The sequence below is a fragment of the Hyalella azteca genome, unplaced genomic scaffold, assembly GCF_000764305.2.
Source record: "Hyalella azteca isolate HAZT.00-mixed unplaced genomic scaffold, Hazt_2.0.2 contig10335, whole genome shotgun sequence".
NCBI lineage: Eukaryota > Metazoa > Arthropoda > Malacostraca > Amphipoda > Hyalellidae > Hyalella > Hyalella azteca.
This window is the reverse complement of record NW_025940379.1, coordinates 163,739-289,873: the sequence shown is the minus strand read 5'-3', so window position 1 is coordinate 289,873 and position 126,135 is coordinate 163,739. Positions and strand designations below refer to the sequence as shown.

The 126,135-nt window shown below is 36.4% G+C and overlaps 5 protein-coding genes and 1 long non-coding RNA gene across 7 annotated transcripts; 1 reads left to right on the top strand and 5 right to left on the bottom strand.

Moving 5' to 3' along the window:
* Nucleotides 1–7,114: 7,114 nt before the first annotated feature.
* LOC108682354 (lipid droplet-associated hydrolase) lies at nt 7,115–9,596 on the bottom strand. Of its 2 annotated transcripts, none has more exons than XM_018171498.2 (3): nt 9,423–9,596; nt 8,914–9,039; nt 7,115–8,560 (listed from the first exon to the last, which is right to left on the bottom strand). In XM_018171498.2, exons 1-3 carry the CDS (start codon nt 9,523–9,525, stop codon nt 7,836–7,838), a joined length of 954 nt encoding a protein of 317 aa, XP_018026987.1. In that variant the 5' UTR covers nt 9,526–9,596; the 3' UTR covers nt 7,115–7,835. The 2 variants fall into 2 exon arrangements, with proteins under 2 accessions (XP_018026987.1, XP_018026988.1); XM_018171499.2 differs by having other exon boundaries at nt 8,914–9,007; nt 9,423–9,527.
* A 6,101-nt stretch (nt 9,597–15,697) lies between these two features.
* Nucleotides 15,698–17,474, bottom strand: LOC108682356. The gene is made up of 3 exons (XM_018171501.2): nt 17,275–17,474; nt 16,897–17,037; nt 15,698–16,521 (listed from the first exon to the last, which is right to left on the bottom strand). The coding sequence occupies exons 1-3, from the start codon at nt 17,451–17,453 to the stop codon at nt 16,113–16,115; spliced, it is 729 nt and encodes a 242-aa protein (XP_018026990.1). The 5' UTR covers nt 17,454–17,474; the 3' UTR covers nt 15,698–16,112.
* A 334-nt stretch (nt 17,475–17,808) lies between these two features.
* On the bottom strand, nt 17,809–51,700 carry LOC108682349 (MAM and LDL-receptor class A domain-containing protein 2). The gene is made up of 51 exons (XM_047882401.1): nt 51,435–51,700; nt 50,670–50,823; nt 50,265–50,378; nt 49,808–49,934; nt 49,417–49,548; nt 49,026–49,168; nt 48,582–48,852; nt 48,108–48,241; nt 47,365–47,445; nt 46,757–46,904; nt 46,029–46,157; nt 44,973–45,092; nt 44,593–44,686; nt 43,998–44,185; nt 42,619–42,836; nt 42,217–42,318; nt 41,912–42,076; nt 41,464–41,608; nt 40,791–40,946; nt 40,178–40,534; nt 39,616–39,824; nt 39,051–39,221; nt 38,729–38,902; nt 38,044–38,260; nt 37,305–37,537; nt 36,381–36,491; nt 35,939–36,038; nt 35,516–35,615; nt 34,970–35,120; nt 34,170–34,381; nt 33,151–33,309; nt 32,633–32,774; nt 31,833–32,055; nt 30,900–31,037; nt 30,169–30,360; nt 29,681–29,917; nt 29,341–29,496; nt 28,241–28,447; nt 27,890–28,024; nt 27,345–27,453; nt 26,642–26,822; nt 25,847–26,081; nt 23,390–23,518; nt 22,092–22,177; nt 21,334–21,471; nt 20,775–20,886; nt 20,249–20,426; nt 19,803–19,939; nt 19,290–19,439; nt 18,789–18,938; nt 17,809–18,557 (listed from the first exon to the last, which is right to left on the bottom strand). Exons 1-51 carry the CDS (start codon nt 51,698–51,700, stop codon nt 17,809–17,811), a joined length of 8,865 nt encoding a protein of 2,954 aa, XP_047738357.1.
* Nucleotides 51,701–51,888: 188 nt separating this feature from the next.
* On the bottom strand, nt 51,889–52,921 carry LOC125178506. Its single transcript, XR_007156926.1, has 3 exons — nt 52,785–52,921; nt 52,313–52,432; nt 51,889–52,000 (listed from the first exon to the last, which is right to left on the bottom strand). It is a non-coding gene; the product is annotated as an uncharacterized LOC125178506 (long non-coding RNA).
* A 157-nt stretch (nt 52,922–53,078) lies between these two features.
* LOC108682347 (MAM and LDL-receptor class A domain-containing protein 1-like) lies at nt 53,079–65,769 on the bottom strand. The gene is made up of 22 exons (XM_047882400.1): nt 65,763–65,769; nt 65,323–65,483; nt 64,894–65,073; nt 64,281–64,472; nt 63,822–64,016; nt 63,366–63,632; nt 62,172–62,354; nt 61,456–61,537; nt 60,943–61,094; nt 60,460–60,643; nt 59,859–60,084; nt 59,494–59,581; nt 58,818–58,995; nt 58,036–58,137; nt 57,345–57,484; nt 56,994–57,156; nt 56,545–56,664; nt 55,891–56,046; nt 54,685–54,941; nt 54,243–54,559; nt 53,668–53,842; nt 53,079–53,366 (listed from the first exon to the last, which is right to left on the bottom strand). The coding sequence occupies exons 1-22, from the start codon at nt 65,767–65,769 to the stop codon at nt 53,079–53,081; spliced, it is 3,813 nt and encodes a 1,270-aa protein (XP_047738356.1).
* Nucleotides 65,770–81,606: 15,837 nt separating this feature from the next.
* LOC108682355 (major facilitator superfamily domain-containing protein 6) lies at nt 81,607–88,537 on the top strand. The gene is made up of 12 exons (XM_018171500.2): nt 81,607–81,815; nt 82,426–82,833; nt 83,038–83,153; nt 83,670–83,752; nt 84,263–84,495; nt 84,917–85,104; nt 85,399–85,535; nt 85,718–85,830; nt 86,192–86,258; nt 86,896–87,080; nt 87,432–87,590; nt 87,726–88,537. The coding sequence occupies exons 1-12, from the start codon at nt 81,749–81,751 to the stop codon at nt 87,818–87,820; spliced, it is 1,851 nt and encodes a 616-aa protein (XP_018026989.2). The 5' UTR covers nt 81,607–81,748; the 3' UTR covers nt 87,821–88,537.
* Nucleotides 88,538–126,135: the final 37,598 nt, after the last annotated feature.

The following is a 126,135-nucleotide window of genomic DNA, read 5'->3' as shown; positions in this document are numbered from 1 at the left end:
ATCGTTCGTTTGGCCATGTCGCATGAATTCGTCATTAAAACTGAAATTTAATATAACGGCAATAATTATCTTGATTTAACGTTTATGCGTGATAATTTGCATATACCCAGTGTAAAGATTAAAATAACAAATAATAAATTCACACTAATAAAATATTTTATAATAATTCATATCCATTAATGCTGATTCATTGTGTAGTATTCATTTAAACAAAATAGTTGGGCTTGTTACCAATGGCGACTAAATTTGAGTTACCCCTGCCCGAAGCTGCTGATGTCTCCACTGGCATCAATGATTAATAAACGGCGCATGCATGGCCTTGTAGCGACACGACAGCGATCGCGTTACGCGTGTATCGGCGACGCTAAATACAACATTAGTCAGATAAGAGGCTCGTCTGATGTGCACAACATTACCACATAGCGACGCTCATCTAATCTGCACGACATTGTCAGAAAACGAAGCTCGATAGTTCTGCTCAACATTAATTAGCTTGCGAGGTTCGTCTGATCTGCACGAAATTAATCATAATATCAAGGCCCGTCTGATCTAAACGAAATTAGTCAGATAGCAAAGCCCGTCTGATCGGCGCGAAATTAATCAGATATCAAGGCCCGTCTGATCGGCGCGAAATTAATCAGATATCAAGGCCCGTCTGATCGGCGCGAAATTAGTCAGATAGCAAAGCCCGTCTGATCGGCGCGAAATTAATCAGATATCCCGTCTGATCGGCGCGAAATTAATCAGATATCAAGGCCCGTCTGATCGGCGCGAAATTTATCAGATATCAAGGCCCGTCTGATCGGCGCGAAATTTATCAGATATCAAGGCTCGTCTGATCTGCACATATTCTCATCAGTAGTTATTCCACTCATTTGGTGGACAGAAGTTGACACAATCTTAACTAAGTAGTGTTCAGTGATAACGTTATTGAGACGCACCAACCAAATTGCTCCTACTGTACATTATGGGCCACCTCATGAGCTGTGTGCTCGTTGAGAAACGTTCTAGGCTATATGCAGCGAATTAATCATCAACCAAAATCCTACATAATCCATGACTACACACATATATATATAGTCTATTATATACAAGCTTGGCCGATGCAATAAGAACTTTTCACTATATTTGTTTTTCAAAGTGATTGATGAAAGCAAAAAGAGCCGCAGCCTTCCGTGGAATTTTAATGCCACAGTCTTTTCAAGCAGCTACTTCTTAAGGCATAATGACGATGGAGCGAGGTTCTCCGTTGGTGTCGGCGTCGGTCGTTCACCCCAAGTATTTACGCAACAGCCGTAGCCGTCATGTGTATGCGGCTCACTAAAGTCACAAATTATTTAATTATCACATTCTTTATTGTTATTGATTGCTGGATTGTCGACAGCCAACGACTCACTTATATTTTCTAAGATTTAAAATTAATATCTTGATTAAAAACTCCATGAGATGCTCAAGAATGAATAAACATTGACTGGAAAGAATATCGTCAGTACTGAGTGAATTAAAAAATAAATTAGAACTTAATATACTCTCTACTAATTAGAAAAAGATTAAAGAAGGATATCATTCAAATAATGACCTCGATCCAGATTTTTTGTAGGAGAAAAGAGTCAATTGGAAAAATGGGTGGTAAGGAACAAATGAATGATGCTTGTCAGATTCGATTCAAATAATCGTTCATTTTAGTTGAAAAAAAAGTATTTTGACTGTCCGGTTTCATACTACAGCTTCGTTGGAGTGGGATGAGAACTCGACTTTGAAGTGCCTTGCGACAAGTAATGAGCTAGACATAATCCGAGATAGGTTATAGTTCAACTGTATATGAACATTCTTCAAGTAGCTTCTATTGTCAGATGAATAATCATCATAATTATGGTCAAAGAGTGTAAGACAAAAAAGGTCAAAGAGTGACAAAGACAAAAGTGTAAGACAAAAAGAGTTACAAAGAGTGTAAGACAAAATGAAACGAATTGAAATTAAAAAAATAAAATTCATTTTTTTCCCATCAGAATTTTAATTGCGCAGCTATGTAAGTGTGTAATGCGATCGCTTTGAATTCATAACTCCAACCTAATTTCCTAAAGACTGCGCAAATAATAGAGTCAAATACAACTCACTGATTATGGAAATAAATGACTTGAACTAAGATGTATGATTATTTTCAAGCGTAGACCCATAATCTTTGTCTGACCTGTTGCAGAGTAAACCGTTTTAATATAGATTAAATCGCGTTAGTGACACCTATTCGAAAACACATAATTTATTTTGCTTATTTTAAGTGGATCGTTTACATGATACATTAACTACCACGCCTTTAAAAGAACTATGCGAGTCGAAACCAAATTAAAACATCGCCATGAGGAACGCGGCCCTTCGCGCTTCAATGCGCATTCGGGCATAATTTTCCGAGATTCAATTTTTGCTACTAGGAGAACACTCAAGATGCCTGCAAAACCCGAAGAAACTCTCCGGAGATCACGAATGCATGCATGTTGTGAGCAGTGAGTTGAACAATTTTTTAACAATCTATCGTTGGAAAATATCATCAAGCGTTATTATGCATATGAAACATTACACCTCATAAAATGGCCAGCCAGCTGGATCGCGTATCCATATCTGAAAGTTATCCGTACAAATAACTACTTAAAGATAGCTTATTTATTCTCTTGTAGATTTTCTCTCTGACATACTTCTTTATGTTTGATCTCTGCAGAATACTGTTAAGGTTTATCTGAGCATTGCGTGAATGCGTTAGAGCTAACGTGAACCTGTGAACCTGTGAACCCGCTCCTCATTATGTAGAGCGGTCGAAGATATGCTAGGTTTTATTCGCGCTTACAACGTTGATGCTCATCATTCTCGTAGACCGCAGAACCGGCCCAGTTTTTTGGCATGGTCTTACCCTGTGTTGGAGACCACGCCTTGCATCAGTGGTTTTACTGCTGCTAAACGACCCACTCAGTTAAAAACCTTGCTCGCTGCGACGCCTCACTTAGCTTGCTTTGAAATTTACGTCTCAGCTGTAAGAGAAGCTTTCTGGAGAATTATGCCCGCTCTTGAGTGACGTCCCTATGTCATGTGAAAAGATAAGCGAGAAATAGAGCTAAAATGTTTTATGGATCATGTTTATTCTCCTCAAAATGGAAGGAATCCAAAATTCATGACCGTTAAGTCTTACATATGAGCCTTCTTTATTGGGCAAATAGCCTCTCTCAACAATAATATGTCATAGAAACTACTAATAAATTTAAACCTTAGTTCAGTGTGCAAATTAGGATTCTATCGTGATCTACTTTTTATGGCTAATCCTGAGTGGCGGGGTTTTTGTTCCGGACTAATTGATTCGATTAAATTTTAACGACTCATCAACCTGTCTCTGTACAGCAATCAAATTTATCGAACCCGTGGGCCTAATCTCAGTTAAGATTAGGCCCACTGCATTCAGTGCACATAAATGTACTCTTATTATAGATGCTCTTTATTATCAATTCCTTCTCCTGGGCGTTTAATACAGCTAAAGTGCGTCGATATTATCATATATCAATCAGTTGATCCACGTGCAAACACTCATCATATTCGCAGAACCAGAAATGTGTTCTGACAGGCAGCTCAGGCTCCGCCCGTTCAGTCAATGCTTCACATCAGAGAAGAAAGCTCCTCGGCATCACGTTCGCCACGACCATTGCGACGCCTGCCTTGATTATCTGTGACTCTGATGATGGGATCCGCCTTGATGATGTATTTGCCTTCATCCTCTGTACGGATGTGGGCACTCAAAAGGAAATGCAGCCATTAATGCTAACGGTGCCTTGTTTGCAACGCTGAGAACAAACAGCAGGGTTTGTCGAACTTTCATTTTCGATTTTTATCGACATTTTGTTGGTTTAAACTTCAGCATGGAAGTTTATAAAGAATATTTTCTTCGCGATGCTAAGATGCCAAACCAATTTGGCATAATGGCAACGATCAAAGTGAAGCTTGCAGACCAATAATTATTGGCCAATTATTTAAAATAATTCTATATCTAAAGATATCCGAGTGCACGAACAATACATGCAACTAATTGTACAAGTTTAAAATGTACTTGGATTTGGAACACAATTTCTTTTTGTATCAATTTTGCCCAGGGATTGCACTGAATCTCTCATTTTCTTTATAATTAAGAAAAACACTCAAGTTTTTCATCCACTTCTTACTTGAAATCGGGCATTTCTCGTAAACAGCCTTCATTCAAGATTACGCAACTGAAAATTGAAAATCCTTTCAAATTTTATTGACATCTGAATCATAAGGAAACTCGCATACTACTCCAATCAATAACGTGTATAATTTTTAGGAGCAGAAGCAATATTAATAAATCCACATTCATACTCCAGGGCCTATACATCCAAAAAAAGTTAAGAGATCGTAAGTTCATCAGCAATCATTGACAGCCTTTCAAGCAAAATCAACCAATTACAGACAAGAAAATAGAGCGTGAGTACTAACGTTCACTTAGCGAGTTTTGAAAGTATAGGTCCAGATTACGTGATAATTTCTTACTTTAAGAAACAGAAGAGCGACTCCAGCCAATCTCAGGCAGCGTCCCAAGAATGCAATTTACTCCTGCATGTGCCTGCGTGCATGCATACGCCAGGTCGCGAGCCATCTGCTTATAAAACAAAAATTCAAGGATCCATGCAACTTTTTAAATGAAAACAGCGGAAACGTGACAGAAATTTTTCACAACAATCTATTATTATTTTCTATTTTCGTTATTTTCAGGAACGAAGGCTGACGAGGACGCAACGATAAATTTCCCCTAACGTTCGTTTTCCATACATCGGACGGGAGATAAAAATCAATCGGATATTCGAAGTCACCCAAAATTGCCTGCTCAAAATTTATTGAACCGAATTTCCATCAGGCTGTCGCCTGCGGACCAAGAATGAAATTAAATTATTAAAGGGTAGGTTGATACATATTCCGTCCCCACACGTAATGGTATTTAATAACGATGGAAATTCTCAGACATATGATTTTTTGAACAGAAATCAATGAATTTTTTGGCATGGAACTTCTTAAAGTGTTGTTTTCGGACATTGAGATGACGATAAAGTATGCATAGATTTCATTTCATTTTTTATTTTTTATCATATTTTCAAATGCTTTTTACTCTTTCTTTTTCTTCCCTGATGAAGTTCAGCCTGATTTACTGCACAATTATTATAAATGAAAACCAGCTACTCCGCGCCGTAGTTCGATTTTTTCCATTCGAATGGAAAAAAAAATACGCCATTAAAATAAGTCTTTTTAAAATCCTGATATTGACTTTTACCATTAGTTAACGAAGTCAAGCTAATTGAGTAACGCTTGGTAGAACTAATAATACTACTCGAGTCATGATGGATTATAGAGCCACATGAGCAATATTTAAATAAGTTAGTGCAAGCTCGTTCTAGTTTTCTACGATGTATGATCGAAAAAAAAATTGCATACATAAACTGCAGCAGCATTTGAAGTAAGTAGGGAAAATTTATCTGATATCTTGTTCACAACGCTATAAAATTTTTCAAAAGTATTCTCAAAGATGATTTTATTATCGATCTTGAGCATTGAATCGGAGTGCAGAGCTCTCATTAATCCAATTTATGGAGAATATATTGGTTGCAGTGACTTGAGCGCATTATCCACTACAAGGTCAACCATATTTATGAGAACGGATGTTTGCTACATATAAATAAATTGATTTCTGGGAGACTTTTCTTTTATAATAAAGCCTAGTATCATCTATTAACTCATCTATTTTATATTACAGAAGTCTGAGGTGTCTAAAATCACAATTACTTATGGCAGTAGATAGAAATGCAATTGTAACCCTTCATGAGAGGGGCGAGAGTAATTATTCAGTCATTGCAAATAAGTTCCAAATCCGTCATGAAACTGTGTGAAAGGTGGTAAAAATGTTCAAAGGAAACTGGTGAAACATGCGATCGACCTGGGCAAGGAAGGAAACGAAGTGTCCGAACAAAACAATTGGTCAAAAACACACACGAGTTAGAAGTTGAGGAGAAACACTCGTCGCTCAGCTGCAAAATTAGCTGCAATCAGACAGTCATGCGTCAGTCAGACATCAATGCGTAAAGTCCTCAAAGAAGAATGTAAAGTCCTCAATGCGTAAAGTCCTCAATGTGAATGAGGCTCGAAATATGCCAGCGCATTCTGGATCTCATTGAGGATGGCACGCTGCCCAACTTGGTGTTCAGTGACGAGAAAAATTTTGACATTGAACATAGCGTTAACCATAAAAATGACAGAGTTTGGAGTCGGGATGGATCTGTAGCAACCAGAACAGCAACACGACGTCAAAATCCCATGTCCGTGATGGTATGGGCCGCGATAACCGCCACTGGGAGGTCCCCACTCGTTTTTGTCCCCTCGGGAGTGAAATTGAACAGTCAGCGATACATTTCGGACATTTTGGGAGCTGTGTTGTTACCTTATAGGCCCGTAAACACGTCAATGGCTTACCATGGAGTATTCAACAAGACTCTGCCCCATCGTACATGGCGCAAACATGACCCAAAACTGGATTCAGGGTCGCATTCCAGCTTTCATTGGCAAAAATGAATGGCCTTCGAGAAGCCCTGATTTGAATCCTCTCGACTTTTCTGTGTGGTAGGGGTCCGCAGAACAACTCATGATTCTTTGGATAGTTTGAAGTCATAATTGACGGGAGAATGGGACTTGATCCCTCAAGAAATGCTGCGTGTCTCCTGTGAAGCTTTCCCGCGTAGATTGGAGGCCGTCATTAAAAATAAGGGGGGTTATATTGAATAAATATGTCTGATAATTGTTTAGGTAATTCTTGGCTACTAGCTCATCCAATATAAAAACAGCGAACCTGTTTGTTTTACTGAGAAATAACAAAAAGCATGCGTTGCCATAAATATGGAGGACCCTGTAGTTGGTCCAGCAAATGACATATGACTTATGAGGAAGCTTGTATTGGATGAAATATCAGAATTAAATTCAATAGGCATCAGCAATTGGCATTAAAATCTGTGCAACCCATCGCTTAAGGTCGATGTAAACATATTATATATTATAAAATTATATATAAGATTTACTGATTTATTATTATTAATATTCATAACAACTGATATAAAACCGCTTCTTGATTATTAATTGCAATCGCACTAATATACATACTTGAAATAAATTAAATATATCGTCATTAAAGCTTAGCAAATTCAGATTATTTACTTGTTTCAACTCTAAACTAAAAGACAAACCTACAGATAACCACGTTCTGAGGTCCACGTTGCTCACCTTAACAACAAAGAAAATTATACAGTAACTTTTACAAATATGGATAAAGCGTATCTTCAATGAACAATACTTCAATACAAAAAAATTAAAATCATTAACAGTCTATAGCAGGTATGACTTTTCTTCTAAATTAATAGTTATCCACTGCTAGATTCATTGATAAAAATTTCCACCTTGAGCTACGAATACAACAACTAAACGAATAGACACGATTGCTTAGAAAAGATATCAGTCATAATTTCAGCTTCACTGTTCGATTCCAAAACTTTGGAGAGTTTTGGAATGAAACCTATTAATATTTCTAGTGAGCTTCCTATGCACAATTCTGATGACTCCTCATGATTTCTTAATAGATAATTATTTAAAAAAATTACAGTGATATTACAAACACTACAGCAAGCAACACAAAATAAATATGTTGAGAATGATGAACAAGCTATAACATAAATTTTGTTCTATACAATTTAAATTATTTTGGTGACATGGCGAGTAGTAAATAATGCACTAATGTTTTTGTGCTGATATCACCGCATTCGTTCGTCGCTCTTGTTTCCCATGATGCCCCCCATGATATGCGCCATCTGCTCGGAGGAGTGGGCCACATAGACATGGTGGAGGCTGTCCCGACACAAGTAGGCGTTCACATCAGGGACTCTCTCGCGAAGTTCGTACAAGTATTTCCTAGGACAAAAGCCATCGTAGGAGCCATAATAGAATACCATTTTATGTCGGTTGTCCTCAATGGTTGAGATGTCTAGTTCTTTAACTTGTTCAATTTCTTCTTTCAAGGTGTTAAGGACTCTTTTCAGCATCACTGGATGAATCAATTCGATGGCTCCCGTCACAAACTGGTCCTGAGGCGGAGAACCCGTATTCGAAGTAAGGATTTTTTTAATTATGGGGAATTTTATTTTGTTAGGAAACATCAAAATAATGAATGCGATGGCTAGGATCAGCCACGTGAAATAACAAAGAGCCGGGAGGAAAATTTTCCCCAGAGGAGAGTCTCTCATTCGCTCGATTACCGGGAAAATAAAGTACAATGAATCAACTAATTTGGCTCCGGCATCATCACCCAAAGTTCCAATGGCGACACCTTTTTTCTTGATCAGAGCGAGGAGGAGGTAGCAGCTGATGGAATATGCAATTATTGAGACTTTTACTCCCTTTGGAATATACTCGTCGATGAACTTAGCTTTGTGCCTCAGTTGTTTGTCCAACGATGGAGTGGGTGGAGGTGCGACGGTTTCTGTGAAGAATGAGCGGAAATTGGTATAATCGTTTGACATTTTTTTGTCATTAGAAGAACAACGTTGAAATCAACCAATATATTAAATAAGTTTCTGAATCCAATTCATGTGATCGATATGTGTATATATATATATATCGGTAATTTACATGAAATTTAAAATGCCAGTAAAATCAAATGACGTAAATTAAAGTAAAAGCGCAAAGTCTATTAATCATTAAAGTTAATTACTAACTTATTAATTATTAAAATTATAAATTTATTAATTATTAAATTTTATTAATTATTATTAAAGTCATTAAAGTTAAAGCGCAAATTCTATTAATATTGGTAGCCCTAAAAACTAGACAGACCTCTGAATGAGTGCCCCGTAGCGGCCTGGTCGCCCATGGTGATGCTCCACACCGCCTTACTACCGCCGAGCTCCTTGAAAAGTTCGCGGCAAAACTGTTTATAGAAGTTCATCAGCGACGGGTTTCCTGAGAGAAAAATATCGATGCACAGCAGTAAAAGTACTGAATATTTCTTATGAATATTAATGAAATATATCTACATATTAAATGGTAACAAGAATGAAATAATATAATAAATAATATTTCTGATCATGAGCCAAATTTGGTGTAAATATGGTGGAAGCAATTGAATACAGTTATATAATGGTATGGGAAGTGCTCTGAATCCGAACATCTGTCGTAACTTGCGTAATATTGGGGAAAAATATGTTGCTCTATTTTTGCACCCAATCACATCATATGTTTCCTTGGATATTGAATTATCATGATATAACTACTTAAACTTCCTTATATTCAGTCTTAATTTATAGTTATCAATATTAATTGATTTATTTGGTTGCAACACTTGCCTGGTAAGAAAAGAACGATTTCACTTGGATTTCCATCAATTGGATCAATCGTAAGCCAATCAGTGATCATTCCATCTATGGAAATTTGTCGAAATTTCTCCATTGTTTTCTTCTGTGCCTAGCAGCGTCTGCTCTAGACTAAGACTGACAGATCAATATGATATAGCTAGTTCCTTTTATACGTCTCGGACAAATTTACGGCCGGAACGTTTTATACGTCTCGGACAAATTTACGGCCGGAACGTTTTATACGTCTCGGACAAATTTACGGCCGGAACGTTTTATACGTCTCGGACAAATTTACGACCGGAAAGTTTTATACGTCTCGGACAAATTTACGACCGGAACGTTTTATACGTCTCGGACAAATTTACGGCCGGACTTGCGGCCGGTCGCGCGGCCGGACTCGTGTCCGGCCGCAAATTAGTGTACATCGAATATCTCCCAAAGTACTGAACGTAGCTCAATGAAACTTGGTACACGTATTTATTATCGCCTGATGGTGATGTCAAGCTCGGGAAAATTTTCTTAATTTCGTCTTCATTCGCGAGTTACATGACGAAACGTGCCGAAATTTGCAGTGTACAGAAAATTTCTCCCAAAGTACTGAACAGATTTGAATGAAATTTCGAATATGAATTTCTGAATACTCAACGGTGATGTTTAGCTCGTGGGAATTTGTTACAATTTGCCTTCGTTCGCGAGTATTTTTCTCTTTTCCCTCATTTTAGATTTAAACAACAAAACGTGCCTAAATTCGCAGGGTACACGAGATATCTTCTAAAATACTGAACAGATTTGAAGTAAACTTTGCTTATAGAAACCTAACCTCCCAATGGTGATCTTTAGCTCGTGACAATTTCTTTGATTTGCCTTCGTTTGCGAGTTATACGGCTTTACGTATACTCTTGGTCAATGCGAGTTTGAAAATCGGCCTTAGAATTGCCGGTCGTTTCTCCGTATATCCGTAAAACTCACAAACTAAGGCAAAATCGAAAAAATTGTTCCGAGCTAAACATCACCTTGAGGAGGTTAGGTTTCTATATGCAAAGTTTCGTTCAAATCTGTGCAGTATTATGGAAGAAATCTCGTGTAAACTGCGAACTTAAGCACGTTTTGCTGTTTAAATCACGAATGAGGGAAAAGAGAAAAATACTCGCGAACGAAGGCAAATTGTAAAAAATTATCACGAGCTAAACATCACCATTGAGTATCCAGCAATTCATATTCAAAATTTCATTCAAATATGTTCAGTGCTTTGGAAGAAATTTTCTGTACACTGCAAATTTCGGAACATTTCGTCTCACAACTCACGAATGAAGGCGAAATTTAAAAAGTTGTCACGAGCTTGACATTACCGTCAGGTCATAGTAAATACGTGTACCAAGTTTCATCGAGCTACGTTCAGTACTTTGGGAGATATTCGATGTACACTGAATCTGGAGTCCGGCCGCGAGACCGGCCGCGGGTCCGGCCGTAAATTTATCCGAGACATTACTTTTATGGGAAACGGATGCAAGGAACATATAATTTTGAAGATTCTAGAGGGAAAATAGTTATTCCGAGAGAATATACATGTGCTAGAAATATGAGGGAAGAAAACGTGTTCCATAGCGGAGAGGTTGGTTGATTGAATTTACACCCTAATATTTTGCGGAATGAAACTGAACATTATTTATCGATTCTCCAATGCTGATGAGATTTGCGTTTAAATCCAACGTTTTGCTCCGTTTACTCGTTGAAATGAATAATTCAAAGAAAATTATCGGCTGTACTATCTAACGTTACGAGTATGATACATTTTAATGTAGTACATGGTTCCATATAGTTAATATGCGACTTCAAGTTGTAGTTGCGACAATGTTAATTCTTTAGCATAAATTATAAGTTTTAGATTGCTCTTAAAGATGATAGATATCTACGTTTGCTGCTCAGAAAAGCAAATAATAATATTGCTTCATGTAAATATGCTGTTCAGTGAAATTTAATTATAAAATAATTTAGCATCTGAAATACCTGTGAAATTTATTTGTCATCCTCTATATGTCATATATCACAAGATCTAAGAAATGGTTGACATCGACAAAGTACATCACTGATCTTATTTTTCTGGAAATAATATTATAAATTGTTAAGTTCTTCTTTTCTTCACAGACGTGAAATTCATGAGCATTGTCCACTTAAGGAAAGGAATGGCTGTAATATGGAGCAATGTCCCTTTCGTGAAAAAAGCGCCTGTCTTGTTTGTGCGAGTGGCCGAGAAACCAGTTCTTATGTCGATTGTATCATCTACTCTATTAATACGTGGATGAGAGAGACGTCCGACTATTTTAACGTATGCAATTTTCGCGGCAGAAAGTATGTTATACAAGTATAAGTAAATCAGCTGGATGAATTACGATGCTGCGTCAATTGAGTGGTTAATTTTGAGCTTCGAATGATGTTGGTCTATAGAAACTATTTTGACTATTTTACAGTTATTTACTGTCACCTACTTGGTTGGCTAAAAAGTACAGGATACATAGATTGCTCCGTTTTAAGAATGTATTCTATGTGAAGTCATTGAAAATGTGGAAACATGTTGATCTTTACGTAAATAATAAATGTTTCTTCTAAAATTCATGACGAAATAGCCATGAATTATTTTTTCAATAGAGAAAATGTCAGGAAATTCTAGGGATATGACGCGCATGCATATAATTTCACAGAAAACTTGAAGAGAAATCCAATGCGATTGATTTTTTAGGAGCCTAACGAGACCAGGCGAGGCAGTTGCGACTGCGCGCTGTGCATATGTCGTACAAACACCGAGCGCTTTGTCGTGCATGTCTTACATCGACTCACCAGACATGTTTTTTACACCGTAACTTCGGTCTCTTGTAGCCATCTAAATGGAATGCAAAAAGCTTTGTAACTTATTTCAATGCGTTTCATAATATTACCGGCTAATTGCTCGTGAGTTAGTTTTTCTGTACAATCGAGAAAAATATTGCAAACGATAAAAATTGCTCTTTAATGTTGTAATATATATCAAAATTAACAGTCTTAAAAAAGTGCGCTGATGTTCCAGTGTTTGAAGCGATATTAGTGCATTACTATATAATTATCTCCTTCCAGGTTTTCATTTCCTAAAATTTTCAACTTGTCAGTGTTATAATTAACATGCCTATTTTTACTTTCTAGCTAATTTTCTGTAAAATTATTAACTGAGTCAATCAATTTCCATGCAAGTTCATTCGAATGCCTATAAAAAATATAACCAATATTTTAAAATCCTTTACTAAGTTGAACACACTGTGAATAATTCTTATTAGAGTCTTAATGTCACAAATTTTTTTCATATTAGAAGCCATTTTATTCGATAAAATGTTGACCGAAACTTGAATTTATTATTGATTAAAACAATCTAGGTAAATATTAGTATTTCATGTCAAGGTGCGCCACAAAATACCGGTTGAACTTGAAAGCTTGACCCAGACCAAGGATTTCTACTGGTCTCATTCAAGGAGAAAATTCGCCCATTATTGTGTTAAAGTTCATCGTGAAGTAAATCCATTTACTGTTCTCGGGAAGGTCAAGTTCGTTGTAGAATTTGGAGATAGTAATGCTATAAATAGAAATGTTTTAAATTTTTAACGGGGGTATTCATTTTGATGGCCCATAATTGATTGTATCATTCTAATGATCTCAGTGAATTAAAAATAATTGAATTATATTCATCTCTTACTTCTCTGAAACTTCTCTGAAAACTTCTCTGAAACTTCTTCTCTGAATTACGTCGATGCAAACAGGATTTATGCCCATGGTGCATGTGAAATAAAGATCAATTTAAATGAGTTAGTTGCAATCACTAGTGTCAAATGGGATTGTAAAGCGTTGAATGTCATTGCAGGAAGCGGCCAGTAGTCGCTAGGTTTTATTGGTGATTGCAACATGCTACAAGTAAGCTAGTGCACGCTTCACAACACGTCGCTACAAGTTGCTGCAGGTGATTGTAAAGTAATGTAGGTGATAGTTAGGTGCTAAAAGTGAATATACAGTATTGCAGAAGATTGTTTGGTGCTCCAAGGGATTGTAAAGCATTACAGGTGATTTTACAGGTGACAGGTGACTACACCTGCAAATACTGGTGACTCTTGTCAAGACTCCTGTGTTGACTTCCACTACAAAGTATCCCTCTTAATTGAGTATATAGCTGATGTTAAACGTGCCATGTCTTTCTAAATAAAACCTTAGAATTAATCGTTGTATTGAAATAAAAAAATTTATTTCGGCTGTGAATGATGTCACAATAAATGATTCTAATTTTAAGATATTCCTCCGGTACACTGATCTCACTAGACATGTTAAATAGTGAAGCGCCACCAGCACCATCTGTGCCTCAAAATAATTCTGTTATTTTTTCAATTATTTGTGCAAAATGAATTTTTAATTATATATATACATGAACTCGGGGATGAAATCTGCCCCAAACAAATAACTGTATTGAAATTTTGTTGACAACATGGAGTCATTAAGATGCAGAGCGCTGGCGAGGGAGAGAGTTGGTTGACGTTGCTCGTTTTTACGTCGCTGGACCAGTTCTTGTCGCAAGTATCTCTTACTTTAATTATTGTTCTTATGTCATCAATCAAGCTTGCATTAAGTAAGAACGTCTGCCTAACTGTACCAATAACATTGCAAGTGTGTACGTCTTGCTTAAAAAAACTAGGGTGAGGGATTGGTTCTTATGTCATCAATCAAGCTCGCATTAAGTAAGAACGTCTGCCTAACTGTACCAATAACGTTGCAATTGTGTACGTCTCGCATAAAAAAAACTAGGGCGAGAGATGGAAGAGTTTTTACCGTAACGGGTACACTCCCGCCACAGTGACCTCCTGCCACAATGACCAGTCAAGGTTATTGCAATGGAAAGTTTCAACAGGGCATGATTTTGAGGTCAACTCTTTTTCACTCATGTTTTTTTCGTAAACAGTGGCCGGTTTAAGCTGGAATCAGTAGTGTATATTCATTTTGTTTAAAAGCAATTTCGCACTCATGAGTCAGTTGAGTGGAGATAAGATTTCTATCTCTTTGATATCTCTAACCTTCAAGATTGTCTCATTTGATGTGGTTTTCCAAAATCGTATTATGCTCTAACTGCGTTTGAATGCCCGTATGACCCGAGTTTATAGTACTAAATAAGTAAATAAGTAATATATGAAAACTGTTTTAGCTGGAGCTTTTTTTTCGGAGGACGTTGATTATCAACGTAAGGCATAATTAATCCATACATATTTTCCAAATATAATGCCTGAATTTTCCGAATAGTTACGCTTTCCTCTAATAAAATTTCCGTTGCAAATAAATTCTCTCAAAGTCAAACTCTACCTGCTCCGAAAAAAATGGAAGAATATAAATCCTTTGCACGGAAAAATAGATCAAGTTTATATTATTACATTGAATAATCTATTCTAATATAACAATTATATCTAACACCTTAACATATTTCGGTATTATGAATCTCAATAAACTTTTCTAAAAAAAACAAATGATTTTAGGGAGACTTTTTAACAGTTCCTGATGGCAAATAAAGTCGTAATTAATTTTCATATCGCCTATCACTGTGAAAAGTTTCAATTTTCACATAGTAAGATTTTGTTTGAAAATGGTAAAGTATTTTTTACTTTAAATGTTTTCTTGCCTATCAACTACACGTTATAGTAACCGTTCTGTCACCTATACCTGTTAAAGTTCAAATTGCAAGTTGATATATTAACCTACAACCATGAACCGATCTAATAATCTACAACAACCGCACAACCTTCCATCCTCACTCCTTGTTAAAATAACTGTGAGCCTGCCTGATTGGAATCTCTATACATTAATCTAATGCCACTTGGATTGCCCCTAATGGTCAAGTCCTCATCCAACGACGGTCAATACGCAACTGCGCTGTTGGGAGCTTGCACACATCGCAAATCCCGTCCGATTTTTTCCAAGTTTATTGACCCGCATTAGAGAACGGAAATAAATCGATTTGTACACTGTTAGTGCTTTACATTCTATATCACAATTCACAAAATAACTTAATACATATGAAAATAAAATAATATTTATTAAATTAGACATGCCGCTTACTGTTATGTCTAGATAATAATGGTTATAAATTATGCTTCATATATGGTCAGTGGCATTCAATGTGAATTGGTTTACAGTGAAGATAATGATAAGATAAACAAGCATACAATATTTCTTCATTATTTAATAGATCAAGAGCTTTTATTTTATTATCATCTTTGCAAAATCATCTTTGACTGAGCATCTGCATTATCGTTCGCTAAACATTTATGAAAAGTCGATATCGAAAATAACTAAGTTTTCGATAAATGCTAATTCGCAATCGCCAAAAAGTATCAGGCCAAAATAAGTGTCCGATCAAAAACTTGAAGTTCTTATTCAGGCTGTCTCTTCAAAAAAATAGGGTGTGCAGAAAACTTAGTTCAACGCTAAAATATTCCTTGGTATCGACAGAAAATTTTTGTTCGGTATCCGACTTAATGAAAATTTGTCGTAATACTATTGGCATAGTACATTTACGGATAATCGTCTAGCATTTACAATTGGCACTACTTATTTCAATGTTGTATTTACAACTAGACATATCAAAATGTAAGTAATAGGAATATTTTACATCGAGCGAACATTCGTTCAGGAATTCGTTTTCAGTTTACTAATGTCTACTGCTGAATTTGCAGCAACAGCTTCTTCATCATTGATAACAGCTCCAACATCCCCGGTAACCGTATCATCAGCAATATTCGTTTGAAGTTCTTCACCGAAGACAAAATTTTCATTCTCATAGAATTTGGCAGGTGGGTGTGTCTTCTTGAATAGTTTATTTGCTGCAGAGCTACCGATCACGAAATTGATCGGGCTTTGAGAGTGATGACTTCTACTACCTTCAGAAGGAGTCTTGTTCTTAAGATTGGCAGAGTTGGTGTCTGCGAGGTCGCTCAGGTGGTGTAGCGGTAAGTCAGGTCCCATGTAGGCGGTGTCGTCTGTCGCATCCAGGTCCGCGGCTGACAGCAAGTTACTGCTGTTGTTCGGCCGAGCAAATCTTTGTAATGACGGGAAATTAATTATTTTCATATCATTAAATAAGAATTCCTAATGAAGTAATAATACCATTGTTACCGCTCGTACTAGTGACCTAATGGAGTTAGAAAATTGTTATGGTATTTTAATGTCTTATTGTTGATGTGAACATGAAATTAACATATCTATTATGTAACAACATGAATTTATTATTATTATGATGTAACAAGCAGTGCCGATTTTTTCAGGCAACTTTAAAATATTTATTTCATGGCCAGCAATGAAATCAGTACCGATGCTTTTGAGAAGGAGAGACCGTGGTAAGGATATCAATGAACCGGAGCACTCAGTTCACGCTAATAATTATTTATTTTATTGCTCGCAATAAAACCCTTACCGATGCCTTTGCGAAATAGCGACAGCGATCAGGAGGGCAATAAAGAGAAGCACGCCGATAACGATGCCAGCTATCGCACCGCCGCTCAGTCCGCCCTCGGCGTGCAGCTCGCAGCGGTTGCCATAGTACGGGGGTGAACATCTTGAACACAAATTTTGAACGTAACGTGAATTTTGTTTGAAATTTTTTGAAACGAAACAGGGAATGGTTGTTGCTTGCTCGCTTTTATACATGCATAGATAGCCTGTCATATATTAAAAAATGCCAGGTGCGCAAAAATCCTCTTAAAATATTGTTCAGAAGTAACTCAATCTTATTTTTGGTATCAACATATAATTTCTATGTATACATTTTTAGAGGAGAAAAGTGAATTCTAACCTGCACTCTGGAGCGGACGTGACTTCATCGACATAGCAGACACCTCCGTTGATACAATAAGTAGGAGGACATTCCCCACAGATGCTCTCATCTGCATCATAAAGCGGGCATTGAACGACGCCGTTACACAGAGTTTGCAATCGGTCCACGCACTGGTTGCCTGATCCTCCGCAGTACATTTGTCCAGCGCCACAAGGAGTTCCGTCTGAAAGTTTTAAATCAAACTTGCATGACATGCATGCACAGAAAAGAGCCACGTACACAACCGGAGCACGAATTCTAACTAGCTGAGTTAATTGAATTTGGGATGAAGCAAGCAGCTTCACGTATATCAACTGAGGAAGATAAGAATATTATATTATGTCGGGTGAACCTTCTGTGTTATATTTTATGCACTTAATAAACTTTATAAAGCAATTATTATCTCAATGCCCCTTGTTCTACTTTATTTTCATGAGCATATTAGAAGGGAAAATTGTGTGTGATATAATTAAAGTTTATTTCAAGAAACAGATCCAAAAAATTAAATCAATGTTATTTGTTATTTTGCTGCACAGTTAAAATGGTCAGAAGCAATCCAAGAATTTTACCGGCACATCCTTCTTCATCGGCACCGTTGAGACAATCTTGGACCGAATCGCAGACCAGCATCCCTGGCACGCAGGTAAGGTTGGAGGCCCCACAGTCGAGCGTTGTAGCAGGACAATGTTTGGCCGTCGTGGTGGGAGGGAGACGCGTCGTAGAGGTAGGGAACGTGTAGGGAGTGGTAATCTTCGTGGTGGGAGACGGAGTTACTCTAGTGGTTGTAGATGTACTAGTGGTGGTAGTCACGTCGGCTGCAGCAACGCATCCTTGAGACAAAGAGATGTCGTCTATTGCAATGTCCACGAAATCCAGTGACTTGACAGTCCCTTCTATGGCGAATCGGAAAGGTCCCGATGTTGTTACCTCTGAGGTTCCGCGTAACCACTTTTGTCCTTGGTCGCCCGTGACTGAGAAAAGTTCATCAGTTTGCTCGTTTCCTCCAGAAATTTTGTATACAATGACACTCTGAACGTTAGGTCCAAACATGTAATAATGGAAACGCAGAATACACGACTTGTCTTCCGTTCTTTGGATCGTTGGACTGAGTAACCAAGCCTTCTTGCTTTCCTCATTGCTAGACTCAAATTTCGTAATGTATAAATACTTTCCTTCAGGCAGTCGGGTGGTATGGTCAGTTGATGGGCCAGTTTTGAACGATTCTAGCCCGGCAGGTGTTTGGCCGTTCGTGACAATCCAGTCTGCATCAGTCGTTAAATAGTTACAGGAATAGTTGAATTATGAATAATATAGTTTATTATTTTAATCCATTAAAAGATTTGGTATTTCGTCACCAAAGGAATCATACTTCCTTACATTGATTCAAAAAGGACATAAAATACAGACAAGAGCAAGCAGGGCATACGAATAATAAACCTAAATAAATATATTTTTGATTTAAGATAAACATCAAGAAATCTATGTTAACATACCAATATCGTCTTTGTTAGCTTCTTGGTTCCAGGAACAAGCATCGTCCTCAAAATCGCACAATGGAAAATTGGCGTTACAATTAGTTTCGTCGGTCCTGTCACCGCAGTCGTTGGTGCCATCGCAAATATACGCTTCATCAATACACAGGCCTGACGAATGGGAAAACTTCAATATCCGAGGATGTTAATCCAATTCATTCAAGCATGATATGCTTAAATACAGAAAACTTGCCCACATTTCCGATTTACAGTTATTCACATAATATGTGCGACACAGCTGTCGATGAAATAAAATTACATTAGGTCGAATTAATATAGGACCAAACTTCACCAGCAGTTGAAAGAGTTATGTTGAGGCTACGAGTGGTTCGACACAAATGTTTGCGCACTAAGCGGGGTAATGTAACAGGAGACAATTGGCACCATTTTTGCCCCGGGAAGAAAGTCAAGGTTAGCTGTAGATTTCCACCAATAAACTCCCGCAGGATAAATTTTTGCTACCTGATGTTTGGCAAGAGAGTTGCCCTGCTGAACAGGATTGGTTGAGGCGCGGTTGGGTGCACCCAGCCATGGATGTGTCGTCCACCGTGAGGGCGAAAGGCGAGGCGTTGGTTTCACCCTCTAGCGTTACTTGGAACGCTTCATAGTGATCTGCAAGTATATTACAATACAGGTTTTTAGAATGTTAAAAATAAGTTAGCGCAAAGTCTAAAAAATATACACGTATTAATCATACAACTTTCAATTTTGTCTTAAGTTGGTAATTTGTGACCCACAAAAAATTTGAGTAATTTTTTTCATTCCAGGATATCGGTCTATCAGCTTTAAGAAGGTGGGCTAGCAAAACTTCATTGAAAAAATTTTTACTAGTCTAAGTCAGGTATTTTGGGAGGAGAAAGATCAAATATGTCATGATGTACCAAAACAATTACCTGTGGAAAGTCATCCTATTACATGACGCAGAATATCTAGAGCAGCTGCATAACTAGCTAAATATTTACAAATAATTCTCACCGAATATCTGCACGCTTGCCTCCTTCCAGTCGTCATTGCCTTCGTTTATGACGTGGTAGACGTAAGCGGTGCCTCCTGACGATTCCACCGCGACGCTTAGTCGAGCCGACGTGCCGTTTTCAGGGTTACTGCGATACCTGTTTCATTTAGGGACATTTTTAAACGAAATAATTCAAGTATTGTGGCAGTGGATGAGCCTGGTAAAAATTTGGCTTTAAGTAAAAGTATAGATATTTGTAAATAGTTGGTAAAGGTCAGCAGATGCCCTGTTTTCCGAAGCACTGCCGGGTTGTTCAGCCCTTGCTTCTCGCAAAAAACAATGCTTTCATTATATGAACCTTTACACTCATTATCCATCTTCAATTTCCGTAAGTGGTTTTTTATATTTTCGTTTGATTTCCGAATCCAGCAAAGAACTCGATTAAATTAACAAGTGGACAACGAACCAGAACTTGAAAGTGCAGTTGGTGAATGCGTCGTGGAGATCGCGGGAGCTGATGAGCGCAGGCCCAGGCTCCCCTGCCACCTGCTGGGCCACGTACAGCGACTTGCCGTAGGACGGCGACACTTGGGCCAGGTCCCAGATGTGGTCCGTTGTGGAATCGCGCGTCCAACCACAGAAAGCTGTAAGTTTTTTTTATTGTTGCAGAATTTTTGTCAAAAACGAGTTGGAAATCTACTCCTCCTTATCTCCTTATCTACTTACTTTATCATTTCCTTGGGTTTTCATTGTTATATACGTGAAGGAAGGGCTGCGTTCATTTGAAGAAACCATGAACAATATGTTCGAATGGTGAATTTTTTGTATTTTTCAATTCATAAGTCGTTATTAAACGACCATAGAACTGCGGATCGACGATATGTAACGTAACGCGCCCAAAAGTTTGTTCGTAGGGAGAATTAAATTTGAAAAAAAATAATTCACAAGAAAATCAGAATAATCCTACAGGAATAACCGATGAAAATACTTACTATTTTCGAAACGGCAGTCAGCGCACAAACTTTCGTCTTCACCGAGCCGGCAATCCTCGACGAAGTTACACACGAGATCGAACTCAATGGAAGTGCCGTCGTGGCAGTGGTACTGCGAACCCATAATGTTTGTGTTAGATATTTATACGTACAATTTCCTTGCGATGAGGGAAATTGTTACGCTGATTTAAAATTAGGGCGTAATTATTCATATTCAAGATATTAATAGTTAATGTCTTTGAATATATATTACTTATATTAATTGAGTTATAGTTATGAGGAAGAGTCGAAAAGTTTTCTCTTTCTACAAGGCACTGCGGAGATAAATTTCAAAACCGGAAGCAATTATTTATGTATTTATTGAACCGTTGATCAACTAAACATGTTCGAAAACACGCAACTTCTTGAGCATGGATAGAGCGCGAAGTTCTGAAAATGTCCATCATCCGTGTATTATTGGGTCTAAATGGCAGCGAACACAAGTATTTCCTTGTTCTCTTTATCAAAATGATTAGGATTGCTTTCGAAACCAAGGTTTTTACTGCTATGGATAACTTGCCATTTCAGGGTTTTCATGGCAGGCACCGACTTCTAACGAAGTGTCGTCGATGGCGATGTCTCCCAGAGGTCCTTTGCCTACCGTGGCGATCAGCAACAAGCTGAAGGACAAATCCTGGGAAAACGGATCCACGGCCGCCTAAGGAAAACCATACATAATTTGTAACGTTATAATAAAAAAGTATATATATATATATTATATATATATAAATGTAGTTACGTATATATCTATATATGAACATAATTTGGTAATACCGCGACTATAATTAGTTGACATAAACCCTATTTAAAATAAAAAAAATTAAACTTGACCTGACTAACCCTAACCCTAAACCTAACTCTAACCTAACGTGGTTAGCGTTAAAAAGCATTACGCACAAAGCATTCAACTCTTCGGTGTCGCAATATTGATATAAATTTACAACAGAAGTCATATAGCGAGACGCGGTTTTCGTCGCAGAATAATAAAAAAAATGTCGCGCTCTTGACTGAATAATAAACATCAGAAAAAATATAAGAAACTTGGACTTGCATTGAAAGCCATCAAGCTAACATGAATGTCTAAGTTTATTCGTTCTTATGAACAATAATTTGACACAGCACGTCTCTAATTTGGGGAAATATTCTGTGGAAATCAATAGATCTAAAAATGAAAATATAAATTACAATTTTATAGAAACATTCAGTTCATAATTGAATATCATAAACTGTTGAAGTTTTCAAAATAATATTCGCATAGTTTACTTCAAGAAAACTTACTTCAAACCATTGATTTCCTGTTGAGCGTATTATCTTTAGGAGGGCGTGCTCCGTCTGGTCCTCTCTTACGACAGTTATTATCAAACCTGGAGAAGGCGAGATAAGATTAAATCCATGCTAGGTATAAGGAATAAGTCGCATTTAATCCCTGCTAGGTATAAGGAATAAGTCGCATTTAATCCCTGCTAGGTATAAGGAATAAGTCGCATTTAATCCCTGCTAGGTATAAGGAATCAGTTGCATTGAATCCCTGCTAGGTATATGGAATCAGTCGCATTGAATCCCTGTTAAGCATAAGATCAATGATTCCTTGCATGGTCTATTATAAATTCTTAAGTAATAAAAGTACTATAGATACAAACGTCCAATACGTGCTAATAAAATACCTAAAGTAATATCGATATTGATGAACGACATCCTTAACCCTCTACCGTCTGACATGAGTAACCGGAGCAATATTGTCACAAGTCTACTTCCCAAAAAGGATAGGTTCTAGTGAGCTCAAAATGACTTGCACTGAAGGTTGCCGCCACGTACGACAACTTTAAAATGTTCTTTGTTGCGTACAAACGTCCTCAGGTTGCTACACTCAATAGTTTACGTATAATTTAAGTTGAAAGTTACTTTAAAATGTTCTTTGTTGCGTACAAACGTCCTCAGGTTGCTACACTCAATAGCTTACGTATAATTCAAGTTGAAAGTTCTGTTCTCGGAGAGTGACATACGGCGGTTGAGGGTTTAATAATTACCTATTTAAAACCATATTCTCGCCTCTTAAGTGGCTTAATCTAATATAAATAAACCCAAAATTTTGATAGATATTGGTTTATTAATTTGGTAAATTGTAGACAATGATACTAGAGTGATAATCTAGATTTCATTTCGCATGAACACAAAGATTATCAAGAACGGGTAATGGGTAATGGAACACTTTAGCCAATTAAGCATATCTTAAAGTGTGATCAATACAGGGCTGCGTGAAAAACTCTGGAAAAATCAGCTCAATGTGTGAATTCATTTCTTAATCTTATTAAATATTTTAAAATTCTTTTGATGTATTGCATGAGCAGCAAAATGCCGATCAGCTCTGCGAAACGAATGTGATCGAACGTTTTGAAGTAAAAAAATAGTATATACTGTCAAAGCATAATCATTGAAGGTAATAGAAGTATTTGATGCAATTATTATCCGTTCCTGTTATAGTATCGTCGTCATGTTGTATTTTTTATTAAAAGTTGTAATTTATTGGCCTTATCGATATAACAGTTGAAAAAGTCGAAACATTAAGTAGAACTTACCTCCGACGTCCTCGCCGTAGATGTGAAAGAAGAACTTGAAGCAATAGTAGCCCGCCGGTATGTCGGTGAGCACAAGGATGGCCTGCTGTCCTTCTGTGCCAACGCTGGCGTCCATCAGCATGTAGTGCCCTAGGTACACGTAAAAATTTAACATAACTTCTTCATAGAAATATTCTATGCTGAATAATGGAACCGAAGAATATTGTTTGTTCCATTCAATATTGTTATTTACGGAACAATACGAATATTGTCATTTACATTAGTACATCCATTAATTCACTATCTAACAACTTGTCATGTTATATATAGAGTTTCACCAAGTTCAGTAAATAATGTGAACATAGCTTAATAGGAAATGTTTTTGTTCAAGTCTACGTCAAAATGTCGAAAAATTTGGCTTCTCCGCATCTTGGGCTCAATTGTAGCTGCGAAAAGGCGCGTCGAACGCAGCAAACCGCATGTATTTGAAATCGCAAAAAAGTTTCAAATTTATTTAAAATGAGCATTTTTTATACTAGTACAAAGATTTATTTAAGAGAATTGTATTCATAGATTATTTTTTCGCATTAATTAGACTGATTTTGAGCTCATTTGTAGCAGCAGAAAAGGCTCGTCAAACGCAGCAAGCCTATTACTGCAGGCTTTAGTGTTTTTAGGGGTGTGCTTTCAAATTTATAAGAAATGAAAATTTTTGCTATTTATTACAAAAATTTCTTTGAACAAAAAATGGTATTTATAGGTAATTATTTGCGTTAAACTGGATACCAATAAGTCATGCGGAGCAGGATGGTAACCTTAATACGAGAAACATGCGATAAAAATACTGATGATACATTATCGAGCAAATTTTTTAGCCTTTAATTTTTCTCCATCCATTACACTTATTTTGCTCTCCGGAATAATTTTGCGCTTCATTTAAAATTTATTTTCTCCCTTAATTTTCATGCAAATCCCTTGAGAAATATCATTCTGTTAGTAAAAAGAATAATTAGCGAGTCTAGGTACCCTTTTTAGCGCATTTTCTCATTTATGGAAAAAATGCATTATTGTGCTCGCTATGTCCGTCTGTCTGTCTGTCCGTGACCTCAACTTTTCGTCGACGAGAAAAAGCGCTCTCTGTCACTTACTGCAGTGAGTACTGAGTTATATTTTAAGATTTACATATTGTTCAAATTATATATTAAAAATTATGGGGGAGATGGAACATGGAAGAAGCAAATCAAAAAGAAAAATTTTGGAAAAAGGCCTCTATACACATTTTCATGTATAGAGGCCTTTGATAGAGGCCTTTGGTGAGACAAAAACAAAAGGCCTCTATTTTGTTTTTGTCTCACCAAAGCTACAAAAAATAAAACAGCGAAAAGAAAACATGTCAAGACAACGTAATGATTAAGCAAAATGATCTTACTAAAACTTTGCGCAAGCACGATTTTAGCACATGTCACAGAAAGTCCAATCAAACGCTTATGGCTACCTCGATCTGTCTGATTTTTGGTGGAGAGATGGAGAATAACATAGGAAACAAATCCTGAACTTCCAAATTTTTTTTAACTCTAGTACTTTTCGAGTTACAGCCATTCAAAGTTGAATATCGCCTTTTTTGGGACACCCGGTACATATAGAGTCGCTGAATATTTTCATTATGAAGCGAATGACATGTCTTTCGGTCTTTCGACGAAGTAGTAAGTGAATTAAATGAGGATATGTTCCCTCTTCTATACGTTTTCAATGCATTTCACGTTTTGCTTCATTTTCTTAAAAATTTCATACAAACAAAAAGTTCTTGTATTCGTGTTTTACATTTGCGTGTGAAGTTTAAGAAAGATCGGTCTGTAAATGCAAAAAAATAGACGCAGACGACTTTCTTAAAATTTTCAATACATTAAATATGCTGTATGTTTCTCTTATAACTATTATTGATCATTGCACTAAACAAAGCAAGGGTTCAGTACATTTGCTTAGTCATATATGTTATTTAAAATAATTTATGAGGTCATACCTAATTCTGTCATTCAACTAGCAACAGCACAGGAATGAAACAAATGCCAGCCACGAAAAGTTGAATTAAATACAAGTTTAAATCATAATGGATCCTTCTAAACGCGTTGTGGTTTAATAAATAACTTCTTTTTCGACGGTTACGGGAGTGCTAAATAGTTAAGCAGGTTCCCGACTTGCCCTACAAGCGTTGGGAGCTCAGTGCTCTTTGCATATAGAAAGAATAATTTCTAGATCTTTTGGATATAGTTGCGTTAATAAACTTCGCAACCTTCAATACATTAACCTTTAAAATTTGATAAGGTTGCATCACTAAACTTGATCAATTATTTCTCAACCGATGTTCGTACCGTGTGTGTGGTCGACGGACATTGACATCTTAGTGTCCTCTGTATATCAGCAAAAGTCAATTAGAAGCAAGCGTCAATGGTCCCATTATGAACCCATGCATGTCCGAACCTCTGTCCGTGCCGAGTGTGTGGTCGACGGCCGGCCCAGTATCTCTGTCTGTGGCGTCGCCACGCCACACCACCCAGTTGAGATCATCCGTGGTCTGATCGTTGGTGTAGCCGCATGTCCCGTCCTCGAAGCTGCACCAGCCCAGCGCTGGGCATTCACCGGGTGTCCACTTCACGTCGTCCAGGGCGATGATGGATGCATTCAATGTTTCCTCGTCAAACGCTTCAAAAATAATCTAAAAGAGAGATGTTTTGGGTAATTTTAAAGTTATTGTTAGCAGCATGTAGTATAAGTGTTCAAATTCGAAGAGCCCAATTACAGAGGAAAAACTGTTAATTCAAAAAAGTCGTGATGTACATAAGAGATAATCATGGTTTTGATCGACTTCCTAAAATCAACATCGTCGAATTGCATCGGTGCTTGTAGCACTGACAAAGTTTGTTTAAGAATTCTAGCACCATTTCAATATACACTTGAATCTACGGACTTCTCAGGAATCAAGATTAAAAATTTAGTTCATTCTAAAAAATTTCTACCATTTGATGGTACATATTGCACAATTAATGACGTTTTATCAAAATTAACTCGGAGTGAATATTCATTCCTACGTGTATCAATGTTTGAAAACCTTTTTTCACAGGCTTTTCTTCCTTACTTCTGTTGAAAGTCTTCGTTTCATTAGACGCATGATTATTCACAAACAATTGATTGCAATTTCACTAGTAATTTTACATCTTCAAATTACCTCCAAGAGTTTAATTTTAATTCAACTTAATAAGAGAACAGTGAACCTGCCTGGAAAGATTCTTCCACTGGAGTTTCCACAATGGCCCGGGCCCAGTTTGCTCCGCGGTTACCAGAGGCTGTCCAGACAGGGGTGGCGTCTTCTACGTCCATGCCTGATGGTAACACGTAGGCGGAGAGGGAGCCTGTCCAGTCTTTAGAGCCTTGCATGTAGTAGTACATCTCTAAGCAGCTGGGGTAAAAAATAAACGCCAGATTATGTGGTAGTAGACAAGCAGACAAATTGGGATTTAAAGTAGAAAGAAATTCCAGAGAACATTCCGAGTACATCAAAGTGCATAAGTTATATATTTACATCGCTTAACTCTTGCAATTAGGCCACTTCAATTACGAAATTTGTAGTGGATAAAACCAATATGTCAGAGGGTATTCAAAAATCCTAAGGTTTGCAGTATTGGTGAGTGAGCGGTTGGAATTGTATCTCTTGTCAGACCATGTGAGTCTTTTGAAAACTTCTACAGCTCTTGAAAGAGACAAAAATGAAAACTTAGTGCTGTAATTTTGTTTGCTGTGCTATAAGGGTTAGGCAATTTTATATTTAGCTTGAATTACTTTGAAAATATGCAATATTTATTGTGCAAATTCTTGCAAAATAAAAACTTATCAAATTCTTTCTAAAGAATTCCTCACTCGAACAGCGAATAATGCCTTCAGTTTTTAAATTCGTTTATGCCGAACATTTGCGAATACTCACAGAGTGTTCTCTGAAGCGCTGAGAGCAGGACTGTACAAATAGGCACGCGGGTACAACAGATCGTCTGCAGTCAGGTGATGTACGTACAAGAACCGCCCTCTGCTTGTGCCTGAGATCATGCAAAATTAGTGCGATAACAGGATGTGAAACAGAAGGACCTGTGAATCTGGCTAATAATCCGATAGAATTAAATGATACAATTTATAAATGGTGGAATGATAGTTGTAATTAATCTGCAAAGTAAACTTGCAAGGGATGGAAAATCAAACGATCTCAGTATTGGCATTGAAATTCATTTAAAATGTATTACTCGTTGCTACGTCAATATTTAAACAATTCTATCAAGATTAAAAATAATTGGGACACCCTGTCGATTGAAGTTTAAATTTTCTGAAATATTCGTCTCAATTATCATAAAAACCATTTCCAGAAATTTTTTAGACTAATTTAACGATAATTTATTCCTCATAAACAAAATTCATGAGAGAGAAAGTTTCTTGTGAATAATTTTTTTTCTACTTCAGCAAGAATAAACCAGCAGTCACCGTAAGTGTGATCATAGCTTGGAATTTCCGGAGATGCATCAGCCTGCAGTCCGTCTGCATCAAGCCACGCCAGAGCGTTGCCTTCCGCCGGCATTTGCCAGCCGCATGATTTGTGATCTTCGAAGTCGCAGTGATCTAAACGAAACTTGCTGGTCAACGCATGCACCAGGGAAATAATATTGTAATTCTTTTTATTCTTTTCGTAGATTGAATTTATTCATATTAAATTGACACAGTTAGTGTTGGTAGAAATACACATTAATGTGCAAATAAATATCAGGTTGAAGATTTTTAACTATGGATTAAAGTGAGATAAATTTTGAAAAAATGGTTAAAAGTAAGCAGACTGACCTTGCTCAGCGCACTCGCCAGCATGGGCAACGATGTCGTCGATGGCTATGTTTCCAGTCCGGTTGTCGACGGTTAAATAACCGGCCGAGAAAATTATCCTCACTTTGACATTTCCCTCTTCCGGAATTGCATAGTAGTATGCTTGATGCCAGTCGTTGTCAACTTCACCTTCGCGCTGCCAAGCCAGGAAACTCTCACTCTTTTTATCTAGATGGAAAAATTTAAATCATAAGTTTAATTTCTCGGTTGTGCAAATATGGCACACGTCGAGTTTGCATGATTCTTGTTACTGGCAATGCAAGAAAATAAATGACTGGGGAAAATATCCGTCCATTCGAAAAATATAAAAAAATTAAAAAACACACTTTTGATTTTGAATAGTTGAATTCGATTCATGTAAAAAACAGCTTAAATACAAGGACGGTAAAGTAAAGCGAATGCTTGAGGAGAAACAATATGGCCCTGCAAGGGGCTCAAAGTATTAGCTCAAAATGGCGCTCTATTTTCGAGAACTGAAAAGGATTGTTGTAAGGGATTGGATAGGATATATATTTTTCATTTTGTTTTAGAGAGAGTTTGACGTGACCTTAACCGAATAGCGGAACCTAGTTTAGTCTTGTGGTTGCCGTCGATGTGTAAGGTACGTCTCGTGTAAATAGGAACAGTGGAAACAGTGGATGCTAGGATTACTATCTTTTGTCATGCGTACAATTTGTGTAAATATTTGTGTCAATTTTAATGCTCAAATTTCGTGCTTCTTATTATGATCAATATTTATGTCCATGTCGATTCTTTGCTAGATATTTATTCTTGTTTGTTATTTTATTTCAGGAGTCTCAGTAATAGTCTTGATTCAAGTAACCATCTCAGTAACAGTTTGTCATTAGTTCTTATGTTCATACTTGGCAATAAAGATTATTAAGAAAACTTGTTCTCACTGTGGCTAATGGATGGACCTATATGATCACTTGGCTGAATAATGCAGGGACGAAGATGGCTTTGTTTTTCTTTTTAGTTGGAGTGCGTCCCTAGCATTGTGATATTTCCTGCTGTCAGGTAATCCTTTGTAATGACTTTACAGATACGAAGCATTCACAAACCTTCATCGACCACCAGTGACAGAAGGAGGTCTGCTTCTCCATGCATGAAGTAGTAGAAGGAAAAGCAGATCCCATCACCAGGCATGGTAACGTAGGACGATGTCACCTCAACATTTTGTATGGATGATCCGCTGTCCGATATCACCAGCATATGCCCTGATGAAGATGAATTTGTCGCAATGTCAGGCATTGTACCATTTTTATAATAACTGAAACAGTATCACATTTGTTCAACGTTCACTGTTACCGGATGCAGCATATCCCACTGTAGAGAACGTCAGGCTTATATAGTTAAAAAATTCGAGTTAATTTTTAGTTGGTGAAATATAAATCTAACCACCTGAAGAGAGATCAGTTGTGTGGTCAGAGAAAGGACCCCATGGAACGAGCTTTTCGTTTTCTCCATTTGTCAGAAGCCAGCCGTCGTCCACAGTCCATGCACAAGCGTCGCCACCTTCGAAGTCGCAGGTGAACAAGTCAACGAAGGGTATCATGGTGGTTGTCGTAGGGGGCGCTTGGGTGGTAACTTCCCCACACGCGCCAGACACCAGCAAAAGATCGTCCAGCATGATGACCACTAATCAAAAATAATTAAGAAATTAATCAACCTAGAGGATAAAAATTGCAGAAGAAATTGGAATAAAGATGGAATAATAGAAACGTAGGAAATGAATATGAAATCGTTGGCGAAAACTGAGTTTTGGATTTAAATAATTATACCCCACAAATCATTACCTGGGATGCAGTCGTCAAGTATATTTTTTAAGTTCGACGCAAACTGCACAGATCTCCAACAACACAATAAGCCCTTTCTCCTAGAACACTCACTTCTCTGCTCTTCTACAGGAAGCGTTGAGGCGAAAGCCCTCAGCGAGATCTGGAAGGTGTATGTGAGCTCAGTCAGGGTGACCGAGAAGGGGAGCCATGCGTCTTCATTGCTGACAGATGTTGGTATCGGGAACACCGTGTACGAATCGTTGCTTGTGAGTGATCGAACCGTAAGGCTGACTGTGCTATTTTCTGTGGAACCCGAATAGACAACGATGTGATTAATAATGTTTAATATTGTTGAAGGGACCGCATTAGGTTAATTAACGAAAGTATTCTCTAAAATAAAGAGTTGGTTAGAATCTATGTCTGCTCAATATTCTCCAAGCGGGCATTTATTTATCTGAGGCAGTTTCAGAGCCGCAGATAAATACGAAAAATCAGACTAAAAATTATGGATATAATGTGATATATGTTTTAGATTCGTCGAATTAAAGTGTTCGGGACAATAAAGTACGATAGGTTCAAGGTTGCTTATGAGCGAACAGGCATTACGCACTCAGATATGTGAATAGGTAATATTGTACAGGTATTGACACATTTCCCGCACGCAGCATAAATATGCCCTTTTGACGTACCAAACTGGGTCTGAATGACCCACACGAAGGCTAAAAGTGTATCGCTACCAGAAAAAAAACTCACAATTTTTTAATTATTTTTTGAGTGCAAGGGGAATTTCTTCACAGTTATATTATGTGCATAGAGATCAATGATAGTATAGACTAGCTAACCGTCGAGGTTGGAGGCGAAGCAGTAGCCGGAGAAACAATAAGTCGGAATGAATGGGTTGACTTCAGCGCTGGTGAGCGTCGCGGTGCAGTCCTGTGAGCTGCCCTGGCAGGGTCGACTGTCGAATGAGATGTAGTGACCTGGAGAGATGAGGCATTATTTAATCTGCAAAGATGAGTTAGTTGTTGACCTGCAGAAATTAGTTATAACTCCACTAGCAGAAATGAGTCACGATTCGACCTGCTGAAATAAGTCATTACTTGTCTGCTGAAATGGGAAATTAATTAACCTGCAGAAACGAGTCGTCACTTGATTGTCTTAATTGAAATTTTGGCAAAAAATAGTTTTTATTACAGTTTTCAAATTACTTTGTAATTAAAAGTTTATCCTTTGAAATCGAAATGTTGTTGTTTTTCCTTCACGAGGATAAGGGATTTGGATACGTTTTGCTACAGAGCGCTCCTGGTCTCGCTACCAGAACCCGGAACAGTCTGCCGGCTTCCGTAACATCGGCTCCTTCGTTTCCGGCGTTTCGTCGACGCCTAAGGACGGAACTATTTCGTAAAGCCCATGAATCTAGTGATTAGTGATTTTTATTCGTTTTATTCCTTTCTCAAGTTTTTTTATTTTTCGCTTGCTATCAAACTTTTGTGTAACTTGCTTTCGAAGTTCGTTTGACCCAGTCGCCACGATAATCGCTTCGTAAAATATTAATATCAATAATACATTATGGAATAGTTGAAAGAAAAGGCGGACAATGCCAATCAATTCCTAAGAGAACTCTTGGATAAGTAAATCATATTTAGGATGAAATAGTAAGTCCATGGATGACTAGGAACTATTGTGAGTACCTACATAATTAAACAAAATTATTGAGAAGTTGAGTGGAGTAGTTACACGGCTAACTATTTCGACGGCACTAGAATAAATATTACCGAGTTCACTGTTTAACGTGTGGTCAACTTCCACGAAGCCGAAATTGTCTTGTGCCATGAAGAGCTGCCAGGGAACGCTCGTCGAAGTATCAATGGTCCAGCCACACAATCCGTTTTCAAAATCGCAATCTACTACGTTGGTGCACGGATCGAAATCGATGGTAAGGTCGTCAACAGCCATTGTGCCAGCATTCGATTCGTGTCTATTGGCACCAATAACGAGCTGAAAAAAATATTCGAGAATGGTATAAAAAATTATGTTATTGTAATATTTGTTTTGTAATTTGTTTGCGAGTGCGTGTATGGTTCTTGCTTATTTGTTCTTTTTACGGAAAGAAGAGAAAAGAAGGACATAATTTATGAACGTACTCGTACTTGTTCTAAAGCATTCAATTGATAAAAATTTAAAAAATGTCAAGCCTGTTTCTGATATGTGCGAACGCACATATCATTAAATGAGTTAGTGCATAATTGTTGCGTTGTGTTCAAATCTGATAGTAAGAAATAATCGATTCACACAGAAATAAAAATAAAAATGAAGTGTAATGAACTTTTCGTCAAAGAAAATTATTCATTTGGAAAAAAATTCTGTTGGCATGTCATTCTAGTCTAGTCTAGTTGGCATGTCATTCAACTCTGTTAATTTTCAGCAAATAATTTTTCAACAACATAAAAATTTGATACTAAGATTGACAACTCATATTAATTACAATCTCTTCCATACCGATAAAATCTTCGATGTTACTAGCGAACGAACCGTCATAACAACAAACATCCTGAAACTCGTCTTTTTAACTCACCGAGAAATTGGCCGCAGACTTGACAGTAACTTGGGCCAGTTGCCACGCGGCTCTAGAATTTTCGGAGGAAGACCATAACTTTTCATCCAAGTTTCCTTTGTCAAGAAGAACCGTAAGTTCTCCGACGCCGCTCTCAGTGTTTCTGAAGCGTATAACACATTTCACTTTTTGCAGCTTAAATTACCAAAACAGTCAGTAATCTTCAATTCGGTAATTCAGTGAACTCTACGGTTTTATCTCAGTAAATATCAACTGCACAGTTCGAAATAACGGTGAGAAAATGGACTGAACGGCGTTCTCTTGGCCAGCCGTTGTTTGAAATTGAAACCCGTCGCCGTTTCTTACAAATATAATTTGGATTGAATATGTTAAAAAACGTCGACATGGTTAACTTCACGTGCATGGTAGCCAATAAAACTTCGGACAGGCTGATTTGCGGCGTTTTCCGAATAGTTTATTCCTGAGTGTTGACGAAACGAATTCGACAAATTTAGGCAAAAACATACTCAAAATCTCACCCCGCGTCGTAGAGGTAGTACCAAAATTTGAAACAGTCGCCACCAGCAGAGGTAGGGCGGTTCAACGGGCTTCGCAATCGCCCGTTTTTCCCAGCCTGCCCGTCCTGGACGTCAATCATGGCGTAGTGACCAGCGGCCGTCATCCACGAGTGGTCAGCCCTGACAATACGAATAGAGCGACGTCTATGAACCATTCGAATGGTGCATAGTATGGTAATTATTTAATGCATGTTTCATTGAATGCCAGAAAGTAGTCTTTATTAACAATTTTCTTATTGTTTTTCTCAATTCAGCGAATTAGAATTTAGGCAGGATTTGGATATTCGAATTTTAGGTATGGTAAGTATAGATAGAATGAACTGAACACTATTTATATGCATGATGGAGGGTGTTATTTTCTAATCGATATTACTTATAAAAAATGTAATTATTAAGACCTTCCTAGGAGAATCATGTTACCATCTGATCATATAAATGGTGTTGAATGTAGCTGATTTTTTTAGTTCAAACTCATCGCACGTGATCATGTATTATCTTCAATAATTATAATATGTCAAATGATGCACATGTAAAATGTGGAATTGGTATAAGAAATTAACTTTATTACCATTAATTATTAGGTCAGCGTAAAAAGTGTTCAGTTTAACTAATAAGTGCCCTTTGTATGATAGATAGCAGACTTTCGATGGAAAAAAATCTTCAACGGCATTATTATGTGTGAAAAATATGAGTTGTTACCATTGGAGAACATTGAAATTAAACATCAATAATCTTTAGATATATGCAACTCATACGAAATTGAATTCTAGTCAGTATAAAGTCAACTTTTAGCCATAGTAAATTTAATTTCTCAGTGATCTCATTCATAAAATAAAATTTAAATGACGGTAATACTCATGCTTAAATACTCTCAAGTTTTCGTATCATTAATTTGATTTAATTGCTAATTAATGGTGAATTTAAAAACAATAAAAAGGCTTCATTTAATTCATTTTAATTTCATTAACAGTTTGTCTCACGGTGGGTCGTAAAGAGACGTGTTGGTGTCGGAGCTGACGATGAGCCAGGGTATCTCTTGTTCCGGCACCGTGTCGTTGTGCCAGCCGCAGTCGCCCTCCTCGAACGTGCACGTCAGGTCAGCTGGGCAGGGACCGTCTCTAAGCCCTACATCGTCCAGCCAGATGTATTGTGTGACTTCTTCTGTGCTGTGTGTTTTGCCTCTGATAGTCATCTGGAAAGTGGGTAAATTGTTCTGTCGTTGTAAAGTATGTACCACAAAAAAGTTCCCGACTTTTTAATTGAACAAATTTTTTCTTTATAATAATAATTTTATCTTCTTAATGTACAAAGTATTCACAACAGGGTATCCTACATGCCAACAGATGTTTGAAAACTCTGACAGATGATTTACCTATTAGCTTAAGTAACTAAGCACTCTTTAATAGTCGGGAACTATATTGTGGAACAAGCTATAAAACAGAAATTTTCATCACAAATTATTCGCAGTGCCTGAAATTTTCGCAAAGTTTTTTGAACGATGATATTTCAGTTCATTGTGGAATTACCAAATATATAGGCAGCGACGCACAAGTAATATTTGGATAACTTACTAAGCGAAGATTTGTTTAGTGATTTTATCGAAAAGTCTTTCTTACGTAAACATCTTTTGAAATTAAAAGAGCCCAAATGCTAATACGAGCCCAACGAATAAAACCACATAATGAAATTAATAAGATAATTGAAAACTTGATACAATAACGAAGTCAGCTACAAGTAATGAGATATAATTAAATTTCAATTCGGAATAGATACGACGCACCTGGAAATTGTTATCAGAAGACCCAAATTCCAAGTGAACTTTTTGCCAGTCGACAAAATCCACCTCATGGAGCCGCTGCCACAGGGTTTCGTTCTTGCCAGACTCGTCAGAAAAAATGACGAATAAACTAGCACCTCCAACTATTTTATACCTGTGTGTGAAATTGTTGATTTCAAAAGATTAAAATTCAAATTGTGTTCCCTTAAACCTTACAAATAATTTACACCAATATTTTTGTCACAGTGCAAACTTTTTCATTTTCGATAGTTTATTTTGAATTTTTGGAATATTTATTTTCGGTTTATTACACTTGGAAGAAAATTGTCCAGGACTAGATGAAGGCACTAGCAAGCTTTAGCCATTTTTTTTTCATCTGTGTTCCGAATACGCAATAAACCGTGAAGTGATTTTGATTTTTTGCCGTAATTTTTAGGGAATTGTCAATCGAATGGATTATAGCGCGGTGTTTGGAAGCAGGAAAATGCATGTTTTCACATTAACGAAACGAATAATTAAGAGATTAAGAAATTAGTGACGCATCAGCACCTGAACGAGAAGCATGACTGTCTGGTCGGTGTGCGGTACCAGGTTTTTAAATCCGCCATGACCTCCTGTGATGATGGTGATTGGAGGCGCAAATAATCGTCTGCAATGAAAACATGTGATGCGAGAAATTAAATGCAACTTTTGTAGTCATGGAGTATATTTATTTCTTACGCATTAATTGAAATTTCTTAGGTATCAATTGGTTAAAATGACCCTGCAATGTCAAATTCAAAGGATTTGCGGAGGCTATAACTACAACGAGAATTTTGACAAATTTAAATCAGTTGGGCAATGAAAGTGGATTCATTTTGAAAAATGACTATATGAATAAGAATTAGTATTATTTTCATAAAGTTCCATGAACAAAAGCATTCACAGTGTGCCAAGCTTTCCATAGGAACATGAAATTATTTTGTCACTAACTGAGAGTGAACAGGTCGAGTTCTGGGATCCAGTCGGCGGAGTCGTCATTTGCTTGAAGTAAGTCAGAGCAGGGCGAGCTGAAGGTGCACTCGAAGCTTCCCTGTTGGAAAACGGACGATTTGCTAAATTAAAACTGTTCAAGGCTACTTCATAGTATATAGTCTCAATGTATTTGATAAGTTTATTTGCAATTTGTAGAATGGATTTATGTGCGCAAAAAATTGAGCATTTATGAGCAGTTTTAATAAGTCACTGAGCAATAAAATCACAAAACAAATTTATAAGTACACCGGAACAAATTAATACATTCTAAATCAGAATTCCAGAAAAGTTCTTATTTCGCAAGCAAACGTGCCTTAATCGATTTGAGAATCTTAAATACTATCACTAAAACTGTAAAACAAAAACATTATGGAATGATATAAACAAAGTATTTTCTCACATTTCTAGGAGCTTCCTCTGTTGAACATCCAACGAAAGAGAAGTCATCCAAGAAGAGATCGAAATTCACATCGGCAGCTATATAGCCTTCTTTTAGAACCCTGAAGCCCACCTATTTAAATAGGTGAATACAAGAAAAAGAATAAACGAAAAACACATTGTAGTTTTGAATAGATCGCTTGCTACTGCACCATGTACATTATTGCCAATTGCCATCCCTCCAAAGTACTGATTTCCATGCATCATTTCTTTGTACACAGGATGATCAGATCTATATTTAGGGTGCATTTTATAACTACGCAGCTGAGTGTGGTGAGCACAAATCACCTCTCCCTTTGCCTGCTTGGTATGCTACATCATTATCATTAGCTGAACCCACTTCAAAGGGCCCTTTAAAAATAGGATTCAACTTATTGACGTTTCAAAAATCCTGGGTGCTGGATTTTCGTCAAAAAATTTGACCTACTTCAAAATTTGGGAATTAGGGTGACATCTGCCTCAGCTCAGTCAGCCTTTTTAAATGAGTTGGCACATGAATTTTTAAAACTGCAGTAAGAAATTTTATCAATGTTGATGACAGGTAATTGATCACTACAGCCAATTAAAAAAACTGACTGATAAAAACTCTTCCATGGGGTTTAATAAATTTTTCGACGGGAAATATTTCTCCAATGAGAAGTTCATGATTCAAACATTGAATAATTAAGTCATCTACTTTATTGTACGATTGCATGTTTATGAACTTGATGTTCAAACATATAATCATTGACTCCTTGGTCGTATTTTGATTATAGCTTTAGCGAGGTTATTAACTTATTTCTTCTATCATATTGTTTTGCTGTTGCTTACAGCCTAGATACATATTCACGAAAAATTGGCAGAATTAATTTCGAATAAATGGCATAAGGCAAACACAGGAACTGACCCGAAATCTGTCAGATTGCTCCCCGATGTGGATCTCATGATGCTGCCATTGGTTAGCCTGGAAGACGTAGACGAACTCGTAGAGAAGTCTTCTCATGATAGGACCTGCGCTCTCGGCATAGACGTACATCGAGGGGATGGTGTCGTGGCCGTACGAGTAGAACGAGAAGGTACATGGCAGAGCCGTCGGGCCCATCTCAGGGCCAACGAGGGTCGCGAAATTTGTGGGGGTTCCTTTAGGACGAAATATTTTACGACTTATGGGAATAATTTCAGGGATGTTTTGCAGTACATATATTTAAAGACTATATTTATAATAAAGGACCACCTCTCTGTAGACATGATCACCAATGCACCCAAGGGTCTTTTAATCCTATGAATTAAATTGATTAGATGACTTCTGTGAAATTTTTTTGCCGGTACGGTTATTCTATGAATACAAAAAAGAAGCATTTCTGACAATATCATCTGGTTTTTAATGATACATAATGATTTGTGCGCAATGATACCATTCATAAGTTTCATTGACGGTACGAATTGTGTCATTTACCATAATATTTAAAATTGACGCTTTTAAGACAGTTTAATAGCCCTTAATTGATTTTGTTACCTATCCTATTATTATCCATATCAATCACATTCCAAATTAGACTGAAAATAAAGATGCTGGACAAATAATGTTGTTTTGGTTGATGTGAACGCTAACGAATATTTTGTAATGCCTCATGCATCTGCCCGACCTGCTCCACGTGCAGCAAGCCACATGTAGTGGTCGTCGCCAGAGTTGAGGGGGTCTTGGGGCGGGGCAGAGGAGCCTATCTCGGGGGCACTTGCTCGCTCCCAGTGATATGCAGAGATGCTCGCGTCCTGCCAGCTGCCAGCGTCGTCTTTGAAATTAGTGGACCCGCAAGAACGTTCGTCTTTACCGTCGTTGCAGTCACTTTTAAAGTCGCAAACCTTGAAGGCATAGGATAGAGGAAGGCAATGCACCAAAAGCTGAAGGAAATCAGCATTTAAATATGCAGAAAAAGGTTATATTCTAAATTTACGTGCATAATGAACGATTTTAATGCAGAAGAAATCATTATAATTTATTTAGGATAAGAAAGAGGTTTTTGACAGCCATGGAAGTAGAATAATCATATTTTTTCTATTCTATTTAGTGAAAATATTGAAACATTGGCAGAATTTCAGGTGACGAAAAAGTTTTCTTCGGCTAATCAATTTTTAAAAATGACAATGTAATTTAGACGACTAGACCGACAAGCAAAAACCACAAAGTTGTACTCAATCTACTGTAACATCACATCCTAAAAAAATATCGTCGATAGAACGTAATGATTTAAATTATCGAATATTTCATTAAAGTCCCTATATAACTACACAATATTTGAAAATGAAAGGTTCTAAATAATAGCAGCTCACTTTAGTGTAATCTATGCAGGTCTCACACTCAAACTGCGACGGTTGGCAGTAGAAGGTATGGCTGTAGTCCAGAGGGTCGGTCACTGCAGTGCCGATCTTGCATTTGGGCGACACGAAGAAATCGTCCAGGGCAACAACTCCTTCACTCCATTTGTTTAGCCCGATGATGCGGATCTGTCAAATTTTTGGGTAATAATAATATTTTTAGTTTAAAGCTCAATATATACTGTATATTTGTTTCACTTGAATTACGCATTCATATGTGTCGATAAAAATTTTCACTAGATTACAATTCAGAAAATATTATTCAATGAATAGGGACCTGCGTCGTCTGTTCTGAGCTGAATATTCTTGTTGTACGTTGCCAGCCGAAGTTCTCCCGAGCAGGAGCAACAACTTCGCTCGTATGAATCGTGATCTGCGATGGCACTTCCTTGATTTCGATGACCAACTTGACGTTCAGGTTGCCCGAAAGGCTCGAGTAGAATCCAAACTGATAAATAAAAGCACAAAATAATTAATTGCTGGTTTCAAAATTTTAAACATGGGATCATATTTCAAATATAAAGAATTTTCATGGAGTAAAAAAATCTACGTGAATGTCGAATAATTGAATAAGGGGCATATCTTGGCTGCAAAAGATGAATTAAATCTTTAAAGTTTACCAAGCAGAATAATAAGGATGCAATATGAACTTTGGCATTATTAGGCAAGATCTCTCATTATAAAATTGACCAATCTTATGAAGCTCAACAGGTCTACTCACTTAAAGACCCTGAGACGATTTAAGTTACATATGTATATAACATAGATGTATACACATCAAAATTGAGAAATAGTTCTGCACTATAAAGAAAAATTACTTCGTCGTAACAGCGATTACGCACCTCACAATCTTGAGATGGTTCAACGTTGTTTGAATAGATCATGGGAATAAAATCGGATTCTTCATCAAGCACGTAAGAACCAGAGCCCTGGTTGACGGTGTGGTCTCTGTACGGCAACTTCCCAGTCTTGCCGGCTGTGACGCGCGTAAAGCCTTTGTTCTGCCACATGCACTTCTCGTATCGGTCTTCGTACGAGCATCGCTCGACGGCTGCAATAGAATTCAGAGGTTAACTGATATTGAATTCACATATTTTTAAACGTATAATTTAATTTGTCAGGACATAACTTTGAAATTAAAGCGAATATATGTAAATTAAATTTATTTCAAAATCAAAATATTCATCTTACCAGAAAATATGTGAACGTTTAAAAGAAAACATCTATAGAACAGTTGACGCGTGACAGGATTTACAAACGATATAAATGATTTATAAATTTTCAGGAATGGACAATGAGAGAAAATTTTTCAGTCATTCACCCTACCATGATTTAACCTAAGCTGTGGAATTTCGCTTAACAATAATAAAATGGGAAACAGCAATTTAATGAAGGTAAACTTACCGCAGAACTCCTCATCAGAAGCATCGGGGCAATCCTCGTTGAAGTCGCACACGGCCGCAGAAGGAACGCAAGTTCGATTATCAGCGCAGTGGAAAAACTCTCCTTCTGAACGTGTATCAACAACTTCCTTCACAATATCACAGTTCTCCAGAAGAATTCTCTCGACCTGCGCCCCCAAGTTTTCAGTTTCAGTAGTCTTGTGATTGGGTTTGAAGGTTACGGCCAGTCTAAAGCGATCAGCGACATGCCCGAGAGGTATTCTAAACTCTTGCCAATTTTCGGAAATGCCCTTAGCTATGTACAGCATCGTAGAATCACTGGAGCCGTCGTTCTGCATGTTTACTTCCAGCTTAGGTGCTGGAGGCAATTGGGGAGAATTGAAAGCAATCATTTATAAGTAATTATTCGAGAAACAAAGAAACAATGATATAAAAATGAAACTTCTGGCAAGCACTGCAAAAACTTCAGACTAGCACAGAAAACAAATAGTAGTAGACCAGGATTCAAAGCACTCAACCTTGGGCTTCGTATTTTTCTCGATTTCTCACATTTTTTTCATCTTAATTATTAGAAACAATGACGATGACATTTGGCTGAAACAGGTTATGATCACCTGTTTCAGCTGGACCATTGAGTTTGTACTGAATGTAAAGGCTGCATGTATAGTAGGTTGATTGTTGAGTCTCAGGTGTATACAGGTGAGCGTCGAATTCTTCAAAACCAGCGGATTTTGTTCTTGTTGCAACCATCCCGACCTTATCGTCAATTCCTGCTCAAGAATCATGGATGTAGAATTTTCAATAGAGTGATTAACTTTGTTATTAGCGTTTTCCGATCAACCGCGGAAATGCATTGCCATCATTTGTTGATTTCAAAATTTTTATGTTTTCATCGCTGAACGTTTCTCTTGCATTATCATACCTGCGTGAATTGCTATAATCTTAATATTTGCATCGTCATTGAAAACAAATGCATGTGTTGAGTAACGCTCATAAGGCTATGCGTTACCTTATTACATTATCTACATACCTATCGAAACATTTAATATGGATGGAACCCTCCACGAGTGACAATAATAATTATCAATTAAATCTAAATTCTTTCGAGAAATTTCATATCAAGTTGACTCATCGTTTGCTTTTTAGTGTTGTGAATGAATCTAAGCCAAAGGACTCAGAATTTACAATCAAATGATCCCAAAAACTGGCAAATAACTCATACCATTAGGCTACGTCATCATCTACAAAACCCTCTTTAGGAGGGACTGGCCCGGTATTCCAGCTCACCGTGCGGCTCGAAGTCCCAGTAGAACATGCTGGGAGAGCTCATCGACTCGGCGGCGCTCCAGCCACATTTGTCAACACCAAAATAACAAGTGGCGCAAACGGTCTCATCTTCTTCTAAACTGCAGTCGCTGTTGTAATCACACACCTGTATTATCCATCGCTCATTAGTGTGGAAAGAACATATTTTTACATTAAATTTGAATTAATTGGCTGGAAATGTGCTGGGGTATAAAGAGATAGTTGGTCCTTGATAAAACATCGCACGGAAGTCGGGGGCGAAATTTCAGGAAAAATCATATTTATGACTGATCATGTATAATTTATTTAGAGGATAATAATTAAAAAGTTGCACGAAGTGCCAGCAAAAAAATTATTTGGATTTATTTAAACTTTCCTGAAGCATTGTTGGGTTGCGAGATATAAGAACGAAAAGTTGTCGAAATTTTACCTGATCCATCGATATCGTCTTCCCATTTTCACAAACAAAATCTTGAGACAAAATTGTACAATTTCCCTGGTGACGAGCAGTGCTGTCGACTGCCATTATGTCCACAGGTCCTCCAGAGCCCCGGGCTTCGAAGTAAATCCAATGCTGGCTTGCATCGTCGGCGACCTGAACGTCACAGTAAAATACTTTAGAAAAATATTCAACAATTTCTATTCCACAAAAAGTACCACCTTTTATACAAGAAATGGTTGGAGTATTAACAAGCAAATGGTCATTAGATTTTATTTGAGTATTTTCCAGCAAACCTGCACTTTACGCCACTTGTCCACCTCAAGGCCAGGGTCAATAATTTCAGCCACCGAATTACTTCCATCAGGATACAGGAAATTAACACGCAGCTCGCCAACCTTGAAAATATGGACTTATGTGAACAATCAGTAAATGTTTTAATTACGAATACTAATTCAATTTCAATAGGTAAGTATTACGATTAATTCATCAAATATACTTTTAAAGGAAAATTTGTTCAAGCGGAAAAACATAAAGATTTTCCTTGAGTTTACCACAGAAAAACAGTGCCACTGCATGAGCAAGTAAACGCGGTGACAACATTTTAACAAACGTTTTCTCCTGCCTAGTAAATCAGAACGCCAAATGATTATTGGGTATATTTTTGATGAATAATATAAGCAAATTTTTTCTCTCACATTGTCTCCATTCAAATAAACCCATGCTTCGAAGCAATGCTGCTCATCGGAAGGTGGAATAGTCTCAGAAATAATTCTGGCAACTGTTTCTTGAGAAGACGAGGCATTTGTTTGGTCGTAAAAATAAAGGTAGGCCCCAAATTCCGTGCCTGTGGAGTGATCATGTGAGGGCGAATAGCTGAAGCCCGGAGATAAGGCGTCGTTGTCTCGGATCACTCCTGTGAAGGTATTACGATGGTGAAAAAAATATAACTCGGTACTCACTGCAGTGAGTGACAGAGAGCGCATTTTCTAGTCGACGAAAACGTGAAGTCACGGACGGACAGACAGACAGACAGGCAGACAGACAGACAGACAGACGGACAGACAGACGGACGGACGGACGGACGGACATGGCGAGCACAATAGTGCCTTTTTTCCATAAATGAGAAAATGCGCTAAAATGGAATTTCCGCTGAATCGATAGAAGTGAACAATGAAAACTATGATTTCCAATAACCAAATTTGCTTATTATTGAGCTAAAAAATTTAGTTTTTTCTTAGCGTAGGTGAGATTTTATGTTTGAATAGAGTTACAATATATAATACAGACTGATTCTCATCTCACGAAATTTACTAGAGAGATAGAAGAAAAACGAAGCTCATTTTTCCCTTTGCAAAGAAACGAAAAATAAATAAATATAAAAAATATTTTTAAAAACCACGTTTTTCTGGTTTTTACATAAGTAAAAATAGTGAAATAAAACAAATAAAAAAACTTTAAAAACCACGTTTTCTTAACGGACAAAAAAGAAAAACATTTACTCTTACATAACATTTAAGTTATGTAAAATGTTATGTAATGTTATGTACGAGTAAATGTTTTTCTTTTTTGTCCGTTAAGAAAACGTGTTTTTTTAAAGTTTTTTTTATATGTTTTATTTCATTATTTTTAGTTTTGTAAAAACCAGTAAAACGTGGTTTTTAAAGATATTTCTTATATTTATTTATTTTCTACTTTTTAGTTAGCAATTTTAGCAATTCAAATCAATTTCCAGGGTTGGCAAGTGTGGATGTTCGTGAAAAAACTCAATTCCAAACCGTGAATTTTTAGTGATTTTTTTTCAATATTTTTCAAACAAAAAATTTTTTTCAAATTATAATTTCTGATGATCAAATCTTGGATTGTTAGGCAGCATAAGCATGCATGCCAAATTTCAACTTCCTAAGATGTTTAGAAGTGCTCTAAATTAAGGTTTGAATTTTTGATGACAGACGGACACGAAACGAAGTCAAGAAAAACGTGGCAATTAGTTAGAGTCAAATTTAAAGACGAAATAAAAAATAAGTTAGTGTGATAATTTTCATTAGATTATAGGACTTTTTCGTTTCCTCCACACCTCTTGCCCACATGTGCGTTGAGTCATCTTCCCAAAGACAAATACTTTCTTCGAAGTCACAGCTCGTGCGCTCATCACACGGTAGCGTGCTCACAACAACGTCATCGATGGCGACCAACGAGTTCTCGTTCAGCATACTTTCAGCTACGAACTTTAGCTGCCATTCTTCGTTCTCTTCAACATAGAATCTTAAGAATATAGGAAATGGGATTAATGGGAATAAGATAAAATGTGAGTATGGTTTGCTAGGAAATTTGAGCAACCATCTTATGTATGGAATATTGAATTCTAGGAATTCGAGGAAGTGGAGACGAATAAGGGGTTTCTAATATATTAGGACACAACTAAGCGAGCTGCATTCTCATTGGAATGTTTAAATTTCTTTGAAAGAGTATTTAGAAAAGGAAAACGACATATATTAAAACATGCTATCCCTATCCCGTTACAAATATTAAAAGATGCTATTCAAAAATTATATATGAATTAAGTTTTAGTATTAAGTTTTAGTTATTTGCTAGTTTTTCTTTTAATTGTATGAGAATGCAGTTAAGAAAATAAAAAAAAATGAAAAAATCCAAGTTAAAATTAGGCGTACCTTAGCGCCAACCAGTTGGCAAGGGGCGAGGTGACCTCACCGATGAGCTCATCAGGGCGGTGATGCATTTTTTTGAAAACTTGTATTTTTTGCGCTGGGAAGTTTTACACAATATGCATTATACACGACATATGTTGCAGTGTTTTCACAGTGAATATTCCAAAATGACCCAAACAAGAACTTTTATTCAATCGATAGGGACAAGGCCCAAAATTCCTTCACAAATTGCACCAATTCAGAATAATAAGTATCAACATTATTGAAAAACAATTCTCTGAGAATTTTCAATTACAAAAAAACATACTTGTAAGTAATTAAAATAATTTTGAATTAAAATAATTTTGAATAAATAATTCTGTGAAAATGTATATTGAACCGACCTTTGAAAGGATATGCATAGAAAAAGAACCTCACACACGCCCGAGGTAAGAGCAGCGGCTCTGACACGATGGCTGCTCTCTCATAATCTGCGCCTCCAGAGGTTCGGTAGAGCATTTTACCTGATGCAAACAATACCAAACACATTACCGGCACACAACGAACAGATATTGTTAGCACACAACGCTCATTCTACTTATTAATTTTACCTACACACAACAAGCAGTGTATCTGTACACAATGAGGTTCTGTATAGAGCATTTTCAATTGCGCACAACTAGCATTTTACCTGCGTACAACGAGCGTTTTACCACTGCCAAATTTGAGCGGTTATTTGTTAAATGATGTTTAATATTTTACAATTGCTTAAATTTGTATTCTACTTCAAGATATTTGATCTATCGTTTCATTTGGTGTACGCCTCTCGCTGGATCCTGCCACTCTAATATTGATCCTGGTACTGCATAGCATCGAATACCAAGTTTTCAATTCTGGACGTTTCAAATGAAGACATAATTATGATCTTTTCTGATATTTTCGAGAATAATAATGAATAATTTCGCAATGAAAATACGTAATCATATGTCATTGTAAACCTAATAGTCTTGTTGCATTTTATTTTCTTGTTCATTTCCCAAAAGCAACAGTAATTTTTGCCTGTGGTTCTGTCTCGTATGAACCATCGATCAAAGGAATCCGACCATCTTTATAGTAAATGAATGGAGTTCAAATAGCCAAAGAAATACGGTTAGGTTGTGAGTAGAATTAGGTACCATTTATTTATCAGGTACGATGAAAATGCTTAGAAACTACGTAATGTGAGCGTCAAGCAAAAATGTAGGTAAAATACATTACTTCCAAATAACATGTCATAAGTTGTAAGCGTACATGAAATTCAATTACATCAAAATTTGTATTAATCGCGCTCTAAACTTCGGCGTATTATATACATTGTTATTGGTATTGTGAACATTTTAATTGATCACATCTAATATACAAAAGTCGTTACCACAATCAAATTTATTGATTGTTTGGTCTGAATGATGATATTTATTTACCTGAAGATGATTGGGTTGAGTGGTCAAGAGGCAGGAACGAAACATTATCTTGTGAGCCAACCAGCCACGGGAATCGTAACGTTTCGTCTTGAAACCCACATCGGTCTTCGCTTTCAAAGTCGCAAGTTCCTGTGCGTAATAATTTAATGACGGAACATTTCCACGAACCTGATGGGTCAACTAGTTTAATTTTTTCAAAATGTTAGAAATATTTTTTATGCAGAGTGGTAAGTCTGTTGTCATTGCTCTTTCATCTGTTCAAATTTAATTAACATTTTAGGAGATCGGTTTGATCTCTTAACTGGCATGCATTGTAACTCTAGCTAATGAAATTTAAAGATGCTTCAAAATATTCCAGACTTGCATACATTCTCGGATCTGGATTACTGTCTTCCCAATAATAGTAGCTCAGTGTGGTTCAACTTGCTAGTATATTCGTAATACAATAAATATCGCAACACCCGCTTGGAAATTTGTCTAAAGAATTTTGTGTGAAAAGAGAACAATTTTAATGAAATATGAATGTGAAAATGAAACAAGCATTTTTTTGCAAAACCTTTGACCGCGACCATTAAAATTGGCACAATAATCAACCATATACGGTGATTATTTCTTCGAGTTCACACATAACGTCATGCAAATTTTAGCGTCACCACATGAAAATATTTATATATGTTTTGCACGCAAGCAATAGGAAGTTTTAACATTAATTAAATTTCATTCTTCACCTGGGAAGGCTGAGGGTGCAGGCATGGGAGGATCACTGCAGTCGCCGCTCCAGACGAGCGTGTCGTCGATGCCGATGAAGCTCGTTCTTCCGAACGCCGTGCCGTTGAAAACAAGAACGAATTCGGATCCATCGGACGTGAATGCAGCCTAAAAGAAACATTTTCAACACGCTATAACTGGAATTTTTTCTTCATCGATATTGTGAACAGTTTAAAGAGTCTTAGTGAGCTCGTCCAATCACTATTTTCCGCTTGTAATTTCATAATGTCATGCAATAAATAAACGACATTCCCTTACGAAATTGCAAGTGGATTTCGAAAAATATGTGGCAATTATGGGTGGATTTCTAAAAATATATAAGTGGCAATTGACTGTAATCTGATGAACAGGGACAAAACATTTTGAACCGCGCTTTTACATGTAACAGGAAATTTTCGTATTTAAGCTCAACTGGCGAGGAGCATGAAAATTGAGCAGAGTGCAAGACGAATTGGGGGACCAAGAAAGGGAAGATCTTTTAAAAGTAACTAGTGATTTATAAACACATTTTGGATGCTATGGATTATACATTAACATGTTTCATAAATAAGATAACATAAGAACTTACTCGCTGTTCAGTCCAAGTTGTAGACATTTTCGTATCGTTGAGGACCACAACATCAACGATGGTGTTGGTTGGCCGTGAAATCTGAAAAATATTGATGAGGTATAGTGCATATAGGTACAATTATTTGCGACGAGTCTAGGCGAAAATTAATAAAGCCGCAGCTTTTACGCATAGCGCGTAGCTTTGGTCTGTAGTTGATAAGTTCCTTATTGCGACACTTGAGTGTCTTATTCTTAGTCTTGATGCCGACTGTTGTAGTGTGGCGTGAGACGCAGTACTTAGGCTAGTTCTTAGAGAATTTCAACTACTGTTGAATTCCTTCTAATGATGTTAGGTTAATTTTCAGACCTATGCAAAATAAATTCAACCACTGTAATCAGACACCGTATTCAGTATAGCATCGAATATCCTGTTAATTGTGTTTTTCATTGCATTAAATTTTGCTCCATCTACAAAGTTTGATTACTTGTATGAATTATACTCCAGGGTCAGTTTAAACGTGAAGGCCATTGCTAGACTGGGACGTAACCACCCTAGGATGCAAATGAGGGGCTACAATTATATTTTTTCCAGTTTCTGACTTCAAATTTTTTTAAAGTTGAATTTCAGTTCTTGATGCGAGTGATTATTAGAAAAAAGAGACTAAGTAGACGTAGATATTTTATACAGAGTTTTGGGTTCTTGGGGTGTTTGAACGAAACTATTCCTTACTTGAGCTCGAATTTATTAATATATTGACTCACTAAATGAACACTGAGGATAGGTGCATCTACACCTTCGCTGCTTTTCATATATTTGACCCAGTAAAATCTAAGGCATCCTGCCATGGGCTGCTGGAGTTCACTTTCAAGAAGAGCGTGAACTGGTGAATCCGTAACTGCAATATAAGAGAACACAATTAATGTTAGTGCTATCAGTTTTTTTCTCTTGCGTAATGGCATACTTGATTTCTCTCTGATTAGTAGAGCATTTCTTGTGAATTGAATTGAACTTAAATTTAGAAACAAAACTCATGTCGATGATGTTGTTCACTGAAATAAATCTAGGATGTATATTAAAGTATTTTTGTGATGAAACAAAAATTGATGTGAAACAAGCCTCTTCACTTCGTTTGAATTAAAAACTTTTCTGTGTTAACTACTAATATAAATCTAATAACAATTTATTGTGATAAATATTAGCAAATGTAATAATATGAAAAATAATTTTCATCGTACACGTGACGGCCGGGCTTGTGAAGTCAGTGTAGGCATACATGCCGTTGATGAACGTATGGTCTGTAATGGGACCAGTGACGTTGTCAGGCACTTCGGTGACTCCTCTACCGATCAGCCAAGGGTTGAGCCGTTCGTTGCCAGCAAAATAGCCGCACGAATATTCGAAGGAGCAAGACAGATCGCTAGCAGGGCAAGCTTCTTCCAGGATCATGATGTCATCCAGTAGAACAGCGTACGAGCCGCTGTCACCGATGTCCGCTTGAAATAATATCTAAGAAAGAGGAATAATGACGAATTGACCATAAATTTTACTGCGTGGAAATAATGCCGGAGGCTCAAATTAACTATATTCAAAGAGCGATTCTGAATCGTTTCAGTGATGTCATTTTTATGAAGTAAAAAGTTAACATGTAGACGATTGACCTAAATGATCGTGTGACTCACCCTTATATCGGCAACTGAAGTGTCTACAGAAACTCTACTCGACACCCAGCCTGTTCCATGAGATCCTTGAGCTTTCCAAACGGTCGTTGATGTCTTGTTCTGGATTTGCTGGCGTAAAACTGATAGACTTGAATTGCTTGCCGCTGCCGACGTCGAAAATAAACAATATTATGAATTTAATCACGCATTAATATATAATATTTAAAGGTACGAAATACAAATACAATATTTCTTTTTGGTATTGCAAATGCAATATTTACAAATACAATATTTGTAAATATTGTGTACAAATACAATATTTCTTTTGGTGATTTTTAGTAATGCATGTGGGGACGGTTTTCACACATTGAATTCTGCATTAAAGTGAAGGCAAATGTTGAGTAGAACTCACAGTCAATGAAGTACCAAAAGATGACGCACTGTTCGGCGATGCCTGAAAAAATGACTGGACCTTCAAGCTGTGCGTACAGTTCACTTCTTACAGCTCCCGTGGGCGCGTCAGGCTGCACCGCGAAGTAGAAGCCTGTACGCAAGCATATAAGCTCAAATAATCTTCTTCTTGATCATCGAATTAACGATTAGATTTTTTCTCCTGACTGACAGAATAAAAGAAAATTGTGCATTACGTGTTTTACGAAAAGAAATCTTTATCATAATAATTTATCGTCGAAGATTCTTCGGTGCACGGGACTAAAATATTTATTTTCTGGTAGGTCAGTATTTTTCATACTCTGAATGCAATTTACATTATTTCATACGTCAATATTAATTCAAATATGTACCATACGGCGATCCTGTCGTGTGGTCGTGGTCAATCACTGGGGTGCCACCTTCAGGTGTCTCAATGGGAGACGAGCGTTGCCATTTCAAAGGAAGATCTTGCACGTTATACCACAGGCACCAGTCCACCTAGGACGTTGTTATTAATAGAATTAACATATACTATCATCGAGAATTTTAATGAGAAATATATATTAAAACAATGAGAATTTTATAATTAATATTGATAATTATAATAGTAGGTTATGATCTAATTAATAAATGTACATTATTGCTCGTTATTATGGGCCTAAAACTTAGCAACAATTCCTACATAAACTACACAATCATTTTGGTACTCTTAATACGACAGAAATAAACGAACGAACTTGGTATTGTTAAAAAATTATATGGAGCTACGCAAGTATATTACAAGTACATTTAATTGCTCAGTTCCATCAAGCAAAGCGCAAAACCTACTTCAACGTCACAGTCGCCAGGAGGATTCTCGCAGTTGCCAATTTTACTGGACGTGTCATCGACGGCAGCAACTCCCAACTCTTCCATGAATTCAGAGACAATTTTCACGGATAACTGCACGAATAGTTTTGAGTGAATCAAAAATTCATCTACAACACATAGAGGATGGAGGAAAGAGCTAGGCTTTCTATATGGAAAGAACAATTTTTTGTAAGGTAGCAATAAATTGTATTGTGGTCGGATAATTTTTATCACCATACATGTATACTGCATTCAGTCATAACTATTTGTCATGAGCCTTCTATAGTAGAGGGCGTTTATGGTCATAGTAGAATAAAGCACATTTCTGTGCAAATATATTTCTGGCACATTTGCCAGCAAATAATATTTGATTAATTTCTTCACCGTCCAATCAACGTCGGCAAATATCTCCAGGTTTGCCAGAGACCAGACATCAATTTTGCTAGCGGACTTCGAGAATACGAGATTCGATTGGCCGGTCTCGTCGTTGATCCAGTACACTGCAATTCGTGGCGCAGTTACCCCGAAGTTATAGTACCTGATTTCGCATAAATGACGACAATTCAATATAAAAGTATTAAAAACGAATCATTCAATTATGAGATTTTAAATTGACCAAATGTATTATTTGAAAATGTATCTCTCTGAAGATGACTGGTGAATAAAATGACTTTGGTTTTTCAAGCGAATGATTCAGTTTGTTCTCGAATAAAACTAATGTACACCATGGATAGTTTATACATGAACTTGATGCGCAGTGAAATATTGTATGCACTAAGATTCGTAAATCGACTCTTAGAATGCAACGAAATCAAAATATTTAGACAGTGCCCGGAGTTAATTAAGCCAAGTAGCGCATAGCTTATTTATGCCTGGTATAGGTAGCAATAATTAAATTCATACCAAGTTGAACCCAACAGAGAATAACTAATTGATTTACAGTTTGAGCAACTTTTAAGAATTTTTTTCATGATAAATGCATTAATCAATATGCATGGAGGGTTCAATTGATGTTCCACTTACGAAATGATGAATTTAGTCATAAAATGGTCACCTGAAGTATTACACTTATTATGACATAACTATGCATCAAAACCGGCAGAGCATGCAAAATTTCCATGAATTTAACAAAGTAAAACTGTCACTAGCCAGAAACTAAAGCAGTAGGTGTTAGGCTCGTCAGTGCTCGGCGATAACAAAGCAGAGTTGAGAGACGCTTTGCTGGTGGCGTTGAAACTCGGCATGTAGGCATAGGAGCCGCGCAGACTCGACATGGCCGACACGAGTTTGGTCTCTCCAGTCAATATCGCGACTGTGTCATCTGCTCCAGCTTTCCAGGTGCAGAGATCCGTTGAGAAGTCGCAGGAAAGACTTTCAACCGCTTCATAGAAGAAGGAGGAGAATTGGCTTTTCATGTGGTAGCACAAATATGCCGTCTCACAAATTTAGGTACTTATGTCACGGGGAAATTTCATTTAAGTTCGAATAAACGCACGCAATCAACGAGCAGCAATTTTCTCACCTTCTGCACTCAGTTTTACATATTTTTTTTGTCAAATTTTAGAGTTAAAGTTTATATGAAGCTTGCAACGCTTACTTTGCTGTACAACGGATGCCTCTGGAGGTTCAACGGAACACGGCTCAAATTTGAACCGCAAATCATCAACAGCGACGAAGGCACTGCGATCGTTTGACAGCGTTGCTACAACTAGAAGCTGTAATCATCCAAGAACTCAAAGTCAATATAAAAAATATTAGTTAGATTAATAGTAACTAAGGATTCAAATTAAATTTCAACGTAATATATTAAAAGCAATAAAATATTTCGAGCACAGAACATAGGAGAATAAACGAAGAAAAATAATTCCTTTCCCTATACGGCGAATCTAATTTGCAAATATATGAATTCCTCATGGGGAATTTGGTTCATATTTTGAGTCAAAAGCGGTTCAACAGTTTTATATCGTATTCCGCTGTCACTGCTATGTTCCTCTACACTGCAAAATTACTGTAATCTTTAAACTCACTTGAAAATTTGTTTTCGAACGAATATTAGCGCTTGCTTCACCCCAGCCCGAAGAAAAGCCGCTATCGGTGTTCAGTCGCCAGATTGTGTAGGTATTTCCAAGATATTCTATAACTTTAACCTGCAGAAATCATTATATTATTAAAATAATATTTGATAGAATGCTTCTTCAGTAAGGTTTCTTCATTCAAATGCCAGTAGGAAGAGTATTAGCTTTCTTTCTTATGAACAGAATTTACTAACGAATTGAACCTTGATCAATTCTAAATTTTAATAAAAACCAGTGAGGTATCTTAATAAACGAAATTTAAAACATAAATGAAACTTCATTACTTTAATCAAAGAAATTACAGACTGTTTTCTGAGAACAAATAAAAAGTGAGTTCCCTATGATAATGAAATTTCTAGCGAAATCATGTTATTTGCAAAATATTTTATTATCAACTGAAAAGACATCATAGATCAAATGGTACCAAAAGAGAAGATTGTCCACGCATGCTGTAGGAAAACGTCAAGCAGTTTCCATCAATGTTTGTTTGTGGAAATTCCTTCGATGCAAGTTTGGCTTCACCCGTGTCCTCGACGATGAAAGATCCAGAAAGTATGATGTAGTGTCCTGTAACGAAACACAGTAGTACACATGAAATTATTACGGACAACTGAAAAAATACGAGATCTTGAGTACAAAACAGCCAAATTATATAGCTATGGTAATCATAGAAAATTTAAAATGTTGCGATGCGTAAAAAACACATCTATCTCTTATGTCAACAGAATTTGGTTTTCATCATAACTTCGACATTATTATTGATACCTTCTGCAGACTTGAAAGTGGTGTCAATGGATGGCCCGATAAAATCAGCGTCTTCGGGACTTGCTATCAGCCACTGCATTTGTTCTTCCCTCATCTGGGACGGGTATACGTTCTCCCAGAAGCACATGTCGTGTTCGAAGTCGCATGAATATGTGTCGCGACAAACTCCATCGGTGAAATAAATATCGTCGATGGCCATGGTGGTACTGGGGCTGTAGTCATCTCTTGCTTCCAATTTTACCTGGTTTATACATTTGGTGGCATAAAATTAGCATTAAACTTACCGTTGTATGAAAATTTCCTGGAACTTACATTTTTATCGCTCACAAATTATTTGATAAAATAACTTCACTCTTCGATGTACACATTTTTGATACTAAATCTTTTATAAAATTAATGCACGGGATAAAACTGTTCAAACAATATTATTTCAGTGAGAAATGAATTAGTTATGATAATCTGTTGATTTTAGCGTGAAGTGTTGTCAAAATACTAAATATTATGACTTCAAAATGACGAAAATATTTCTAGGCGATTAAAACCTGCAGACTGCATCCGCTGTGAATTGTGGCTTCTTGGTAGATCCAATTTGGTCCTTGACTTATTTTATTGCTGAAAATTGTTTCTTCATTTGAACCGGTTTCTGATAGGATACACGAGCCTGTCAATGACGCATTGGAGGAAGAGGTGTCCAGGATGTAGTAGAAATGCATGCAACTGGAAATGAAAGATAAATTTGTTACATCATTTTGTACCTCGATATTAGGGATAGAGTGGGTAATTCGATGAAAAGTTGAACGTTATGGAAATATCAGAAGATGGTAGAGTGAATTCTTTTATCTAGCAGAGAAAGAGATAACTGAATTTGAATGCTTTAAAACTGGAATCGGTACGTATAGTTAGAATAAAATAGTATAATTCAAGCTTGTAATTGGGAATATGTTTCAATTATGGAGCTTGATAGAATGCACCTCGGCGTTTACAACTATGAAAACCATATTTAACATATTGGAGGGAAAGGACCCTCGGTAATAATAAATATATTGAGTGCGGATAGTTTTAAAGATCTTTAAATAGTAAACTTGATTGATTAGGCTATCCCCCAATATAAACTTACTGCGATCCCTCGCTGTTCGACTGATAAATTGGTGAAACAATTGCTCCAGATATCGCATGCTCTGAGTTGTCGGTGTACCACAGAGCGAAGTGTCCATCAATTGTGCCCAGCGTGTGATCAATTTTTGTTCCTGTGCTGCCTAAGGTCCAGTTCAGAACACTGTCTGCTACAACTAAAAACCCGGAACCATTTTGTTCGAAGTCATGAAGCTCGTAGGGATTGGTATCATTATACGAACAAGGTTCTAGCTTCACTCTCAAGTCATCCACTGCGACCACTCCGTAGGAGTCATTAGTCTTCTGCGTTATCAGCATCACCTGGAATGAAAAGAAGATACGTACACCGCATTAGACACAGGCCATGGAGGTATGATGTATATTTTTTAAATAACTACCTCACTTAAGCATCACTTCTTTCAACAGTTAACTTATGAAAAACTCACTGATGACTCATTTAGGTGCAACGTGAAACGAGTGGGATGCCAGAATTCTCCCTGTGAACCAGACCGGGAAAATACGGGCGGCTCCCTGTGGTCATAGCTTGTACCGAAGGTTGCTGTCAAATTCTGGACGCTCGGGCCGTACATGTAATACCAGAACGAAAAACACACGGCACCGGCCGGTACATTTTCGTACAATACACATTCTGAAGTGCCATATTCATCCGGGCTCTGGACGAACGCAAAGTGCCCTATACCATCTAGAAAAAAAAAACAGAAAGAAATCTTGAAAGACGTTCGCATTCTGGGAGTTATTATAAAAATAGATGTTATGGTTGATATTTAATATGAAGAATATCCGAAACTACGAAATGAGAAGGATTTATATTTTTCATATTTCCTTGCGGGATCATATTTTCATGGTCGGCAAAGGCAAGCGAAATTACATAGTAGCACCCGAAGCTCGGAATTCTATCAGAATTTCGCGAACTCTGAACGACGATTTAGTGAGCGTGTGCATTACCTTTCCAAAATAAATACTTTCTATTAACAATTTGATAGTACAATTGATTTTCTATGAGAATGGCAAGTCATAACTTAGCTTTCACGGAGATTGGTAGACATAAAATTTGCTGCATAGTTTGTGCTCGTAATATATGTAAATATTTTTTTGTAAATGCAAGACTCATTTAATCAACATACTGTAAGTAGTTCTGATAGACGATTTGCTTTAGAATCAAAACTTGCTGAGATAGACGCAACGGCCTAATTAAGCACACGTGATAAAAATTAAGCCTATCTATTTTTTTATCCAAGTCCCAAGTAAAAATCAAGGGTGGCGCATCGATGTTTATAGATGGCGATATTAGATAGCATGCAGGTACCATAACGGTGGGGAGTTATTGGCGGAAAAAGAGTTTTACGGGAAGGGGAGCCATCGGCAGGTTATAGGTTAGGATGGGTGGTGCACGCCACCCTTAATTCACTGTATAAATCATAGTTGCTCCACTTATGGCATCCGCCGATAGCAACAATAAAAACATAAAAACATGTGCTCCACTCTTAATTTTTATTTGGGAGAACCACCGATTTCTAATCTGTGATTGGTCGAGTTAGCTTGAAAGCCGTCAGTGATTGTCTGAAGGAGCTACAAACTCGTAACTATTTTTAATAGAACGTACCTTCATATTTCCAATGGAGACAACTCACCTGATCCTAGAGTGTGATCAACGGACGGACCAGGAGGAGACGTGAGCATCGGAGCTCCTGTCGTAGACCATGAACATGTCTCGCCCTGAGCGTTGTACCAGTCGCAGTAAGGTTTCTTGAAGTCCTCGAAGTCGCAGTCGTACTGGGTGAGTGGAGCTGGAAAGAGAAACTTGCTGCTATAGAGTAAGAGAAACTCGCTGTTTCTCTGGAAAGAGAAACTCGCTGTCATATAGTAAGAGAAACTCGCTGTTTCTCTGGAAAGAGAAACTCGCTGACATAGAGTAAGAGAAACTCGCTGTTTCTCTGGAAAGAGAAACTCGCTGTCGTAGAGTAAGAGAAACTCGCTGTTTCTTTGGAAAGAGAAACTCGCTGTTATATGAGTATACCTACCATCTATGCGGTAGGTATATTCCTAATTTGAATAAGAATACAGTAGGAATAATAGAATATGAAACATGAGCACACACCCTGGGCAATATTAATACTATACTATACTATACTATACTATACTATACTATACTATACTATACTATACTATACAATACTATATCATACTGTATGAAAAAAAACGAGATTTGCATAACAGTAAACATAGAATCCATCATAAAATATTTGGAAGTAAAATATATGAGCAATTATGAGTAATTCTCGCACGTGAAGTCGATTCAGTCATCGCTGTGGTTTCCGGCGTCGTTGATTCCGTAGGCAAACTCGGGTCGGCGATGAGGGGCACCGTGGAACACTCGCCAACGAAAAGCTGGATATCATCCACTCCTGTTCCCATGCATATTCAACAACAGGCAATTTAAATTTAAAAGAAAAGTTGGAACTGGCTCAGTATCATTTAACACTATTATAGACAGGTATAGGAAACTTATGAATATAAGATAAGTTGGTACCGGATTTGAAATCGTGTCATAAAATTAATAATTGTGATATTGGTGAAACCAGCAGCGCTGCACTCAGCATTAATGCCGTCGCCCTGAACGATAACAATATATTTTTTTGATTCGTCCGGAAATTCGAGTTTTATGTGTAGAACACGATCGAAACCCATAGTTTTTTCCCATAGCGGTAATTGTATTTGGTGTCAGAAAACGCACCCACGACGGAGTCCTCCCAGTAAGCCTCTGTGGTGCCGCGCAGCACAAGCCGCGCCCCCCAGTCCGACTCGTTCAGATGAAGGTGAGTGCGCCCGAACCTCCATCCTCGCGTGCCCATTTCGTCCGTATCAACCCATACAGGCTTCTTCTCGGTGTCGCCGACCTTTCATTGTTTAAATAAGTCATATATGTATGGAAAAGGGGCCTTGATCTTGAGAAATTACAGGAATTAAAATATCATTTGTAGCCTGAAAACCACTATCCTTACCAATAAAAGTCATGCAATATAGCACTTACTACTAGTTTGTAAAACCGTGCATCAGAAATCACTGTGGTATGCTCGGCACGAACCAGTTGCAAGAACCACTCGATGGTTGACGCCTGCTCCATGCGATACCAGAAGGTCAGACAAGCGTTGCTGTACACGTCCTCGCTAATGACAGGACTCGTTACGGAGGATTCCTTGCCAGCAAGTCTCAAGTAGTAGTCGTCTGATCAAGAAACAATGCTCATTAAATCTATTACACTGAATGTTTGCAAAGGAAACTCAAATTGAAAATGTCGATCAAGTGTTTTTTTCTTGTTTACTGTATATTTCTCAATAGAAGGTGCAGTTTTCCCCTAAATTTGGTCGATTAATCTCAACAACAATCACCAGCAAACATTTTGTGAGGAACATGAGAGCAATTTTAAATAAATTATATAAATAATTTCATTGCCCAAGTTGGTTTGACTGAGTTCACAATTAACATTCTCATAATTTTCATTTGGGTCACAATATTAATGAAGGCCCATCGAGTGTCAACCGACTGACTTCACAATTAAAATCTTCGTAATTTCTATGAGCGTCACTATGTCCATGATGTCCGATGGATTTTCAACCCACTGAGGGACTTCACAGTCAATATTCTCGCAATTTCCATGATCATCACAATATCCACGCTGACCGCAGCAGTACGTGTCAACATACTAATCTAAATTAATATTATCACAATTTCTATGAGCGTTAAAATATCCATGATATCCACTGTAGTCTATTTACCACCAAATGTGTGGTCGTCGCCGTGTTGGATGAGCCAATAGCTGGAGCTCTCGTCATGCACCTCCCAGCCGCACAAACTACTCCCCGTGAACGCGCAGTCTCCTGACCGTGACAGCAACATTACAGTGATGCTATTCAAGTCAACTCCGATTGCTGTTATTACTGCATTACTGGTATTAAAATTCAAATATTATAACGTCCTCAATAACATAAGTTGTAATATTTACTGATGTTGCGGTAAATTAGTAACTTCTTAACAGTATTAAGAAATTATTAATCACCGTTGTAGGTTCGTCTCGAATACGTATCGTATTGATTCCGATGATGATGAATTTATTATAAACACTTTGGGTGAACGTAGATGAAACTTTATTCAATGCAATAATGTAAAGAAAGAAGTGCGCTTCAAGTGCTACAACCGGAGAAGTGTAAATCAGTCAAAATAAATTAATATAATCCGCAAAATTGGAGGCAGTTTAAATTTTGTGAAAAAATTTACCCATTGCAGGTTAAAGTTTGTAAAAAACTTCTCAAATTGACATTACATTTTTTCCAACAGATAATTTTTTTGTTTCGAGGACTGCTTCAATTCCCAGATCAATTCTAATTCCAATATTCTACTTCCAATATTCTATATCCAATAATATATTTCCAATATTCTATATACAATATACTATTTCCAATATTCTATTTACAATATACTATTTCCAATTTTATATTTAATTAATTGTTTGTAAAAATGCCTTAATTAATGTCTACACAGTAAAAGATCCACTGCAAACCTGGAAGTCCACAGTAACCATTGTCGACATAAACATCATCGATGGCGATACCAATGGCCTCAGATGTTGAGAAAAATGATGCCCCGAACAAAAGATGATATCGGAAAGCGGTCATTGATATCATCCCCTTACTCCACTCTGTAGCAGTGACCATCGATGACCACAACAGCTCTGCGTTCTGTGGAAAACGCAGTTTAATTATAAAAAAATAAGATTTTTATATTATTTATACATTATACACTCGATTGGACTTTATAAATTAAGATTTGGAACGAAGACATATATATAAAACGGAATGAATTTCACTTGTGAATTTTAACGCATCTGTAATACGAACAACGACTCTATTAAAATACTTGAGATGAATCGAAAGGAGCCTTTTGTAGCTGAATGCGTCAGACTATTATTTTCTGAATCATCTTGACTCAGATCGTATTAAAGATGTTCATTTTGATTGCAAAAGAAAACAAACACGGATTGCATCAACGCAGATAGAAAACTGACTGATATAATTGAAATATTGATGATTATGCAAATTCTAATTAATTATTATCAATTCATTGTAAGTAATAATTTATTGCTTTATAACAATTTCATTGTTATACGAATATATTAATTATTAATTTTAATTAATTTATTAACTATTGTTAATTAATCGGAGTGCTTAATACGCTACCTCTCTAAGCTCCGTCCCATTGTCGTCAACTGGGATGAAGGAGACCGTCAGCAGCGATGTGGTCTCGGGCTTCGCGATGTACCACCATCTGCAAGAAATTATTTAGTGATAATGAAAACAAATTGAATGTTCCTAGATGCAAACATAAATCAAATAATTTAACCACAGCAAAAATTATATTATTAATAATGAAAATTTCTCGGAATAAATAAAGTCATTTTTCTTCTCATCGGGGACGAAAAGTTTAAACAAAAATTTGATGTCAAGGCATTCCCGGGCGCGCACACGGAAGTCACTGATATTAGAAGAAATTAAATTTCCGGGCTTAAACGAATCCGTAAATGTTTAAAGTTTGAAATTCATACCTTACACAGCTCCAACCATAAGGCGAAATTGAGGATGATTTTGCTAGAGCCGTTTTGTTAGTAGATCCGTTTTTGTTGTTCACAGCCAAGACGTAACCGAAGCGCGTCTGGTACGTGTGATCCTCCATAGCATCCTTCAGTCGCTCCCACACAATTATATCCTCAGAGCCCACGCCAGCCAACGTCCAGCCGCACGCTTCACTCGACTCGAAGTCGCACCAATTTTCTGACGGAGAACGACACAAATGACGCTTTGTACGAGAGAGCAAAGTGTGGATGATCTGCTGCCGCATATTTATTTTTTATTATTAAAATTAGAATGGCACTGTTGATTTTCAATAGATACTCGGATTAACAACCTCGCTTATGCTAACCATTAAAGGCAATTAGATTTTTCAGGCAATATAGATCAACTTTCGACTGTAAAATGCAAAATTAAGGTGAAAATATATTTTTGTGGGGCAAGGACAAAAAGCTTAAAAACATAATGATCTGTAAAATATGGCAATATCAACTGAAATCATCCAGTTTCCTAATTCAATAAATTCAATAATCCCTTTTGATTGAAATTTTTAGTCGCCAACTACTGAAAACAAAATACCTCTCTCAGCACAATATCCATCTTCTACGGCAATGTTGTCCAGAGCAATTGCTCCTAAGGCAGCTCTACCATGAATCGCTTCGAACATAATTGTTGATGTTTCTGATGATGCATCCAAGTTAACTTGACCGAAGATCCAGTTCGGCTCTGGCGAGCCTCTGCGCCAGAGATCTTCTCCCCGATCCTGCAGCAAAATAAGCAAAAATTTGACCGCTTCATCTAAGAATGAACGTTAAAATTCGCGCATCATAAAGCCTATTTATTGTCAAATGAAATACTGCACGATCGACAAGTCGAACCACCACTCACCATTTTTGAGGACGTTCCCAGTATTCTGCGTTGGCAATTCATTTGTTTTCTTCGAGCGGTTCGATAAATGCTCCTCCATTATACACAGTAAATTTCGTTTGCATTTGCTCGACTATACAATTTGCTCACCACGAATTTAACCATAAAAAGGACTCGACAATTAGTATTTCTCACGTTCAACACCCGCGTAACAACGAGCTCGTGGTCGCCCTCGAGGTAGTAGTGGAAGGTGAGGCAGGAGTCAGTGACTGACGTGAGAGTCGCTACTAGTTGTGTCCGACTGTTAGGTGAAATGCTTTCGTAGATGTCGGCGTACGCATACAGGCCTTGAAAAAGTGAATGTATTTATAAATCATGTTGGTTTAATTTCATTATTTTGCAGAAAAAAATAAACATTTTTTTCATAATAAACGCTACAATGAAGAGGACCTGTTAATCTAGTGCTAAAGAGTGTAGGAGAACTAAATAAAAGTCTTCTATGATACAAGATTTGACATTCGTCAATTTCGAAGTAATTAGATTTCGTTCCATTATAGGGGAAATGTAGCACTAAAGTTGAGCCAAGTGGTTAACTTTTATGTTTATTCACATTCAATGCCACAAAAACTTGCAGAATATATTTTCATCAAGAATAATCACATGAAAATTCCCGAGTAAATAAGCCAATACTATAGAGCATGAACTCACCGGTTCCGGTTTCGCTGTAATCCTTATCAGGAACTTGGTGCTTCACTGACGCTGAATTACCAAGTTTCCAGAAAAAGTCCATCTGTTAAAGTGAAGAAGTGTCTAGTGTGAATTTTTTAGTGTTATTTCCTGCGAGGAATATATAAAATAAAACACGAATTTTTTGAACAGCTGGAATAAGCCTCACTACTTGGATAAATGAAGATGACGGAATTACCCTATTGCAAAATTGGGGAGTAAGTTTTAAAATTCGTCACTTTACGATTTCTAATAATTTTAACAAGCTATGTAAACTGAACGTAATTTCCTCAGAATCTAGTGTTAAAATGGAAAAAATAAATATACATGTCATAGGCTATTTTTTACCGTGTGAAACGAAACACACGTGTAGCTTGGTCCACACCGAATTAAACAATGGAGTTTTGTCTTCTCAAAATCTTTACAACTTGATAAATTTTCGGTACCTGCTACTCATGTAAATTATATCAAAAATCTTATCTACATTTTCGTTTTTCAGAGAGAGTGCAAATTTCATTCCTCGATGTGTAATAAAAAACACTTTGTTCCTTCACTCCGGAACACCAAAAGATTTTTCTTCTAACGCGAATTATTCCAACAGTAACCAGGGCTTAACATCGATAAAAATCACTACGTTTAATTTTTAGTAGTAACAATGCAAAATTCAGAATTCTCCGCAGAACATTAGCATATCCTACCGTAACAGGTTTAGCCGTCCATGCACAAAACGTGTTGTTGTCAAAGTTGCACGACAAATCTCCAGTTGGCAGCTGATAATTATTTGCGTGAGCTGTTCTGTCACAATCGCCGGGGTTTAGGAGGAAATCATCCACCGAAATGTCACCGAACGAATTGAAGGATGTTTCCACGAGCATCACGAGCTATAAATTACATGATGAATCCACATATTTATTGAAACATCAGGAGGAGCGCGATAAGTAGGCATTGCATTAATAATTAGTCATAGATCAAAGCACATCACGTTGAATAGGAGATGTTATTCCATTAATATCGATTGTTTCCATATGCAATGAAAGATGATTAACATTTATTAAATTTCCTGGTATAACATCACATGTGATATATGTACCTAACATAAATCAAAATCGGAAAAAAATAATTTTAAGCAAATTATATCAGAATCTCTGAGAAGTAGACGAAGCGGAAGGTTTTTGCTCCTGCCTGGAAGGAGTTGTTGGTCGGCAGTAATGACGTTCGGACGTAACTCCAGTCAACGTCATAGCGATCATGATCGCGCACTTGCATCAGTTCTGTTGAAACTTTCGTCCTTGCCTCTTTTTGGAGTAAGTGAAGGACACATCCTTCGCAGCCGTAACTGTTTATCATTATTGAAATAAAGACCGTCAATAAAAATTGTACTATAAATTGAAATTAGAATAATAAAGAATATATCTGGATACACAAGCCTATCTCACAATCACGTACCAAATAAAGGACAATATTCATTGATGAATCGCCGACAAAAAATAAGAAAGCATTAAAGCTCCTCCAGTCGCGAGATATTTATTCAAAATCGCGGTGAATGAACCAGCGTCTCATAGTTGAAAAATAATATCAATACTTACGCATGAAACCAGAACGAAACGCAGGAAGCTGTTTTTCCCAAGGCAGACATCACAGGTGAATAAAGCAGATTTTGTAGAGCATATTTTGAATCAAGGTTTTGACGGGCAGGAACAAAGACGAAGCTCCCCTGCAAAACAGTACAATTATTCGAATGAAAAATAAAGCATATTTAGCCCAACGGTTTCCTTATAACAAAGGCATGTATGAAACATTTTTTTTATTTCCGCTAGGTTTTGATATCACTAATCGAACTAAATTGTTTCATTCATGTATATAATCCACTCATTATTTTAGATTATTCTTACCCAGGAGCTCTGCAGGGTGTGGTCCACGATTGGTCGTGTCCATAGCGACACTTGTTTTCCCGAAGCTTTCTGCCAGAGGGAACCGTTGACCTGGGGCTCGCCGTACCACCCACACGGGTGATGCTCTGAGCTGCATGACAGATCGTCTGGACAAGCCCCATCACTGAGACGGATCTCGTCCAGTCCCATGGAGGAATAGAGTTCCTCCTTTGGTCCAAGTATTCCTTCATATATGAACCGAGTGGTACCTCCTTTCATGAGTGGCACCTGTATAGTAAAAATGGGGGTGAATACGTACGTTCAATAAATGTTTTTTCTGTCATATTTACAACTAAAGACGTTTCTTAAAAATTGTGTGGGAACTTTCCAGCGCAGCTCTTATCATTCCAGACTGGAATTTTACGGATCATCTTTTAGGAAGCAATTTATTTCGGCATCTGATAATACGAGTCTTACATAAATGTGTCTCCACTCTAGTCCTTGGTCACCATCCACGACTTTAATGAGCTGAGGTTGTATACCACCGATGTCTTCGCGCCACACTTGTATGATGCCTGGAGCAGCCGACAGCCCATGTAGGTGCACGTCGAAGGACAGACACCGCTGCTGCTGCAGCTCAAAGTGAGGACTTAGCAGCCGAGCTACCGAGTCCTGAGTTCGACACAAAATTGCGATTAAAGGTGGAGACGAAGAACACCAAAACTAAATTCCCACCCGAAAAATTAAGAGTGATCAATGAGGTAGATGGTAACTGGTAAAAAGTTTTTGAAATTTAGCTTCTACAGCGCAGACATCACACAGCACAGGCCCTCCTTTTATCACGCCAAATTAACGCAGAAACTATTTTATCGAGCAGACTCGGCGTCCAGTGTTTTAGGAAATTGAAGCGTTATTGAAGTGGGAATGTAAGCTTACGTGTGGGGCTTTGGTGTCAACGTAGATGTAAGAGTCGTGTCGAATAGACTCGAAAGGAGCAAAGATGTCCTCATACCCCGTGCCGTCATGCCAGTGCCAGTCAATGTCGTCATCTTTATCTTGGGTGAAGCCACAAAAGCCTTCGTAGAAATGACAAGCATCTGTAGGCTCCTGGCAGGCTCCAAGAGCGATCTGCTCACACCCACAAAATAATGCTTTATAACTATCAAGTAAATTTTTGGACTTTTTTAGCTTGCTCAGTAAAATAGAATTAATGTGTCATAATAGACTTGCTGACTGCTCATCACTAAACAGCAACTACAGCCAGCTTAAATATTTATTTATGATGGGATTTTATTTTTGTCATGCAATGGATGCATCAAATCTTGTAAAGTTTGAGAACCTGACATGAATGTCCGCCCCTTTTAATGATTACTTGAATGTAGCCAATCGACGCCTCATCGTCAGAAGTATTGGTGATAACACCAAGCGCATTTATTTAAAAAAAATTGTTGAGAGTTGTCAGCTGAAATTTCAGGAAAAAAATAACTATGACCCCTAATTTATAATATACTGGGATTTTTTTCATATTGAATACATATGGAAATATTACCTGAAAGTTATCAATCGAGACATCACCGTCAGAAGTATTGGTAATCATTGCAAGCACATCGATCACAAAAGGTTTTTGAAAGTTTTCCGCGGCCAATGTCCGGAAAATATCAATCCATTCATCAGCTTGTGGGGCCACTTGATGGAAAATTTCGATCAGCTGTTCACTCCCACCGCCTCCCTGAGAATTAAAAGAAAAAATCAGACTGGGATGTATAGGACTAACATACATATAAATTGATAATTATTTCGGTCGTTTGCCCTGAATCCCTTAATACGAACAAAATCAGTGAATAAAAATATTTAAACTCAACACGAGTGAACTGAAAATTTGTTCTAACCAACAAATTCGTAGTAATACCATTTAGAAACGCAAATAATAGTATTTTTGCAATTGAATATAATTTTGACGTAAAACGTAGACCATCACCCGTTGTTGGATGCTGATTGTCGGCGGCAGTAATCCTGTGTGATGCAATTGGAAGCTCATGCAGTAATCTGCGTCTCCCGGGATTGGCTCAGTCGAGAATGACGTGGTGACGCGAGTGTTCGTCCCAATGTACTGAGGAGTCGTCAGGTAATACTGGTCACCTGACAAAAAAATATGAACATAGTTTAAGGGTATAATTTAAGAGCGCTAAATGGTAGACATATATAACGGAAGAAAAAATCGCTGAAGAGTACAAGAAAGGTTTATCATTGGCATGAAGAAAATTTCTGGCTGTGAATAGCGTTTCGCATTAACACCATCTTGAACAGATGTAGAAAAGAGCTTATAAACAATTAAAAGCTAATACACATAAGTAATTTGATTAGTAATTGAAAAACTCACGCTCGTAGTTGCCATCAACTTGGGGACGGAAAGGAGACACGACATCCTTTGCTTTTATCTTGACCCAAGTGTAATTGTCATTATTGGGAAGTATAACGATGGAGCAGTTGTCATCCGATTCCTCAAATGTGCAGAAAATGACTGGAGCTTCCCCGCTCCTACCGTTAGCTTCCAATATTTTACTTTTTCGACTTGGTATCACGGCATCGTCAGATTCGTAGATTGTGGTGAAGTAGCTGTCCTCTTGAGTGCGTATGGAATAAGAACAACATGAATTTTGGATCGTTATATATCCTAATTAAGTCAACATTAATAAGAAAATGTAGGAAAATAAGTGCTTGGAAGTTAAGACGTTCGTCCGACTAAAGATAAAACAAATACTACTGTGATTTTAAATCAAAATAAATTTAACAATAAAAAATCATTGTCAACTTGAATAAGTAAATCACCATCTGGACAGTCCTGGTATCGCACTTCCAAGTTATCAACACTGAATGAACCCTCTTGTCCGTCGCCGACCTTGCCTTCCAGTTCGATGACGTAGTGCTCGAACTCGACCTGCAAATAGACATTAATATCTAGCTTATTTCACAGTTAAACGCGCATATTGAAAAATTCAATTAATGTGGGACCATACAAAATTCTTCGATTTTCATTTGTATTCTACCATTGCAGTCCAATTTAAGGATCTCTTTCGTTAGAGATTTTGGTTTCCATGCAAAAAAACGCAAATTATAATATATGATAACTGTTGTAGACAACTAACCATAGTCATATAAAATTCATTCAAGTTTTATAAGCTGGACAGCTAGATCATTTTTTATTTAAGGTTGATTCTCGCCTGGAAAGGAACTGAAGTCCGCGACCAACCCAAGTACTCCCTCAGTTCGGATTTCCATGCAATTTTGGATGTTCCGGTTTCTTCATTGATTAACGTGACAATCACCTCTCCTGCTTTGTGCCCATAGCTCTAAAATAGGAGAACATCATTTAAAATATTATCAAACAAAGAATGTTAGCAAAAATTTATTTTTCATCTATCAAGGTTCAAGGTAAATAAAATAAAATTAATCGCTAATTAAAAATAGCAAGTCAATGTAATGAAAATTCATGCAAAGGCTTACCGTATAGTAAAATATTAGGCAGAAAAAAGCCGTATTTTCTGGCATGACAAGAGAAGGGCTGACCAGCGAGGTTCTCAGGCCATAATGATGGTAAGGTCCAGGCTCAAACATCAAGTATTTGGCTGAAATGTATTCGTCAATTAAATTAAAACTCAACCATACGTACTCATTCGATATATGATTCGCTTCAAATTATATTTTATGTTTGCTTCTATATTGCTAGCGTGATTAAGATCCAATCATCAACACATAATTATTTAATTTATGATTCGGCGGAATTTGGATTTTACATTTCCTCTTATAATGATGGAAGGATATAGAACAATTATTCCGTAATTACCAATTTCATTTATGGTTAGGTGCAAATTGTACCTCATGTTTGCGTACATATCGCTAGTACTATCCATTACGTTAATGGAAGGATTGTAAGTCAATAAGATGAATTTCTGATTAAGGGTTACAGGTAATTCCCAAACGTTCGTTGGATTTTTAATCACAACCCCAATTTTTCTTGAATTATTTGTCTATGTTACAAAGTACAACATCCAAAATGAATGAATCCTACCTTGAAAATTATTTCAAATACATCGATTAACAGGTGACTATTTTCAACGAAAAAATTCATCCAATCCTGATGCAATCCTCTGATACTCACTACCGTGATCCACCGACTGCGTAGGTCCATTGATGCCTCTTTCCGTTGTAGTGACAAACCATTGCAGTTCATTGGAGTCTGACGACCATAAGCATGAGCCGTGATCCTCGAAACTACAATATGCTGCGTTGTCACCGCACATGCCTTCTTCTATGGAAATGTCGTCCACTGCGATCGAGCAGTTACTAAATTGTGGTAGAGTTCCTCTGAAGATTATCTGTTTTAGGTACAAAATTATTTTCATATGTAATGGAATTTCAGTGGGTATTTCGCCAATTAAAAATTCTTGAATAATTAGGAGTTCAACAAGAAAAATAGTTGCCTGATATTTTCATCAAGAAAGTAACGTGTACTAATTCAGTTAGAGAGATATTTCGACGCGTATCTAGAGAACGACTCATTGCACGAAGAACTCTCCTAGAATTGCAATACAAATTTCAGAAAAAAACTCTTCTCCAATCATGACTCACTACGCCGTTTAAGAGAGGAAGAAAATTTATCATTTCTAATATCTCTGTAGGTAGGTCATAACAGGTCTCACCGTGACAGGTTCCGTACTTATGTGCATGGTGACCTGAAAAGCTCGCCAATGGCCGTTGGTACCGAGCAGAGTAAAGCCACTGGCAAGAGAGCTTCCATCGACAGTTTTTGATATAACTGCCAATTATGAAAAATTAACTTTCTAATGTCTTTCGAAAATTCGAACATTTGAATAAAAAAAACCCTGAGCTCATCTGATTTCTATTCAATATCATACATGAATCGCAGGTCTCAAAATAAAAATAACTGGTTACAGTTTCGGATTATTCCTACATCCATGCGGTATTGTCATATTTTATAACTGAACAAGCGAGAATCAAAGGTACGAAGTATTATCTGACGACATTATATTCCAAACATTATAGCATTCTAAGGAGATATTTTTCTCACAACCAACCTTCAAGTGTTGCTCCTTCGTTGCAGTTTGTGAGATGGTAGAACGTCACGCACGCTGGCTGATCCAGGCTTTGTGACGGCAGTTTAGTTGTACACGAAACGTCCTCACTGTCGCTGCCAAACAGCCACAGGGCCTTGCCTAAGGAAAATAAAAGCTTGAAGACTCTGAATTTAAGTTCTCACCATAGATAAAATTCCTGTCGAATGAGCGCTCATCAGAAAAAGTGAGTTGCACTGAATAGAATATTCAAGAATTTTTTACACCAGCAATTATCATTTGTTTTTGAGCATATATGTTCAAACTTCACCATTACAAAAAGAAATTTTACAACATTAGTTTCCATTTTTTGTTCAGGTTAAAGAATGAAAACTCACCAAATTCCGACTTGGTTGAGTGATCGGATACGGGCCCAATTTGGTCGCTCCACTTGTGCTCATCTAAGCAGCCAGAGTTAGTTAGGCCGCAAAGCCCATCGTCAAAAGAACAGAAGCCTCCCACTGTTAGATCACTCCCGTCCGCTGAAGATGGAAATTAAGTTGGAAATGTGTCAGTTCGAAAGGCTAACCTTGCATATAGAACATCAGTTTGAGATGAATCATTTCAACATTTCATCTTGTATGTACAATTTTCAGGCAATAACATAAACTTGTACGCACCATCGGACTATAGACTACTGTATCTCTAAGTGAATCCTAAGTGTTCAAAATAAGTGATTTTCTAGGCTTCGTGCAATAGAAAATTGTATCGAGGGGTCCTATTGAAGTTACCCAAAAAATGATTCACCTCATCAGTTTGAGGTGAATCATTTCAACATTTCATATTGGTTTTTCAGTTTGAGGTGAAGCATTTCAACATTTCATATTGTATGTACAATTTTCAGCCAATAACATAAACTTGTACGCACCAGCGGACTATAGACTATCTCTAAGTGAATCCTAAGTGTTCAAAATAAGTGATTTTCTAGGCTTCGTACAAAAGAAAATTGTATCGGGGTGTCCTATTGAGTTTACTCAAAAATCAAAACTCTAATTCATTCAGTATAAATGGTTGCAAAATTTCAGCTATTCTTACCTGGGCATCTTCCAGGAATGATGGCGATGTTGTCAATGGCCACGTACAACCAGATCCGTCCATCAGTCTTGGTTCGAAAAGATATTTTGTGGTCCACTGCAGAGTAAAACACTTTTCCTTTGATCCAGTCATCACTCTGGAAGAAATAAATGCAAATTAACTCATGGTAAACTGTAAACAAATACCTCCGTTAGAAGCAAAAGCGTACTCGCGATGAATAACTTCCTCCGTTATACCTTAATAAGTTGAACACCACTGAAACGTAGTTTTTTTTGCAGGTACATTAGGTAGATTACCGATATATTCCATCGAGGTTTTTATCTCATCATGAAGTCAGAGCATGATATTGATTAACTTTATCAGTCTTTAATTTCGTTAAGGTAATATGAACAAAAATTGAAATCAGCGTTTGTAAATAATCTTAAACGTTGTTTCCCATGAATGTCATTGACGTTGGAAAAAAGAATCAAGGAATTAGGTTTACCTGAAATCCATCTCGTCTCCAGATGATGGAACTGCTGCTGGTTTCCTCAACAATGACTTCCAGGCTCTTCACATCAGCACCATTCATGTAGTAGTCGAAGGTGATGCAAGTACCCTGATGTGTTTTATTTATACATTAATTCGTCATTTTAAATATGAGCATATACAATTTACTTTATGCCCTTTTCTATTACCTGGTTAGAGGCTAAATAATAAATTGTTACATATGTGGGTGAATTAAACATTCGTTCTCAAAACGTATTCATTTAAATCCTATGTATTTATTTCAGAGATAACAATAATCTTTCAATTAAAGGGCAAATAATCCACATTCTCACTTCAGTTGAAGGAAAATTGGGACTCGTGAAGTGAGCAGCGCTGACCACACCGACAGTTGCTGGCTGGAAACCAAGCCAGTAGCCGTGGTCTGATATTTCGAACAAATTAAATTTCAACGATACAGTTAATCATTATTTATCAGGGAATAAAATGTAAAAATCGAAATAACTATCATTATGATTTGGTTTCTTAGAGTTAAAAGTTTTAAATTTATTTGACGGCTGTTGTGGTTAACATGAAAATTGTCGATGTCGTAGGGGATTGAATTGAACACGAAAATGTTTTGCTTATTCTAAGTGCTGAAAATGTGGATTAAAATTTTCTCATATACTCAAAAGGCAACTGGATTGCTACAAATAAGTGAGGTTTTCATGTCTTATACAACAGCTGCACCTGCTACGTGTGAAGACACGTTCATTATCTTTATTATTGCACAATTTACTCGATAATCATAAATATTGAGTATATTGAGCTACGATCAATAATTATTCATAATATATCCATTTCGATTAATTTTACCCGCTTCATAGCCAAGAATACAATGAAATTTGAATTTTTCCACACGTCTCTCACATATTTTCTAAGAAATGTTAACCGATAGCAGGTTTGTTTGCCGCTATCAGGCGGATCAAGGTGATAAAAGTTACCGCTATCGGGCGGGTCAAGGTGATAAAAGTTACCGCTATCAGGCGGATCAAGGTGATAAAAATTAGTTCTCTTAGAAGTTGTTTTCCACTCAGAGCCTTCAAGATGCTGGCTGCTGGCGCTGTTATGTCTTTTCCACGAGCACAGGTCACCATTGTTGAAGTTGCAGCCTGAAGCAGGTACTAAGGAAAAGAAATGACAATGACTTAATTTCGAGTAAACTTGGGAAACGAAATGAGTTCATATGACTTTTTGTTAGTCGAAAGCATTGATATATTTTTTTAATTAGCATTAGACTTCAGGTAGCTCCACCTCCATGACAATTCACACCAATTAAACAAATAAATTTGAAAATCTGTTTCAGCAGCTTTATGAATACTGAAGGCTCAAGATAAATTCACAAATTAGTTTCAGTCAAATCTTAACATCCCACCATCACATTGATGAATAATAATAAAGAAATTGTTCTCATACATCTCGTAAAATTGTTTAAAAAAATTAAAAAATCAGGGATTTACCTGGCGTTGGTGGCAGTGATGTACTGGAATCAGTTGTGGTTTGTTGAAATTGTGGCAGCCGAGGACATTCAAATTCAGTGCTAAGATTTATATCATCGATCGACACCAAAGCTTCGTCGTAATTGGACCCCCATTCTCCAGCCAAGCGCGTCGCCACAAAGACAATCTGTGTCCACACGAAATAAGCTAAGAAAATTCTAGCGATTTCAAAAATTCTGAAATTACTTTGCAATATACGGTAAAAAATATGGAGAAGATAAGTTACTACAACAAATTCATCAAACGATATTATCAGGATTGTATTCTGAAGTTGCTATCGATAAAAAATTTTCAAAACGATTTGAATGTAGCATAGGACACTGATTTTTAAGAATACAGAAAATAATTCTGGAGAGAATAATAAGTGATTATTAGTAATTTTGGAATTTGAGATTGATTGAGTCACTTTTTTATTTGTCCATCATTTATGCATTAATATAGCGCTTATCGATTAAAGATTCTGTTTATGATTTTACATTATCAATCAAATAAAATTTTCAACAGATGGTGTGTCAATGAGTACAAAGAATCCATATAACGTACTTGCAGAATTTTTTAACGAATCCTAACTTTCGAGGATTTATATGAAGTGTACGTAGCATCACTAATTAGAAAAGTACGTGGCATAATAAAGTGGGGAAATACAAATTCGTCAACATAAGATAATTTTTTTCCACCTCATTTGTGAAGAATCCGTACGTCGGCAGACTGGTTTGACCTTCCTGCCAATACATGTCAGACCAATCTGTAGGAAGCTCCCATATCGTTTCGTTCTTTTCATCAATTTGCGATGTTCCAAGCGTCCGCCTGATGATCTTAAAATTAGCAGGAGCCCTAGGTTCCTTCTTGAACCTGGGGAAATTTAGTGATTAGCACTAAGTTCATCAATATATAACAATTAAAGTAAGCAAGAAAATGATGTTTCGTTGAATTTATCCGGTAATCATCGCATAAAGTAACGATTCGATCCCCGATCACGCCGTTACTATTTGAATTTCTATAGTTCACCGTCTTTACCGTTCACCTCTGGGCAAATTGACGAATACTGCGTAATTACGAAAATGTGCAAACTTCAACTTCATCAAAACAGTAATCCAGATTGGTAAAATTGTTTTTGAATAGAATACCAAGAGCTCTACCCTGAACTTTTAATACCAAGTTTCCCCCGTTGTTTTCACAATCAAGCTTCGAGGCGAAATCTTCCTGCACTGAATCCACTGATACACACCAAAAGTTCATGCAATTGCGGTTTCGAACGTAGGGCGAAGCTAGCGCGGCCTGAACTCCAGGTTCAGAGTCTTCTGGGGCTACGAAAATGATATGATTCTGGGTAGGGGGGCCGGTCTCTTCGGGGTGCAACGAGTATGAAATCCAGTGTATCTGGCCGGTGTTGCGCCACCCACAGAAGTCTTTCTCAAAGTCACAGATTCCTAGAAAATTGTTTAGGAAACTTAACAAACAAAGATTATTGAGCGCGTCCTAGTTTTCAATCTATTCTTGTAGAGAAATATTCCAATTATTGTTTATGGCGGTGATACTTTAATTAAACAATTTTGAAATGAATTATCGATAGTTATGATCATCAATCTAAAAATAATTAATAAATAAAGAAACACACACACAAATAAATAAATTAGTTTGGTCGATAAGAAAAACGATAGCATTCGCAACCATTGAATAAACGTACATTATCACGTAAGTTAATTTCATAGGTAATCAAACGAGTTAAATAGTCTCGGATGACTCTAATTATTAGGTACGGATCATTGATGAGAAAAAATCTAACATCGACAGAAGTATTCTAAATGAATGCTATTTTTTCACCGTTAATGGGACAAGTGACATTAGGCTGAATGAAGACGTCGTCAATTTTTAAGATGCCTTTCCTTTTTGAACCACTAGAAATTTCAAAGAATATTCGTTGTGCTGATCTTGTACCCTGGAAGACGGCAGATCCGAAAACCCAATCTTCGGTGTCGTCGCCAACTGATCATGAAATTGAGAGATCGAAATAGGTGAGAAAATCGAAGAAAAAATATGTGAGGACACTGAAGATGTAAATAGGTGAGCTTCATCGAAAGGATTTCCTTCATGCAATTCTTCTGCACTATCATGAATTTACGGACCCTAAAAATATCAGTCTATTATTATTTGGTCACCGGTGGTGAATAAGTTGATTTTTTTTCACGGAGAGTTTTCGTAGAGTTGGGAAAATGCCCTGCAAACTTAAATTTTAAGGTAATTGGATTCGAAAGAATATCATCATGCATTGCAGACGTTTATTTAATAAAATTTCAGTTGTTCAGTGATGAGCGTCAATACATGGGCATTTTAGTTTTCGACGATACAAAATGTAAAGAAGATTGCTAAACATTAGTCAAATAGATTGCCCCTGTACATTTTGGGATAAAACATTATTATATGATAATAAACAATATTATATGATCGTAGATAAGTGACGATAACATTATGATAATTGAGGTGAATCTTATATTTAAATAGCTGCGGCGTTTGAAAAAAAAAAATTAAAATAAATCAATGGAAATGAAAAATTAGCACAAGAAATTCTTTAATAACGCCATGACGTTACTCAACTGCCCTCCAAAATTGAATAACATATCTCAGAATTGATTAACGGGTCAGACATGGGGCACGATAAATTATGTCGATTACACCAATTAATTAATTCATTTATCACACCAATTAGAATCATGGCAGTAATAATTTGGTCGATAATTACGGAATCATTCGACAACAGTAACAGAAAAGGAGTCATTGAGATTTGCTGTATAATCGATCACGACAGCTAGCCAAGGCCGAAAACAATAAATAATATTGCGTTCTAAAACAAGGAAGATGAAGCACGAATAAACCTAATTTGTCTTTAACATAGAAACATATTTTTCGACGAAAAGAACATACCATATTGAAAGCGATTGTACGCTCCACTAGCGTTGCTCCTCAGAATAAATGATGTGTAGTCCTCGGTTATTAATTGGTACCAGAATGTTAAACAGTAGCTTGCTCCTTCATCGGCCGGAACAACTGGTGCGTAAAGCTTTGCTTGCTCATTCGCATATTTAGCGTGAGAGAAATTTGCCATGACGAAGTGTCCTGCATAATGTGGTAAATAAATTAAACATTTCAAAATTCGGCATTAGTAATTTTAAGCTTTCATAAGCCTCAGGTTGCGAATCAACTCTCTCGTCTAAAATACAGTCTACAATGCACCAAAACTGAAGATGTCATATGATTTTCAAACAAGTCTAATATATACTGAGTTATCCAATAATGACGAAAAACAATGGAAACTTGCGGAACGCTTATTGCGTGCAGTGTGGTAATTTCAATTTTAGAACGATGCAATACAAATTAAATTAAAAAAATGAATTAATACACTTGAGCGCAAAACTTTAAGTAGAACGTAATGAGAAATATTATTATTGATTGTGTCTATTACTATTACTAATTTATAGTTCCGTTAACTGAATGATTCCGTTCATACCCATATGAGACTGATAAGTATGGTCAACAGCACCCAGTTGAGCGCCCGCATATTGATAAAATATGAAGTTATGATCATAAGGTGAGGGGCTGGTAGAATATCCTGCAACATAAAGAAAGTTAGACCACAGCATTGAAAATTAAACTTACGTGTTGAATGACAACGAAATAGAATAGGAGTGTTAAATTCCGCTCATTTGTAGAATAGTTAGTTTAAATAACAAAAACGCAATGAGAAAATTACATTTTATGAAGACAAGATTATTCTCTAAGCTAAGAATGTAATCAAATGGTACCTGAGCAAATTGTCGGTTCGTCATCATCGAACTCGAAGTCGCAAGACGTAGGTGACGTCGGGCACGCCGCGTCAGTCACTAATATGTTGTCCAGCAGAGTCACGGAGTCAACCCCGTTCACTTGAATCTCCCATTCAAGCTGAAGAAAATCCCAGGCAATAAATCTCGTCAAAAATATGTGGCAAATATTACACAAGTCATGGAACATTCTTACATTATGATATTTAACGTGCATTGATATTTTTGGACCTTTCTAAATCACATTTAGGAGAACAATCATTAAAATCTTTCAAATGTATTAGAATTAATTAACCATCATTTTCTCAAGAGTTTTGTTGCTCATTACATGTCGCTCTTTGGTTCATCATTACAAGCTAATGTTGATAGATCACTAGTCAGCCGACAAATTCCCTTTCTCATAAATGAAGCCACTTCCATATCGTCAATGGTTCTTTGTCGGAATGGTTCTCATTACTTTCAGGTTATAACAATATAAATCAAGGGTTCTATTATCATGGTCGACTTCATCAAAAATCCCCCAAATATTTTATTTCTTACTGTAAAAACGTCTGGAACCTTGATCCCTACGGTCGCCGATGACCAAGTCAGGAGAGGAGAGTCGAATCGCGTCCAAATCGCATCTCCTCGCGACCCAGCGATTCTATAGTAGACTTGAAGCAAAGCTGGCTCGCTTCCAATGACTTTGTAGCTGAAAATTATGACAATAAAGAGTATACTTGTAGCAGAGCTGACATGTTCCGAATGCTTATTTAGTCGTAATAAATGTTATTACAATCACGAGTTGGCTTAGAGGGAAAGCTGGACTGTTCTAAATGATTCCGTATTAACAGAGAATGAGTTATACTGATTTTATAATTATTCAATTTAAAATATTATTAATGTCATTTGCTGTCTTAAAACGAAGGTTTCATGAAAATCTATCAAAATATATAATAAGCAGATCTAGAAAATTTGGGAGCAAAAGCAATAATTGTGACGACGAGGTCCATCCTATTTTCGAAATTGTAGAATTAATTGATTAAAATTTATGAGCGAGAACCTTGTTAGAATTGTTTTCAATTGCTCTGATCCACAGGAAATTGCTGACGTACAGTATTTTTCGTTATATTTGCATTTCAAATTACATATCGGTTTCGACATCTATCTATCAAATTCATGCCTGGAAATTTATCGATTTAAATTCGATTCTCTCATTTCAGAATGATTTAATTCCTTGTCTCAGATAAAATTCGAATCAAATAGATATTATAATGTGCTTGTAATTTCTTGTATAATCTTTTCAAGTTGAACTAACACGTAAGCTCATTGAACTTTTTTTCCTCAGGAAAATTTGTTTAACATGAAATTGTATAATCAATTTACAATTTTTAGTTAGCCAATCCTTTTTAATAAGAGATTCCCTCCCTTTCGTCTTCAAAAAAATGACTTGCCATGAATACAGATATTAATTTCTGACAAGCGAGATCAGAGGTCTAATGACGATAACTAACAACTCACTCAAAAGTCAGGCAATGATTGCCTCCGCTTCCCAACATGGGTGTCGTGATGCCCGAAACTTCGCCAATTTTCCGACCAGTGCAGTCGGCAAGCATGTAGGTTCCTTCAGGCAAGTCAGGATCTTCCATGAATTGCCTCGTCCAATCAAACGAGTTATTTGCCAATGGAACGATGCCGCACTCATTCTCTTCGAAGTCGCACGAAAATTGTTCACCTGGATCACGGGAAAATATCAGCCATACTTTCATTCGCTTGTCGAATAAATAATTAAACATTTAAGCATTTCAGGACTCGCTGTTTGTGTTTGTACGACTGATATTTTGTAAGTAATTGGAAGAAACCTTTAATGGGTAAAGTAGTCGTATGATTAAGGCGTCACTTTCTAGGAGTGAATAAATAGTGAGTCACTCATATAAAGTTAAATAGCAACTGCGGAAAGCTCCAATCCAACTTTAGATAATATAGAATAATAATAGATAGAACCAATAGAAACTCCAATAGAAAATCCAATAGAAAACTTTTTATTGAATTCAAATAAATATTTTGAACAATTTTGCTCAGTGCTCCCCTCACGTTCAACTCATTTTCCTGTAAAAATTGAATAATTTTTTTATGTAATCTTACCATTTCCAGGATGAAAATTCAAAACTATTGCCAGCCATACTACAATTAGAACCATAGGCACAAATTCAGCCATCGCGGGATGACCGTTGTCTACAAGGTGACGATCTCCAAATAACGAATACGCAAGTTTTTCTTTCGTTAATCTAGCTCCTGCATATTGCACATTTACGATGTGACGAATGCGAATACTAATGACGATGTGACCGAATGTAAGGTTGGCAACCACTGAGAGTTAGTTGGCAGATCATGATGCTCTAATCATCGCTAAATGTTATCGGACACATTGTTCTACATGGGTGAGATTATTTCAGCCGTCGGCTGAGGCAATCCTCATTGACGCCCATAAAAAACAATGAAAATCTGATGGCAACAATGTATCTATCTGGAGTTATCCATCATGAAGGATAATAAGTCTCGCTGATAAAGCCGGTGCAAAAATATACATTCGCTATTTCTCATCTGCCGCAAAAACAATTTAGTAATGTTTGCATTTTTCTAAGGTACCAAATGCTTTCGATTTTGTTACCCCTCCTTGCATGATGGACTTGCCTGGGACCCGAACACTGTTTGAAGACTAAGAATATTCGATTAGAACATCGATTAATCATTGTAAAAACGAAAAACATCGTTCGCGCGAAAACTTATGTGACAAATTATATTGCAAAAATTATATTCCATAAATATTCAATATTACTTAATTTAATAGAGAATGTTCAAAGACGTGCAACAAGGATGATTCCAGGCTTGAAGGGCAAGTCCTATGAAGAAAGATTGAAGATTATGAAGCTTCCAAGCCTCAGTTATCGACGTCTGCGTGGGGACCTCATTGAAGTATACAAGTATACTCATGGTCTATACAAGGTCCCTGAAGGGTTACTAGAATTTGAAACAAGAACCAACACCAGGGGCCACGGCTATAAGCCAAAAAAATTGCGCTGCAACTTCTCCACGCGACAAAATTTTTTCTCGCTTTGAATCACCGACATGTGGAATAGCCTCCCCGATGACATCGTTGGCGCTCCAAGTATGAACGCGTTCAAGAATATACTAGATAAAGCTATGGAAAAATATATGTTCAGATTTGAAATGCCTAGCTCCTTATCGAACCCGGTGGAAGTCTAGTAGCTACTTCAAACTATCGCCAGTCATGAAAAGATCCTGTCAAATGACACGAGTTTAGATCTATGAACAAGGTACGAAAAGGAAAAGAATCGGCGACAGGCCACATCAGGCCTACACTTCAGCGCCGACATCACTGTGTTATGTTATGTTATTACAAATATTCACAGAATACAATCTGCCCAACACTTGGTGCAACCAAATACATTCCATTCAAGAGCCGCACTTTTTCATTACAATACAATGAATCTTGGTCCCAATGTGCCATTATTAAGGGCCCAATTTTTCACTTGCACCAATTGCAGTGTTAACAAGGGTCGCCATCTTATAGCTTTACTTGCTCAATTATTTCACCGAACATAAAATATGACAATATAATTTAAATGCTCATTCGCTCCATGGTGTGTAAACCTCTCATTTTTTATAAACGGATCGCTCTTGACAGAGACACACGAAAGCAATCGTTAAATTAAATTCACCTATGGCCGCACTGCCTAACGTCATATTATGGTCCATTTACATGAAATTCTTGTTAGATGAATCGTCATTTTAGAAACTTATAGCGATTACATTTTTTCTAAATAAAAAACGTGATAACTTCATGCAGCAATGAAAGTTCTAACTGAATTGATCGTTTGTCTACGAGTTATTACACCAAAAGGATGACATTTTATTACTGCGGTTGCACGTATAGATGGCTCTCTGTGTGGAGGTTGATGCACTATACGTAAGGCAGTGAGTAAAGTAACGACATCATGCGAGGCGTTAAACTGACATGAATTTTTTTTACATTGTGTGTGCATTAATAATGGATCACAGGTCGGCAGTTATCGTTTAGACAGGATAAAACAGAACACTTAATTGAATTATCTATGGCAGTGTACTTGATGATGTCGAAGCATTTGTAATGAAATTAATAGTCATTTAAACTAATGAGGGGGTTAGATGTTGCGTTATTCAACAATAGTACACATGGTTGGGCTTTAAGGCTACGGACATTATTTTAAAATATCAAAGCCTCTGCTTGGTTGCGAGGCGAGTTTGTAAAAGTTATCAACCATGTTTTAAAATGAAGGCATATATGGTCTTTGCATCTGCACAAATCTCTGGCTTCTTTATCTCCTATTATAAATCTTCGGTTAGGCATTATATTGACAGATTATGGCGTTTATATTAATATAGCCACAATCGTAGCCAGATTCTAGCGTTTTCTGGCGACAAATTATTTGGTACTCGTAAGAATTCATTTGATACATAAAATATCTGCTGCAGTTTTGTTGGGGCTGGAAATGAGAGTAAAACAAATATAATTTTTTTATAAACAATGTTATAATTATATTAATTACTTGTTCTATTCAAAATTGGTTACGTTAGATTAAACAATGCATTGTCGCTTAAGAATTCCGAAAGACAAAATTTAATCCTCTCATTTTGAAATGAAAATTTCAACTCTTCTCAGGATGTTTTCATCCCAGCTGCATTGCAAGATTTAGAGCTCAGCAAACCAGTTAAATAAATTAAGAACATATCGAAGTTTGTCTTTGTGGTGCAAAAACAATGCATTTTTTAAACTTTCCGAGCAGCTAAAAATTTTGCACTCTACATGTTACACTTTCTTAAGATTTATGTCCTTTATATAATTTAATGTTGATGTTGTCAGATAAGTGAATGAAAATTGCAATCTTTGCACTCTCGCAATTCGATTGCTTGCGATGAATGGATCTTCTATGAGCTTTTGTTACAATCTCCAGTAAAGTCGTCGTTTTGAAAATATTCACGACTATAGAGTTCACCTACATGGTTGGAGTTGAAATTGATGATTCAACAAACATAGGATGCAATGTCGCCTTACTGATTCATACCAAAATCACACAGATTCAACGAATTATTTTTTTGATTGGTATGATAACTAATCCTAGAAAGATTAGTTATCAAGAGAGTGGTTCAAGTGGATTAGTGCTAGCAGGAGATTGGTAAAAAAGTAATCGCAAATTTATCAAATTATATGCTATAATATAACGAGTTATATCACTCACAACACGATTAAAATACTCAATAAATTATGCAAAATTATAGTTTTTAGTATTGTTCTAATTACAAGTTCTAAGAAAATTCCGCTGTGATTGTACAGACACAAGCCAACCATATCTAAACATCTTTATTAGGATGATAACATATCTTTACGTTGGGTTTATTTTTACAATAGCAATCTCTGACAGACGTTGATTCGAACACTTGGTGTAGGGATGTCCAGTTCTTGGCTATGCTACATATTTGCAAGTCTTTCTAATTACTTTTCTATAATTTAATTTATTATGTACTATCTATTAAAGTGAGTTGTTGTACTGAACGCTTGTGAAGAAAAGTACAGCACTACCTCAGCTCCCTTGACGAGCATAACAAGTCTATGTTATTCAGTCTCTCAGTGTTCATTGGGGTGAGGTGGGCAGACAGTCACTGACCTTCAGATGATATATCAATTCTGGCTATTTTAATTCCTGTGTATACTGAATAAATCCTCTGACCTTCTAATATCATTGTTGGATTATTATTATTAGGGCGATCAACACGTTTGATTGTCACTTTTCTTCTGTCGTTTACATGTGAAAAAATACTGAAAATACCATCGTGAGCGTTCATGCAACGGCTGATAACAAAAATTGAGACGTTTCTGTACATTATCGTTGGATAGACATGAATAAAAATTCTTCAGGTGCATACTAGCATTGAATATAAGAGGGATGTCGTAAAAAAAAACAATACAAATTCATTCCCCCGATTCTAAAGTGATGGTAATTTGTCGTGTGACTTCCAACGTTTATTACTAAATCCGTCCTGCCCCAAAAAAATGCTCAAGTTCACGCATCCAACTGATATTTCTTATGTTCGTTTGCTTGAGGCTCGCAGTGCATGATTTTGCTCATTAACTTTATTATTTATGAGTGAAAATGAATCAGTGAATTATTTATGAGTGAAAATGAATCAGTGAATTATTTATGAGTGAAAATGAATCAGGTTGAAGACGGTTGAAGTGTACATTCTTCATGAATTTAAAGGTTATCTGTGTTAACAGAATACCCATCAACGTTACAGTTATACCAATACGTTTTTAACGAGAAATACGATCCGTCATTACAGTTTAATTAATCATTATGGGTGGAGTTGAGTGTTCGAAGGCAACTTTGCCGATCAAAGTACATTACTTTTTGTTCTTCGCCGGTAAGTTGACTCACGAAGCTGCTATATTTGATGCAATATTATACCACAATTAACCGAGCTTCCCAGTCACGCAATAGTGAACTTTAGTGAACCCAACTTGTGACGTTGCATATCTGAACGCTCAGTGAAAGCGGCTCACCAAACGTTCTATTTGCTTATATCCCATTTAAATTCATTTTAATGTCACAAGTAATAGTAATTCATTGCCTTATGTACTTGTTACCGTCTTGTTCCATCAATTGGTGCCTTTTAAATCCATTTTGACAAGTAAGTCAAAAATCGTACTAATTTATTGCCTAATGTAATGGCTTGGTCCAGCATTCAGGCAATTATAAATTCATTTAAACGTCACAAATTAAGTTAATTTAGTACCTAACGTACTGGCTTGGTCCAGCATTCAGGCATATATAAATTCATTTAAAAGTCACTAGTTATGTAAATTTATTGCCTAATGTACTGGCTTGCTCCAGCATTCAGGCAAATATAAATTCATTCAACGTGACAAATTAAGTTAATTTAGTACCTAACGTACTGGCTTGGTCCAGCATTCAGGCAAATATAAATTCATTTAAACGTCACAAATTAAGTTAATTCACTGCCTAACACGCAGGTCTGGTGCCGGTGCTGCCGTTCCTGATGGTCGTGGGCCAGCAGCTCGGCGTGCCGTTGTCAGTGCAGGGCGCCGTCACGGGTATCACTCTCCTCATGGTCGTCTTCATCAAGCCGCTCATCGCAGCGGCAGCAGACTCCTTCCCATCCTTCAGGAAGTTTATTTTCATTCTCCTCTTGGTCTTCATGACGATATTTTATTCCTCGATTTATTTTATCAAACCTTTCAAAGCACCGGATGAGAAATCTTATGACGTTTCGTTCGTTTCGGTATTCAGGCTTCCAGAAGAATTTCCGCGCGACCTTCAACTTCATACGAACGACATATATGAAGATAAAGAAGTCTCGTTGGCTGAAAGAATGCCTAAGCCTGAAAATTTTTACCTTGACATCAACGTGGGGGTAGAGGGTGAGCATCATTATCCATATCAGTCATAAAAAATAGGGAAGTAAGGTATACACACTTGTTTTAAAGCGAATTTAAAAATAAATATTGTTAAATAACTAATTATAACCATATTTAAACAAAGAAATAAGTGTTATAAAATTAGCGAAAAGTTTTTCAAACATTTTTTTGAAACCGTTATCATAGATTAATTAACCATTCCCCCAGATACCAGTTGGCCACCTGGGACTATCATCAACTGCTGCTCAGGATCCTGCGTTGAAGGAACAAATTATCTGTCCCAGTCAGAGCTGTGCTTTCGCCTCAACTTTACTGGCCTACAGGCATGTACTGTATTTACACATTTCTTTTCAATATGCCGACAAATGTTTACGTTTTTTTTAATGGTAGAACTAATTCTCGCGCAGTTATTGAAAAATTCTACTTTTCTGCGCTTCAAATGATTAAAATTGGCTATTTGAAGTGTTTTAATACATATCAAAAATGAATAGTAGTAACTATTATTTAACAAAAACTAAGTTAACGGCAATCAGTTAAGTTGCAAGACCCGCGTTATTTTAGTGGCACAATTTGTTAATGTTAAAAAAATATATTTTCAGCGTTTACCTATGCCATTTTCGTACTAAGTTTTTAATAATTTTATTTAAATGCACTTCCTATATATTTGCCACATTGAAAATATAGATTAAGGTTTCCGCCCAGCTGAATATGCCATAATAAAAGTTAATACGCTCAAAACATAATGACATAATGAGCTTAATTTTTTATTTTATTTTTTACATAGTTTTTATTTTATTTTTATTTTTTACATAGTTCACTTTTTATCATTTATTCCCCAGCAAGAAGCCGAAGTGCCACATCCGTCAAACGAGGTGTCAGCTGGCAACGCTGTCAACGATATCTACGTAGCCCTGAACGCGTGGTCAGGGAGACTCCTCTTTTATCGTGACATAGATAAGATAACTGATAGCATTTGATTTTCCATTGAACACAGTTTATCGATGACTTTATTTCGTGCCTGTTTTAGCTTAAACACATTTTAGTTCTGTTTAGCTTTAAAACGTAGCTTCAAACAGTTCATCTCTGTTTTAGCTTTAAAACGTATCTTTAAAACAGTTAAGCTCAGTTTTAGCTTTAAAACAGTTTACAAAACGGAATGCTTTTAGTAACTCCGTTGCTAGTTAGATTGGATTGTGGATTTTGGTCCAATAACGTAAAATTTCTTACGCATTCATGTCAGAATAAGGATATGCGAGCTTAAATTTTGGCGCACACATATGTTGATTGACTGCCAGATGTTGAATACAGTTTGAAAAATATTAAAATAATTTGTTTATATTTCTTATTTTCAAGACCTTGTAGCAGTTTGAATAAAGTTGGTTGCAATTATGTGAGGAGGAAATGAATGAATTATAAATATTCTTCACCACAGCGTATCCTGCACACTCGTTCACCACAAAATCTGGGCGTGCTCAGTGGAGACGAGCTCGCCCAGAGACGCGGCCACGATGCGTCGTATACAAGAATGCGCCAAGAGAGCAGACGTGAGCTACTCGATCTGGTCACAGCCCGACTTCTATGCATTCTGCTTTTTGATCCTGGGGGCCACCGTGATGTTCAGCACTGCGAATTCTGTTTCTGACGCCATCTGCATTGACTGTGTTGGTGAGTTTTATATGAGATATTAATTGCTTTTATTACAAATTCTGATAATTTTTTCGTAATAAAATGGAGTTTAACGATATATAATAATTTTATAGCTTTTTGCGAAGCTACGACTTCAAGAGATGTTAAGTTAAGATGTAGATTCATCAATTTATTGATCTATTATATCAAATCAGACACTGTGTGTCCTGCTTAGAAAAGGCTATTGATTGTACCCGGTTGGTCTTTGATTGGTTATTAACCATCCGGCCACCTTACTGCTTTCGACCAGAATAGTCACAACTAGGTGCGGGTTTTGAACCCGATAACTCGGAACTCCAATCTAGTTGATCCTTATATTTATCGGCTAAGCCGAGAACCTAAATGGGATTTTGTTCGTTCAGTTATTCAGATCTTGTAAACTTTCTATTCGGTTGGTTAGGCGTCCACGGTGACTATGGTTCGCAACGAGCTTGGGGTTCCGTTGGTTGGGCCACGTTTGGCTTGGTGAGTGGGGCGCTGGTAGACTGGTGGTCAGCGGACAGCGTCGTGAAAAGCTACTCACCAGCCTTCCTGCTCGCTCTTTTGATCGGCCTCGCTGATATCGCTGTCTCATCATGCACTTTGAAGGTAGGAGTGTTTATGAAACTATTATTCATGCATTTGTAAGTACGTGCAATGCATTGAACATACATACATGAATATTCTAACCTTTTTCGGATTTTTATTCATCAAATCAATATCACCTTACAAAGGCATACATGAACTATCAATTTTATTTTCAATATTCAAAATTATCCAAATTTGAGAGGTGCTTACATAAAGCACGAAATTATTGAAAAATTTCTAAAATAATTCCTGAAATAATTCCAAGATATGTGAAAATTTGCCATGCACTCATGAATTCAACCTCCATTCTTTAAGGTGCCGAAGTTGGAGCAAAATCCGGCAGTTTGGCGCCACTTGAAGCCATTAATCAAGAGACCTGAATTCCTGGTTTTCCTCTTATTCGTCATTTTGAATGGCTGCTTCGATGGAATTGTTGCAACTTATATTTTCGTGTACGGACAAGAAAATTGTCCAGTTGTGATAACGTAGTTCAAGTAAATATTTGTTGAAAACATCATACACCAATCAACTGTCTTTATTATGATATATAAGGACAGTAATGGACACATATCAATCAATTTATGACAAACCATAAAATCGCAGAATCAATCTCGACAAATTCCTTGGCTTGCAGTCTTCAAGAAGAAATAGCGGCAGGAACGCCTACAATGAACCACATGAAGCTCCTACAAGGCCTTACGATTGTCTGTCAGAGCGCCAGCGAAGTTCCTTTTATGTTCATCTGTGGTGAGTTAGAGAATTAATCGAAAAAAATTAGGCTTTTGCTATTCTGATTCTTTTCTTCGCTTGATTATTTCAAAAGGTGCTGGAGGTCTAATTAGGTTATTATGGGTTTAATGTAAAGGCTAAATAAAAAATTGACATTTCAAGTTTTTAGATATAAAGTATTTAGGTGAAACTTCTTAGCTTAAACAGTACATGTATAGATAGCTCGAAGCTAAAAAAAATTTAACAGTGATAAAATTCTCATGATTGTATATTTAATACAGGCCTTCACCAGCGCTAGAATTTCGTCAAAACCGAACTATTTATGGAAAAAATATTTGTTATACAATTTTTTTATCATGTTCAATTTATTTCTTCCCAGACCGGCTCACGAAAAAATACAACCCGGAGAGATTATCTACCATCGTTTACGGCTTATATAGCATACGGTAATGTATATCAGCGTGGTAATATGCGGTAATATAATCAGGGTGGTAATATGCGGTAATATAATCAGGGTGATAATATGCGGTAATATAATCAGGGTGGGAATATATGGTAATTTCTATCAGGGAGGATCTACAACATTGCAACGTTCCGAAGTCTCCTCACAATAAGTTAGGTTATCATCCTACCCAATAATTTGTTTGGATATCGAAGAAAAATATTTTTAGAAACGGCAAATAGGTTTAATTCTGGGTTGAAAATGGGCAGCGGTGTGGTCAATCTTCACATTTTCTACAATTCAAAATATCAATTCAAAATATCAGTTTAAAATCTATTTCTCTTTTTAGTAGCAGCTCTTCAACTAAATATGTTATTGAGCTATTGAAAGAATCAAAATGTACCGTATAAAGTTTTTGAAAAAATTTCTTCACTTCTCTACTTGGATATTATATTGAATATTTTTATATTGATTATTTTTATTTTTTTTTATTTTTTATTAATTGGGTTGCACCGTACATGTGTGGATTACTTTGCGGGTTGTGCTACCTATTGTCCCTGCGACTACGTAAAATTTTAATTCTCTCAATTAATCTCTCATCACATCATCGCTTCTCAGTTAAGTGTAAATTTTTTTCTTAGTTTATTGTGTCTTGGACTCTTGGGTTACTTCGGCCATGCCTGGCTTACCCTGCCAGTTGAGCTGCTCAACGGCCCCTGCTACGGCTTCGGCTACACCGCCATCGTGATGTACGCTGGACGCATCGCACCACCCGGCACCTCAGCCACCGTGCAGAGCGTCACTAATATTTGCTACGAAGCTTTGGGTATGAAATCTGATCAATTACTCATATTATTTAAGGCTGTAACTACGTAATATATAAAAGTTACAGCTCCAGAAAATAATCCAGTTAATTTAAGTAACTCTGTACTGCTTATGTTAATGTTAGCTGATCTGTTGATGTAAACGTGAGCCTTCTAGTCCGATAAATAATATTGAATCTCTTAAGAGGGTGATCTTATGTTCATTTCTGGTGTCGGTGACGCATACTCGAAATTTATGAGACCCGTACGGACGTGATAGTATGCGGAGGTCCATGTAAAGGTAACGCAAACACAGGACTTTTTTCTTGTTAAAACTATTAATAATAAAGATAGTTATGTATATTTATTTCCAGGTTACTCAATAGCTTCCGTCTTAGGAGGAATTATCATCCAACGGCTCGGAGGTGCAACGAATTATATTATATTTGGTGTGGCAGCATTGGCAGTTTGCGGCCTACATTGGCTCACGTTCACCAAGTTTATTGTGAACAACGTCAACACGGACGGGAAAAGTAAGATTCTCAATTGGCTGAGCTTATAAGTTTTTTTCGAAAACTCACATGAGGAATTGTGAACTCATTTTATAAGATTGTTATTGTCTTATAATGCCAAATAAAAAAAAAATTGAACTTACTTTTATTTTGCAGATGAAAAAATTTGTGCGATGGAAAATGGAACGTCAGAAAACGCTTCATCGCTCCTTGACAAAGATACGGAGAACACTGCAACGACATCTAAATAGTGGATGCATCGCCCATGCGAAACGAGCTCCTGAGTAGTTGTCTAAAATATTCAGTATTCGATACAGTGCGCACCTTCGTTGTTCCTGGGCACGATTTTCTTCAAGAGTAGCGGTCGACGATTAGAAAATATATGAATGGCAGACTATAATAAGGCTGCTTTTGTCAATGATCTTTGGCACCATCACAGCACCTTACCAAGAAGAATATTTTTAGGTTATCGCCCACATCTATCGGGTCTTGGGCTCCTCGTTTATAAGGGCTGAAGCCCCCCTAAAATGGGACTAATGACGTCACTGAATAGAGTACACTTGAATGTAATTTTTTTGATCATTTTAATTTAATGGTTAACAATGAATTGCCAGAGCCTGGACTTGATGGGATAAGAATAAAGACAGGACTGGTGAATCATTAGTGCTCTCTCAATCATTGGGTTTGACTAAAGATTTTTGAGTAATCTAAGAAAATATTTTCAAGCCCGTTTAGTTTGAACCTTAGACGAAGCATATGAGGCAGAAGAGAATGAAACCGATGTTTTGCCCTGCACAAAGCAGGATATCGGAATGTATTCTGATATAAAAATGAATTTGATGGAGATGAATGAGCTTCGGTCGATCAATGATATAAATTAATGATAAATGCGTCAACGTTCATTCGCCATGCTCACGTGCTAAGAAAATTTGTATAACTTAAACGAATTATAGTTAAATAAATCATATATTTATTCATAACTTACAGACCACTGATTGAAACCTTGGACGTTTCGGGATTATGAGAACTGTTTTTACTCACCCATATCGAAGTAAAGTCTGAAATCATGATAAATCTTTGATCGAAACGTTCTAACTGTATTATTTAAATCCTGGTCGTGTCGAGATTATTTAAACTGCATATACTTCACCTTAACGAAGTGACGTCTTCAATCCTACACTTTGATCAATACAGGTGTGGGTGTGAGAGAAGTTCGTGTCCCAGTGATTGCTGCCTTTGTTGGCTCAGTGGAATAATGCAAGCCATGACATCGCTGCTGGAGAGCGATCGTTAACCAACACTTGCCGCGCGAACACACGGAGATTCGTGTTGAGAAAGTATATCTTGGATATGATGTGGTAGTGCAAACATAGCTAAGCATTTAATGATGGCGCTGTAGAATATTGACACTGGATAATCATACCTGAAGGCGGTATTGTTCATGCAACTTTAATGTTAAACTACAGTTTCTTTATTCGGATAGTGGGAAAAAGCTGCACTCTTTTTCTTCGAATTACAAGTAGTAGACCCTAATTATTAAACAGGCTCAAGTAATTATAGAGCAATTATAAATACATCGGTCGTGAATTAACATGAACAGCGAGTGATCATGTACAGTCAACTATACACACCTTAAAAATTATGATTTTTATCCTAGTTTACGTCGGAGACCGTTGTGCGAGTGCACATTATTCGCAGCTTTACAGTTGCCAGGAATTGAATAATTTATTGCCAGTAAGTGTGTTAAGAGTACAAAGCTATACGGTGCTTCGTTACGAATTTTATTAATGAGACTCAGAACAGGAACTGACAGTAAACGTCATAGGTTTAAAGGTTTAATAGAAATGCATGAGTGACGGGATAGAATAATGCACGCTCGATGCAAACAGTGACGATTTATCCAGAAATTCGCAAGGGTGCTTGTTATATGATTGCAGGAAAGGAGCTGGTGGGCGAATAAAGTAACTTTTGTGAGGGGGTGCGTGGGTATAAAGAAGAGACCAATGTAATTAATTTACGACTCGTGTATTCATTTCACCACATAACTTTATCGCACGAAAAGAGTGTTAATTTTGTGCGTATTTAAAGATTTAGACGAGGCAGTTGATTCTGGATTCGTAACAGATACTCGAATCAGTGTCTTGCATGAGAAGCTTTGTTTACCAAAGGTTTGTTAAGGGTTTGTTACCTCAATTAACATGTACTTTTGGTTGCAATCATCTCTACATTTTTACGGAGAAATCGTTCATAATCGTGGCCTCGTAATTCATGCAAGGGAAGAGTACTCATTCGAAGGGCTTATTCCATATATTATGCAACGTTCTGCCTTATATGAGAATCTGTATATGTTTATGAACTGGAACCGGAGACTGAACTGGGCTAAATGGCGCTGCAAGCTACCCTTTTGAAGGATTATATATAGGATTGGATTATATAGGATCATAGGACACAATCCGAGCATCTTGATCATGAGACGGAAGACCGTGATGCAACTTGACTTCATGTAACAAAAGTCATATAGCAGATACTAGGAATCCTAATATTATCATATCCACGAAAAAGTTCCATAATTTTTAGGTGAAGATAAATTTTTTCGATAAATGTTGGTTTATATTAATTGTGCCTCTAACGTCGTTGCAAACTCAAGGAGTGCCTAGAGCTCCGGAAAAAATTGCACGAATTGAGAACAATTTCAATTTTTCAGAGTGACTTCTTCATGTAGATGTATTTCTCACCCATCTGTCACATGAATTTCATTTTCATATCGTCGACAGTAACATTATGAAAGGACATAATTGTAAGTGAAACTTTTGTAAGGCCGATTGGGGTCTCTCAATAACAAGTAGAATATCTGACTCCTAATACTCAACACTAATATTTAATAATACACACTATGTACTCGAGGTGTTATGCTAATGACACCTTCGGTCTCATTTGTTTGACTTTTTATGCAGTAGCACCTAAACCTATTAATTTAAAACGTAATTGAATCGTGAGAGAAACCTTTAACAATGCGACGATTCCGTACGAGCCTTATTTTAACTTTCTATGGCCATTGTCTGTTATGGCTGATTTTTACGCAAATATTGTGAAAGTTGAAACAGTGTTTTTGTACACCGTTCCACCCGTTTACAAATTTTAAACTTCGTCCCTATCGCTTTTATTGGAGTTACCAATTACGGACTTAATAAATAACGATCCCGTAGCGAATCAGGTTCAAGTTTTACCTGAAGAAGCTCAAAGTTTTGTTACATAGCCTTTTTTCCGTTGTTATCCCCTAACATCGTCTTCCAAACAAGAAAATTGAACAATAATTTTTAATTTCTGAATTTGACGGCGTTAATAAAATCTCTCCGAGTCGAAGTTTCACTGAGCTTTGAATAATTCGCGTTAAACATATCATTCGCGAGCAAGAATGCCAAACCTCTCTTATGAGCTTCGATTGTATAGGATTTCGATGATGAGTAGTCCAGTAATTATTATGAGCTCGCACAGAACATGCGAAAACTTCAATAATTTTCGTTGCTTGTACAAAACTTTTTTATTTTTTTATTTTAAAATTAAAGAATCTCCTTATGTCCCAGCAACTTCCGTGAAGACGGCAAATTACACAGATTACAGCCAAGTATATACAATTTTATACATATAAAAATAATGTCTTATGTTTTGATTCTAAAACATTATAAGATGCTTAGTGCACTCAGTGAATGAGTGTAATGAAGAATATTGAAGGGTTGATTCAGCTCAGCTCTGTTATCTACACTTTAAACAAAACAAAAACCCCAACCCATAGCTTTTTAGGGAGCAAAAAAAATGAGATTCGCTTTCTTCTCCGACGATCAAGGAAATTAACGCTAACGAGCGGCACGCAGAGTAATCAGCCAAAAATGCCGGCGTCGCAAGCGTCAGAACGCAGATTTTTGAAATGAGATCCCATTCAACGAGCCTTATGAACAATAATTAAACGAGTATTTTCAAATGACCTGCATTGTGATGGGATACATTTCCTGAACACGAGAACAGGACAGAAATACAAATATTTCTATTTTCGGTTTAAATGAATGCTGTATCGTAAATCCATTGCACAATTTGTAAAACGCTGCTCAGACTCCAGGACGGTGCAGTTGTAAAAAAATTGACTCACGAACAATTCACGAACATAAAATTTAGAATGCATGGTTATTTGTTATTTTGTTATTTTTTATCATGTTTCAATGCTTTGGAAAAAACCTGAACCATTAATTATTTCGTTTCGCATCTATCATATTGAAAGAATGTAAATTATGGACTATGCAGTTGGCTGATATTCAACTTAAGCAACGATGCTACATAACTTTCATTTACTTTTCTAGAAGAATGTCACATTCAATTACTCAGAAACTGTTTCCTCATGGCATATCTATCACGGTTGAGTAAGGAATAGTTTTACCTTCACATTCTTTGCAGGTGAGACATTTTTCGGCCAACCGAGCGAATTTTTGCCGCCGATCTGTATTTTTTAAGAGCGACTTGCGCAACTTCCACTCCATCTGCATGATGGATGTTTAATCCATTTAGCAACAGCTACAATAACGTTTCTATTTTGATCTGTAAGCTCAGCACTACTGAGTCAGGAATTGCAAAGCACGGTAATCCATCACTCGTTTTGACACATGTTACTCATATCAACAGCATGCCGGAGCTCGGTCTCGACGCCGTTAACAGGCATCATGCATCACGCGCTCCACTACCGGAGTTTTCCTCAGACAGCCGAAAATAAGTGCTTTGCTTCTGAATTAAGCATGAACAAAGTTTTTAAAGTTATATTAATTTCAATTCCCATATAAGTAGTGATATTTTTCAATTGAATTAGTGTGTTTAATTCATATTTTTTCCGAATTGAACCGAAAATCAAAAAAATGGTGTACAAATATTAGCATGTGTAACTAAGCAAAATTCTCGGATTGGAACTAATTTTTTCTAACGAAAATTCAAGATTCAACTAATTGAAGAAATATCCATGAGATTTATCCATGGATATCCATGTGTTTTAAAGCAAAAATTTTCAAAACACATCGGGCTGCATGCAATGATGACTTTTGTACTCACACCACTTAAGCCTTTAGGGACTAAAAAAATTTTGAACGTCGTTATATGAGTGACGTTGCTTCAAGAATTGATTATACTTCTGGAAAATTAGAAAGCAATTTCTGAAAATTATGCATTGGGATGAGAGTATATATTCTTTGCTTATTTTTACTGAACCTTTGATCTTTTTAAAATCAATATCTGAGTCTAAATCAAGAAATAATTTCGCTGAAAATTATCCACCATCCTTCACATAAACAGCTCGTATTGTGCAAGCCCGTGTGGGGCCGAAGCTGCAATTTAAATCTCACAGCTGCTGGGGACCAATGAGCTTTTGATTTGTGTGGCCATTTATGAAGGCTTAATTAGATAATTCTTCATACGTGTTGTATAATGGTAATCTTTGCGGTGGCGAAACAGAAGCTGTGAAAAAATTGTGTCTTCAGGATTGGTTTTAAAGCGGAATGTTAAAAGCAGACAAAATGCAACTACTGATGTTTCGGCAATTATGTCTAAGAAATTATTGATTGTGTCTAAATACGCTATCTTGGATTTTTGATTTATGATTTAAGATCATCTCTCGGTAATACCTTGTATAATAAGCAAGTAAGAAATGTTAGGAGCCATTGAGCTAATAACCGTTTTGAACCTGTTTGATTAGAAAAAAACGTAACATAACTAATTCGCATGAGGTTTTGTCTCTAAAAACATCAATTGTATTAAACATATCTGTCACGACTGGTATCAGTACATTCAATTGACAGGAAATTCTACACCCAATAGCATGTCTGAAATCCTTCCTAAAGTTGCCCTTACAGACCCGACGAGTATGAAGACGACACGAATAAATTGCATCAAACCGTCGGATTTGGATGGCATTGGAAGGCTGTTCTCGCACCGCGGCAGCAGATCCATGGATCGGCAGCCTTAGTGCGACACCGCGGGTGCTTCTATCCATCTTGCAGGATCAGTGTAGGTGACGCAGCCGTCCAAATTCATGGAGAAATTGCGTCCGAACTCACGAAGGCTCGGGTATCCGTGAAGGGTAAAGATAGATGCAGACTTTCTCGCTGAGATCGTTAACAGCCAAGTTTGGCGCTAGGGCTATAAATTATGCTATCTATGGCCAACTGCAGTAGCTATAATACGCAGAACCTCAAAATACTAGTTCGAATAAAAAATTGCTGAAAAAACTTTTACAATAACAGATTTTACAATTAATAAAATTTTTAGAATGCCCTAAATCTCTAATAAGAACGTTTGAATCCGGTGGCAACTACAACATTTTTACTTTATAGCGGTAACAATAAAATTTTCGAGTTTGGAAGTTCTAAATGAGTTTTCGAGAACCTGCTGATGAGAAATAATGATACGAAGGTAAGTTCCAATCGGGTTTCAGTCATTAACAGGACATATTTAGTACACATATACGATCATCAGTTAGCTTCATTTAATTGTTATGATTTTCAGGAATTTTACTCTGAATCGTTATAATTTTTTCTGAAGTGTCTGATGGTTTTAAAAATATTTTGACGGAGATTTACCGTCAATGAATAAACTATGACTGACATTGGTTCATCGATGAATTTGATTATAGATTTCGACGAGAAGGAATTTTGGAAAGAGTAGGAAAATGATATTAGGAACTGAAGAATGAGCTTGATAAAATTTACGTTTTAAAAAAACACGGGATTGATGTCCAATCACATTAGACGCTTCAATCAGGTGATCAAAAGCGGATGGCGTGCATGCAAATTGAAACTTATGGCCAGATTGCGTTCACGCCAGTCCCGGCTGAACTGACCTCAAAATACTGAACTTATAAGTAAATAGTCGCACAGGAATCAAAGTTAACATATTTTTCTATCAATGAAATCTCCTACAGGTATTTTCAAACATTAAATAATGGCCCCATTAATGGTTTCTTATGAAACACTCACTTGATTCTTGCTTCTGCTGCACTGCCGTCAGTTCGGAAAATTCTTACGAAATCAAACAGAAAAAAATAATTTTGTGGTATTAACTGTGAAAAAATATTTAAGACATTAGTCGGGTGCTGTAAGAAGTCTGTGTTTCGTGATTTTTTATTGGTGTATGTTAGAGAAAATTTTTAAGATTTATAAATGAAATACAAACAGTACCAGTTTGACTTTCTCCAAATATAACAGGAGCTTCAGAAAAGAGCTATTAAACGATTAATAAAATACTAATATATAGTAATTATTCACTTTATAGTTAGCGTGGACAGCATCTGAAAAGAGCCAGAAGAATTTCCAAAAGTTGGACTTCAGTGAATTTCTGCCGGAATGCTGCGTTCTCTCTCGGACGGATTCATATTAATCACACTCGCATTTCGGTTTCCTTAGGTCTGAACAAATCAGGATATTGGTTTGCTACGTCATTAATCTTGCCAAGGTCCCCAGTTCCGCTCATTGATTCACCATTCTCGGTTGAGGACTAAAGTCGGTAAGCAATCTATAGTGATTTTATGTATTATGATTAGATCATAGTTTTCCAACAAAAAAATCACGTACGTTGCAATAATATCCCGTTGTATTTGGGATCATGTGATCCTGTTACAAAAAAATGTGTGAGCATATTATTGAGAAAATTTGAGTAACTGAAACTTTCTTTTATACACTACTAAGTGATTATGCTTTATGAAGCAGCTACTGTATATTAAAAATCTTGACGACGATGTTTGCTCTCTATCATTCGTGTTTCCCGATGACCAAAGACTTCTGGAAAATCAGCAATCTTTGCTTGTCAACCGCAATATTTTTAGATATTATAGGAAGTCAGTTTCTTATACATAGAAAAAATAATAGTCATCACTGCCAGTGATAGGCATGTACTAAAAATTTTGCTTCTGTCTCGTCAAAATTCTCTTTGTGAATTTCCCCATTGAAATCAATATGATTGCGTAAATGAATGAAGTTGTTTAAATGATGCAATAATTTATTTGGAAATGAATGTTCGTATTGCATCACTAAAATATAACTTATCACGTAATTCTCTCATCCGACTGAGTGGCATCGAAATCCAAGGTTATCAATATACGTAGCTCAAAGAAGCCCCATGCACAAACACACGCCATGAATGTGTGTCATTGTGCCGTTTTTCATAAACATCAGAGCCTGCAGAGCCGCGCTCATGTATGCAAACAAGCACTTTGTGGGCCCGACTTTGAGGTCAGAAAATTCTCATCCTGGGCAAATCCAGTCCAGAACATAGTTTACCTTCAGACCAAGACCATGTTTCCCGAGGACCACGCCGTTTTTTGCAGTTATTCCAATGCATGCATGGTAACTCGTGGCTTCTGAAGGTAAGTGTTTCTTGCTGTTTTGGTAGAGAAAAAAATGTCGGAGCACGGTTAATTTGACCTTAGCAAAAATATTAAAGTGTACTGAAATTGTCGTTTTATATCAATTTTTTTCTGTAGGTGAGTGAATTTTTGCCGTCGCCGATTAATATAAAATGTATCCTGAAGTTACGATTTTTGGTCATGATAATTCATGAGCCTATTAATTTATTCACGAATAATTTCACATTAAGGTCTGCTAGAAAATTTTTGAATATATTAATTTTGATTTGCGAGGATTCGGAAAAAAACATTTATCAAATTTATTTTTTCAGATCAAGGAAATTATGAGTCTAAGACTGGAAAAATAATAAAAATCTCTATTCAATTTTTAGATTTTTTTTAGATTTAGACAGGAAACAAAGAATACATTGGCTCAGGCAGCTTGCATTCGACATTAGCCCTTTGAAAAATCAATGGAGAACATATAAAATCCATATATGAAATCGTATATTTCAACGATAATTTTTTTTCACTCCTCAATTAGATTTGAATTCCTACCAGACTGTTCTTTGTATATTCAGTAGTCAGATTTTTTTCACTCGTTTAAATTTTTGGTTTTCTGTAAACAAATCCGTATTAAACGGAAATTTTTAGCATGATGGATGTGACTGTCATTGACAGTTACTCTTACTAGACGGTCGAGGCTTGCTAAATGATTTACAGCTCGATGCTTGCATTCCATCCACGCGAATGACGTTTCTAACGAGATGATATCGTCGTAAAAAGCGTTTAATGAGCGTCACTTCATAGTCAGGGTTATAAGAACGGCTCGCTTCGCCGTTGAGCCCAAACAAGTAAATGAAATCTTTAAATTACTGAATGTGCCTAACGATTATAGTTACCAGTATATTTAAAATTATTACTGTTGTGCCTTTTCATCAACTGTATTAAACAAATTTCGTTTGCACCAGAAATTCTTTGGTCAATTTTTTCGAATAATTTCTCAGCTTTTGATTTCAGTTATAAGTTTTCTGAACATCTTGCTTGTTCTTAAGGATATAAATCATTGTAAATTACTTGGTAATGATTTAAAAATGTTTCTAATAATATTGATATTTTTACTTCACACCTTTCTTATTTGACGAGAAAATGATCCGTAAACTGTTCAAGTGACTATAATGTTTGGGCTATATTTCGCTACAAATTATACTACATATGAGGGTTCAGTTAAGCTATGCATAGCGTTAGAGGCAATCGCTGGCTAATTTGCAATATCATTGGGCCTTTTGGAATCAGGGGATTCGAACTGAGTTTGAAATAAATGTCCTCCAAAATGTAACTGGTTGTTCATGCACTACTTGAAAATTTGTGCATCAACAAATGAGTCAAAAAAAGATTTTGATTTATTTTCTCTCTTGCATAAAATTAAAAGACATGAACGACTCTCAGCAATTTGACAGCAAAAATATGAGTACCTAAAAAGACTAAATTGTCTTGCAAAATCCAATTCTACGACGGTCAAGGATATCGTTAAAGAGTGCGTAGTTATACAGTCAAGTCGTAACATCACACAGCCTAGGCTGGCCATCACCGCACTGCTGAGAACATTAACCGTACAACGACTCTGCATACGATCTCTGGCTTTAGTGCGCCGCAAACACGGTGAATTTATAGTGCGGCTGTTTTGTGTTGCATTACATGAAGTACCCAAAAATGATGTCTAAAAATGTCCAGGTAATTTTAAATTATTCGTAATGCATTTGAGTCATTAAAACGCATTAAGTATATTTTAATTTCAAAATTTAAATGATGCTTTAAAATGTATTACAAATAATAAATTAAGTTTGATCTCATCGATCAAAGAGGTGGTGTGAAAATTAAAAAAAAAATTTGAAAGTTCAAAAATTCTTTCGTCCTGATAATTATTTTATCTAGATAATTAATTTGAGTAATACATTATTTTCTGAGCGTTTTAACGCACCATATCTAGCCTGGACTTAAACTTTCTGACTATGAAATTACTGATAATTCAATATTTTCGATCTTTTCTGTAATCGATGCCATTATAGTTGTTCAAATTTTCACAATAACTTATGCTAGGTTTACGTCAATGATGATGAAATGTAATTCAAATTGTCATAAAAATAAATTATTAAATGTCCTAGATATCCTATTTCCTTACTCACATCTAACAATAAAGAAAGACGGACCAACTATCCGGTATCCGGACATACGTGAACAGAAAACGTTTCCCAAAGACAAACATAAAATCAATTACGAGAGGATCAAGCAACAGAGCCCTTCCGCGGACTGAGTGAACAATAGCAACAACAGCACACTAGCACATCTTTGCTAGCATTGCACAAGCTATAGGGAGCACGGCAGCACACTAGCACATCTCTGCCAGCATTGCACAAGCTATAGGCAGCACGGCAGCACACTAGCACATCTTTGCCAGCATTGCACAAGCTATAGGGAGCACAATTGCGGCCGATGGAACTCGTGAAACGCCTACACAGTTAATCCTGTAACTATAATGGTGAATCAAAATCAGTTTGAGTTAAATCATCGTACATATTATTCATGATTCATATGGGTTGGTCAGGTAAAAAAAAAGTTATTTCATTATTCATTGAGTAAAGGAATTTCGACGAAATGAGAAAAATCCAATACGGGTAAATGCGAGACTCACGAGAGGTTGTTGTTTCTGGTCGAATTTTAAAAAGGTGTCCAAACTGTATTGGCTTGGGGACTCATGAGATAATTAGCCTTCAGAAGACATACGGTTAAAATTCATAAAATACAATAACACCAGAGTTTTCTCTTGTTTATGGACTTTGAATAATAATATATTTAACAATTTAACTCCTAGAAGTAAACTACTGAGCTACACGAATCAAACAGACATACTTATATGCTGAGCTATCCGAATCAAGCAAATATTATGTGTACTTTTGCAATAATACATCAACGACCATTTTGTCCGAAAATTCCAAATAAGACTAACAATTCAAAGAAATGCTGTAGTTATATACAATATTGTTTCAAATGACAAATACTCAAATTACAGAACATTTAATTTGTGATTGTATAAGTGGTTGGTCTCTTCTGTTGATCATAGGAACATTAAGAAATGTGTTCCTGAAAGCAAGTTATTTTTTTACTTTATAAAAGCCATATCCCATTGAGTGAAACAAGCCTTCACGAATAAATGCGTCTGCTTCAATAATTCGAAGGTCGTTCTGGGAATGCGTAACACGTGAGCGTTTTTGTAGGTCAACGAAATCTTGAGCCTGGATAGGTTTTTCTCACGATGCCAGTCACGTAAGCAATATCCGGACTCTGATATTGAGACTAAGGAAGTAATTTAATGTACGAGTTGCCCTTCCGATGTCGGTGCACAAGAAGCTGTGATACGAATTTATAAGTCCAATTTACATTAATTAGCATGGGCAGATAATTTTGAGGCTACGCATGCAAATTGAATAATTAGGGTCGTGTTTTGTAGATATCGTAGATGCGGCAAAAATACTATAAATGTATATTTTCATATCATGATATAAAAAATTATTATTATTGACTTGTGATTTATAGAGATACATTACATAGTCGCCGTATTACTTGGCTCACAATGCTACAACACTAAACTCCGGACCATTTCTCGCTACTCAAAGTTAAGCATTGGAATAATTACCCGCCTTCGTTTTATTATAATATTGTTATTTTGCCTTGGCGCGCTGCCCAGTTTGTGTCTCTGCAAGTGCACAGCCATGCTTGTACAAGGACAAACAAAGCCATAAGGACAATGGCAGTCTTGACATTGACGGACGACGCCTAAACTTGGCCACTCTGCAGCCAGGCAATGCTTGCGCCCGGTCGTCATTCATGCCAGGGAAAAATATTAAACTACGTATGGAAAAAATTAATCAATTTAAAAAGGGCCGGATGTTGAGCGAAAGTTTCTCATATGAAATTTTCTCCTGGCTCAAATTACAGAAGATCCAGTTTGATGGTTATTAAATTTGAATAATGACATGAATTATCTAAAAAATTGTCTACTTGTACGAATAGAAAATTTCCTGCGATAAGTATATTCTCTGTAACAAAGAAATGTATGCGATAACAGACTCCAATTCCAGGAATTTTTCAAGTAATGAAACATGATTCGGTAACTGTATTTAGATTGAAACTTGCCTAATGATATTCCCCTTTCCAGAAGTTCGGTCTATAATTCCGACATATTTATTTATGGTAACAAAAATTATTGAACGGCGGAAAATTGTCTCTAAATAGCGAAAACAATAAGCACGACCAAATAGATGTCGAATTAAAAACTCTTGTACTACTTCCAAAGAAAATAATGAAAAATATGCGCTTGTCAGTCCCAATGAAAACAACAAACTGTAACTAAATTTACCATTATGGTGGGTAACAACAAAGTGATGATATGTTTTAATAAGAAAAGGTAAAGAAATAAATTAAATAACGAAACACCTGACTGACATGTGTGTACGTGCAAGAAAAATAAAATATGAATTCCGTAAAGTGCCTAATGAACTTAGTAGCTGCATTTTACCTTCAGGTCTTGTGAATAAATTCACTCTTCATTCTTCATATACAAAATTAATGACGTTTCCTGTGCAAACACATATTGTGTCCAAAATGTATATATAGAGCGTATCTGAATAGACAAAATGAAAGTTTAGGCCAGAAAGTTGCAAAAATTTAAAACTTTTTATCAAATCTGAACAACACCACAGGCACTATAAGCTGCATGTATTAGTTTTTATTGTAGACCGCAATGTTTAATGAACAAATTACAGGAAAATTATCACTCGGAAAACAAAACTTGAACGAAAAATGTACTTGAGATGCTAGACGATTATAGTCAATTATATTTTCAATATGACATAAAATTGAATTTGAATTTTTGTGCTGAACTGCACAATTCCAAAATACTTTAATTGTCATAGTGCATTATTATTTTGAATATTTAAGAAGCACACATGAACAGACTTTTTTTGGGAAAGGCGTTCGAAGGATTCCAAGAGATTTTTTTGTTATATGAACTTTTCCGTGTTAACCCCGGATATATTTTGGCTAGATGTATGTTTGCCATTTTAACTCTTGTGGTGATGGTGATCTCAAAATGACTCCAAAGCTCATCGTATCTGCCGAGGGCCGCTCATAGTCGATAACTTGTAAGATAGACAGACACATTTCCCCTGGCAAACGTCCTGCATGAAAAGCTAGCAAAAAGCTGATATAGACTTTAGGAACGATATTTATCTGATAGGACGCATTCTTTGAGGTTTTTGAGATATCGGATATGTTTGGAAGGTTTTTTTTACTGGAAGGCATCACTTTTATCAATAGAATTTTTACATAGATTAATATTTCATTCTCATTGTAATCCTAGATCTGATGAGGGAAGAAGCTTAGAACCGTTCATCATATTCTGAATTTTAACCGCGTTTCATGCATGATTCACAATTAGACAAATTTCCATGGAGTTTAAAGCTGGTCAAGAAATTGTTCTACAACAGCGAATATATTTCTATGGTTATATCCGCTAACATATTAACACGCAATTATTTTACATATTCTAAAATATAAATTGTGAATCATACATAGTGTATTTTGTTAGTCAACCAGCGAAAAAATTATGTGAATCATCGTAAAATTATATTTTGCTGCCAGATACTCTATGTAAACTCTATGAATTAATATACTCGATAATACTCTATGAATAAAGTGAAATAAATGAATTTTGGAACTACTTTAAGATTTGTTTTTACACCTCAGGCAAGTATGGGTAAAATAAGAGAACAACACAATTTTTATGCAGCATTTAAATATAATTTCTCACAATTTGATAAAAAATGGGAAATAGTTTTCAATTTACGAAGCTCATGTTTATGGCCAGGAGTTTTTATCTCTAATATTTTTAAAAAATCTCTCATCTCCTATATGTTTTATATAGGAGGTTTTTCTGTTGAAAACTCATAAGCTTTTGTTGTAAGAGAATGACCAAGAAAAAATTTCGTCTGTTCTGCAGGGTGGACAAGCTAACGACGGACGAGTTACCGTAAACCTTTATGAAAACTTGAAAAGTTTGTGTCATGTGACGACGGTGGATGGACAAAGACTTCTGCTGGTCGTTATTTGAGAGAAAAGAGTCGCAATCTGCTGCGAACAAAAGTTTTGGTATATATTCACTTTCATTCATAAACATCTCTCATAATTTTGAATTTATTTTAAGGTTGAGATTGAACTCTTCCAATTATTTGGTGATAAAGAAAGACATTGGCTTAAAACTTTCATTATAGCACTATAGCAAAACTCTATTATAGACAAACACAAAATGTCAAAACATTGATTTTTTAATTATAGCATTTACCTTTAGAGAGTAGAGCAGCAACGATATATACGTGCCAACTTCAACGCTTTGTCTGGCAAAGACAATCAAGGCCTCCTCGCTAAGTTCGAGGCTTCGCTTGGCAGCGTCTTGGGTTTGGTTTGGTAAGAGCTGCCCTCGGTCTCGTTTTGTGGCGCTCTCTCTGCTTCTCGTGTTACAAGCCATTGAATCTACCAAGGGGATGTTATATCAGCTTGAATATTTGGTTTTAACCGCATATTCCAGATTGTATCCGAAAAAATGTTGGACTAAAAACTGATTTATGTGTGAGTTGGTGCCTACTAAATAAGTCTGAACACTTTGAAGAAACCTTGCCTGAAAGGATTTCATAAATTTTTGCCCTATAATTATTGATGTAATTGAAGTATTCGTGCCATAGTCAATTAACAAAGAATACTTTAAAAGTTTAATATCAAACGCTCCCAAATCTCCACCAGGAACTGAATTTGGCCTTTTTGACGTGTAAGCAAGAAACACGTTTGCACATTCATTTCGTTACTCAATTAGGTAATTTAATTAATTATTAAGAAATTAAGATTATTTTTTATGAATTTTTCAACTGCTATAAACAATCATTGGCACAAAATTAGAGCTTTCAGCAATCGCAATCCTGAATACAATTTGTGTACTAAAATAGAACGACGTCTTCGGAAAATCATCAGTTTTTTTTCCATTACTGGGCTCTTGCCGACCATACATGTAAATCGAGAGTTAGACCAGCAAAATTATTATGATTTTTCGTCTTTTCGTAAGGCTTTTGACCGGATGCTCAGGGAAGAGTCGACAGAAAGGAACGTTGATAGAAATTTTCTGGCCGTCGAGCACTCGCATACATTTCTTTTTCTTCCAACTTTTGCAAGAACGACAAATTTCAAATAAAATATTGAATATTTTTATTCATTTGATTTTTATTATTTTATTCATGACGGTATATTGTTTGTCTCATCATTATTACTTACGTTGAAATTGAATATACAAAATATCTAATGAAGCAATTCGATGTTCCAAATTACTTGCTTCGAGCGCAATTTCACCACCTTCCAACTCTCATAAAATAACAAACTCTAGATGCTGTGTCAAAATAATGAAAGAATTTAAGCTCGGATAAAAATTTTCCTCGTAAAACTATTCCAGCTTAAGGAAAGTCCCCTAAGTTTATTCATCAAGGCATAAGGTGCTCTAAGAACTTTTCTTTACTTTGTAATTTTACGGCATTCAGAAACTTCAAATGAAGTCAAAGTTCGCAACAAAAAAAAAAAAGGTCCTTCTTTTACGATCATGTCTCTTTTAATACGCGCACCTTTATTGTACGCATTTGACGTGTACCCTATCGAAATTTTTGGAGTGGTTAGCTTCTGAATTAAAGACGCCTTCAGCTCGTTCAGCGCGTAAATTAAGGTCCGCTTTACGCTCTGGTTGAACGAGCAAAAGAAGCATCTGATTAGAATCCTGTCATAGACCGAATGTGCTTGGGGCGTTCGTGGGGCTCGCGCATTTGGCACCTGACAGCTTCAGCACGGACACAGCCGAATTTAATAATAAGCGTTTAAAAATTACTTGTTAAAGACCACACTTCTAAAGAGACCAGTGTCTCCGACGTTACAAATGTACAATAAATTTCTTACTTTATATTGAAATATTTAAAAAATATTTCTAATTTTGTATATAATTTTTTTTTAAATTATGTATTCTGTCAATAATTGATGTATGCATTGTCTCCAACTTTACATAAGTGTGCACATTTTCAGATCGATTGGACTGATAGATGTGTGTTAAATATCGACTACAAGATTTTTAGCAGGCAAACAAACAACAAAAAGTGAAGTTAAAGAGAAATATTGTAAAAAGTGCGTTAAAAATACTCCCTCCCTTCCCCCCAAATAAGAAGGGAAAAAGGAGGGGGCATTTGACCTGCTGTACGCTATATATATATGTGCAGACATGACGGAAAATAGATAAAAATGTATCACCGCGGCACAATAAATCAAATTGTCTAGAAACACTAGTTTGAGCTGAGAATAATATTAATTATTACAACTTTCAACCCCAACTTTCAGCATTACCCACAACCAAACATTATTCTATTTTCACTATCATTCAACAATTAAAATTCTCTAATATTCATCACCGCTCAATATTCTCCCACTTTATCCATATCCGAAACATTCTACCCTATTCACACGTACCGAACACTCTTAGCTATTGCGGCTACCAAACATTTTCCACGTACGGCATTGCGAAGCATTCTATCATCCTAACCAGTATTGAAACTTCTCTCATATTCGGCTCCACAAAACATTCACATATAATGCTAAGCATTCTCCCTCAATAATCACTTGAATCGGTCCCCAAAATTTTCCCAAAATATTTGCAAACAACAGCCCAGCGCATCTACAGGGCATCTAAAACGTTCTTAATTCACAGACGAATGAACGAATTATTTGAACCGCACTACAGTATCACGTTGACATAGAATATCCAAATTATGAAGACCTGTTGCGTGTAACCGAAGGCGTATTGTATAATGGCTGTCATCTTGAAAGGCACTGCCATCATTGTATCAAGCAGCGCCATCCCAACATAACATACCTGAATATATAATAAAAACTTGTAGGACCTGAATACATAACTGAACATTCATTAGTTGTTGGTTCTGACAATTATTAACAGCTGATATATTAATTATTTTTGTTATATGATAAGGCTGTGAGATTATCTCAGGGAGTTACAGACATTGATTTTTTACGGTCCTTCAATCAGCCTCTGATTTTTAAACACGATAAAGTAAAAAATAAAGGCATCTTTTTGTCGAAAAACCAGTTGTGTTATTTACACAATGAAATTATCTAACTACAACGTAACTCTGCCAGCTCAACATTTTTAAAGTATCGTCTCGTATGACTTAACAAACGTGCGCGTGCACATACATCGATGCCATTCCAAGAGCGGGAAATGGTCAAGGTTCGATCAAATACCAGCGTCTGACGAGAGTCATCGTGAGTAAGCTTGACCAGCTTCACATTTCAATTATGTTAAGCAGATTCGGCTCATCGGGCAATGAACTTCCGAAAAAGGCTTCTAAATACAGCACCGATTAACTCCTGATTCACCTCATAGGCGACTGGATAGACTACGGGGCGACCCAAAATGGAACCTGAATTTCTAATGGGTAGGTTAATCATAAAAGTTAGAATAACAATTTCACGCATAAAATAATAAATTGTCGTTCTTCAGGTAATAATAATATAATAATGGACTTTTCAAATCATCTGACGAGTGAACTAGGAATAAAATGCTATGACGCTAATTATTTTTTGTCTATTAATTGGTTTCATGCCTAGACTTCGTGACGAAGAACTGAACAATAGCGTTCTGAATTTTCGAGCAATTATGAAAGGGAATATTAACGGCATGACTAATAAAAATTATTTTTCCTTTCTCAAATATTCTGAAACCCAAGTGCAGAGTCTATGGGGGTAGCCGCTGCAGGGCTTTAGAGTAGGTCATTTATTACCTTCGAGCTCAATAAGGGGTGATGGATGCGAGTCAGGCTATGCTTATGCCCACGTCAGGGAGGCTGAAGACCTTATCCTCTTGTATTTATGAAGAGAACCAATATTGTTACGGCTCCTTTGTGATATCACCAGAATTTTCGGCTCCAAGATTCAAGTTTATTTTCCTCAAATATCGGCAAATTACCTTATTCAAAGGAGACAAGTACCCACATACCGGAAGCTATTACAGTCAATGTTCAATTATAAACTAATTTCTAGAATTATTTGAAAATGCCACTTTATTTGGGACAGTAATCGGTTAATTGTCTTAGTCATAAATTCCTCAATTCACTCACTTTAAAGTCACTACGCTTCTTTAAAATTATCACCTTTATCGCACTAGTTGAAGGCCTTCGTCTTCATCTTATTGCTTCCATTTTCACTTGATTCTTCACCATGCGTCTCACGTCCGGACGTACAGCAATGATTGAAAGCCAAGGTAAGTTTTCTAGATGAAGAACCACTTTTATTAATGACAGGTATCTGTAAATTATTGAATTCAAAAAACGAACAAATGCACATCCGTGAAACTGTATAATACCTTTACAGAGTAGGAGAAAAATTTACATATTTAGAGAGTTTAGATAAGATCTAAATTAATTTGGAACTGGAATCTGTTAATTACGTAATCCAAAAAGATTGAACGCAAGAAACCTAAACTTCTAGTCACTGTCCTGTTGTAAAATTAAATTATTCTTGAGTTTGGTATGGACCAAACTTAATTTATTTGAGGTAGTTAGTTGTTTAGAGCCTAATACAGAAAAAAGTAAAGCCACAGACTTACAATTTCTACCATCGTCAAATTAATTTATAAAAATAATTTATTATTTATTAGGAGTAAAAGTAACTTATTAATAAGTTTGGTTGCGATCCAACCTCATTTGAGACAGTTATCGCAAATTACAAAATTTAGAAACTACTAAACACACTCACCCGAAATTAGTCTAGCCACTGCGCATATGAAAAATTTACACATTTTCTGGTTTGACGCGGCCATTTAAGTTCAATGTGGAACATTAGCAGTTAATTACCTAAGACAGAAACGTCTAAGAAAAAGGCTGCTTGAACACCTGCAATCAACTTGAAAAGGCGAATTCCGTAGCATAAAAAATGACGTAATGTGAATTTCAAAAATTGCTAATTGCAATCTATAACGAATGAAGAAAAGATCACTGATATACAGAGGTGGGCAGTAGCGCGCTACATGTAGCGGCCGCTACTAGCGGCCGCTACTCATTGTAGCGGCTAATGTAGCGCGCTACATTTTACTGTAGCGGTAGCGGTAGCGCCCGTTACAATCTAGTGGGTGTAGCGGTAGCGGTAGCGCCCGCTACATTTAGAGCATGTAGCGGTAGCGGTAGCGCCGCTACATTTCCAAGTAGCGCTGCCCAGCTCTGCTGATATATTTGATGCAAAGAGGGAATGGATCGTTTTTCCCGCCACTATACATATTGCTCCAGCGGTCGTTCATTTGTATAAACCAAAAGATATCTCTCTAAAAAAAACTCAGCAGAAGCTAAATCGAGCAATTATTTGTTTTGCGAACGGAGTTGGAGGGGTCCCGGAAAAAAGTTCGGACGTCCGAGGCATTTTTGCAAGTTCCGTCCTGACAGAAGCACTCAAGCTCCCGAGGGCCCAATGCCGTCCATGGCAAATGACTGCAGTGCTGGGGATTTTTTCTATGTGCCGTATAAAAGAATATAAATGACCCTGTAGTTACAGATAGAGATAAGGAAAATTAGATGTGAGATAATCGCGACTTGATATGAATAAATGTAGGTTCGCTGAAAGATGCGAACTGAATTGTCATATATCTGGTGTAGGAAAATTGTTAGTTAAACCTAATTAGTGGTTAATCAAACCAGTGCCCATAACACCAGTATTTATTATTTGCAATTAAAAGATATAATGAAGTATTAGTCTTAAATGGGTGAGAATTTTTTTTTCGCGGTCAAATTATTTGTTCCAGAGGTAAATTTTTACCTTTTGCTATACATAAAAGTGTATAGCACAGAAATCTTTAATAATTAAGCTAAATTTACAATAAAAAATTTAATTAGTTTATTTGCATTTGATCGTCGTGCAACGATAATTGAAGCGATTATTTTCTGCGGAGAAAATCCTCAAAGCAGTTTTACTAATGAAACATCAATATTGAAGTTAGTGCGGCATAAACCAAAACACCAAATGCAAACGAGTGAGTCCGTATGCTTCTCTACCGAAAGGGTGACGCTGCATTACGTTGAACATAAGGGAATAAAAAAGTCTGCAATAAGACTAGATCTAATCTCAAACCAGTCACTGATTTGACTAATGAGGATTAATACATGGAAAGAAATCATTTCGCGATTTGACTGGTGAGATTGATAGCTAGAAAAGGACAATTAGTGTGAAGAGTGTAGTTTTCTTGAGATTAGTCTTTAATTAATATACTTTCTCATATAAATGTTACATTTATTCCTGCATTTCACAAGCATAGAATACAGATTTCATATGAAAATAACCTCAATTTACAACAAATATTTACGACGTTATTCTTGCAGTCCATTCGATTATATATTTCCGATATATTGTCCTATTGTTTCCGATATATTGTGTATTTTTTACGAGAGAAAATTTGAATTAACAACATTAACTAAATTATTTAACAAAGCTGAGAGTACAATCAGCGAAATATAAGGCTTTATTGTTTATTTTTTTCATGCGAATGAAAGAATGAATTGATAATTATTGAGAATTTTTTAATGATTATTCTGCTCTATGTCCCTCGATAAGAAATTTTGTCTCATAATATTGGGAGAAAAAAAAATTTTCTCCCGTCGAATGATTGTATTAGGAGTCACGCGGATGCTCGTGCGACAAGTCCATTAGGAGTAGTATAGACTTCAGTGCCGATGTTAGGACGCGCTTCACTGCAGAAGTATGACCAGGCATGTACTCTAAATATATTATATAGAAGATGGTAATATTGTTTGTAATTTTGAGCAACGGTCAAAGGCAGGGCATTACGAAAAAAAGTAGGAATTTAGTTTGTCAATTAATTTCACCTACGCGACGATAAAAATTTTCAAGTATGAATTACGTGGCATTTTTTAATATCGGTGAAGAATTTTTTCCCACATTTCCGCTGGGGAATTTTTTTTCCTATTTTGTCTGAGACACTTAAGATACCGGGGTACAAATTTATGTGTGTTATCGATTTTTCTTAGAAACTGGCCTGGAATTAATATATAGGTTGGTAAAAAACGCTGAATTAAAGAGAGAGTCAACAGACTATCTAAAGCGATAAATATGTTATGGACTTCAGTCACTTCAAAAAGAGGCTCAACGATTTGAGGCTCAACGTCTCTGCAATCTAGGAAACGAATTTCCCCCAGCCAACCAGTTGTCGAGAGGCCATCTGAGTGCAGCCTAATGAGACTAACAAGGCAAACTCTCTCCTATCACAGCCTCTTGGGGAGTCTTATCGGCTCAAATCCCAACATTTGTTGAGATTATATAGCTCGTATACACAATAGACACAAAATCTTCGTCGATACTCGCTTATAGAAAGTCTTACAGAAACATCATGGCAGTAGCCATGTATAATTCGCAAAAAACTTAAACAGATTTTATGAATTTTTTAAGAGGCATTCATAATTGTTACCGCTAAAAAGCGATGGAATTACGTTACTAGTGTATGTTAAAGTTATCGACGGAGTGTATACATATTTTTGTGATACATGCGATACATGCATTATATTGTATGTTAATCAAATCATACACTTCATTGTTGTGCATTAAAGTTGTCGATATATAAGCGTGGCTTAATCGTTAATTTCCTGAGTCATATCCAATACACAGGAGGCAAACAAATTTACATGTACTTGATCATGTCTACAATTTTGACGAGTAATGTTCCGCTATAAAAGAAATTCAAAAAGTCTGAAGTAGAATTCGTAGAAGAACTTTGTTGGTCATAGAGTCACAGCAACTCATTCGAGTTTTTCGTTATAATTTTTTTATCATTTATATCGAACTTCATATTTTAATAAGAATGCAAACGCTTACAAAACCTCAACAGCAACATTGGGTGTCACATTCTTCGCCTTGCGGGAATAATCTTAAGGCGACCTGCGAATATTTGCGTTCATTCAGCATCTATACTACGGAAACTCTAACTTATTTTCACAGCAGACGAGTAATCAAGATAATTTATTTTTGTTCGTCCAAGTTCTCGGGCAGTTGAGAAGTTTCTCTCGGCAAACACAAAGATGCAAAACCCTTGATTGCGTCGCCGAATGTACTTTATTTGCTTTCCGTTGAACTGAAGAGACCTTCATTCGCTGCCCCAAACAAATTCCCGATGGCAATATGCATTGTAGTGCACCAACATTTCAGAGGTCAAGCAGAAAATATTTAAATGACTGAATTTGAGATTCATAACGTTTGGCGGTCGATAGATCAGTTAATTGCTTCGAAAAATAGGAGTAGACTACCATCACTTGCAATTCTTTTTTAAGATGAGTTTGATCTCACGAAGACATATTCAATTAATCATATAAAATGTAAATTATTATATAGATGTGAAGCAGTAGTTAATAAGGAGCTAACTCGGGAACTAGTGGAAAAATAAACATAAATAAAACAGGTTAAATAACTGAACTTTAAATCATGCATAAAAACAAATTACTAAACGGTTAAAAGAAACAATTACAAAAAAAAGACTAAAATAAAACAATGATGATCAGACGCAACCAGATAAAAATAAATAAATGCAGTCAGCTTGCATGACGAACGAAGTCAGATAAAAATGCATAAAAAGATAAAAATGAAGGTATTTTAGTAACATATTATGGTAATCGGTTCAGTACGAATAATTAGGACACAATATTTTAATACTTTTGGCTCTGCGCAATTATATTATTCAACTTTCTTTATTTCAATCAGACTTAATGGATCATTTAACATCCATAAAAGTAAATAAACAAATTTATTACTGACACAAAGGGAATGATGTGAGCTCGAAAAAGTTAATGTCTGAGGACGTCCGAAACCTCGATTAAAGAGAACCTGCAAGGCGTTCAAGCTTTGCAGCCGAGCCGTAAATCGTATTCGAAACTTGGGCAATTTCAGGCACTCATTATGCATGCAAGCAGGCATGCCATGCGGTGCTGTGAGTGGTAAACTCCGGATGCTAACTTTCTTACCTCCTGGAAATCCTGAAAGGCCATGAAAATATTGAAATTTTTGTCCCGAATTTTCTGTCATGCAACCCGCGTCATATTCTTATACGCGGGAAATAACGATCATCTCGTACGTATGACTGAATCCGTAATAACGGAAGATACGTAATATCAATTTGATTAATAGTCTAATTTCAGGGATTAAATACAGTAAGGTCGATAAAGTATTGAAGCGTCAAATTAGGTTTTGAATTTTTTAATGACATAACTCTCTGGTGAAGGCGGCAGGTCTACATTCGGCAAGTCATTACATCTATGTAGAAGGCGGCAAGTTATTTACATGCAATTTCTCTCTCTGTGCAGAGGTTAATGAATGTGCTTCTTCATTTTCAAGGCAGCAAGTCATCTTGTATTAATGGACACAAGCTTTCTAATTATAGTATTCATGGAGCTTCCAGCGTATTTTTCCATCACATTTATAACTAGGAGAAGTGGAAGCCATGAATGATAAGGCTAGAAAGAAATTGATGGGAATCAAGCTTTAATTAGAATTGCATGCTAATCTTTGTCAAGTTTTTAAATGAGTTTTCACAGCAAAGGTTGAGGCGGTAAGTAATTTTACTTAATTCATGGTCTAATCTGACTCCATCAATGAAACAAATTAGTTACCCTATATTATGTATGTTGCGTGGTCATTCCTGGCACAGCCACTTTTTCCAACTTGACAGCTAGGATTCCATAAACTTGTTGTTACTATGCATAGAGTATTACGTGCACAAACCGAAACAAACCTACGAAACACAACGAAATACCTAGGCAGTTCAAGGATTCAATTACGATAAATATGTCTCGAAAACTTTATCTCGGGCGAAGTTTAAGGAGAATGGCCGGAAAGGAAGAATTATGCCAAAGCTTAGCAAACCATTTGACATGAGAATTGTTTGTCACATTCTAACGACATTATTAATGACTGTAAAAGATTTCGAGGATTTTTGGGACGAAAAGAAGCCTTTGAATGACCAACTGAAAAACTGTTACACCTGAGGCCATACTTTCAAAACTCGCTAAGTGAACGTAAGTACTTACGTTCTATTTTCTTGCCAATGATTGGTGGATTTTGCTTGAAAGACCATCTATGATTGGCTGATGAACTTACGATCTCTTAACTTTTTTTTGAAAGTATAGGCCCAGGCTGGTGATGATTCACCGGGTCATATTAACTGGTAAGACTAATGAGAGGCAGCAAGATAATAGCACAACGAGGATAGACCATTAATTGATTCACGAAATACTGAAATTTCTTGAGTTAATTGCATGCAGAGGAATTTTATGAATGCAATACGTAAAACGTTTGCACTTAATTACGCAAGAATTAAAAATTTTCAACATACAAATAGTAAATAATTTCCTATGCCTATGCTTTCCATTCATATGTATAATAATATGGTATATTACTATACCATTCATATGGTATAGTAATAGAACACAAGGTTTCGTGCTGATTATTGACCGGTTTCTCCATTCAATGCAAAGCATAACATACGAAACAAACCTAGAAAATCTATATAATTACTTAATATTCATATTCAAAATAAATAAATAAATAGTAAAGAAATAACGAAAATAATAAATGACTGGAGGTTCGGCATAAACAACTATCGCAGCTGACAGACGAATTACTACAGATTGCAGGTGAAGTCTAGCTTCTGTGCGTCAGCTGACTAGAAATAAGGATGATTACTTTTAACAAAGTGCTCGTGCTTCACCTCTTGCAGAAATAACTGGTGAAGCAAGAAGTAAAAAATATATTTTTAAAATTATAAACTACCACAAGAGACGTATGTAAAGGTTCAAAGACGGTATCCTAGAAGATAGAAGATGCAGTATCGACCTCCAAAATGAGATTCAAAACTTGAAGGGGCAGTACAATTTGGACCAAACAAGTATTTGATGGATATGAAACGAAACTTTCCACGAATGATCTCAAACTTTGTGAAATAAGAAAACTAAAATAACATTTCGTTGAATTTGACTTATGTCATGCATCCTGGCTAACAGGAACCTGCGTCTTTTAATTGTTCTGCTGTCAGTGATTCGCCAATAATTATTATTTAGAGCACAAATTATCATCGAGCTAATTAACAACTTCTTACGTATAGACCACAACTAATTAAAGCACTAAAAAAGGAATCAGTTAGAAAAAAAGATTTGATAAAATATCAAGCTGTCAAACTCTGTTTTCGCAAACCCTAACAAGATTCGGGTGACGCCTATGATTCTTTTCAGGAGTCGCTATGCACAGCTTATAGTTATTCTTGGTCTGTTTGGTCACCTGTTCGGAATCATCTTCTGATCAAAATCTCCTCTCCGACTTCGTTATGTCCTGAGAATATAATAATGGTTGGCAGCTTCCAGGCAGCACTTCAATCGTGAGGTGAACCAGCTAGGCATGGAGCGGCTGATTGCTCGCAGAAACCTGGCAAAAACAATTTCAGAGTCGGGTCAGCATCTTAATTTTTCAGGAAAAAGTCGATATATTTTTTTTAATATTAAATTTAGGATAATGTGTATAATGCGTTGATATGGTGAAGAATTATTGTTTTATTTTCTATAATTCAAGAGTGATTATGATTATGATTTTAACATACCGGGACCTTCATTTAAATTGAAAAGAATTATTCACGGAAAAATCCCGTGTTATGATTCTACGATGAAGTATAATATATTCAACAACCCGAGAACATTGAACGTACAAAGAAACTTGATATTGATATCAGATGATATTAAAATGTTTCAACTATTTCTCATCAAACAAGGAAAGGTGCAGTATCAATAAATTATGGACGATTATATTCACAATTTATTAACATTTTGATGACAATTGACTAGTAAATATTGTTGTATTATAATTTAAATTTGTATGAACAAACATGCACGTCAATAAATGTTGTCTTGCATTCGCATCGGTGATTATTTGTGGTAAACGTTAAATTTGGAAAAAATAATGCATTCCCACTAATTTTCCTAAAGGGACTGGATAAAATGAATTGAATTCTTTTTCATGGCTTCAAAAAACTAAATATTTACATTCATTTTGAAACTCGTCTACTTGTAGACGTTTACTCTGTATAAAAAATGAAAATAACCGGGATTATATTTGTCTGAATTGCATAATAACTTTAGGTGAAAGTCAATATGCAGTTTATTTCTTTTAGGCAGATCAAATTATTGTTACAATTTCAATAATTAACATGCCTCAGTGAGAGGAACCTAAGCCGGTCCCATTGTCATGAACAATCAGATTCAAAATTACACGCCAAGCCTCGTAACGAGAAGCGGGCAAATCTCCTGCACAATCTGGCAAGTCATCTGCCAAGTGTAATTGAGTTCATTGAATGATAGTCATGGCAGCTTGACGCATCACGTCGAGATGCTGCAATGCCCACTACGTATGCATGGCTTTCCCGTCAAGATGGCAACTCCAGTATTACGGCAACTCCAGTATTAACGGCAACTCCAGTATTAACGGCAACTCCAGTATTAACGGCAACTCCAGTATTAACGGCAACTCCAGTATTGCGACAACTCCAGTATTAACGGCTACTCCTGTCTCTTATACACATCTAGATGTGTATAAGAGACTAGCGGCTCTACATTTAAGGCAATGTAGCGGTAGCGGTAGCGCCCGCTACATATTTAAGTAGCGATACGAGATTTTGCCGCTACAGCGCTACCGCTACATTTATAGATAAAGCCTTTAGATTTTACTTAAGGGGACTGGCTACCCTCCTACAAAACTTTTTTGTTTATAGACGGATCGTTTTGAAACTTGGTTCACATATGTAAAACAGAAATCTAAGACCTTTTTGTTCATGTAAATTATAAAAAAATGAAAGAAAACGTGGAATTAATAGAAAACGGCAAATAAGGGGTATTCTAAAAAGTTTATAACTTTTGCAAATCACATGCTACAATGTCGAGACACATATCATTCGATTTGTAACAACAATATCTAGCGACTGTAGAGCCCCGATTTTTTATTTTCCTCATCGGTTTTTTTCGCGTTCTTCCCATTTTTTTCACCATTTTACCCCCCACCTTCCTCCCCCTCCCATATATAAGTTAAGGCATGCACATATTAAAGAAAAGGCTTCTAGAGTCGCTAGGTATTGTTTTTACAAATCGAATGGTATGTCTCTCATTGCCGTAGCTTGAATACTGTTGGAGTTATAATTTTTTTTAAGATGGCGTTTTTTGGATTTTTAAATTTTTCAGGGGAGCCAGATAAAGTAAAATTCATTGAAAACAGAAGAATACGGTATGCCCAAAAAGTCTTGATATTTTAGCCCAAGCTTTCCCATTGCCAATTATTTGCATTTAAGGTACCAGCACGCGTCTTTAGACCTATTTATGTTCAATTTAACGTGAATAATAGGCTATAAATGGGACTTTTTATATATAAATATATCTATAAAATATTCATTTTACATAACTTTACAACTGCATTACGCAACAACTATTGCATGAACATCCATGGTAGTAGCTTTGTTAAACGCGTCTTGTTTGTAGCTTTCAAACGAGTGCAAACACTTTGCAATTAACCTAAATAATGACATATAAATACCATTTATTTGTAAATAATGATATAAAATGATCATTTTATAAAAGTTCAAGACTGCATTTCACAAAAAAGTATTGCATATACATCTATGGTAGTCGCTTTGTTGAGCGCGTCTCGTTTGTAGCTTTCAAACGTGTGCAAACACTTTGTAATTAGCGAGAGTAATGATCTATATATACAGATTTAATTCAAATAAATCTTTGTACATATTGTTAAAAAATGTTCATATATATATATTTTTAAAAGTCCTACGCAAAAATTATAGCACGCACAGACATGCGGTAAACTGCGTTATCTCCAGTATTAACGGCAACTCCAGTATTGCGACAACTCCAGTATTAACGGCAACTCCAGTATTACGACAACTCCAGTATTAACGGCAACTCCAGTCTTAACGCTTTACCATATTGTCTAATTCTATGGAACATCTGATGAGGTTTTGTCATATTAAAATATATCTATTGATGAGGGTAGTTTTTTATAAAATTCAAAAATATTCTATCTATATAAAAACTTAAAACCTTGCCAAAAGCTATTAATTGGAGTTTCAGTACGATGCATTCGATTTAAAATATCTAGGATCATATAGAGCGAACAAAAATGTACGTATTAACGAGCATTGCAACGCACAATACCAATCATAAAATAAAACTATTGATGATTACATGATTTCAGCTCCACAGAGCCCATGAATTTGTTGAACTTCGAAATATTGACCATTTCGGCCTCGTCACAATTATTTTTTCGCGTTGAACAGAGCCACTGACTATAGTAAAACCATAAATTGAAAAACTTCAACGTACATATTATTTTCTATCAGAATATCACAACAAAAACAATACCAATCAAACATTTGAATGTAATCTCTGGAAACCAGTTGCGGTCTATAAAAGGGCTCGTTTCGAGGCTCGGCCTCATTTGAGGATGCTCGCTAATCCCCCAGGATATTCAGTGAGCTGTAGGGACTTCCCACAAAAATTATGCTTCGGAGTAACGACCCAAGAGAGGCATTGAAGCTCCAATGGACGGTAATGCACGAGCAACTGGAGAGACCACAATTTGGCGGCACCAATTTGACTGCAAGGAAACGAGTCCTGAAAAGTCGATGAGCTCTTAGGTTCGCAATGCCTGACAAGAAATAACGGCATCAAGAGATCTCTTTGAGGTTTCACTCGCCTACGAAAGAGTTTGGCATGCGTCTTAAAAGTCTTGAACACGTGCACGTGGTAATTATTCGACTAAGTGCGTAGTGAAATTTAAAACAAAGAAAATCACGCTCGTTTGAGGATTCTCTTGCCAAAATCATTTGTCATTTTTCGTTAACTAAAGCCAACTTGTGAGGAACTCGTTAATTAAAAGACTCTATTCTGTAAGCAAGTCTTGTGAAGTTTCTATATTCTTTGAAGATAAACTCTGTGGTTTGTTTGCTCAGGAGACTTTGAGAACATAATTACGTTTTACGCTGAGAAAAAATTAAAATGGAAGCCCTAGGCCCAGGTGAAATTTCAATATATCTGCTTCCAAAGAATTTTATTCAATGTGTTCGGACAGGTATGGCTTCTGCCAGTTGAATACATAATTTTAGCAATGAAACTGATAATTTGAACCCAAAATGTATTTGTCTATTTAATGGAAGAAGTTTAGGTATTAAATTATTCATCATATCATAAAAAATCTCTTGTGTAAATTTTTGCCAAGCACTCGCAATGTTTACATCCACGATTTGACGAGTCTCCATAAAACGGAAACCCTTGGTCTGCTCGCTGCATCCAAATCTGCAGCAGTCTAATTCTCATCTCGGTCGATGGATTTACGTACATTGCCACAACCAAACTGTGATACTTCGCTCCTGAATGTTGATGAGCTGGCCAAAGAAAACGGCGATCTGATGCCGCAGATTCGATAAACTCTTGAATACTGATACACTCCGAAGATCTCGGATGCATGTGCCGTGTTTGGCGAAAGCGAGCTATCGTTCAGTTCTCGTTAATGGATATCTGCCCGCGATGTCTCGCGGTGGCCACAGAATCGAGGTTGGGAAAATAAAATATGAGCGATCCCGAAAAAATACTATTTTCGTAAGAAGAAATTACCTATCGTTTTTCTCCAATGAGACTCGCACTAACGAAGGTAAATACAAAAAAAACAACAACTCATATATAGCACATGCATTAGTCTCTGCGATTAGTTAAACCATAAATAAGCGAAATAAATAAGATTTTGCAAAATGTCAGAAAGTTGACTGGCAAATTATGCCATCAAATTTATTTCACCACACTTACATTGTATACCATAAAATTGATCTGATGTCATGCTCACACAATTTTCAACTTAGTTTTGCTCAGGAACAATGCACGTATCGTCTGCGATCTTCTACGCTGGGAAGAACATCGTCCGACTTCGATTCATCATCACCGCCCATTTAAAGGTTGAAATGGTATTAGAATCATTGATTAAATTCAGATAAAAAACCAATAGCAATTAAAATGGTCATGATCATAATTAACTTGATCTACCGTCGAGATTCACTTGAAAACGTCTTAGACAATTTAATCTTTAAAAATTTCGGTTTTTCTTAAGACTTATAAAAGAGTTTATAATAAAAATCATATAAACATAAATATTTCTTATAAGATTTGTCTCGATTTTTTCAGTAGGAAAATTATGTCTCATTATATCTCGCCAAAGCCAATACTCGTCAATTATATCGCGGCATATCTGATAGTACAATTTTATTTAGATTGACTCGTACGAGTGACCATTAATCTTAGAAAATACGTCGTGACTTTTCTCGCAATCACCGGAAAACTGCATCGACATAGTTTTTTAAACAACAAGTAAAATAAAAGATTGGCTTGAAATTATCGACTTGCAAAAACGTTTTCACTCTCCTATGTCTGTGGCCTGCCTCATCATATTTTTTGCGAATACGATCTTGAAGCGAAAAATTTCATCACAAAACATTTACGGTTGTTGAATCGGATGGAGGAATATCTGAAATATGAGCCTGATAGTTTCACGAATAAAAAATGTTTAAAATTTTAGTCAGTAAGGGCCCATTGCCCGATTACATTCACAACAACCGTCAAAATTTTCTCAGTGCTACAGAGCGCCTCTCATTTTCTTAATGCATCTTGAGCGACTGGTATGATGGCTGCCGACGAGCTGTTGTTTTAGCGGAATATTTTGTTGATGTAAAAACATAGGAGAAATGTGGGCAGAGTGCTTTCCATTATTTTTCAGCAATACTGTTAGTAATAAAATTTAAGGAGTTTTAAATTTCTACATGTTGCAGGTAACAGATTTTCTTACGAATATAAGCTTTTAGCATCAATCTCATATATATGAAAATAAATATGAAGATTCGAGTGAAAAATATCATTGCAGGCCGTCTAGTGTATAAATCCGAAGTACTGCAGTAGAAATATTTTATGCAGGTGCCATGAAAGGCAATTCCACGAATCACATGAATCGGCGTTATGAAATTAAAATGAAATTAAAATTAAAAAACAATTTGAAGAAATTAAAATGTCCCATCACAAGCGTCTGGATAAAACTTCAGTATAATAGTTGACTGTTCTGGTTGACATGATCGAATGTGCGCAGTATTGATAAGCTATGAAAAATCGTTTCAATATTTCAATGAAGTTGCTCCAAATATTTTTGATGTCATCCAAATTTAAATAAGGATTAATTGCAAGCAGTAATATTGATCCGTTTTCAACCTTAAGTTTTCTCATATGTTTCACATGTAATCAAATGTTCTGTGCGATGTTGCGTGCCATTGATTATTATCCTCAACATTGAAGAATAATTCTCTGGCTCGTAAAACAGATGCACAATTATCTCGAAAAAGAATCCAAACAATTTGAACTGTACTTACAATTCAGCAATTAAATACAGTAATTATGTACTAACAAACAAATTTCATGTACCATAAGAAGCTGTTGGGCCATTTCTAAGCTCTTTTATGTCTACTAAGACGCTGTTTGGATCTTTTAATAACGTCTAAAGTCTTCATTCAAAACACGGGTTGGCATATAATACAATTCATTCAAAATGACAACCGGGCTGGCAAATAACGCAAACCATTCAAAATGTCAAATCTTTCATAACTATTATTGAAAATGGTATGTATGAATTAACATTGAAAGTGTATCATATGCACATGTGGAAAAACTTGTTCAAATGTAACTCTAAGTTTTGAAAATTATTAAGTCGTTTTTCACAATCGCAGCAATTGTAACGAGAAAACCGGCGGTTTAAATTCCAATAAAATTTTGACACCGGTAGCAATACTGTGAACGAATGCCAGGAAATCGCAGCTCAGCCATTTTGGAAATGATAATCGAACGAGAGTTGATTAACCTATGCATGTGACTCGAATAAAGTCACCAAAATGTGTGTGAAACAATCATTTGAATTCAATCGACAATTTTTATTATTTACAGTTGTTTGAAAAATAAAAGAAGGCTTAAACAACAAAATATTTTAGCTGTGTCTAATCAACTTCTTCTGATTTTTCCTAATATTTGATTAATGAATTCTATCCTAAATTATTGTAAAACAGAATTGTTTTTCAATAAATCTCATAGCCATTGTTAACATTGTATAAGGAATAACATTATTGCCTGAAATCGTCTTATAAATATTCAAAAATAACATAGAATTCTGCAAAATAAGTATTCACTAACGTAGGTTAGTTAATATTATTATAATTATGTTAGTAACTTGAAAATGCCTCATACATAAAAATATATTTTAGCATTGAGTCTCCATAGCTTCTAAGTCCGTGTAGGGGCCGAGATATAATGAGACAATGTGTACTATTAAAGTTAGTCTCTCAATAAGTAACTATCGACAGCTGACATGAACGAACCAACAAGTTGAAGACAAGTTCGCCAGCCTCTCAAAGTTATTACCGGCTTGAGACAATAACGTAATTCTCCTAACTTGATAAGTTCCACGTAGGGATGATGTCTACTGAACAGCACTTCTGCAATCTGATTTTCTTACTATGAGGTCGAATATGGACATATCTATTCTACAAAATCGATGGCAAGTGGTTATAATGTACAAATTTGCTGTTGGTGAAAAAAGTCAGATGATCATATAACAGATTTACTTTTTCAACACTTGATCAACATTGATTTGCTGCACTCTGTGCTTCATGCAAACGACAGCGAAGCGTCGGTATGTTGAAGGCGTCATTTATTTCTTAGTTTCGCTATCAAAATAAAATTTGTTCTTCAAGCTTAATCAACTTATTGTAGATGCAGAGCGTTGAACGACGATTAGAAACGTGTAATCATCGTAACAATTTTACAGCATTCAGCTTTGAGTCGTAATGCCCACACAGGATTTAAACTTCCTTTGTTGTAGCACTGCTCAAGATTTAAGTATAAGTCGTTTATGCAAGGCAACAATACCAGTCTTCGCCCCTGATCATCTTTTGGCTATCATTTGTTCAATAACACAGCGGGTTATAAAACGGTGATACTTTCACAAATTGGAAACATGCAACATATTTGGCTTTTCCTGGCTAAATATAAAATAAATGCAAACAGAATACAATTTCATGTTTCCCGAGACAGTGTTAAACTTGAGTAAATGTTTCCGGCTAAATTATTAGATGAAATTTTAATTGAGTCCAGAAGAACTCTATCCGCTGACATGAAAGTTCCAGCTTTGGATATCATTTGTAGGTCATTAACAATCGTAAAATTATCCACGTATCAGGCTGTAATCTGACAAAAGTGATGTCGATCGTCGTAGTAGGCAATTGTTGGCAAGGCAGGTCGAATCTGGGATAATTTATTGCCATAATTGCATGGGAACTGCCGCTGAATTGCAGCAGCTCCTCGAACTTTCCCGAACCTCGACTGCGGGTAAAGGCCTTCATCAATCATGCGAATTGAGAGGCCTAAATTCGCAAATATTCTGCTGAGATTCTCTTTCGAAATGCAAGCTGAGACCTGATAGCTTAGCGACTTAGGAGTCATTTTTAAAATCGATACCATGAGCGGTAAATTATTGCGTTCTGCGACTTAAATTGTCTTCAATCATTATCGGAACCTATTAATTAACTTTTAGCAAAAATAATCAGTATAAATTCATTAAAAAAATTAGAGGGAGTGCCTACTAGCAAAATTTTTTAAAGATGCAGATAAATTTTATTTAGTTTAATTGAGACTGATTAAGTTATGCGATTCATGCCAATGAAACTACCGCGAATTTCAGCTATTGATTTATGCACTTACACCCTATTAAATAAGATGAATCCGTACACTATTATCCGTATATTATGAATCAGTATTTTATTATACACTATTGAATAAGATGAATCCGTCATTCCGATAAATTAAAATATTACTGAGGCATCTCAGCGCTAAACGCAGAGTCAAATTTGACAGCAAATAAAATTCCTGGAGCTCCTTTCATCAATATATCAAAAAATCAAGTCTGCACTTTCGAAATATTGTCGGAATTTGAAAAGTTCACTTGACGAGTATTCGTGGTCCACTCTCTAGAGAAATCATGTCGAAAATCGATGTCAGTCTCGTACATTATTCAATCATGATGTGCCGAAGAGATACTGACTACTCTGACTTCTTGTAAGCAGCCTTAATTATTTCACATGTGGCAAGGCGACTTCAGGCGGTGAAAACAAATTAATATGACCTTTTTTAAAAATGCACTCATTTAATTGCTGCGTTATTATGGAGCTTCGATGATATCGAAATTTTCGCGCTTGTAATGAAACTTCTCCGATAATTTCAAACTTTATTAAATTCAAAATATCACTTCAAAATTGGTTATTTAATCCAAAATTCACTGGATAGCTAAACATGATATACTCACAATTCCCAACGAATTTCAATTATGAAATCCTCAGTACGTTACATAAATAACCTCTACTAGTGAACAATGCATTAGAATATTTGTAGTGCACCACATCTATTCGTACTTTAATATATCATAAAGAGACTGGTTGGATGAATTTAGAGTTCCTTATTCTTCTGACCTGCAACCGTCTATTTAACATATTTAACATTAGCCTTGGCTCATGTTTCGCTGTAGCTCGCCATGCAGCCATATCAGTGCCAGCTCAGACTCTGGACAGAAATGGAGAAACCTCTTGCTTCGAGAAAAATAAAATCTAATACACGAAATGATAGAGTAAAATTTACATTACATTCCAGTGCCAATATTTTTTCAGTACTAACAATTGAAAACGAGCACTTGAAAGATATATGATCAACTTTGATAGAAATTTGAACAACTCAAGTCTGAATACAATGCAAATTTGTTTACACTGCTACGTATGTTTCTTTTAATAAATAAAACTAAAATTTGACTAAAATTTAATAAAAGTTCATCGCCCGACAGATAAAGTGCGTCTCGAATCCTCGAGTCAGTAATGGTGTTCTCATTACGAAATAATTGCATTGGTTGAGTGTGGCCTTTATGTAGAGATTCTTTAACGACTTTTGTTCGCATTGTTTAATGAAGCTTCGTATAATTAAGAGATGAACTTTCCCTATTATTGACGCCGAGTCTTGACGTGGCCTTGAACTGATTTGAAATTTGATCGTTTTAAAATAAATCTTTTGAATATTTATCAAAATTCACTTGAATTGTTCTACGAATGCTGCAAGCTTAACTTCCGCCCTCTTAATGAGTTTTCATTAACATTATTTTGTAAAGAATATCACTCGGAATCAGGTATAAAGATTATAGACATGTAAAGAAATATGCGGTGTGAGTTTTACCAGAAATGTATTAATTAAATATTATGAATTATTTTTTACTGAAGAGGGTACAGAAATTATCTACAGTCTGCATGCCGCTCTATCTGATGCGTTAACGCTCCTCATGATGCGCATGATTACGCATGCCCTCCGGCTGAGGAGCGGGCTTCGCGTGACCGCTCTATGATTGCTGTTAAATTGCCTCCTCTGTTGCGTGGTCGCCTGGAAATTCACTGAACAGCTCTGCAGCGATACCCTCCAGTGCCATGACTGTCACCACGACTCTGCAGCGATACCCTCCAGTGCCGTGACTGTTACCACGGCTCTGCAGCGATACTATACAGCGCCGTGACTGTTACCACGACTCTGCAGCGATACCCTCCAGGGCCGTGACTGTTACCACGACTCTGCCGCGATACCCTCCAGGGCCGTGACTGTTACCACGACTCTGCAGCGATACCCTCCAGTGCCGTGACTGTTACCACGACTCTGCAGCGATACCCTCCAGTGCCGTGACTGTTACCACGACTCTGCCGCGATACCCTCCAGGGCCGTGACTGTTACCACGACTCTGCCGCGATACTATACAGCGCCGTGACTGTTACTAACGGTCACAGGTACGTGACAAAGTTTTTATTTAAAATTCTAATATCAGATGATTCAATGATGAAATTGAGTTTGTTTTCTTTCACATCAGTATATTCTTATGAGAAATTGATCAATCGCGTGTCGCGTGTGATATCATATTTTTTTGATTATTAGATGCAAAAGTTTAGATACATCTAAATAGAAAACAGAATCAATTTTTAAATTGAAATTTCAGAAGTCTGGGAGGTATATGACTGTCACATGACTGGTAAGAGAATGGATGAATTTGCAATTAAATCCAATCAACTATCTCAATGCTAACGAATAGCAGATGTGAAACAAAGCTCTCAATTAAAAATCAGGTGTAGGCGCTGTAGTTTCATGGATTAGATGCTAATTTCTGTTTATTTAGAATAAATTCATGTGTGGGTGAATTAAATTCAAGGTATCAATACTAGTGTCGGTCTAAGCAATAATCACAGAAGCCCTAGCGCTGCGTAATGAAAGAGCTTCTCGTGACGGGCCGCAGCACCTCCCTACAGCTTCGATCTTGCGTGTGCTAAGTGACGACCATGAAACATGCAAGCTTTTCTTTCACCGTAAATGCTGAAAAATATGTCTTATTGGTTATATTTGCCATATATGTGTTGATGGGTCATATTGACCATATATGTGTTGATGGGTTACATTGACCATATATGTGTTGATGGGTTATATTGACCATATATGTGTTGATGGTTATATTGGCCATATATGTGTTGATGGTTATATTGGCCATATATGTGTTGATGGTTATATTGACCATATATGTGTTGATGGTTATATTGGCCATATATGTGTTGATGGTTATATTGACCATATATGTGTTGATGGTCATATTGACCATATATGTGTTAATGGGTTATATTGACCATATATGTGTTAATGGGTCATATTGATCATATATGTGTTGATGGGTCATATTGATCATATATGTGTTGATGGGTCATATTGATCATATATGTGTTGATGGGTCATATTGACCATATATGTGTTGATGGCTTATATTGACCATATATGAGTTATATGGCTCGTTGCAATAAAATGGTGATACACTTGAAGGACTGATGCGTCCCTTGCTCACAGGGATAAACTGTGCCTGGGTGACCCACAACGGGCAAATATTGCATCGCTATTTATACAACGTTCCACTCATTCCTATGAGTGAATAACGAATACTTATAGGCAAGCTTATCGTTCTCTCCCATCAAAGAAAAGAGTTAGATGTACAAATTAAAAAAATAAACACAGATTATATGATGATGATCGAATAATTTACGAACGCAATACATTTAATTTACAATTTCCTTGAACAGTTTCAGGCTAAATTAATCTCTTGATTAATCATGAAATGGTCTTGAATGTTCATAAAACAGTCGGCGATTCACTCCAAATTTCTTCATAACTCAACTAACATTTCTACACCTCATGATCAATGCTCTCAATGCTTCGATGAAGAAAAATATTGATTGAAACTTCATACATACTACCTCAACGTGGTTTTAATGAAAATTATTCAGAGTGAAAAGAGCCTGTTATATTGTACCAATCAAACCTGCTGATTGGAATTTTTGTCACGTCGAAATTTGGTCGCGGTGTGCATTGACGATTTATTGGACATTTTTTAACCAAGTTAGTTCACAGCACTCTATCAATCGAATCAATTTATTTGAATTACTGAATTACGCTCACTAAATTACGCTCAATAGACATATTTTAACTTTAATTTCGACATTGATACATTCCTTCAGTACATGCAATCGAAGCTGACAGTATGTAACATGAAAATAAAAATATGCATGGATTTATTGGAATAAGAGGCAAATAATTGGTAGAAAAGCTACTACACATAGTAACAAATGGTTGACAACAATCATATTGTGGTCCAGAATTTGAAATTGAAAAAATCATCCTGCCTATAAATTAAAAATACGCTACCTTTTACCCTTAAATTTCGAACGTCACGAGTTTTTTCATCGAAGGGAAATAAAGGACTTATTTCTTAAAAACTTCATTGGTTGTCACATTAGAAGTGTAACTTTTACTCGCACGATGCGAA

Excerpts from the sequence above, each read along its gene's own strand:
- LOC108682354 (XM_018171498.2), bottom strand. The coding sequence starts at position 9,525 with ATGGAGAAATTTCGACAAATTTCCATAGATGGAATGATCACTGATTGG. Across the intron at positions 9,040-9,422 it reads AATCGTTCTTTTCTTACCAG|GAAACCCGTCGCTGATGAAC; the intron begins GCAAGTGTTGCA and ends TTTTTCTCTCAG. Across the intron at positions 8,561-8,913 it reads TACGGGGCACTCATTCAGAG|AAACCGTCGCACCTCCACCC; the intron begins GTCTGTCTAGTT and ends CATTCTTCACAG.
- LOC108682356 (XM_018171501.2), bottom strand. The coding sequence starts at position 17,453 with ATGTACTGCGGAGGATCAGGCAACCAGTGCGTGGACCGATTGCAAACT. Across the intron at positions 17,038-17,274 it reads ACGTCCGCTCCAGAGTGCAG|ATGTTCACCCCCGTACTATG; the intron begins GTTAGAATTCAC and ends TTTGTGTTCAAG. Across the intron at positions 16,522-16,896 it reads GCTATTTCGCAAAGGCATCG|ATTTGCTCGGCCGAACAACA; the intron begins GTAAGGGTTTTA and ends GTCATTACAAAG.
- LOC108682349 (XM_047882401.1), bottom strand. The coding sequence starts at position 51,700 with ATGAAAAGCCAATTCTCCTCCTTCTTCTATGAAGCGGTTGAAAGTCTT. Across the intron at positions 44,687-44,972 it reads CTATGCATATCCTTTCAAAG|CGCAAAAAATACAAGTTTTC; the intron begins GTCGGTTCAATA and ends AAAACTTCCCAG. Across the intron at positions 38,903-39,050 it reads GCTCAGAACAGACGACGCAG|ATCCGCATCATCGGGCTAAA; the intron begins GTCCCTATTCAT and ends AAAATTTGACAG.
- LOC108682347 (XM_047882400.1), bottom strand. Across the intron at positions 62,355-63,365 it reads ACACCCTGCAGAGCTCCTGG|CTCGTGATGCTCGTGGAAAC; the intron begins GTAAGAATAATC and ends TGTAATTTATAG. Across the intron at positions 53,367-53,667 it reads ACAGCGGATGCAGTCTGCAG|GTAAAATTGGAAGCAAGAGA; the intron begins GTTTTAATCGCC and ends TGTATAAACCAG.
- LOC108682355 (XM_018171500.2), top strand. The coding sequence starts at position 81,749 with ATGGGTGGAGTTGAGTGTTCGAAGGCAACTTTGCCGATCAAAGTACAT. Across the intron at positions 83,154-83,669 it reads TCAACTTTACTGGCCTACAG|CAAGAAGCCGAAGTGCCACA; the intron begins GCATGTACTGTA and ends TTTATTCCCCAG. Across the intron at positions 85,831-86,191 it reads TCCTTTTATGTTCATCTGTG|ACCGGCTCACGAAAAAATAC; the intron begins GTGAGTTAGAGA and ends ATTTCTTCCCAG.